Genomic DNA, 133,415 nt, shown 5'->3' on the forward strand with positions numbered 1-133,415 from the left:
AATAGTACATTATTCTTCAGAAATTGTGCCGTCGTGATTCGATTGGAGAACATCTGGATCAAAGAAATTTTTTGAAACCAGATCACTCAAAGTCCGCTTGAAACCATACGTGACCACCGAGTCATGTACACTTTTAGAAACTCATCGTTTGTTAACTTTTCTAGTCTCATTGTCAGTCAATTAGCTTATCAGTTACTTTCTCGACGAGATCAGAGGTCGTTGCTAAAGTGTGGAATCAATTCACGTCTCCGAGTCTGCAGAAGCCCCTGATGAGAAATCAATGCTCCTCTCATTAGTATCTTGACGATGCTGATCCGACGGTAACGCGGGACGGAATTGAAGCCGATAACTGTTTGGTCTTGAACATAAGAACGTGGAATATCGGGGCCTGACGAGTGCAGCGGAAGCATATCATGTGATGGAACAGATTGATGGTTTCGAGATCGAAATAGCGTAGGATGGGAAATAAGAGGATATGCATGCAAGAAATCGTAGATGGAGGGATATTCAACATCCGCGGTTATTAATTAACGAGGTTACGAATCTCTGTATAATTATACAATTATCGCATAACGCACCAATTCGAGATGCGCTTGTGTGCCCACCGATGGACCCGTAAACGTCGTCGAGGCCGAGGACTGACAAGTGGGAATTGCATATCTCGGGACGGTGTGCGAGGGTATGGCTGCTCTTAGGAGGTGCAGCGCAGAGTATCACCGACGCCGCATAACAGCGATAGAGAAAATTGCGAGTCATTAAATGAGGCTTATCTGGAAATATGTGCTTCACGCCCCGAGCCGCAAGGAGTTTGGATCGCTAGTCGAGTTGCCGCCGCTAGCCAACCGCCATCAAGGAACTCTCGCACCCCTGCTGTTACCAAATTGACCCCTTCTTTGCCATGCTAATGCGAGTGGATACAATAACTCACCGCAAAACGAAGAGAGGCAGACTACGGCGTTTATTGCTCGTCTCGCACTTCCACGGTACATCGAATTCGACGTGCTTCATGCTTTACGTACTCTGTTGAAAATAGCTCTGCGGTCCAGACGCTCGGCTTGGCATTGATCGGTCTCGGCTGATGGACGATAATGCGGAAATGATTTTGAGAAAAAGTACTGTGGTAACTCTTCGTCCTTAGCATCGGACATTCGTTACAAAATCAGTTGCTGAACAGTGCGAAAAACCATCTGAAATGAGGTCTCGTCTCGTCTCTTGTATAACAGATTGCGCAAAGGAATTGCGAGGACACCGAGTTTCCACCCTCTTACCGAGGGTGTTCGAAAGTGCCAGACACACCTATCCGCTGCCCCGAACCGTCGCTGCGGTTCAATTGAGAGAGTATCGATCCTCCTGACGAGGAGAGCCTGAGGTCTGCGGGCGTCGCAGAAAACTCGGAGCACTTCGTTCCGACGCTGAAACCGCGGTTCGTACCCTCTCCTCTTTGTCTTCTGGCCACTTGTCCGACTTGAAAATCGGCGCACAAGGTCGTTACGAGTTTTTCGATTCCGTCTCATCCTACATGAGTCAAAGTACGCAGACTTGATACCGAACGAGGTATTGGTGCTATTTTCAACCACAAATCCAAGAGCGTTACGGTGGACGGGTTCTAACCGCCGCCTAATGCGTCGGAGGGCCAGAAATGCGAGAATCTCTCGACTCCTCACGTCTGTAAGGTGGTTCGGCTTACTTGGGCATATCGATGGTGTAAGTGTAGGTACCAACGTGTACTTTATGCGGTTGGATAGCTGTAGGTGTGGTGTTGTGTAGACGCGAGTGCTACTTATGCGGCGCGGTACCGCCCACCGCTATCTCCCGCGATAAACCCCGATTACTTACGATAACTGGCGATATTTATTAGCCCAAAGATTTCATTCGGATATAATACAGGTGCTCCGCGTGTCTCGGAGCCAGAATTATCCAGTACAGTTCATGGTCCGGGTACCGAATGGTTGCTTTCCTCAGGCAGGAAACGGAAGTCGAAGTAACACCCGTCACGTCACGATCGTGTTGAATTGGGAGCTGACACGACGCGGGATTGATCAACGAATGGTTGAGAGCAACCGTGGGTTACTTGAGGGCCGTTCGAGTATCAGCTAACGCATTTTTCCTAATCTTTGCATCCTGCCCCTAGTACCGACGATTTAGTATTCACGTTTACTTGTTTTGCCCACTACCGTTCTTTAACGTTAGCTGAGGATTTTTCTAAAGTCTATTGGAAGATAGATTTATTACTTGGGAATAGCAGAAACGCCATTTACAATCAGATCCTGATCAATTTATTCATACTTTATTGAATGTTAATTATTATTAATTATTAATACACATTACAAACGTGAATTCAATGTTCATTGAGTATTAAATATATTATATGTGGTTTTTCTTCTTAAAGGCATGCAATAAACATTATATTTGCCGAGATATTATTACCGCGTAATTCATGCATTATTAACACATCTTTTTAAAAGAAATTTTTTATTATTCTCAAGCAGGCGGCGCGTTGACTTCGAGCACGCACTTTGAATTTTCTATGTCAGCTAACGCTTGCCTGGAATGCCTAATATTATAGGGTGGCGCTTGATAACGTTTCTCCGAATGGCCTGCCCCTGTTTTAGCGTTAGCTAATACTTGAATGGCACCTTGATACCAGACGAAAGAATCCCGGCAGTCCGGCGACCATCTTGAACGTACTCGAGGACGCGGATAAAAGGGACGTACAGCTACGGTTTAATTGCGCGTGTATTCCAGCGTGTATAATGTCTGTTGTAAATCAGGCATCTCGGGGCAGGCCGGAAATTAAGGGACAAGACTCGGTGCCTCGCACACGTCTTAGTTAATTACCGGAGACGTAATTAACCTTCGGCTCCGGGCCCCGAGTCATTTTCGAGAGCATCGCGACTTATATTATATCTCGGGCACCAAATTACGCGAATTCCAATCATGATTTACGGAGGACGGGGAGAGGATCTCGTCTCGGACACAAAGAACTCGTTCCTTCGAGCAAAACCGCGGGCTGGACGTCAACCATGGTTCATAGGCCATCCTCCCGTCCTCCGGGCAGCCGCTAATTACGCCTCGTATCCCTACTTCGCAGTGCTTGCAGTATATACGCTGTACGCGTTTTTTTGACCAACTATCGATCGTGTCATCGACGTATATTTTAATCCACTGTTCGACGAGTCCCGAGAAAATACCGACTCTTAGTTAAGGGGAGTGTAGAGGTTCGAGATTTTGAAACTTTGCGTGACTTTGATTGTTTATAACAATCGTACGAATGAACATGACCGACTCATACTTTCAGGGGTGTTTATTGACGTATTTATGAATAATTATGCTGTATGGCATGATTGTCAAGTCAATAATATGGATGGTCCAACGCAATTAATCCAACGGGGTAAAATTGGGTTTTACCACGATTCCAACCGAACGAGTAATCCAATCCGGAGTCTCTTTGTCTGAATCTCTTTATTGGACCTCTCTCTATCGATACTTCCTAAAAAATTAAAAATCAGATGAAAATTTCGAAAATGGTGGCCAAAAAACGCAAAATTCGAAAAAAATTGGAACATTTCATATCATAAAATCGTGACAACATTTTCTAGGAATTACATTTCAGGGGGGATCTATCGAGAGGGGTTCAACAAAGACATTCAGACGTAGATACTCTGGATTGGATTACGCGTTCGGTTGGAATCGTGGTGAAACCCAATTTTACCTCGTTGAACTAACTACGTCGGACCGTCCGTATCATTGACCTGAAAATTGTCTGCTCTTCACTCTCTACCTCTTTTTCGTTTTCATTCTCTTTATCCTTTTACCGAAGACAAGTATTCGCCTCGCTCACCTGTCCCCAGCGTCTTTGTGATGGACTGAATTTTCACTTTTAGTCGGTACAAGGGGCGGCGTGACGAAATCGGGGTACGTTTTCATGCCTATAGACTGAAAATTTTCACCTCTGTCCCGAAAATATTTGAGAAACCACATAGTGCAGGTGTTTCGAGAGAATTCAAATGGAACGAATCGTGTTTTCCAAACAGAATATTATCCACGCTAAATTTTGGTCCCTCGTACATGGTGTAATGAATGTGTGTCGGTGCCTCGTGTCTCGGATGGTTTACACTTATACCTGGAAATCGTGAATGTAAAGGCCTATTCTATACTTACTAGCCGGGAAGCCTTAAAAATTATCGAAGGCCGGTGAAAACTAGTACGACTTCTCTTGCTAGATGCAGAAATAATTTATATGCATTGTTGGAAAGTCAAATAATAAACGTAAGTTCGGTTAAACCTGAGATAACAGAACGCAAATTTTGCCAATTGTCATCTCTATTTTTAATCAATTCCAATTTCTTAAAATTCTCCGTTTTCTGTGACTATTCTGAAATTTAGATCGCACATGAAGAAAATTCTTGCACTTCGATTTTTTTTCCTGCGATACGATAACCGGGAAGTTTTTCTCGAATCCTTGAATTTTTGCAGTTCTACCTTTGCGAACACCATATCGCGGAGGGGTTTTCCAATTGCTGGAACATTTACCGATGCTGAATAAGTGTATTTGTTGAAAAATTTTCCTAGCTCAGTCAGTATTGCAGCCTAACTGAAAAATTAGTTTGCATGTTTGTAAATGATGTTTTTGCTTCTACTTACAGTGAAAAGTGCAGACAGGCCTTGGCAACCTGCCAGCATTCGGTAGAAATCGCCTAACTGCCTGTCGATAAGCTTACCGGCCGCGCTGACGATCCAGCGATCCAGCAGACGGATACGCAACTCGTACCACTTGCAGGTAAGAATTTCTTACTTTATAACGGTGTAAACGAGTATTACAAGTTTATTAAAAATCTAAAAACATTTAGAAATGTCGGACATGCGTGTTACATAAATCTTACAAGGCTAGCGTTAGAATTATTTATTTGTTTATGGTTGTGTATATTACTATATTTACATGGGGAGTCAATAATATCAATGCATCATCGTTATATATTCTTATTGCACAAATATCATATGAATTAATTAGCGGATATAGTACTTAACGGTACTTATGTAATATCAATATATAGTATATTTTATGTATTTATTTAGCCGGCACGACTAGGAGGGGAAACTAATATTCAATAATGATCGCGCGCCTTGTATGCGTTGGCGGAAGAGTGGCAAGGCAAAAAATAAATAGTTGCGTCTACTAAAGACTACACCACTACATCGTGTATAAATATTAATATACGTACCTATATGGTATATCTGTATGTATTCGAGTGAAGATAACTTAGGACGAAACGTTTATAAAACTGCAGCAATTATCTAATTAAATCAATCATCGATGCTCAAGTGCTGGGTTAAGAATGGCTGAAATATTACTCAATCCTCGCTAGCCGTACTCGAGCATTTTTTAAATAAAGCTAAACTCATCGTTATTAATAATGCAAGAAACTCTATAATTGTGCTTAAAAAGCAACACTGATCGTATTTTTCATATAAAATATATAATATATTATAAATGATATCATCTATTGCATGAACAAGTATTGCTTGATATATATATATATACATATATTATATATATATATATATATATATATATATTTATTGTATAGTAATCATTGTTGCGAGACATTCAGAAACACGCGTAATTGCAGCTCACGCAGGGAGTAGCTTCAGAAAAAATCACGTTTCTGAATATGTCGAATAATAAGCAGAATTAAGAAAAGATGAATGACATGGGGGAGAAACGAACAAGTCGACAATATGACGTTGATCATCCGCTCGGATGAATCGCATTCGGCGAATCGTACGTTTACTGAAGCAGCTACGACGGTTTCAGTTTCTTGTAATTGAAACTGGATTTGACCAATTGGAAGTTCGAAAATCGCCGCGTTGAAACGAACAAATCTCGATCGCATCGCAGTCTCACGATCGTTTGTTACCTCCAGTCGGTAAATTCGTCTCCCTTATCCGGGCCTCGAAACCCAATCCTGCGCGCTTTTATACAATACTGACACTTATAAACCGCCACGTCCGTCGTAAAACGACCAGATATTTACTGTAATCAGATTCCCGAGATCCTCGCACTCAAACTCACACACATTCATGTATAATCTGTTCACGCTGTATAAAGATCGGCGATTAACGACCCTTGACCCTTCAGTTGATCCGGCCCTTGTGCGTCATGTAGCTTATACTGTCGGACAACAGCTTTTCGCGGGCAGCTCGTCTCATCCTGGAGCACATGGCCAGCAGGGTACCTGCCATCATGCACAACAGGCCGCAGACCAGTCCCACAACCGTGCTGACCATCGTCGATCTCAGACAGACTCGATCACCGGGTGTCGCCTCCGAGGCGCCTGAGGAGAAGGAAAAGTAAGATTTTATTGCAGGTGTACATTTTCCGCCATCGAAACCCAGCGCCTCGTCGTCGATACTCACTTATGTCAACCGTGGAGTTCTTGAAGGCGGCTGTATCCGCGTCTGGCTCTCCTTCCTGGAGGACTCTGAGGGACTGGAAGAGGTTCACGTTCTCCGAAAGACTCGTTGCCGGGGTCGATGGGCCCTCTATCGCGTCCGCGGAACGCTTAGAGACGGTCTTCGAGTTCCGCCAGTGGCACGGCTGGCTCTGGAGATTAAAAAAAATCTGGCATTAGGTCCGGAATCGGTAACCATCTCCGTCGGTTCTGGCAGCGAAAATACCCACCGGACATCTCCCGTGGCACATCCTGACGTCGCACTCTATGTAGAGCGCCGGAGATCCGGTGAACCTGAAGGTCTTCATGTAGGCGAAGACCTGCGTCTCGAAGAGAGCGCTCTCCGACCACGAGCCTCGGAATCTGCTGATCAGCTTGTCGTCCACAGGACATCCGTACTGGTCGATCAGCTGGATCCTTTTGTTACCTCCGTTGTGGGCGTAGCAGTCGTTCACGACGATGTCGAAGCCGTCTGCAACGCCAAGAGGCGGGCTACAATCACCTCCGATTCTCTGCTCCGGGATTATCTCCGGATTGACTTGACCTACCGTATTTACTCCTCATGTAGATTATCAGCGTCAGTGGATCCCCCACTCGAACCGGCCCAGCTACTCGGGTTCCTGTCGTTCCGTAACCGTATCTGATCTCCATGTAACACTCGGGCGGCTGCAACGTGAAGACTACGGGATTCCCGGTCGCCACCCTTGAAAGAAATGACCGATATTTGTGCCAATTTTTTCCCCCATTTAATAGCAATTCTATTTTGGTGATTAGAAAAATCGACAACTCACTCGACGTCGAGGAACGGGAACGTCACCGTTTTCCAAAAGTCGTAACCGTACTCGCAGGTCACTTTGAAATGCTCGTCGAACTCTTCTTCGATCAGAGGATTGTACTGGACCGTCACAGTGTTCCACATCAAGTTTTTCTAGAATTTTTAACAATTTTTTATTTAGAAGAAGAAAAAAAAAACAATAAATAATAACGAAAGGGGCATTTGGAAACTATAAAATGACCACAATATTGGTGATTTGACCTGTTGTATTTTATAGCTTTCTAAAATTTCATGATGTTCACGGTTGGGTGAAATTTTTACGAAATTTTGTTAACTCTTGCGAAAGTCGGACGAGTCGCATGCTGTGATTAATTAATATATTGTTTAGGAAAAGCGTTTCGAAATTGGAAATTCAAGAATCTTTTTTTTTTTTTTTGTCTTTTCAGTGCTAAGTTTTACCGACGTAGTATCACGGTCTTTTTTGACGAATTTTTCAAAATTTGATTATATCACGCGTAAGTAACGCGTTTAATCAATTGCTCACCGTAGGATTCTTGCGGCTGTCTTGATGATGAGTGTTTTCGCCAAGAGTGCCACATCGGTTTAGCTGAATGAAAAATTCGTAGTAATCTCTGCCGGTCCCGTTTACGTACATGCAATCTGGGTCGTAGGAGTAGCCTGAAGGAATGGAAGCAAATTATCGCTAGTAAATAGCGTAATATCATAACTGTGTGCGGGGTAGAGGTATGCGGTAAAAGAAAAATAAGAAGAAGAGGAGGAAGGTGAAAAAAACGGGAAACTGACGGCAAAAAATTCAATAATATCCAGTTATTTGTGCGAACGCTGAAAAGTGTACAACTCTACGGTAATAAGATATCATGGATATCATGGAAGCGGAGAAAAATTGATTGTTTTACAGACTGAACACGCGCGCTCGTACCAGCCTCTCAAGTATTTCACAAACACTTGTATACACATTCACCTGCGGAAACGCTAATTAGCCGCCGCGAATTAAAATTAATAACTGCGAGCTGTCGAGAGACTTGGCTGCAAGCCTCACATCCGTTTCCTCGGAGCTCTTTTACAAAGTGGTATAAGATTTCTCTAAACAGTTTAAATTTGAAATGCATTTTTTTTTCAAGTATTTTTCGCACATTGTCACAGGATTTTGCCCAATTTCCCGCCTGGGAGTGAGATACCCTAAATTTTATGTTGAGAAGCCTCGCGCTCAATGAATTTTTACCTATTTACACTCTATTAAAACAGCACTCTGTGTCACTCTTATACATTTAAACGAGGATCCTAAATTTCCTCTAAAACATGTAAGAATTGCATGCCTGAGACCTCTAAAATGGAACGTGCTTTTTTTTTAAATAATTCTTTACGGAGGCTGCAACTCCATTTTTTAATTCTCTCCATCTTTAAGCAATTTTTTTGTAAATTTGAAAGATGAGTAGGCTCGGCGGGATCTTGAGTCAGATGCGCGTTGCGCATAACGGAGGAAGATTAATGAGCAAAGAGTTGAGTTAAAGCTGCATCGGCTGCAATCCGCAATAAGCGCGAGACACCAAAGGCGGTCCCCATTAAAATACAGCCGTATAGGATTTTCCACCATCGCCAGTTTATGGATCGTCGATATTACACGCGGACGCGAAACGAGGCCAAGGTGCATCCTACGCTTCGTTGGATAATATTTATGGATTGTTATTTCAGAGGAGGGAGGGTGAGGCGGAAAATCGCTTCTCATTTTGCAAGCTCATTTTCAAAATCGAGAAATTCCAGGCCCCAGAAGTGCTGCGTCGTATCGCGATGATGAGGCTGATCAAATCTAGGAAGATTACAGCGTTCGATTAAGCATGAAGATCGATAATTAACTCAGCTCTGTACCCGCCGATTAGACTCGATATATCGAACGTAGTGTGTGGATCCAACATGAATGTACTTCTTCATGCACCTTGGCTATAAATTGATTGCCTTACATATACACTCTCGTTTTTCCCGTAACACGCTCTGCAGCGGAACCCGATCTCGCCGTTTATAGACGTCTTACGATATTATACCGCAATATCGTTCTTTCTTTTTCACATCACGCATCTTTATTCATCGTCGATATTTCCTTTCTTTTTTTCTTCTTCTTCATCTTTTCTAGTTCCATTCCCCTTCTCTCTCTCTCTCTCTCTCTCTCTCTCTCTCTCTCTCTCTCTCCCCATATTTATTACCGTAATGGCAACTGCGCAGGAGAGTGATTCATCGCCTGCTTCACGGGCTCCACGCTTCTTTGAATATTCCTCCACTCTTCTCGTTACCGTTATCACACTTTGCACTCAGCTGCTCACTACCACGCCAGCTCTTGATCACGACTGTACACGTATACTCACCGGTGTGTAAGTACCTTGTCTGAATCTAGCCCAGTTATTGCATCGGTTAGCTTGTGCAGTGCGATAATTGTGAGAAGATCTCTCGGCCCTGCATTGAGATTTCTATATCAAGACTAAATAGAATCGGTCCTAAATCTTCCCACCGATAATTACCTGCTTCTGTTACGATCTTTGAGCAGTTCATTTCGACAAATGATGCGTGGGAATTTTGCAGCGTAACTAACAATAAGTCGGACCACAGGAACTAAGTGTGACGGAACGATGATGCATGGAACTGTCGAATCCGCACGACAGCTAGAGCTAGAAGCGAATTTTGGTTGATCGTAAAATTTCATCTACCTCTAGTCAGGATCGTTCGGAATTCCTCTCCGGGAAGCCACTCCCTGTAACCTGCGCCGCGGACTCTTGCACAGTTGTATGTATATGAATTTAATTTGCAATCTCTAGTCACGATAAGGAGGTTGCCGATCTCGCGGACTGGCATGAATATGTTCCGTTTACCCGGTCGACCCGTTAGAAGACGAGACCAGAGCATAAGGCCTGTATAAATTATTCCTCGAGCATGAGCATGGCGAATTTACGGCGGTGCATGCAGTTACACGTTGTACATCTGGTACGAGTTAGGCATCCAACGACGTTCATTGTTCAACTCGCGTATACCGAGCAGTTAATAAACCGCGAACGTATAAATCTCGTTATTCCGCAGTCCAATTAAAATGTAGGTAGGTGTAAGACCCCAGCGAGTGGCAAGGTCACACGCCGGTTGTAACGCCTCTGGCTTGGAGCGTGTGCGCCATGCCGGGTAATTCATGCACCGTGAACTCTTTGCGGAACAGGATGATGATACCCAACGAATGGCAGGGGGCAATCCTCCGTTGCCTAATTTCGTTTCTTATACCTTTATTACATTGTCTCATCGCAACCTGACGCGCGAGCGGCTTGAATATCAATTTTCCATGTCGTTATCTCTCACCTGCCGAGTAGAGCAGACCGGCGAAAGAACCGTTGAAACCTATCCGGATCTTCATGTAGTCGTCCTGGCACTCCGCCTCGATGTCTGCAACACACGAAGAACATTCTGTTATAACGATTTTGCCATTTTTAACATCGGATGCACTGGAAAAGGTACATTTGTCGACTCGCCCGTATTCCCGAGGAGAAGAAGACGTTCGTTTGAAGACCTTGCGCGAGTTTTTCAGGGTCAACGTAATACGCGTCGCTAGAACGGTCTGCATCGTCTTTTTCTCCTTCGATCTTACAGTCACGCGCTGCATTCCTACATCGTAGATGAAAGCGATAGTTCCGTAGAGGATGATGACGAACCTCATCAGCGATGAGGGAGCCCGATTACGGCGATGAACTGGGAGGTGTTCACGGTGGCGTAACGCGACCTAGCCTGTAGCGAACAGCTCGCGGGCTTAGGACTTGTGCGTGACGTAAAAGTGAGTAGCGCGATAAGTGAAGCAATTAAAAGCCGGGGCGAGGGGAAAGGAAAGGATCCTCTCGGGTACGGTGCAGGAGATAGGAGAAGAGCTCCGAGGTTGAGGCACGGTGTAAGGCAGTAGTGCCGTCGGTTCGACCGATACCCAAGGCGTGTTCATCCTCCGTTAAAACGGCCGATATGCCGTGCACAGAGACACACACACGCACGCACACACACACAGAAAGTGAGAGAGAGAGAGAGAGAGAGAGAGAGAGAGAGAGAGAGAGAGAGAGAGAGAGAGAGAGAGAGAGAGAGAGAGAGAGAGACTCGTACCACTTGGATAATATATTCGTTTAAAGACAATGAAAACGGGGCTAGAAGACCGGCTGTGGAACACGTTGCCCAACCATGCGAAATCCGATATCATAACTTCAGTCTAGCTATTCTTCATTACGATCATCGTTTCTGCCATATCCGTGATAGGTAGGACGATTTTTGCGGAATGGTCTGCAAGCCCTTTGCTCAAGCGCCTCTGCCAAAAGGTTGCATCGTGTTTTCGATGAATTGTACTTACAAGGAAGGTATCCCAAGTCGATCTCTCCGGTTTTGAGTTCTTTTGTAATGTGCTATAGTAGACTAACAACTAAGCGATGCGTATCTTTTTTTTATCTGCCATTAAAGACTTTAAGGGGGTAAAACGATCCTCTAAAGTAAAGCACGTCAAGGAGTGATTTGGCAGTTTCGCCCACGAGAACGTAACATTTTTTAACCAAACCAACTGGAAAAGTTTTCTCATAACGAGAAATGTGAAGTGTAATTTTCTCAATCGAAGAAACAAAAAATTGGCAAATCGCTCCTTGACATGCCTTACTTTGGAGGGTGGTTTCACCCCCCTTAAAGTGTTTAATGGCAGATAAGAAAAAATACGTGCTTGTTATTTTTCAGTCTATCATAATATGTTACAATAGAAACCAAATCGGAGATCTCGACCTGGGATACCTTCCTTATTAGAGAAAAAGCCGATCCTGGCTATCGAGTGATGAGAAATCGTGAAAAATGGAGTTAGCAAGCGATGGGCGGACAGTTAATGATTAGTACCGAGTGTAGATTACGAGGAAAGTCCAACGTACACGCGATAATTACGCTGATGGGTAAAACGTTACAAGTGCCCAGATATGAATAGCCATAATACGCTTATGTAAGAAGATGAGAGCATTCACCGGGATTTGATGCGCGCTTATACATGCCGAGGTATATACGCCCATCTAATAGCCCCACCTATTTTTAAAAAAGTACGTATTCGCCATGCAAGTGCAGGCTGGTACTCAACCCATCTTCCGCTGTTCATTTATCCACTGGGAGTAAATTTATTGACCCAATTATATGCACGTGAACTTGACTCGACGTTGAGCACTGGCTATACGGTTAAAACCATTTTTATTATCGTAAGATGTTATTATCGACGAGTTTGCACAATTGTTTCAAGCATTTATCTATACGCTGCAGCGCTGTGAAAGTCGTATGGAGGTTGATTGGAAAAGTTTGCGGCCATTGTTTCCAACGTCATTTCGAGCGGTACCTTAACGCGTCAATTTCTAGTTAAAATTTGAAGAAAAAATTCGATGCTCGAACAAATTTCGATCTCGAAGTCTGTGCCGTGTGGCTGATCTTGAGCAGCTTCTGCCGTCATGCGATACTCGCAATTTTACTGTCGCGTCTGGGCGCCGGGCGTCATCCGGGGACCGTTTTAATTGCGCGTTCGCACGTCTAACGGTAGCCCTGGTCTCCTTGGGACGTTGACGGTTTCTTACTTCATGGCTTCGGCCTTAGAGTTACTTAGAGCTCGAATTATCTTCCAGCAGGCTGATGACAAGCCGAGTCCTAGCCTCGGGCTTTTTGGGGAAGCGAATTATCACACGCATACCTTCAAACGAGCTTCTCGCGACCTTCGATGGAATTTAGTTTACGGTCGTTAGACGCGATACGCCTTTCCTGGATGACGTTCGTGTGGGCGTTTGGATATTATGCAGATTTAGTACATCGATGACGGATACAGTTAGCTTCTTCGCTTGCCTACCGTTCGGTAAGTGATACACATCGGCTTTTAAAACCTGTTCCGTTACTCCTGTGGGCGCTTACCAGAGAAAGAAAGCAGCAAAACCAAAGAGAGAGAGAGAGAGAACAGAACGGAATAGAATAGATGTTTATTATCTCATGAGAGTATTTCCCTGGGGTAAGTTGATACATAATTGTTCTACATTGCCAAGTTGGTTGGCTAATAAATAAGCAAAGAAATGAAGACACTTGAATGTAAACTACGTAATAATACAAGAATAAATGATGAATTATTCATATTATATAATGACGTTAACACTTGTACACATATGAATAAAACAAAAGTTAATTAATTAAAGATACAGGACAAGTCAATGAGCGTGGAGATGAAAATGAGCATAGAACGGGAACGAGAAAGAAGGTGAAAAGAGCAGGTGAACGACGAGTGAACATATTATGCTATTATTCGCTCACTGCATGCATAATTTCACTATTCAAGGAATAAGGAAAAACCAGAAGTCTGCGGATCTGCGACGACATTTTGTAGCGATGCTGGACATACAGGCATGCAAAAAAAGCGGTTTAGAATCCTGTTTTCACACTACAGGTTCAAAGTTCACAGAAAAAAAAATATTGTAATATAATATCCAGTTTGAATTTCGAACTAGAAATTCAGATTCGTGATTAACGATTCAAAAGCCCTTGGATACCATATTAGGTGAAAATATTACGATTTAAAAAAATTTTCAACCACTATAATAGATCCACCATTACAAATTTTGCAACTCTGACCTCAGATTCCTTATCGGCGATTCAACAAATCTTTGAGTAAAAATTTTCATAAAAATCCAGAGAGTCGATGGTTTTAGTCTTACGATGAATTATCGTTTTATCGAAAATATTTCAAATTTTTCGAACCATTTAGAGGAAATACGTGTAAGTGGAAAGTACGTTTTCCTAACTGTCAATTCAGCCCGTTTAATTGATTTCATTCATTGTGTGTGTATTGAAATATTGAAGTATCGCCGTGAAAGGAAGGAAGATTAAAAAGAACGAGCGACATTATTGCTCCGGACGTGTATAATACTTTGCGCAATATCCTGTGTCAAGATTTACCGGGGCGAGTCCAACAGACGCGTATTCACCCGCAGTCTACAGTGTAGGTATACGTGTATCTGGAAACACGTGGATACGAGTAGTAACAATTAAATGTTGCAATTAAAACGATTGTTCGAGGCCTTTTAATAGGCTTTGTTGTAAACCCGCCGGGTTGAATCCATCTATCCGAGTATACCTACGGAGTGTAAGACCTTTTTACTCGAAGGGGGGCCGAGCGGTTTGTAGAAGGGTTTCGCAACATCTAACTTCTATATACCTTCAATCTTCACGCGTCGCGTGGTATGCGTGATATTCTCGTGATATTCTCCCGCTGTGTTGTAGAAAATTGGCTTGCGACTCATGCGGAGGCAAAGTGCAAACGTGGAAAGACCGACGACTCATCCCGTCGAACGAACATCAGGCCGAGTACAGACTTACAGAGACGTCTTCGTCAATTTATACGGGAAAGGCGAAACGGATGGAAATTAAACGGTGGCAAAAAGTTGAATTATTGCACGCCGTCTCTTATGTACCTACTCTCGACGTATTTCACCGGAGGAGAACGTCACCGCATGCGATGTACTCGCTAGGCTTGTTCATTTTTTCAAGTTTTTTTCTTTTATTTCAAGGTGCAACTAGAAAAATTCGAGACAATTCCTGAAAAAAAAAACTGCCCTAAAACCTGGAGGAAATGGGAAAATATTCAGAGGTCGCTACCGATTATTATAATATTTTTTATTTATTTCTATGTCTACACCTTACGGACGTATATACTATATACAATATATATATATATATTAGTTTATTTTTTTCGTATCGTGGTCCAATTAATCAATGTTTATAAGTATCAGTGCTGAAAACGAAACAGGGACATTCTTGGTGATGCGATAATCCTCTTTCGGTAGAAAAGACTGTTACCCAAATTTTTCCGAGGCGATTAATCTGTCGCATAAAAGACGACAACAGTCAACTGCGAAATTGTTAGGCGCAGTTTGCTGTTGATTGGTATACGATTAATTGGACCAGGATGCAAAAAAATTAAAACAAACTCAGTTATATATAGATCCGTAAGCTGTACACGCACATAAAAATATGTAAAAAAATATTACAGTAATTGGCAGCGAGCTCTAAATATTTTCCTACCTTCTCCAGGTCTCAGGGAAAATTTTTTTTCAGTACTTGTCACAAATTTTTCGAGCGGCGATTGGAAAAAAAAAAAAAACAAACAAGTCAAAAGATGAACCATCCTAATACAACTCACTTTTCGGCTGAAAGCTTCGGGAAATGTGAATTATTGGAAAGAATGGAAAAACTTACGCTGAACGCGCGTCGTGTTCGGACGGTAGCGACGGTGCTCGCGGTCCCAGGTCTCCGGGTGACGCTTCCAGTCCTCGTCCCCCAGGAGTCCCGTTCCTCCGCCTCCCCCACCGCCCGCCAGACCCTGGAGACCTTGGAGGGTTTGGAGCGCCTGAAGGGTCGGAGCGGTTGGCCTCGACCTCACCGACGGTAGCGGGACGTAGCCGCCGTTCTCTCCCACGTAGACCACCTGCGGGGGATCGAACAGTTTCGTTACCAGATGAGAAAGAGAAATTGCACGGGAGAGGAAAAACGGCAGATTCATTCGCACGCATTGTTTAATGTATTTGCGAAAGCGTTGAAACGTCGAACGACCATCAGGAGTCCTGTCTCTTTTTGCAATTATATTTCGGACAATCGTGGGGTCAAAAATTTAAATAGCTGCATAGCAAAGGTCGCGAATCTGGTTCGTGCTATTTCAAAATATAAATAGTAAACGGTAACTTAGGTACACCGGACAGGATTTCCGACGATTCGGAAACTTCGGTTTGATCCTTTCATGCGCAAATTTTTCCTCACATGCGAATCACCTTGAATTTTGAACACATCGGCTTTTGGTTTCACTGATTACGAATCTGAACTCGAAATTCAAAAATTCAAAATGGCGGATCCAATATGGCGGATAAACAAAAACAACAAAAAGAGAAGTTTTGAAAAATATTGTGTAAAATTGTTTGACGTGTAATTAGGTTTGTGTAATAATTGGCATGCGGATTTTCACGGTAGATTAGCAGAAAATGCTTTTTTTCGTGGAAAAGTACGAATATCGATCATTTCTTTACATGTGCTATTCTTCCAATTAATATATAAATAAATTTGATTTTTTTTTAGACTCATAAATATTTTAGGGACCATGTAGAAGCAAAAAACTCGGCAGTTGTTACCATAAAAGTAACTAAATAAATTTAAAAAAAACACGGATCGGTAAGCGTCAAAGCGTGAATTAACGGGTTAATACTTTGCAATTGTATAACGAATTAGAATGTTCGCATGTATGAGAATTGGATATTGTTGCTATTTGTTGTTATAATTTTTTCAACCTCCGTAACAAAAACGATCATACTCTGCACGTGATCGCAATCACGCGGCGATGATCGCCTGTGCATGATAAAATTTCATACGGGAAGAGACGCGACGTTAGATCGAATTAGACGCAGGCGATCGATTTCCGCGTGGGATAAATTATAACCGTATAGATCGCGTCCCTTTCCATTATGATCGATAGTTGCATATAATATTGTAGAGCTGGGGAATTGCATCCTATGAAGTCGTGCAACCGCACAAATGACGAGACGCGTCGCGACGCCGCTCGTCGCTTGCCGATATAATAACGGTCGTGCGGTCAGCTGTCGAAAGTAGTTACACTTCCACAATTATGCACATGCATGGATCGGTACGCGCGCACACATTTACACTGTACATAGCCTACATAATATCAGCTCCTGGGCAACTTCACCGTTTGATCACTTCGATCGTTCGTTCGCTACGCAAGTACCTTAGACTGCATATTTTGTCGACAATATACTGCAGCAGCCTTCCGGATATAACGAGACCGAGTATAAAAATCCCCTTGCTCCGATTACGTCATGCTTCTCGGCAGTCGCAATTATCGTACGAATTGATTGAAATTTTGTTTTCATTTCTTTAAGGGGTTGATCCTAGTCAGGATTTTTCAAAAATTGATTTTTTTTTATTTCATTTTTGTAATGTACATATATTCAAGCATGTACACGGAAAATTTTAAGACGATCCGACAAATATTCTCAAAGTGACGCGCACATTTGCAAGAACACTCCGAAGCGTTTGAAATTTGATTTTAAAACTTTGAACGCGTTTTTCTCAAAACTATTTTTGTAAAGTCAGTTGGCAAGATTTTTCGGAAACGGCTGAACCGATCGGTGTACAAATTTTTACACCAGCTTTGTGAATATATCTTTCAGTCCTTGATCGACGGTTTTGTCTCACCGGTAAATATTTTCCATTTTATAAACAAATTACGGCAAATTATTAAAAATTTTTTTGGGAAATCGAAATTTTTTTTTGATAAGCCGCCGTTTTGTTCGAAATTAATATTTTGCTTATTCCTTCGATTAAATATCAGATCGGCAGCTTTAAAAATGATTATTTTTACAAATAAAAAATATGAGAACGAAGTTCAATGCTACCCCAATATGTACATGAATTTTTATATCAACAAATTGAAACGTCTCTTCGTGAAAAATCCTTGAAAAATCGCTTTTTCCGGCTTCCTTTGAGATCCCCGGGGTCACGACGAGCAGTCGGGTCATTTATTGTTGGTCAAGTTTCTACATTTCCACGTGTCTCCTGCTCTTCCATTTTATCTTAACACTCACCGCGTCGTGATCGCTCGCATCATGTACCAGAGCTTCTCGCGTCTCGTTAAAGTTGGAGTCATCGTCGTCGAGTTCAGGACCCGAACCACTTCCTGCCCAGTAATCTTCAGTCACGTCTTCCGCGACGGGTTCTTCGAGTCTCGCGTCCACCTCGGGGTTATCCTGTATCGCATTTGTTGCCTGGGAAAAAATTTGCAAGGTGAAATTTTCCCGGTGTTTCGTAAGTGAGAAATTTTTCATTTCATTTTTATCATCGATATAGGCTTCAGTCGCTACTGATCTGACAGAGAAAAAGCTTGGGTTTATCGTTCACCTGTACTTGAAGCGATGACAGTGTCGCTAGCAAGCAAATGACGCCGAGTCTGTAACAGAAAAATTGAAAAAATGATGAGTCTCGTGAATAGTACGTGATTCGATGTTGATTTTCGAACCGTCGAAAACAGCCGACAAAATTTTTTCGAAATTTAGGAAGAAGAATTTTGAATAACCGCAAACTTAAACCCAACACAATGGCAGTATTGGATCGGCCATTTTGAATTTCTTAATTCCGACTTCAGTGTCGTAATCGGCAAATCCGAAATCTATGGATCACCTATGATTTTGTAAATTAGATCGTAGAAAAATGTTCCCCTCAAAGGGTTAAATGAACGCGATTTCACGGGGCTTATCGGAAATCGGTATGTCAATCTGAAACGAGCCGTTCTCGAAGACGGATCGTGCGTGTCGTCGATCCGAGTTAGCGATGATGCCGGTCCATGTACCAGCGGCAAGTTGTCGGATGGGTTGGTTATTTGCACCTTGTTTGCTCTCGAGTATCGGTCACTGCTCGAGACGGTCGTTACTGATAATCGCCGGTAGTTCTTCCTCTAGCCTTATAGCCGCAGATCGCGGTACAGCGATTGGGAGGATTCGAGATCTATAATTAGGCGGCAATTACCATCCTCGCCGCATATCCATGCAAGGATGAAAAGCGGAGAGGTTGGGAACGGAAAAGAACGGCTCGTCATCGATTATTCTACCCATTCCTCACTGCCAACCGACCTCGGTCGTCCTTGCGGTTCCGTCTGGCTCGCCTGCACCGTTACAAGCGCACCTATGCAGGTGAAAAAAATTTGTGCCAGAGGTGGGATCGAGTTGGCAAAAATTTTCGACCTCGGACGTTGTGCGTCATTTTCCTTTCTTTTTTTTTTCAATCAAACGCAATGGAATACAATTTTTGCATAATCCTCGATTCCTGGATTCGTCTCTACGCAGATTCCCGAAGATGTTGGAGTTTGAGAACCGCAAGTTCGTCGTGAATATGGAAATCCCGTAGGCAAAAGGAATGGCGCAATAATGGCGCTGTTACGGAGGCCAGCTGCAGCGAACGACAAAACTGTGCGATTCAAGTCTGCACACAAGCTGCACTAATCTAATTAATATCGCTCCCGAGTTCCGGGCACTGGAATATAGAGGAACAAACGGGTTTCCCGATCCTCCTCCGGCGCATCGGTAGCGGCGGAAGGCAGAAGGATTGGCATACAGTGGTTGAAAAGTAGGAAATTATCGAGAATTGGTGAACGTTGAACACTGTTTCATTCACTCTGTGGTTACATAATGATTTTTTTCCGTATCTTATTACCTCGGTTAGAAAATTCTGAGTTGTTATAATTTTCCTATGTTTTCTCACAGTGTTGTTTGATTGGTTGAATTCTTCCCTCCTCGATTTCTTGAACGTAATATTTTATGGGTGGTAGCGTGGAGAAGGAATGATTGGCGAGTAGCGTGAACGCGTCTATATTTACGATTCTACTTCTATGCGTACACAGATATCTAGGTACAGTACACTTTGTGCCTGTACCGACGCGGATGCGACCAAAGACAGGAGATGGAAATCATTGCCTGGAAAGATTTCCCTGTCCAGCTTGAATATTTCCGGTTAACGGTTGAACCACTTTGTTTTTTATCATGTGTGTCGGTCGTATTTTTTTTTTTCTTTCTTCGCCATTATTCTTTTCAACGGTGCTGGCCAGTCTCTCTTGATTCACAACTCCCGATACCGTTCAATTAGATTGAGAAAAATTTTTCGCATCCTCTTTGTTTTTTTTCTTTTTAAACTCTTCGTTATTCAATGAAACGTGAAAATTTATTGATCAATTAATATGTATATATGTATATAAGAATTTACGTCTATTCGGTGGGAAACTTTTCCAGACTCAACGTGCGACGAATAACAATTCTGAAATAACACTGTCTCAACCTTTGACGTGTCTCGTCGCGCGGAGACAACGGTATTATATAAATTCGTGTGTAAAAAGGGGCATGTGAATCATTTCAGCGAGAGAATTCCCGTTACATAATTTCGTTAATTCAACCAGCTTCTTATTCTCTCTGTTTAAAATTTGAGACGGAAAGTAGCCTGTAATGTTACAGAGGTACATACGTATACATACAGGCATGCCCGATCTCGTCATCGAGATAAAATTACACCTCACCTTGTTGCTGGACAAATTTGTGCCTTGGTTTTACGTATTGTACATGATACGCGAAAACAATTACCCGTTAATAAGACGTTTCGTTATTTATTCATTCATTTGTTCATTATTTTTTTTTTTTTTTTTGTCGTACACCCTCCGTCACTTGTTAATTTTTGTTTTCTTACATCATTATTGTTATTATTGATATTTATTTTTTTGCCTCCCCTTATCCGTAGTCGGGAAAAAAAATGGCTTTCTTCGTACAACAGGAATATAGCCAATTACCGTTTATTAATATTTGCATCGAAGCGCGCGATGCTTTTTAGAACGGGAATTTCTAGTTACCCGTTTGCTGGCTCTGATTTTGCTGCTGCTGCTGCGCTGTACTTGAGAATGCATGAAACGTTGAATCTTATCTAAGTAGACGAGTTAACGCGGATCCTAATTATAATTGCATGCTAATCTCGGGTCTTTCTGCCACTTAAGAACTACTCGGCTGCATACCTGCTGTTCTATCTTGGCTTATTCTTCTCGCCTATCTCTCGGTCGTAACTGCAAATCCGAAACGTTAGAACAGATATTCCGTTTCTTGGGGGGGGGGGGGGGCTCGTTAGAGAGAATTTCGAGTTTGAGGTTGAACATTTTTACAGTATTACTGGTGGTACAATTGTTCGCAATTATCGAAGACTACGGCTATTCCCTACGGCTAGGTTTCCCGTCCCATTCCATCCCATCCCATTACCCTTCACCTTATAAGCGTGACGATCAAGCTTCTCTAGGAATAGCATTATATATATCTATAAGAATAGGCGCAATTACGCGGATTGAGCGTTAAGCTGCTGACGCCGCAGCTGCGATGCAGAAGAATATTTTTCCCGAATTAACCCGTTAACAATGATTCCAACTTGGCTGCTGATATCTGCACGCTTACGAAGATCATAAAACTGCCTTGTCGTGGACTTGAAATTTTCAAAAGCAATTGCGAAAATCGGGAAAAACTCCGAGGCTATGGAACCGGGATTATTCAGGGTGGAGAGTTGGGTAGCAGAAAAAGGAGGATGAGTCTTCTGATTATCTCGTTGTTTCGGAATACACATCCGTTACATTGCGGGATCGACGCGAATCGATTTCCCACAGTTTAACCACCCGAAACGCAATCGGCGAGTCTGAAACCGCGATATTCTCAAGCCTGATCGATATTCTTTTCTATGAGAACTCGATAGTCCGACCACTAACGCTGATTACATAGTATACCTGGTTTGTCGGATTCACTTCACCTTAGGCCAATTATTTCTTCTCGAGGTTTTATCAACCGTGACGTCATCCCCGATAATTTCCTCGATTTAATATGGGAAACTAATCAACGGTTGATTTTATTTAAAACTTTTTTCTACCATCCTGGTAATCCTTTGTTTCCTAATATCTTTTCCGTCCATTTTTCGATATCGTCATTCGTTCGCGAACTGCGAACACTGAGGAAAACACGGAGGACGTTCAGGGAATTCTTTGACCGCGAAGACATTGCATCTGAATAATTTATCATTCAAATCAACCGATCGTGATAAACTTGAGTGAGTTCTGCCAATTGCGGTAAACACGTTTTGCAGTTAAACCGGAAGCTGAAAATTCAACAGACGCATCGCGAAGCTTCTGTATAAATTATTACATATTTTTTTACACACTTCTCAGTTCATTTCTTCTCGTTTATCGAGCAAAATCGATAGAAATTGTAGAGAAATAAATGGTGCATTGTAAATCAGGACCTATGATAAATATTCCTGGGCAGATTTCTTGGCGTCCATGCTTCCAGTATAACGTATACACGCTGTAATTAATTTAACGAGACTGTAAAGTTGACGATTACCAGAACCGTCTCGTGGAACGGTCCGCTATTCTTGGGGCTCGCCCATGAACCTCCGGCTCCATGTCGCACTTCTTCTTGACTCGCGGCTTTCCCAGCTCATTGTGAACAATTCAGGAAGACGATCCCTGGTGAAGGCGAACGTCGATGATTGCAGAGTGATCGACGTGTCGTTTCGACATCGAACTAATGTCGTCGTGAAAAAGATCCCCCTTTCAAACCATAACATGCATCACAATTGGCCTAAAAACATTTCCCACAAGGTTTTCCCCACTTTCGTCTATCGATCGATCCGATAGTATCGAGCTTTGCGCAGCCGATTCCATATTTTTATTTCCATATTTCCTCTCCCTCCGCCTTTTCAAAATCCGACGCAACTTTACGGTCCGCATAACTGCCGTATTCCCTGTTATATTTCACCTCGAGTTTTTTACACACAATGCTCTAAACGATCATAAGTGTGCAAAAACCAAAAGGCCAGAAGCGTTTGCTACTTTTGGACAAGTCTTTCCGCCGTGGTGGGCACAAGTTGTATTACTTGTGCACACCATCTTCTAATGGCTTCTAATTTTTTTTTTCTTCCTTTACAGTAGTGTCGGTCTAGCTCTTTTTTCATGTATTTATCCCTGTGCCATCGGACTTTTTGAGGTACCTACTCCGAACTTCTCACCATGCGCATGGACATCTCTCTGGTATTACGCTTCTTCAACGAGACTACATTTACTCGGATGACAACTTTACGATGGGTGTTCCGTCCTTCCTGGATGAGGAAGTCGTTCTTGCGTCCTATTTTTTACTCCCTTGCCGTGTTTTTCATCAACAATATGCGTAGCCTTTGCAGGCAGAGGTAATTTGCCTTTATGACAATAGACGATGCGAGTCTTTTTTATGTAGTTTCCCGTTTCTGCTCCTTCTTCTTCTTCACATTCATTCTTTCACGGTGGGCACGGTTCAACCATGTTTTAAGAACGTTACGCAGGAGGCTAGCGAAGTAGGGATGGTCAGAAGTTGGTTGAACCTGGACTGTTCCGTCGACCCAGAGATCTAAGGTACCTAAGAGTCGGCTCGAAGGGTCACTGCACTAGGCTTTGTATCCTGTAATGACTCTCAGAATTCAGTCAAGGTGGGTATAATTATCAACACTCGCTCTAATCGCTGTCTCATTTACTTTCCCATACTGTTATTAACGCGCGTTTTTTCTTCGAGTTCAATTTATTCGCAGCTGCCTGCTGAAGAGATTTCGAAACCCAAAGAAGAAACAATTACTCTTAGTCAATGGAGAACAGGGTCTAATTTTTTTGCCGCTTCTGGATTACGCATCCTGACTTGCTCTCCTCCTTCTTTGTTCTTTTATCGCCACGGGCTTCGCAAAACCTTACATCCCGTTTCCACGAGTCAGGATCAGCATCGAAAGATTCCAAGCGCGTCGCTCCGTGTCGGTTGAATCCGTTCGCCGCGTCGATTTTTCGGAATGCAAAACCGGACACGGAAATCCTTTCGCGACTTGGATTGTTATAGTGCGAACGGATGTAGAAATCGAGTCTCGCGGTGATGTTCCGTTTGAAACAAGGGCTAAAGGGTTAGAAGCGCTACTGCCGAGAGTTTCTCCGTGTTCGTGTAATATACAAAACGCGTCGATAGGACGGCTCGCATATCTCCGATAATTTGCAAAGAGGAGATCCAACTGCCGGGATGAAATAGGATACGGTGATTATTCTGTCCCGTAATTTTTCACACCGTAATAGTGTAACGGTTCCGCCGATACGGAATAAGCACATAGGTACCCAGATACCGATCTCGTAAAAAGATTCGCTTCAAAGTCGAGGAGTGACGCAGCATCTGGCGGTTGTACGCGGGGGACGAAAATCCAGAACAAAGCGATCACACGGCTTTAAAAGTTAACCGTCTGCCCTATCTAACAACGTCGTAACCGTCGTCAAACCGTAGGAATCGGCATCAACTACTCAATTTGCATGGTCTATATAACACCGAGTTTTGCAGCTTGCCGCATGACAGACACATTCGTACCTGAATATCGAAGCTACCACCATATATTTTTCCGTAGGTATCCTTTGGCCGGAATGATTTTCGTCAGTGTCGCTTATTCGTTTTTCTTTTTCCTTTGTGAAACGTCGGACATCGTGAAGCTGCATTCTTCATTCACGGAATGATTGCAACGTGACTTGACGCCCGTGTTTTCCTGCTTTGTCAAAGCGATTCAATTAAGGGACCCAAGACGAGGACGAACGAACCGTTCAATCGCATTTACCCATTTCAATTAACGATACTCCGCGGCTCGTCAGCCGGGCGCACATAACTGTATGCGAAATAGCGTTTTTCCCAGAGTTTCTTCACCCTTCTGCCATAAAGTTTCACGCCCCAGGAGGAACAAGCGGTTCTGGGAAGATCGAACAGCGCCGCAGCGCTCGACGATGGTAAAAACAACGGACATAAAAGGGTAAATGGGGGTGCCAAAGAACAACAGTAAAAAAATGGTAAAAACGCTAAAATGATGCAAAGAGAGACATTGTTTCCACACTCAAGAGTTGCCCCGAGTCATCAGCTGCGTTTTGTACAGTTACCCAAGAAGCATCTGCTGGCTCTTTGCGCGGCGGCGATGCTCGATCGCAATCAGAACCTCGGAGTCCTTGGGAGCCACCGAGAACCTGGATTTTCTTATCAAGGTCTGCGATTTTTCTGCTATACCATACAAACGATTCGGCAAAGGTGCAGAAGGAGACACGCAACGGCGATTATGGAAACAAACACGGAGCGCCGAGCTTTGGCTAATGCTGAAAGTGAGAGGCTCTACTTGGACCGGAACCAAGGAACGCGCACCGTTAAGGTCAACGGACAAAGTTCGGTCCCAGGACCAAGTTTCGAACAGTTCTGGGAAAAGGATGAAGATCAGGATGAGGAAGAGGAAGAGGATCATCTCCACGGGGCACTGTGCCGCAATTGGCTCTGAAAAGGGTCGGCATGTCGGGGCGCGTAATGCCGGTACTTGACGATCGGTTCGTTCGGTTTATAGACGGGCATCCCGGCACCTACGATCCCGCAATCATCGCCCACCTCCGCGAACTGCAGGGGTAACCTGGAAGCGGAAGTTTTGCCGAGGGATTGCCGGTTTTATATAGTAATCGGCGCAGCCCATCCTTTGCCTGCTCCCTCATCCTACTCGTTCGAACGAATTCCCTTCTCTCGCTCTCCTTCAGCGGGACCAAATTTCCAGCTGTTCGCCGATCTTCGTTTTAACCCCCGTTCGCATTCCTTCCGATTTTATCCATGGAATAGGAATAAAGTTTACGAGGACATTAAATGGGTATTACACTTTTGCCCTGCGGGAAAAGTGCGAGTGTGAATTGTCGGACAACTGGCTCGCAATTTTTGTCCTTTGGCATCCATATGCCGGTGACCGACCGGTTATCCAGCTAATTTCATTTCTTGCTCCTCATTGCTGACCGGCAAGTTAACACCGGAGTTGGACAGGTTCGCGAACAGCTAGCACACAGGTTGTTTTTCCTCTTCGCTCTCCTAATGTATGGCTATAATTATTCCCTCACACCGTTACGGCAGTCACGCGAACAAAATCGTACTGGAGTCGAGAAATCGTCTTGAAAATCTTTTCGCATTTAAAGCTTCAATGGTGACGATTTACGACCGACCACAGAAGTATGGTTGCCTTACTCCGCGAATCCAAGTTGGATGATGCTATTCCGATTACACAATCGTCCAAATTCCAGGGTAACAGCGACCGCTCGATCCGCTCTATAAGTCGAGGTAAATCGCCGCAAATATGCGTGGAGAAAAAAAAGTAGCCAAGGATCATCACGATCGAAGGAAAAACGTGATTTTTCGCGCAAGCAATGCCTATTCGCACATCGGATCCGGTACCCGCGTCGAATGACGCTAACCGTCCGCTAATTTGACGCAAATCACTCTCTCGAGGACGTGGAGGGAAAGCCCTGCGGTGAGCTTCTTGCATCCCCCGAGCGCCGGAGGCTCCGATTGAAACGTTTTTAGGATTGTCAGGCTGTACTTTGCGATTATTGCCAGTGTTTTGTAGCGCGGTGGTTAAATTGCACTTCTTGCATGCTCGCTGACGATCATTGGAACCTTTTATTGCGACAAGCTACCCTATTTCCCCGCACGTCTCGATCGCTTTCGGAACTTGATCTATCACGCAGGATCAATCGAGGGCTCTACAAATCGTGGAAATCGCAGGACCTCGTTTCCGCGATCCTGTGGTCTAGCTGTAAACCGTTCATGACCACACCTGAACGTACGAGGAACTATTTACGAAGCGCTAATGTCGCACACCGTGGGCGGTTATGTCGTCAATCTTACAGTCGACCGGCTCTGCACGCCGCACTGGACCTAAAGTATGAGCTACGCGTTGTGGTCGGTATCCCGTTTTACACCAGACAGATACGTATCTCGATCACGCGCATGGAGTGGAGTCCGCATGATCGACAGACCCGTGATTATATGGCCAGGGAAAAATCAGCCCCGGGAAGATGAGCTTTTCTCGACGTGCTGAGTCGCCAATAGAGGAGAGAACGGGAGTTTATCAAGGACAAAGAAATGCCGATAATCGTTATCATTCATTTGGGTCAATGCACTTACGGTTCAAATAGGCAGATCTTCACGCGTCTAGTCATCTTCGTCCCAGGATCTTCTGTTTGTACAAAATGACGGTGATCCTGCCGCGCAGCTTTTCTCTTCGACAGTATCTTCGGATCACAAAAAGTCCAGAAGCTTTTGATCACTTTTTGAAAAGCACTGTTCGCCGCGATGCGGGGTTGTTCTTTTCTTCTCCTCACGCACTTGTTTATCTCCCAGGGTCTAACTTTGATCTATCCGAGGATCGGGATAAGCCAGGGTGGAAATTCTGGCCAAAGTCGACGACAAGTCAGTCGAACAAATTTCGGTTCGCGGATGGCGAAACTGCCTGGACGATTCGTCGCAGATGATCGTCGACTATTACTGGTTCAACCCGGCGAGCTTGAGGGGCGATCATCAGACCTCGGCGAAGGATGCTTGCTGGGAGAGGCACAACGGTGTAGTGACACGGTCTACGAGATTCCCTCACTTTTGTAATATCACGGGTAAAAAGTGAATTTACCAAGGTGGGGAACCGCCGCTCTAAGCCTGTCCCTACGCCCCCCTTCCCAGGGCCGACCAATCCAACGGCAACATTCTGGAGCAGGCTCTGCATCTTCCTACGATTAGACGTTGCAGGCATTGTCGACGTCAGCAGTTCGTCTCCGCAAATACCCGTTTTGCATCGTCTCCATCCCCTCTTCTCTTCTGTCGATTACCTCTTGGATTCCTTGGTCTTGTCACCCTCCAGCGAAATGAATCACCTGACCTTTATCAGCGGCGTAGGATTTTTAGCGTTGAAAGAGAGTTTCAAGCAAGCGGGCTTAACCCAACCTCTGGAGGGTTAAAGTAGGTTCCAAACGGACCCTACTTTGAGCCTAACCACGGTAAATCGGAAAATTTCAGACATTTTTAACCTCAACGTAGGGTCTGATATTGCATTGAAATAGAACCTATTTACTGTCTTTAAACCCTACATTGGAGTTCCTGCGTACGATTTAAATTAGGCGCTGAATTTCGACTCGGGAATAGGCGAAGTCTTGTAGCCGACAAACCGAGAGACCTATTTTCTTCCTTTCCGTCTGTCTCCCTCTGATGCCTTCCTTCATTCTCGTGGCTAATGAGCCGCGGGACAACGGTCCGCGTCGCAATTACATTTTGGACATACATCGCACACCTTTCCTCGGGTCGTTAGACCAGCATTGACAACCAGCAAGGCCAGGACTGCGTGACCCATGTTTACTCCAGTAACCGCATCCCGGTTCCACGCGTCAATAAACCCTCGCAAAGACTCCTACGACTCCAATTAAGCCACTCGTGTTTGCGATTCTCAAATTAACGGGGCATTTCTCATATTGCGTTTGTTGTTTTTTTCCCCCCTCTCCTGTTTTCTTTCCACGGTTCTGTGATTCGCACTACCGTGATTTTTATGCCCCACCGTTACTCAAAATGTAAAAAGGTCCTCGGCTTATCGATATGAAATTTTTCCTCCTATGCGGGCAAATAGAACAAAGAAACTGCCTCAGCGCGTTAAGAGAGATATAATTGTTACACGGACAAGTGAATTTTACTTGTGTAACAAGCCATTTGAGAACAAACTGTTGTACGCCTGTATCGTACGTCATAATCTCGAGTTACGAGTTGAAGCACTTGCAGCAGCAGCACCAGCACTACCACTACCACTACCACTAGCACCACCACCAACAGTAGCCAGGAGGATCTGAGCAGCCTCGGCGAGGAATCAGCGCGAGAAATTTCAACCGGAATAAATAACCAGCCGGTGTGAGATTTTCAAACAGTTAAAATACGTTGTGTCGTACTTTTTCTCGCTATTCAATTCAACGGGTCTAGGTAATACCGCGGGATTAGGTAATACTAGGCACGTATGTGAGAATTGCTGAACCCTGTTAGAGTCGAGTGAAGAGGAAAGAAGCGTAACTGCGTAGTAAGCATTATCATTGCATACATTCATTCATTCATTAATTCGTCGCTTCGTTTTCATCGACTTAACCGTGATCAGTCTCACCTCAGTAGAATCGCGTAACGGTCACCACTGGGTGAAATTTACCTCAAAAGTGATATTTTGCTTAAAAAGTGAGTTGTAAAATTATTTAAAAAAATATCCAAGTATTGTTTTAGGATCGCAGAAAAAGTTCTCTCAGTTTTCTTAACCAAAATTGATTGTTTAAGTGTTATGAAACGTCGGCAAAGTTAAAAAAAAGGTGCCAATAATGTCGAACGAAGGCCTGTATTTCGCATGGAGAATGGCGACGCGAAGCCCATTTCCACAATTAACAGTAAGGGACTCTACGAGGAGTTTAAAGAATCCTTGGGGTGAAATTCACCCAACTTGAATAGCCACTCTATCGAAACTTTATTTTTCAGAATTCTGCTCCATCGGAACTTTACTTACCGTAACTTGAATTTTCAACATTTTGCCTTTCGAAACTTTCAGCCGTTGGCTTTCGGATCAACCGAAACTTTGTTGTTTCGTAAAATTTTGATTTCTTCACTCCAAGTTTCGCCACCAAATAATTCGGAATTAGACGCTTGCGGAACGTTTCAAATTCGGAACTCTAACCCCGCGCCGAATTAGGGTTAATACCGTCCTTCTCTGCTGTCAGTGTTTCGGCCTCGATTCCAGCCTACGCATCAACTTGGCGATCATTAACGAAGTGCCAAGAGTGAGACAGAGGTTGATTAATACGAGGCTCGTGAATCGTGGGTTAAACGATCGGAAATAATATCAGGTGCAATTTATTACACCGAGGTTAATCGCGTTCTTGTGAGACGATTTTGCACCTCCCTACCCGGCTCTCTTCCTCCGGTTCATCTTGATCATCATCATCGTGCCGTTCCTTCCCTGTTATAACATATATAAACGTAGCGTTACATCCACGGCAGCCTGAGTAACGCGATCGGTTCTTTGTTCCCTGGGAATCGCGAACCCGGAACTGCAGCAGCTTCTTCGATTCGCCAATTCCGCGTCTGGGTGTCAATTCTCCTGTAAAACTGTTCAAATTGTAATTTGCATTTGAACCAAGCTGTAATTCCGTTACACGTTAAACTGGCCACAAGTGCTCTCATTCAATAAATGCACACAAGGCTGACCGCGAAGCGATGATACGGTATAAAATCGAGCTAAGCGGCGGATCTTCGCTTCTCTTGGTATTAATGATATTCGTTTAATTACTTGTCGCATTTTTCCTCCTTTCTACCCTTTCGACATGATCGAGCCGCGCGATCATAATCTCGTAACTATAATAATAACTGACGCTTCGCGGATTTATTTCTGTGTAAATGAAACGGGACGGCTCTTTGACCAAAGTACGTTAGGTTAGGTAATGTAACACACCGATAATAGATGAAGAAAAAAACGGGGATCGCTAGTTAACGACCGATATGATACATCTGTCTCGGTAATATTCGTATCCGCAGTTACTCAGGGGAGAATTAACGACCCCCCATCATTCGGACCCAGGATTATAATCGAGACACTCGATTATGCCCACTTGATACCGTTAATGCGACATTTACCGAACGCTTTTCACGGTGTGATACGCAGAAAACTGTTTAGAAATTTTCACCACTGTGCACTGATACCGGGTAGTAATCGGGCGAGTAAAATGTCTTGAAAAAAACTCCAAAAACTTATTAAATTCCGAATCTGAGCTGCGGAAAGAATACGGAACGAAGAAGAAGAAGAAAGCGCAAACGCACGGAGAGAAAAAAAAAGAGCAGATTTTGCTGAAAAGTGTAAGAAAAACGGGGGACATATCAGGATTTTTTGTAATGAAAGAAAAAAAAAACGTGCGATGGAAACGAGGAGATAACGAAAGAATGCCGACATATCAAAGTTTTAGTATGACTATTGTAAAACGCGTAACACGCGTCGGGATGTAGCGTTATCTCCGGTCGGTTCGCCAGGCAGTTGTAAACACGTGGTCTACAGTTATGTTAAATTGCCGCATACATAGGACCGTCGGTTGTGTGTATGCAGTTGCAAAACGCGAGTATTCTCGCTCGGCGGTGACAGACTTACTTCTATGATTCTAATTGTCGTAGAAAAACAAACGAAGTGGCTGCTCCGCTAGGCCGACGCTTTGCGTTATTCGAGGAGACCCACGGACGCCTTTTTAACACGTACCTTATACATATGTATATCGTTACACCGCTGCTGCGGCGTTACCTTAACTTTGACTCGTATTTTGCCTGGGTATTGTTAACTGCTCTGTGTTGTTCCTTACCTCTCCAAGTAATGCGTAATGAGTTACCAATTTACCTTTCTTACGACTGACCCAGTTCCCGTGCTTCCTGGTTCACAACCGCTTATGCGTACGTATACCTACACTGGAGTCTATTTGCTAACCGTCGTTATAATCCACGTCTCTTAATCTCAATCCGACAATTATTGCCAACCTCGAGTGCCTCGTTATATGGACATTTCAATTAATTAGCCCTCGGTGTACTTTTCAGGAATTGGAATTTGTTTTCTTCTTTTCTCTCGACACTAAGGGGCCATTTCAGTATTGACTAACGCATTTTTTTCAAAATTTTTGCATCCCACCCCTAGTGTCAACGATTGCTCACGTTTGCTTGTTTTGCCCACTATTATTTTTTAACGTTAGCTAGCGGTTTATCAATAGTTTATTGGAGAATCGATTCATTACCTGGGAATGGCAGAAATGCCATTTATAATCACATCCTGATCAATTTGTTCCTACTTTACTGAATATTAATTATTATTAATCATTGATACACATTGAAATGTTCAGTAAAACGCGAATTCAATGTTGATTCGGTATTAAATACATTAAATATGATCTTTCTTCTTAAATGCATGCAATGAACATTATATTTGCTAACACACTGTTATTGAGCAAGTCATGCATTATTAACATATCCTTTTAAAGAAGATTTGTTATTATTCCCAAGCAGGCGGCGCATATTGGCCTTGATCACGCACTTTGAATTTCCTGTGTTAGCTAACGCTTGCCTGGAATGTCTAATACTACAGGGTAACATTTGATAACGTTTCTCTGAACGGCATATCCCTGTTGTTGCGTTACTTAATACTTGAATGGCCCCTAATTAACTTGCCAATTTTTAAAAATAATTCACCCTTAAATTTTCAACACTTTACTTACCCTCTCGGACTGACCGCAGTGAGGAAACCATAGCCTCGAGACTCTTGAACGTGCGAACGATGCTTGCGTGCAATTGATGAATATTCAGAGAACGGTGAAGGTCGATTGTCAGCTTTGGAAATTGCTCGGTTTAAGGTCGTATTGCGAAACTCGAATAAATTATCAATTTCCTCGGGAAATGGCCCGTCCAAAGGACGTAACCTGGCTCATTCCCGCGATTCGTGTAAATCGTACCCAGCAATAAAATGTAAAGTATATACCTACGGATCTGGTCGTCGGCCTACAGTCTCAAGACCATTCTTTGTTCAACAAAATGCGATATCTGCGTCTGTGAGCCCTTCGGGATCTTGGTAAAAACAAAAGGTAACAATTATAAATCAGACGAACGAGGAAGATGACGGTACGCTATCCTCTCGTTGCTACATCTTTTCCAATATTTCTTTTACATTGTTTTCGCCGCTTTACGCTCAAGGCTAAGATACCTCGCAAACATTCTCGGATCATGGATCGCGCAGGCTTCAAGCCTCGGGCTGTTGACTCTTCACCGATGAAAATGAACGGAAGGTGGTGCAGGTGCCATTTGCGGTCGGTCTTGATCCCGGGTGAACCCTCGCCACATCCGTTTCCGAGGAAATAGCAAAAACCACCGTGAATAGGCTTTGAGATCACACTTCTTATCCCGTAAAGTTGAAAGGCAGTATAATCGATGATTCTTCCCGGCGTTCATTCCTCAATATTACACCAATTTTCTACCTCCAACAGGTCTGTCGGGATTCCAAATATCAGAATTCGATCAATGACAAAACGATCGGAAACAAAAAGCCTTACTCAGACCACGTAATAAAAATTCTCGAGGGTAATTTTCTTCCCATAAAAACGGTGCGTGGCAGTGCGGATGAACCGGATATGAGTAGTTTTCGAGTGTCGTGGTTCGTTTTACACGAAGGAAACAAACAGCGGCGATGCCACCGAGGCGGCGAGGTCATCTTACGAGGGATTGTTCATTGATCTGATCGAACGCCGGGGATGGCCAGGGTCACACAGTCGGTTTACCTAGGCTGGCTATTTGACGGACGATGGCTCAGGTCGCAGAACCGATGGACAAGAGTCTGTTCACTGTTCGCACTTCGCTTTTGTCAGCGGTCGTCTCACGCTCCAGCACTTTGTGGTTGGCGTGCTACCGTGAACTCGAATGGCAAAAAAGAAGGAGGAGAGGAAAAAAGACAAGGGGGAATTCATCATCGTAGAAAAAGATGAAGAGGAGGATTTCATAATAGTTTTGTCGTTCGATACCCGATCAGCTCTGTTGAATTTTAATTTTCAAATTCGCCTTACTTCACTTCGCTTCGGTTAATGCCCGCTGCTGACAGCAGCTGTGCGGTTACAATGTTTATGAGTGCATAATAGGAAGAAAAAAGTGTGTGCGGAAAAAGATTTACAAAAATTAAGATACGATTTTTTATTCCCATTGTCTCTCACACCGATGCGCATCATGTACGCCACTGAAGTGGAATTGATGATAAATGTCTGTCCAGTTATGATATCGTGCAATGACATCGTACTACAAGACTCCTAGCCGGAACTGTCCCTCGTGCGTTATCCCTTTCTATGGAGTTGTACCTCCCCACAAAATCACAGCGTTAAGAACCCCGTTGCCCAGGTGCTGTCCGCAGAAGTGCAGCTCCGTCGATCCGACGCAGTTCGCCAACGGTCAGCTCCAGGTGCCGATAAATTTGACGAGGAACAAACCCGCGGCTAGATCAACGAATCAGGGACCTCGCAGGTTCAGCGGGAGAGACTGGAGGGACAGAATCCAGGGATTTCAGATCCCGGGGGGTAACTTAAACCCGAATCCAACCCGGTGAGTGGTCCACGTCATGTTTGACCGACGCGGCAACTGATTGCGAAGAATTTTCAGGAAAGAGCCTCGGGGACTCGGCTGGTACGAAGGTCCTGGAAGCGCAGAGAAGGAGGGTGAGTGCGTTACGGGGAGCGAATAAAGGTCTGAGGAACGGTTGACAGGTTTATAAATTTCTAGACATGACTTCGGAGTTCGGTTCAGTCGGTGAAATAGCTCAGACCGGAATAGGAATGATAAAGAGGCAGTACGAGGTTGGATGCGCCGAAGTTGGAGCTGCGATAAAGTACCTCAAGCACCTGTGGATGACGACAGGTGATGCATTCCAAGAAATGCCTGACGTACAGGCCTTGGCTCACTTTTAATTCCCTTTCGATATCCGCAGATGGAAGCTACTCGGAGAAAGCTCAGGTGGTCAATCGCATGATGTGCTTCTACCTGATCCTCCTCGGCATCTACCTCGCGGAAACCGCGTTCTGGGTTGACCGGCAACTCTTCGACGGCCTCTGCACCCTCGTCCTGAAGCCGAAGAGGTTGGCAATGATTTGTGATTCACCCCCGAAGCGACGACGATTACCGTCAACTCTTGTTTCAGCAACACCGAAATGCTGACAGGCGTCGCGGCGGTCGTGGTGATCATATTCGTCCTCTACTTGATCGGCGCTCCTCCTTCATCTCCCGAAGTCTGCACCATCGGATCGTGATCTGCCTGGTGATACTCCGACGGCGATGTTCAAAATGAAAATTCGCGCGTTTATCCATGTCTCTTAGACGTCGAGTCATGTTATACCTATGAACAGTTTTTTTTTTTAAAGAAATGCAGAGCAATAGCGGGAACCGCTATCCGCGTCGCATCCAAATTACACGCATCTTCCGGTACCGAATAGTGATGTGGCAGAAAAATTGGTCCCATCACGCGCCAGAACGTTTGTCCCAGAAATAAAACTGGGCCGTGATCGATTAACTGGTTTACCGTCAAATGTCGTGATCGCGGGTCACCCTATGCCCCGCATGTCGACGAGACAACATCAGGAATTAAATGTCATGGTATAGCTTCCATGGCAGATTGATTTCACGTGCCATCGTCCCGCTGAAAATTTATCGGTGTGAATGCGTGTTGACGTTTTACTCCGAGCGCCTCCGTACTGGCATAAGTAACCATTATAGTGCTAAGACGTTGAGTATGAAAAAAAAGGAGAATCACGAGAGGAGTTTGAAGTCTCTGGTATCCTGCAGGCCTCTGATTGACGTCGAGGTTCCATTGTGCTGTGGGACCGGGTGGGTAAAAAGCAAAGGTCGGGTAAACTCTCCCCTGGTAATTGCTGTCTTCAAGGCAATTACAATCCCCGACAACCCCTCAAGGTTGAGAAATGCAAGCCGGACCACCGGGTAGTTTGTAATGAACGGTGTCGTTTGAAGGGCTTCTGGGAAGGCGAGACGAGGAACTTATTTTGCTGCAAATGACGAGCCGACGAAAAAAAAGACGCCAAAAGCTTATTGTTAGTCAGACATATCGCCCTCTCGAGGATATGCGCGGTTTCCGATTTACAACTATCTTCACCATGCCACAGCTCTAAGGCCGTAACGTTGAACCCTGCCGAAGGATTTTCCGCGGCTGAAACGCGCTTCCCACGAATCATCATCCGCTCGGACACGCCTGCCTTTCAGAGGCCTCAAAGTAAGCGACGGACTACCGAGAGCCCGCTGAATATACCGTAGTCGTCGCTTTATTAAGGTGTGATCCGTCCGCGGTCGGACGTCCATCCCTCTGCCGGCCCGCGGGCACTCGATGCGAAGGCTGCGGCTAGTTGTGCACAGCTCCACGGTGGCTGTAATAGTACCGAGGGATAGATAATAAGAATGAGAAGAATAAGCCAAGCCCAGGGTGATTCTGCACTTCCCATTACCGTCATTATACCCGCCGAGCCGTACCGATTCCGCAAATTGTTCATCATCATCCCAGGCAATGAGAGCGTGAACTTGGATCAGGCTTACCTTTTAGCTCGCCAGTGTCAATACAAACCGATTGCGAGCCAGTCGCCGGATCTGATGGAAAGGGGTCATCGATCACGGGGCGTTTGTTTTTTTTCTCTTGCTGTTCTTCTTCCTTGCGGATTCTACGAGAAGCGGCAATGAGACCGTTCTCCTTATCCGATTTCAGCTGCAATTTTTCAACCGTGTACCGAGTGCTCACCGTCTGGCCGTCCGATATTGTTCCGTCGTTAACGCGAAGGTTGCGATTATCTGTACAAGGATGCAGGCTACCACGGAGACACTTCGGTGCTCGTTTCCTCCGATTGTCAAAAACTTTTTAACTGATGTAACGGATGACCGACCTCATCGCGGTTAGGCAACCAGGTGCCAACCGCGATGATCATCGACTCGCGCAAGGAAGAAAAGTATGACTGACTGCGGCCACGTCGGTGGAAAAACAAATATTTCAAGGTCGTTCCAAACCCTTCATATCGCCAAGTGAATTACTCTTCCATTATCGTTAATCCGGCGAATCGTCTTTCGACCATTCCCGTTCCTACACGTGTCGACACCTAGATCGTCTGGTCCATTGCGAGGTCAAAGCAGTAGTGGGTATATTTACTTAGGAGTATAATTCTGATCGGCAAACAGAGTGTTACGAATCGATTAGAGTTTAGCCGGTCGTCGAGACGAATGATCCTTTCTTCTTCTCCTCTACCAACTCGGAGCCAAAAAGACGTCGTAGGCGAAATTTTTTCTCACCCGCTGCTGGATCGTTGGAACAGAGAGTGATTCGGTTGATGAAAAAGTACCCTTTTTCATGACCGACTCGAGGTCTGGGTGCAATCGCGTGATTATACCTATGTATACTTACAGAAGCCCGGGGACCCGGACGGGACGAATCCATTGTCCAACAGCACGGTCGAAACTAGCCAAGTCCGCGGAGAAATCCCGTTCACGCAATCACGCGATGTCGCTGTCTACGCAGATCGCCGACGTGAGGAAGACGCGAGATAGCGGAAGAAAATCGGTATAAGAACAGTGAGAACCTAGGTGCAGTGGTTCACACGCTACGCGCCATCGGCAATCTAGCGGTCCGAGATCGGCACGAATTCGCTGGCTAGACTCGCTGTCGGTTCCGCCATTCGCTCACTTTTCCTTGTAATAACGAAGCCCTGCGGAGGGTGGAACCAAAAACAGATAAGGAGCACTAACTTCATGTAAATAAATAGCTGCCTGTAATAAGATGGCACTGGTGTTCCGTATGCACCGAATACAGTGGAGAGAGTATTGGGCGATTCTGTCAATCACATTGCAAGATCAACGATTAATCGATCTTGGGCATCCCAGCAACCAATGTCACTTCGGTACAAAGTGAAGACTCGCGACGGTAGTGTTAGAAAAAAAAAAGAAACCTAATGTGTACTATTTTAGGGGGCAGATTTTGTCAATTCTCCTGTTTGAGTTGGTGCTCCTTATCCTTTGAATCGATAAAATTCTCGACGCTTTCCGGAGTCACCACGCTCCGTGGATTATTATAACGGGTAAACAAGGACGATATTCCGCAGGTTTGATTCATTGTATCAATTTCAGGAAGTAACTATGCGTGCAGAGATGAAACGGTTTTTAAATCTCCACCCGTAACGTGCTGCTACCACCACCGCGCACGTCTGTAATGCAGCAACATTCCCTGGCTCTGTATAACGCGTTCAGATTCTCTTGTAGCTGCAGGTTTTATGATCCTTTTGATTGTTCTTTTTCTTTATGTATGTAATATACATTGTGAGAAATGCCCTGAGGTAAAATTCTCTGGGAGTTTCTTTCATGCGCAGCAACCTTGCGGTTGACGCAGTTTTAAAGGGGTCACAAAATGACATTGAAACAATCGACGTAACCTCGGTAGATCATCTCAATATTTAAAAAAAAAATTTATTTTTTCGATTGTCGGAATTTTCAAAAAAAGAGAAAAGAAAAAGGCGAAGCAACGCTGGTTGATCCTGTTAATTGGCTGGTTTTTTTTTCGACTTTGTTGATTATGAAACGTTGACAAGAAACCCAACTATGCGCATACATACGCATGAATAATTGAAATCTCGAATCCTGAGGTGAGCGCGTTTAAATGGGCGTGGGATTCGCTGTGATAAAGTAAGGAACAAGGAAGAGAGAATGTTGGGAACATGATAAAAAAAAGAAAAGGAAGAAAATCACAAGAAAGACGAAAAGAGAGGAGAAGCACTCATCGCGAGAAGCAGCTGGGTCTGTGCAGCAGTACCCAGAGAGAGACGGATGCATGAGGAAGGTAGAGAAGGAGCAGTTGTGGCAGCCAAGACCCAATGTAAATGATTGGCGTCACGGTGCGCGACTTCGTCGCTCTCTGCAGGGATTATAACTCGGGCCGACTATAAAGTCTACATAGTTAGCTCTACGTACATTCGGTCTGATTAAAGTGCCAACTTAATGTCAGTTTAATGGATTTACTTCACCAACTATCGGTTCTATTTTTTCCTCTATTTGTACGGTTTTTTTTTGGGGGGGGGGGGGGGGGGGGGATTTTCACCCCAAACTTTTTCAACGAAATCACTCAGCGATATCTCAAATCCTAATACCATACTCATTGGCATATGGAAGGTAAAATTCTGAGGCGCATTTGACGGTGGAAAATTCAGGTATGAATTTGAATCCCATTATTATTCCGTAAAGAAGCGTTCAATGACCGGTACGACATTTGGTTGATTCTTCTCTTCAGTAGCTCCTAATTTCGGCGTTGTTTTCGGGGCTATGACAGCGGTCAATCCTCTCGTTTAAATCTACGAACCCGAACCATCGCGTCTTTGTCTCGAAATAATAATTGGACACTTTGGGGGTTGACAAAGTGGCATAAATTACTGATCTTTTAATGAAAATTGAGCTTCGTAATCGTCGATGACAATGCAGAGCTGCGTATTTCGTAGCCTCTAACACCCTTCGCGAACCCGCGCGAAATGGGGAAGTGTCTAAAAGTAATTTATTTGAGTGAGCGATTTCACGGTCGCAACTGTTCGTCGATCTGTTAATGGAATATTCAAGAGCCGAAACGATCGTTGAACCAGTACAAAGTGACTTAGCCGTTCGAGGTGATCCGACGTACAAAATACGTAGCAGGCATAACACGAAGGAATCCTCCAAATCCTGGACAGGAAGTCTTTCACAAAGGTTTCTCCGCTACTTTTCAATCAAGTTCAAACCGTCTTAGCCGCAGACCCGAGGTTTGCTCGTCACTCCGGTGGTTGATTAACGCGATAGGAAGAAGCTTTATTGTTATACAGAAAGAAATAGAGAGAGAGAGAGCGAGAGGAAAAAGAGAGAAATAAAGAAGAAAGAGAAGAGATTGAAATTAACGGTAATGATCATCACAGTGGGATGATTTTTCTCTCTATAGCGATGCTCGGCATTGGCAATCAATCCTCCCGTTGCACTTATATACAGCACGATGATATCCGTGTCACTGAATAAACGATTTATCATTAATTCGACCGTCAAGCAATTCGGCTGCTTTTAACAACACTATGTAGCGATATCGAGCGTCTCGTATAACGCTTCTCGCGCGTCCTTCGAACGGTAGGCATGTAAATATATGGTGTTTAATTACGATTTTCCGCATTTTAGGACCGTTAAATGATCTGGACTGGATAAAGAAAGAGAGAGAGAGATACAAGTTTCCAGGCTACTCGAATTCGCGCTCCTTTCACGAGTCGACTCTGACGATCATACTTCATTGTCAGACTCGAGTCCTTTGACGGTGACAAATTGTCTTCGGACTCTTAGGCCGGACAATTGAATCCTTCCGTTGTGGCCGCGGAATCGCGAACAGGGACTCGAAGTACCTGGTGGCTAATCGGTGGGCTCGAGGAGATCAGAGGAACAGATAACGCAGTGACCGTTTGCGTTCGACGCACGCTGAGCCGGGAAGTCGAGCATGTGGGTGAAGGCTGGAATGGAAGGCTCTCCAGGATGTGTCGAAAGTGAAACTTCAAGGCCCTTATGCCTCCGCAGCTACCCATCCACCACCTGATATCGAACACACACCTATGTACGAGACGTCCGCCTTGCTGCAGACCGTCGTATTGTCATATCGTGGTGTACGGTGGGCAGACGATGGCGTCTTGAAGATCGCCTTGAAGAGAGGAGACAGCCTCGACGCAAGGAGACAAAAACGAGTCAGGGAAGGAATGAAAAAAGTGACAAGAATCGAGGTATTCGTTTGGCGCATGCTCGTTTATTATTATGGTTTTATAATTATAAATGGCATCTCGCGATCCGTGACCGTGTCTACAGCACCGCGCCACTTTCTTCGAGAAACATCATCAACGGTTCATACAATGTTTTATCAGTCGTTATTTCAGTCCTCCGGCCGGTTTCGGTATGAAGAGGGTCAGCAGGACGCACACTGCAGTGAAGGAGACGTTAATTAAATTAATTGACAAATTGGTTCGACGATTAACGATCAATGTACGAGCGGTGATTAATTACCCAGCAGTAATCCGGCGATCGACATTAAAGGGGCGACGCAACCGTGCAGTAGCAGTACTGAGAATAAGAGATTTCCTATCAGGGAACCGCATCGACCGATCATCATGATCAAGCTCACGGACATTGTTCTAAAACACGTTACAAGGGTAAGGTAAATCAGGGTGTGAATTGTAATACGACCAGCGTACTATGATACAACCTCAACGTTGTCGGAAACAGATCGACCGTCACCGCGATCAGCGCGTTCACAGAGATGTTCGTCAATGCTACGAACAAGCAGGAGAGGAACAACGTCAGCATGGTGTTTGCCGACCAGTTAAGAGACACTGCGCAGATCATCGATACTCCGTAGCATATAACTGAAATTTTTCCGTACAATTATCGGGTGATTGGATCGATTTTTTACCGGGTAGCTATATGCGAGGGTAATAATTACGTAGTATGTTCTTCTGTCCGAGGATGTTCACCACCGCGCTCATGAAAATGAAAAACACTGTCGATACTATGCATATTACAACGATGTTGATGTAAACCGACTTGTCCACGACCATCTGAAAGTTTTACCAAAATTAACCGCCGAACAAAACGATCATCACCGATCGTTTATACTCACGTTTTCGCAATGTCGGGGATCGATGGTTGTCGAGTTCAAGCTGGTCTTGTTCGCCTCTGCGATCATTGATATGTCAAGCATTTCGCAGAACGTCGGTGGTCCCTTGGTGTCGTCGTAACCGATGTCATCGAAATTTTCTATTATCGTGAACAACTGTGGCAACCATAAGCGTATCGTGTTGAGCCTGGAAGAAAATGGATAAGACAGTCGTGCGAGTGACAGACAATTGATCCAACTGTTTCCACTCACGCCAGCATCCCTCCGAATTGAATGCTGACTACCAGCAACAGCTTGACCAAATGCGGCATCAGGAATAGCGGCTTCATCTGCTTCAGACCCTCGCTAAATCCCTTCAAAACACCTCGCCATCCATCCAGTGAATCCGAGCTCATCGATTGCTGCATGCTCTTCCTCGATCCGTAAATGTTCTTCTCGTTTTCAAGCGAGATCACCTAACGAAGGGAGCAAAGGATCCGTCAACAGACTGTCTTCGACAGTGGCACGACGTAATAAGGAAATAAGGTGAAACAATGTGCATACGCTTTAGTTGAACCAGTCAGAAAACATATCCAATAAGCTTGATATTTTATTCTTTAGTGTTTGTGGTATTAATTTTGCAACTTTTTTGACGCCAGAAACTGGCATTTTCAGCAAACAGAATATACGGCAATAAATAAGTAACATCGAGTAACCTATTTACGTGATTTTGGATATGCGGAGACTGAGATAAGATCGGTGTTCAATTCCGACACACTTTATTTCCTTACATTACGATTAACGGTAAGGACACCGTTTACTAACTGGGTATGTTTCCGGGGGTTTGCCGGTGTTCATGGTGTACATCTTTCTGAATACCAGAAGAGCCTCGTCGTTCTGACCCCTCGACATTAGGAACTTGGGCGACTCGGGAAAGAATATTATTGCCATGAAGCCGACCAGCGTTGGAAGCCCGCAGAGGGTCAGGAATAGGCGCCAGGAGTTGTAGACAAAGAGGCCATCTAACAAGACTATCTCCCAGGTATGCGGTATCACGCTCCATGCGAGAACTGCAACATTGCATACGGACGAGTTGCATTGCGATAATTGCGATCCTGACTTATCGCTACCGAGCCAATCGCGCCTGATGAGATAACGCGACATATCTATGTATATAATATCGTCGGTTAATCTTGTAAGTGTGGATTATTCATACGTGGAACGGCGATGTTTCCAACGGTGGAGAACAGCCCGAGGAATAGCATAGCTCTCGAGCGATGTTTTTCACCGTGAAATTCGGCGCAATAACACATCGATATTGCGTACGGGCCGTTCATGCTGTGGCGAAAAGAGGAGATAGTAGTTGTAGTTGGTTCATGAATCTTGGATGGCGTTTCATCGGATAGCGGTATTCCCGATTTCATTTCATAATTCGAAACCTACATGCAGCCGCTGGCGAACTTGAAGACCAGCAGGACCCAAAAATTTTGCGAAAATACTCCACTCATTACGTTGCAGAGGGAGTCAGCCAGGTAGCCGTAGATCAGCAGCTTTTTTCTACCGTAGACGTCCGAGACGAAGCCCCAAACCATCGCCGTGCTTATCGTGCCTGTTGACAAAATCGTCGTTTCTACGGTTATCTCTGTCTCAAGATAATTGCGGGTTATGCTTCGAACGGAGAAGGTATCGTAACGGCAGTTACTTTGCTTTAATTGTCACACAGGTAACTGTCAATCGCATCCCGATAAACATATTTCTAGAATTTTTCCTTTCAAAACGATCAAGGCGTTTCCACCGATTGGACGTATCGGTAATTACTCACCGGCGTACGTGATGGCGTTTAAAACGCCTTTGTGAATTAGCGCCAAGCCAAGGTCGCACTCGGCCGATGGTAAGATCATCGACATGTTGGAAACGTCGAATATGCTCCCCCATGACGGCAGGAACATGGCGAGCATGAGCAGGTAGTTGTACTTTCCATATCCAGTCGCGGTCATGGCGGTTTCAAAATCCGCCCTCTCCAGTCCCTCGCATTCCGCTGTAAGTCAGAAACGTTTATTGCAGCAAACTGCGCACGGTGTCGAGGATATAGGGAAAAAATTGTTATTCAAGCGGTGGAAATTTGCAAATATAACTCATAGGTATACGCGAATTGCACCATGCTTATTTACAAATTCAATCCAGCTACAGGCCGAGCTGAAGAAAATCTCATCAAAAATCACTGTGCTAAAGTCTGACTCGGCACGTTTCGCAATGCAACATATCGCGTAATCAAATGCCCCTTGAAATATTTGCATCAATATGTATAACGCGTATTACTTAATTCAGTTGCCAAAATAATCTCCCGTGTAACTTATACACTCAATTGATCCACCCGTGACCTCAATTACGAAAGTTGTAATTGATGTTGATTAGATATAGCCGTGACGCGTGTCTTCTTGTCCGACAATGCTGACACAGCTATCGTTTACGTCGTGTGTAAACACAAATTACATCGCAATTACTACATTCATCAGATGTATGATTTTTTACTTTTATTTTTCTGACTTTTTACCCTGCAACTTCGGTATAATTCGTCTTTAAATTTGATAGAAAACGTTTGCAGCTATGATCTTGAGGCGATGATTGAATTCGGTGATCAGGTGCAAGGTTTCGTCTCGAACCGATCTGCAGACAAGGTCGTTCGTTTGGCGCCCTTCCTGCAATATCACGGGAATAAATTATCGAAATGCCGCTGGGCGCGTCTGACTCTCTGCTGTAATGTCGTTTCTTTTTTCTTTTTTTTTTCTTTTTTATTGGAATCGAAAGTACGATCGAGGTTGGTTGAACTTGTTAGTCATCTTCGAATGGACGAAATCTCGTAATTCGAGAATTGTGGTTTGCTTGGTTTGAATGTCTGAAAAAGTAATTCGCACCGGGCAATTTTCGAACGGAAAAATCAGGGCATGTACGTATATTGAATATTGGTACTTGAGAGTTCAGGAAAATGGAAACTTTCACTTCGTTCACTGACGTTGGTTCGAAACGCGACGGGGAACGTGCCGAGTAAAATTTTTCTACATCGTAACTTACCAGCCCGACGGGAATGGCAATTATTAGAATATTGGGTATACTCACAGTCGCATTCTTCGTCACTGTCAAGGTTGTCACTGAGCCGTTCGAGCGCGACAGAAACACCGAATCGTTGACCATTGATGTTCATATTTCAACGATGACACTTGTGCGCCACCACCTTCGGACGATCGTTACCGATACCGGGGAATATAGAAAAAGCAGGAGAAATGTAGATGCAGTGATTACTTGCGAACCCTGACATTTGTGACACATTCCACTCCTTCGGAATCCCGCGTGAAGTGAACGGAATCGGTATATTCACCGTCATTATATACGCAACCGAGACACACGCGGCTTTCCCGTCAATTTAAATAGGTATACAACACGCCGATGAACAACTCGCTTCCATCGAACAGGTGTACAAACACATCTACATCCATGCATTTGGCACACTCGTATTATCTCGTGTTTACTTTAATTCGTCTGCTTTTTAACTGCGATTCCCCATTTTCGGACCGGCGCGGCAGCGCGGATAAGGAAAAACATTTATCCCGGACTGAATTAGTGCGCGACTGCTTCGTACACGGAATGCTGATTTAATTAATCCCGTAACGCCTCGTTTGTTCCCGGGACCTTTGCTGTATGAAGATCAACACGGCTATATGAACTTCGCCCGTTTTCGGCAACATCGCCAAAATCGTCGTTAAAATTCAAATTAGTAGTGAACCGTTAGTAGGTTGTAAAAACCAATTTCGCAAACCGGGATGTCTCGGTTGTAATGTCAGACTTTTGGCAAAGGAAAAATTCTACAACTTGAAATATTCTTGCCATCGTCTTATTTTTCGTTAAACATGTATGGGTGTTTCGCCACCAACTCAGCCACTTTTTTTTTCATTCTCTCGGATCCGTTCCATAATTGGTTGTACGGTAGCACTACTTAAAGGTACTCATTGTGAATTTTTTCAGAGTTTTTAATTTACTGGTTTCGAAAATGTTTTTTTTTTTCCCCCTCTTAAGCTTGTATATCATCAAAGTTTAAAGTCGGACAAAAAAAAATATTGACATAAAAAGTTTTTTTTTCTATAAATTATTCAATGCAATATATGTTATAATTGCATTAACTAGTTCATAGAAAAACATGACTTTTTTATGCTCACATTTTTTTGTCCTACTTCAAACTTTCATTATATACTGAAAAAATTCACAGAGAGTACCTTAAAGTAGTAGGTAATACTACATAACTAATTACGAAACAGATTCAAAATGATAAAAAAAAAGTGGCTGAGGTCGCGGAGTTATATATATATATATATATATATGTATCGGTAAACAGTCGGCAATGGAAATTGGCGTACTGTTGTACGAATATAATTTTAAATTGGTCAGCGGCAGTCATATATTAATAATGTGTTTAGATACCGTTTTGTAAAAGAATCCTGTATTTTTATAATTTATACAAAATTGAAACACACCTGTTATTTTTCAGTTATAAACTCTGCACACTTCACTAAATATCGGCGGTTGTTTCTCTCCTGAAATGAATTGTTGTTGGTTAACTCTTAAATAATCTCATTGATAAAAGCGTGAAAGGATTAACCCTTTAACAATCGTATTAAAACACTATCGAATAATTCTCTATCTAGGTAAAACTCACGGCGTCTTGTCCATTTGTCGTTTGCTTTGCAAACTCGAGAATTCGATTCTGACAGTGCACGCGGTATCGCAAATGTATCTACCGAATGATATATGTTATAATCTATCTTATAATATTAGTAAAAATGATGAATCGGGTTAATCTCAAGGTCCTTTCATTATTTGGCATAGCGGATAATTTCTGTCGGCTCATCGTTGTTGTTATAAATCTTACCAGATTATCGTCTAATAATTAATCATTGACAAGTCTGTTGAGAGACAGCTGAATTTTTTCACCTGAACATGCACAAGTTTTGGATTGTAATATTTGCCCACTTCGCTCGACTCTGATATAAAAATTGTGCTTGCGTGGCGCAGGGGGTAACCACGTGGCTTTTAAGATTCCCTTTCAAGAGACGGCATTAACGGAAAGGAAAAAAAGAAATCAAGCCCTTACAGGTCACGTGGTCACCGCCTCCGCCAACACATATATACGCAATTTTTATCTGAACCGAGCGCATAGCGGGCAAATTACACTGAGCCAAGAGAATACACTGTTGGATTACGAATTCTTCGAACTGCATGTGACACCGATACGTTTATTGAAAGGCTTGAAACATCGCCTGGTCAACGATACCTGTATACGGTTCGCCCAACTGATTTTTCCAGCCGATTCAAACGGCGCACGTCAGTTTGGAATATCGAAGGAGAACGACTCTGGATGCGGTAGAAATGCGTGAAAATGAAATGCGATAGTAGTACACGGATTTACGATTATATACTAATTTTTATTATTCACTCATTTTGTTTATCGCGGATATAAAATGCCCTCATGCCACCGTTTGAAACGATCGATTATCTCAACGTAGTTTCAACTAATGGCATCGAGAATATGCAGAAATACTAGTTCCAACTCCCCTCTCTGAACAGGTATAACAACGTGTCTTATTTTTATCTCGGGCTGTTGACGCTGTCGATTTTTTTAATAACTGAGAACCGGATTAATCGGCTCGGAATTTGAATACCGTACCACGTACGTACGCACGACACCTGACTGCCAATAACTCACTTTTATCAATCACTATTGTGTACGTGCAACGATCGGAAGATCTGCCAGGAGTTTACCAGCGGATCGGGATAGGCCAGCCTCCTCACCTTTCACTGTTTTATCAAAAAAACAGGTATTCAAATTAGCCGGGAAAAAACAACGAGAAGAACTCAGCACTCCGTGGATTGTTGACGTCCGTTACGCTGTCTGCAGACGTTCGCATTCAGGCATTCGGCATATTTGCAGAAACTGCACAGGCAGCTGAGTAACGAGATTCCCCTGGACCCTTCTAATCGATGTTCATCGACGTATCGTTTACGAGTATCAGAACCGAGTGGGGTATGTCCGATATTTCTCGATCGATGACCGTGTTACCGACCGGCGGTAATCTCGATCTCAATTTTTGTTACCGATCGAGCGACAGAGATCCTTGGATCGACCACGACTATCGACGATAACTCGAAACGCGAGAATCGTCGTTCGAGCGTCGTCCGGCGTTGCCAACCCGGAAGAAATTTCTTTAAACCTCAAAATAGATTAGGGTCCGTTTAAAGAAAAACAAAACGTTGTATTTTTATTAAGAAATATTATCGTTTAGGCACGGATGTGAAGAAAATCTGAAGATCTCTGGCATAATGTCAAGACTGATAGCGAAATCTCTAAATATTGTCTGTAAAATCGAAACAATAGACTAAAAATCAACCAATTGTGACGTTCCTGAGAAAATGTGCACCGATTAGATAGCGTCTGCAATTGTCAAATGCACTTATTTAATCAGCTGGTGGTCCTAAATATTAAAAATAAAATCACATTTTATAAGTAAAAGTTCCTAATATATTTATACTTACAGTTTAGATTTAGAATATAAATCTGCCTGTCTTACCTCGTTCTGTAATTATCATTATATATTTCTAAGAAAATTGTCCATGTTATAAATCGATAAAATGAAGTATATTATGTATTCCTGTATTTATGGAGTTTCAATACCATCAAACAACACTCTTGAAAATGAGAAATATGAAGAATTATTGTAGCGCCATTGAAACATCTGAAGAATCATTGTGGTTCCATAGAAATAAGAAATCTGCATAATTGTTTTGGCGCCATTTAAAAAATATTCTTCTGATAGGTTGGCAAAGTTGCGTGAAAGGGTCATCACTCACGCTCACCGTGCTCACGCTCATTACTGAATGGTGAATCTAAACACTGCATGATCCGTGGACAAGGCGTGGCGACCGTCGACGAGCGTCGTCTATTTTACATGCATCACGGACCGCACTTTGTAGTATTCTAGTAAACAATTGAATTTCGAACTGTTTTAACAGGTGTTTGTACCCCGTGGAGGAGACCAGGGTCCCGACGCACAACGTCAGGATGGAGATGAAAGATTATCATCGAGCCTCGAGTGCGTATTTGAAGATATTTCTATTGACAGATAATTCAAATGTATAACGGTTATGGTTGATGACTAGTTGCAGCATGCAAAAGCTATTTATGAAATTCTTTTCTCTTCCAGACGCTCTCGTGTTCGGTGGCCTCGTTACTTACGTCGCTGGACTGATGCTCCTCATGGCTTTTACCAGGTAAATTAACTACCGGTTGATCGTCACTCATTTTACTAATTGACTTCACGCACTGATTTTCACTTTGCTTTTAGTCCATACTGGCTCGAGTCATACGAGGAGACTTTCAGCGAATTCAAAAATATGGGACTCTGGACTTACTGCTTCAGCGACTATCGCCACCCTGCCTACCAGTTTCCTGAACTGTTCAACGGGTGTCACCATGTCTTTTCTCATTACTACTACGTCATTAGAGAGTGGCTTCTGCCCCCGTGGCTCATGGCGGTTCAGGGATTCGTCACGATTGGGTTACTTTACTCTTTCTCTAGCCAGGCAATAATCGCTCTAGTACTCATCAGGTGGCCGCTACAGTTCGTTCTCAGATACGAATGGATACTTAGCTCCATCGCCTGTGTGTTCAACGCAATAACTGGTCAGAATCTTCCCTACGATAACATTGATTGAAACGGTTGAATCTCGTCGTCGATTTTCTCAAACTTCCTGTTTTCTTTACAGCTGTGTCGTTGTTCATGGCCGTTTCCGTATTTGGGGGACAGTGCTGGCGCAGAGACTGGCTCATGTATCCGAACTTCAATCATCTTTCCTGGTCCTACGCTTTTGCTGTTATATCTTTCATGTTCCATGCTTTTGCCGCCTTCTTTCTATACCTCGATGCTCGCATGGGTTACAAAATGCGTGTTCAGTCACGCAATTTAGTCATGCAAATGCATCCCACTCCTCAGAGCCATCACGGCATGCATCGCACTGGTTATATATAAATTGATCATATAATCATCCAATAATTTCCAAGGAAAATTGACTCCGTCCATTTTTACACTTTATAAATAAATATACATATATATAACTATAAATTTTTTTATCGATAGTAATGATGCGTTATTTTTTAAGTAATATTTTTACGCACGATTTTAAAGTATTTTATACACATTTACATATGATGCAGTATAATCAACGGACGTTGATTCTCTGACAATTATGTATTAATCGTAAACAAATTTTTGTGTTTTTTCTGAATCAAGAATCTCTTGTATTAACACACTAGAGAGTCGAGACTATGGTGAGTGAGCGAAAAATAATATATACCTGTTTTAAACACTGGTAGCATAGATTAGTGAATAACTATATTGACAAAATTTTTATAAATTATTCATTCTTTTTATTATATTTCCTCTATGCGGAATTTCTATGCTTGAAAAAAAAATATACATACATAGAAAAATAAACTAAATTAATTTTTCAAACTAATATACATGTGTATGATACGTATACAAACATATTACGTTAAATATATTTTCGAAACAAGATTATTAATTTTTTATGGGGAAATACTATTCCGTCATCAGACTTGAGATGTAACTTAGCTACCCTACTTACAAATGTACAATGAGTATTAATACGAAAATACATATTGCTGGTGAGTAGCTTGATTACAAAATGAAAACATTATTTAGAAATAATTCTCACATAATATATGTGACAGAAGTAAAAAATTAATAACAGTTACACGAGTGTGTCAAATTTCAATTGAAAATGTTCCTGACATTCTTATTTACAACAAACTGTGTACATAATATATGAGACTCTAATGTTTTTTATTCTTGAGAAAAAAAATATGCAATAAATAAATAATAGATACAATATTTTTACATACGTGAGCACATGTACGACCAAGGTCAAGGCACATTATAATTATCACGTAACCGTCGAGTCAAAGCCTCTTGTAAATAAAGATTCAGTGCAGATCAATCAGCATGAAGCCAGTCGGGACTGTGATCAGGTATTACAGGCTAAGGCCTATCGTATCTTTTCAAAATTCTGAGCATTTGTAAAGTTCATCTTCCGAAAAAAAAAAAAAAAAAAAAAATAATGAGATAGAAATAAAAAGCAAATACTTGATATGTCTCAGATCTTGAAGTATAAGTAAAATGAGTACAAAAATATTTGTGCGTCACATATCCACATCACTCTCTTACTATCTAGCTTCTCTGTTACTATTTTTAAAAACCTAAATTGTAGTACTAGGCGTGTAATGTCGTTGCTGTATTATTTGTATCAAGGTAATTCTGTGCCTCCTGGCATCAGCAAAAAATAGGACACCTGAAAAGGTTGTAAATACACAGCTGATAGCAGCGAGGATGAAAGACCAGCTTAGAACGTTGTGCTCCCAGTCCGGCAGCCAGTAGTAAGCCTTGTCTTCGGTGACAAATATCTTAATTGCGATCATCTCGCAGACTCCGGCAAGCAACAAGATCGAGCCAGTTGCCTGGAGGAGTAGCTGGTACTTGTTGTGGTGTTGGGAACAACAAGTGAACAGAGTGGCCAAGCCGCCGCTGATGAAAAGCAGCGTCATGGAGAGAGTGAAGAAGAACTGCGCCGCAATAAAGGAGCTCGGCATCTTAATGTTGAAAGTCTCAAAGATGTCGTAGTAGAGGTCCTCAAAGACCCAGAAACAACCGTAGGACCTGGTCGACTCGAAGAAGTGTTTCATATCCTGGGGACCTTGGAAGCATACCTGCCAAAGTCCTACAAAAGGTGCGCATCGATTTTAATTGCCATTTACATTTTCCTCTGTAAAATGTGTCATGCCTCGACGATGGGTTCAGTTTCATTTTTATACTCAACTTATCATATATCGACGCGTTTTTGTCTGTTTTGTATCTTGCATACGTACCGATTTTTACTAATTTTGGCCTCTCCAATGTACCGTCTGTCTCTATCCAATTGGGTGTGGTAAACGCGATTAATAGGGTAATGAAACCTATCGCCGTACACAATACCGCGCATTTTCCAATTATCGTTTTTCCCATCTCTTTTTGCTATATCCTTAAGTACTAATTGCGCTACGAGACTTTTTCTTGCGCACTTTACTCTTATCAACAATACCCAATTTGCACGTCAAACACGCGCAGTGTCAGGACGCGCAATACAACCGTACTACTGTCGCGACTGTCGCTACGTACTACGCACGCTCGTTCATTCGATTCTCAGGACATGAATCAGTGATAACACCCAATTTTGGTTCCCAAGTTTAACGTAAGTGGCGCCAAACAGAAGCCTGGCACGAACAGTTATTCAGTTATTTCATCGTAATTTCGGAAGTTGGACCTTTCTTAGCGAACACAAGGATTAACGAGACAATGTGAACTTATCGCAGAATAAACTTCATCGTATTAACCTAATCACGAAATTTTCACAGGGGTAATCATCTTTCAAGTCATCTGTCAACGATTGCGCATTCAAAATCGCTGTGTACTTTAGGTTGCCTACAATAAGGCGCAACATATTGATAAGTAAGGATGCGAATAGCGACAAAAAGTATTCCGGTTCTCTTGTAATATATTCCGAATAGATTTTTTTGTGGATAAACAAAAAGCCATTTCATCAAAATTTCTATGATTTTTTTAATTGCCTCGCTTCTATTGTTTGTCCGTTTTATTTTTGCGACGTTGGATCACGATGATCCGTTGTGAACAATCGTTGATTCCTTTTCATCAGTTCGGCGGTATAGTCTTTTTTGGCTTCTTGAATCTCGCGATATGCAACTGACTGCGTGTACTTAACAACCTAAAAGAGACAGTCGTAATTCAGAAGTATTAAACAATCAATTTCGCATCGTGTATAAGTCAGTGAACGGGCGATGTTTTATTATTATCTCTTATGCATCGTACTTGGTTGTGAAAATTCAGATATTCTGCGATTATACCGCAACCGATAATACCGCTCAGTCCTAATAAAAAGAACCTCTGTCTCCGCAATTTTTTAATGTAAGCTGGTGACTGTTTTTCGTTAAACATGCTGCTCGTGATTGAAGATCATCTATGAAAACAAACACGATATTGTACAAGGAATAAAAAATAAAATGACACGTCCAGCATAGGGTTTGAGCGCGTTATAATAATATTACGATAACTCACTGGAATGTTTTCAAATTTCTGCAAACAAATCAAAGCTTCTGATAATCATTTTACCTATCACATAACTGTGACTCGTAGTATCCACTCCGAGTAATGAAAGCATTTAAAATTTCAATCGAAATAGTGTGACAATATTCTTGGCCATATTTGTGGGTCTGAAGTTTGAAGCAGGTACAGAAGTGAAGATAGCATATATTTATTTGACAAATGTAGAAATTCGTCACAAGAAACTAAACGAGCTGTTCCATTCAGAACTGTAATGTCCGCGCAAATGGTCTACTATGAGTTTGCATTCAATCAATGTTTTCGAAATTAGGTATCTGAGAATATTCGTTTCCATTTTCGCCATTCACAAGCTTGATTTGAATTTCGACGACATGACACAGGTTGATACCAGGCTAGAATTTTTAATTTTCATTTGAAATTTAGAGAACGATTTTTGCAAAAGCATTTGATAATGAGACGATGCATCATATGCAGCATATTAAAATTCGACATTAATTTGACCCAATTCAAACTGATTTTTGTATAATGCTTCAGCACAGATCTTCCGAATGAACAGTATCGCTTAAAACCTATCCGATCGAGTAAATCCTTATTCTGCCCTGCGATAGAAATGGATCAACAGATGACAAATAATGTTTTACGGTAAGGTTTTAGCATCCAAGCTTTCTGAATTATGTTGAAAATTAGTTCCAAAAACGTGTTTCGTGTCAGATATAGATCTACTATATCGGCGATACGAAAACGTTTTTCCGGAGGGATCGGAGAAGAATTGAAAAACAATCGCAAGATGGCACTGAATGTCACATTTGAGAAAGAATATCGGAGTGGCGCAGGTGCCCGAGGAGTCAGGTGCCATTTGAAAGAGTTGGTAAGTGAAGTATCCGGCTGCGTTAATACGTGTGGGAACGTGAGTGAGCAACAGGTGACTGGATGTCAACAAAGTGAAGTTAATTAAAAATCGCATGGCAGGTAAATTTGGCGGGCGCGCGATGCGAGCTCAATGAATTATACCGCGATGTTTCTTGTCTATCTGTAATAGAAAAATATAAAAATTAACTGGTGAACAGAAGAGTAAAGAGCGAAGCCAGCGAAGCTAAGGAAAAGAGAAAACAATCATGCATATGCGCGCGCGCACGCGGTTATTATATTATTATGCGTGAGTAAATAAATAACAACGACGTATGCACGATACACGTATGTATATTAAATTTTATATGCACGTAACGCGCGTCGCAGTTCGCCGAGAGCACAAGGCTGAAGTTAGTAACGTTTACACAACGCAACACGATGGAAAAAATCGTCGCTGTACAATTTTAGAACGTCTTCCAAGGAATTTGCTTAACGAAATATGAAACATGTTTTCTTTGTTACGAATATTAACTAGCTGAATTCCGCACAAACCTAAGGATCGAAGTAATGATTTTTCCTAAATGTAGATCGTTAAAGTAACGTTACTACCTTCAACCTCGTCCGAGAGATTGGATAGTCTGCCGTAAAATTCCGACACGCTATCAGAGAGACGCGGTGACGAGTGGGAGGAGAAACCGAGGAAACGGAGCCCAACTGCCTCGGTCGTCTGCCTGGCATTAATTTCTCCGCGATAAGTAGTCAAATAAATTTCTATTATTTACACCGCAGGCTGGGTGTGCCGCTTGCCTCCCCTCGTCTTTCGCCTTCCCGCCCGTCTGCCCACGTATTCGCATTCGCGTTCATACACGGGCCCGGATTCCTGTGATCGACACCTCGAGTCGTCATTGCTTTCCTTATTTACCCCGATAAAACACCTCTGCCGTCATTCCCCCTATTGTTCGCGCCTGCAGCGAATAACGGGCCTCGACGTTCCGTAATTAGGCTCGTTATACCGCTCGATGAGACCTCGCGATGATCAGATAACCTCACTTTAAACCATCGGCTATTTTCCTCCACTCCCTCCGGGATCTGTCATACGCTGAGGTTAGGTTGGTTTCGTTCTATTATCGTTACCGTAATATCGTAATATTATTGTTATTATAACATATCTTATGCTGTTTTCGATTCTTTCGCAGTAATGTTTTTAAGACATCTTGTTACGGGAACTACAGAACCGATGACTCTTTCAGAATTTCATCCTCAGCCAAGTTACTTATCTAATCTAGCAATAATACAATGATTACAATCCGGATAGAAAGATAGTCTCCAATTGTCTACTAGGAAAACTAAATTCACTGTAGTACTGACATTTTTAATCCTATTTTCAGGAATTTTATATAAGTTGGAAACAAGCTTGGATGCGGACATTCATTGATGCAACATTGATGCTCGTAGACAGTTGCAGACTCCAATTGCACCGAGATGGATAGAGCACACGGAGCGACCTATGGCGGGGGTACGGCCAACCTGCAGGAGTACTGGGACGAGTATAAAAAAATGATCGAGGAAACCAAAGTACTGGATGATTATCTGGACGAGGAATACGGACCTCGTAGTTACGACGGTAGGAATCATGTTTGGAATATCAATATGAATTATAATATAGTTATAGACAATATTAGTCATGTACCTTATAGCCTGAGGCAAGGCCGTGTCTGAGTCATTATAACTTCACCGTGCTGACTCTTGTTATTTGATCTAGTTGAGGTGTATTTCATCGACAATGCTCCATTTAGCAAAGTGAATAGTCAGCAAATGCTGAGGAGACCTTGGCAATGTTGATGAGAAAAAAAAATGAATGTGATAAAAAATGGATATGATATAAAAGGAAGAAAAAAAATATTGTTTCTATACAATTATAATCGGCCGTTTGATATTCTTCTGTTGTTCGTTATTTATTTTTCAATTTGTCTCAAGATGGGGAAGAGGAGGCTGAATGGTTGCGAGCCGCTGGACTTGGGGAATTAACTGAGCCGTGGAAAGCTGGGAGGGAGATTCAACCTGAACAACTCGGCGCAGTTCTTCGTCCTTTGTCCAGGGCTCAGGCTGAAGCGGTTCGACGTCGTGTCAGATCTCTGAACCACACGGTCAAGCAACGATTCAATCAAAAACAGCGAGTTCGGAAACCGGATATTAGAGACGTTTTCAAAGATGTCGAGGTGTGATTCCAGGCCTAATTCAAAAAATACTGAAATAATCAATCCGGAAATTAGTTACTGAAAAGCCTTCATAGCTTTTACTTTGATCCGTACAATTAACCTCAGGTTTCAAGCACGGGCACCAGGTCTCGCAGTGCGACACCAGATTCCCTGGATTCAGTACTTGGGGAAACATTGGAGACTGCTTTGCCGCCGTCACCGCCTAGAGTTACAGTCGACGTTCATCAGAGCAGGTAAGCTGAGTGAATAAAATATCTGACGTCTTTTAAGTTCACTGGCCACAATTTATACACATAAACATCTGCATTTTTGTTTTACTTTCAGCGAAAATGTGCCGAGTTTTGTATCAATATTCCACCGCCCTTTGACTGAGGAAAAAGAAGCTGTGCGCCGATTACCTAGTGCTCCAACGTCCATTTCAAATCAGTCAACACATCCAGCTCCGTCTCCTATTCCTATTCAGGAAATATTCAGAAGAGCTGGGAACTGGTCGCAGAAAGGAGACGTTGCCGGAAATTCGGGTAGGTTTACATTTGTTACACATATTTTGCAAGAATCGTTTAATAAAAAAGACTTCCTGTTTCACTGCGGTTTGTAATATAAACTTCGAAATCAAGATGAACATTTCACTTGAGTAGAAAATCTTTTTTATGCAGAGGGAATAGAACTCACTGCCTACCAACGTCTTGGCACTATTCATCTTTCGAGACCAACGATACAGAGAAGAAGCGGTAGCGATCCGAGTGAAGTCGCAAATACTGCTCACCTTGATGTAGAGCCTGCAGGGAAGCTTTCAGCAGCTAAGGAACACGCTACTCTGAGGTATTGCCATGTGATGATTTGTTGAAACGAAACTCACAGAATGTGCGATACTCTTAAAAATTTAGTGAAAATTTACACAAGTCACTAATCATTTTTTTTTTTTTTCTTCCAAAACCAGGAGAAGCTCCGGAGGTCATGCGACTGTGACGCGGAGTCATAGTAGTTTGTATGGGTTGAGCAGATCTGGGGACGAGAATTTGATCACGCATCCGCTGAACCGAACCGCGTCCCACGGGCACCTGAGTTTCGAGGAAATGTGCAGAACCAACGAAGCAAAGTCCCAGGTGAGAGAAACTGATCTCAGAGCAACAATCGAGCCGAAAATCGTTTGAATGTAAACGTTTTTTGGCTCTTCAGGTCTGGGGTTCGGAGGTGCTTGCGGTTGATGACGGATATCCGAAGTATGGAGTGGAGTTACTGTCTCAGCGAGACCTGACCAGACTTAGGTCGCTTCTGTGGCTTGAGCTCACAGCCGTTTTCGATAAGTACAATGTTCCCTTAACCAAGAGAAAGCCCAATAAACGCAGGAGTAAAGGTAAGTGGTTTAGATAATTACGAAAGAAATTGTTTTGACTTCAAGTTCGAGTGGTTTTATCAAATTTCTTTCAGCAGGAAATTTATTCGGAGTATCTTTGTCCACTCTCCTGCTCAGAGACAGCCAATTGACCGCCGACGAGAGCAACGTTCCGTTGATCTTTCAGAAGCTCTTACACGAGCTGTCTAAACGAGGAGTTCGGGAAGAGGGTATCCTCCGCGTCGGGGGACACAAGCAAAAAGTACGAACAACGTCGAAGTACTCAGGGGTTTGAAATCGAATAGTAACGATTGGTAACAACTCGTCTATTGTTTCTAGGTTGAAGCGCTTTGCGCGGAGTTGGAGACTGACTTCTATTCGAAATCTAAGGAGATCGATAAATTACTGCGACGCACACCGTGCCATGATCTTTCGGCGGTGCTGAAAAAATTACTCAGAGATTTACCGCAGCCTCTTCTCACTGTTGAACTTATAGATGCTTATTATCAGAGTCACGGTTGGTACCTGAAATTACGATAGGTGCGATTTAGGGTGCGATAATGTTATTTAATCATGTTTTTACCGTTTTGTGTTTTAGGAGTGAAAACTCCTGGCGAACTGTCGTATTCGCTGAATCTTTTGGTACTTCTTCTACCAGTCGAGCATCGTTGCACTTTAAAGGCACTGCTGAATTTCCTTAAGCTGGTCATTCACAATCAAGGCTCAAACAAAATGTCAATTCACAACGTGGCGATGATTGTCGCCCCGTCTCTGTTCCCGCCTCGTTATATATATCCGAGGGATCAGTCCGACCTAACAGCCCAAGTTAACATGGCCGCTGTGTGCTGTCAAGTGACAGAAGCTCTTCTAAACAATGTTGATAACCTGTGGTACGTTCCTAACGATCTGATTAATCAACTCCGTAGACAAACCGAAGAGGAACGGTACCGTAAGTATAAAAAGAAGTACTACTAAATCTCAGGTACGCGTCCGTCAAGTCGTCGATATGATGAGTTTCAAAGGTTAGACTAGGAGATTGGTTGTAGAATATTTTTCAAGTATTTTACTTTTTGTTTGATTATTTACTCCTTTGTTTTATTCACTTTGGTGCCTAAAATTAGAATAATCGTTACCATGTGTTTTCACGGCATTCACGGCCTATCCCGTTGTAGCACGTAACCGGTAATCGTATACGTACCTATATCAATGATGAAATAAATCATTAAGGATGCATTCAGTTCATGCGAAAAATGATGCAATTTTTTTTCTTTGTTTAACATTATTTTTATCATAGTTTTTCGTATGTTTTCTACAATAAAACGACTAACGAGGTTAGCATAGAGATATTGCAGAACCCCTGATAATATTGTTTTATGCTTCAAAATAAATTTCAAGAGAGGTTTTTCACTGTTTATGCTAAAATCGCAAACTGACTGATCAAATCTTGGGAACTTTTCGAAAATCGCAAAAATATATGTACAATATGTTGTATATTTTGACCAGCCAGTAGAATATCGTAATTTACAATTATATCATAACGAAAATAAAAAGTAACTTACAGATCTTTTATGCTGAGTTGTATAAGGAAGAATAGTTGTAAGATCATTAATCGTTATCATTATTTCATACTATTTATAGTTTTTATTCTTTTGTCGGGATCTTGATAACATTAAATATTTATATTGAAAATTGTTGGAGGATAAATAGTTTTCGTTATTCTCATTTATTTATTTTGTTGCTTCTCCTGTATTTGTCACAGACTGATTGGAACTGTAAACTGGCGTTTAATGGGAATTACCGATATTTGTTTCAAAATTTATACTCGATAATTTGCAATTAATGTAGATCATAAAACCTAGTACTTAATTATTCTCAGTTACATATTTACGCGTGCTATAAATTTCTATGATTTTATGTTGTTAATATTTATTATTTTATCACTTTACTATTATGTATATTACATAAACGTATACACAAAGACAAAATACTGTTTCTGGCTATTGCTCAATTCATCTTTTCGCGTAGCACGAAATCATATTCTCCCGTATGTGTTAGAGTCGCTTTCGTTATTAATCGTATTCTTGTATAATCTGATCGCAGAAGTTTCATAATACAGATTAATATTGGCAGATTATTATCTTTTTAATTTTTTCGGTTTTCTATTTTTAATTGGTTCTGTCAGACTTTTATTAATTTTTTCGATCAATATTATTGGTTTCCCTTATTCCATCATGCGGTTTCTTTCCCCTACGTGTAAGAATTGAGCGTGAATGAGATCGATGTTTATGTTACTAGATAGTAACACTACGAAATTGTTGTATAAGGTTTATATACAGTCACGTAATAATATTTGAGTAGTTTTATTTATTCGTACAATTGTAATTGTACAGTCATATAACTATCGAAATTCCACGAGAATTGTACACGATCCGGTTGGACAGGGATACTAGAATGATTAAGAAAATGAATACGTTTACTTTATGAGTAGACGAAAAGAAGGCGTATCGTCTAAATCGTAAATCGCTTTACCATCATACAATTGCAGCAGGCTTGCTCTGAATAACTACTGTACTATACCGTTTCAACGAACAGGAAACTATTTTCTGACCGGTTGGACTGCTTGAATTTCGTATTAGTTATGGTGACATTTATCATTATGACTATAATGAAAATGTTTGATTTCTTCCCTTTTAGGTACCTTCTTATAAAAGTATGTTTTCAAGTAGGCATGATTGTTGGACTCTCCGTACTTACCCCACATTATTATCTCATTGTGACTTGATATGCGCCATATTATTGTAAGGATCTGTAAATACACGCATTCGTTAAATATTATACATACACCCTATACTAATAAAGTGCCAAAGAAAATACTTGTGCATTTGCTTCGTGTAACCATCCTATCCTGAGTTTTATCAAGTTGAGATTCTGTGGCATCGATTCTGTCCGACGAGTATAACAATGTGCTCGTCGTGCAAGAGAGAAGAAATCCTAGTATTCCTTGAAACTGTTCAACTTTCAACTCGGAAAATCTAGAAGTGTTACCCTTGCTGTCTTACGATATTGATGTCAGGGGATTTTTGGTCGCGAATTCGATTTGTATGGTTCTTTCCTGACTATTTGGACCACGAGAAACTCAGAAAACACAGTGAAAATAGCGTGGAATCGGCAGGAGAGAAATAACGAAGGAAAAAGCACCTGCTAAAGAATGTCGGAAAAACAGGTTCTCGTTTTTCGGCTCTAACTTTTGATGCGTTGGCGCAGCGTATTGGGACTGCGCCAAATCGATTCCTGTCGCAAAATTATGTCGAAATAGTGCATGAAAGAATTTATTCCGGCACTTTTGAAAATCGCGAAAATTTTCGCCAAAAATGGAAAGGGGTTAGCCTTACTTTTTTTTTGGGCGAAAAACTTTTGGTCTCAGATTCGATTTAAATGACCCTTATCTGACCAATCGGACCCTCAGGAACTCAGAAATCGCAGCGAAAAGAGCGTAGGACCAACAGGAGAGAAATGGCGAGGGAAAAAGCACCTGCTGAAAAATGTCGAAAACACAGGTTCTCGTTTTTCGGCTGTAACTTTTGATGCGTTGATCGCAGCGTATTGGAACTGCGCCCAATCGATTTCTCTCGCAAAATCACGTCGGTATAGTGCGCCAAAGAATTGATTCCAGCACTTTTCAAAATCGCGAAAATTTTCGTCAAAAATGGAAAGGGGTTAGCCTTACTTTTTTTTTGGGCGAAAAACTTTTGGTCTCAGATTCGATTTAAATGACCCTTATCTGACCAATCGGACCCTCAGGAACTCAGAAATCGCAGCGAAAAGAGCGTAGGACCAACAGGAGAGAAATGGCGAGGGAGAAAGCACCTACTGAAAAATGTCGAAAGGACAGGTTCTCGTTTTTCGGCTGTAACTTTTGATGCGTTGATCGCAGCGTATTGGAACTGCGCCCAATCGATTTCTCTCGCAAAATCACGTCGGTATAGTGCGCCAAAGAATTGATTCCAGCACTTTTCAAAATCGCGAAAATTTTCGTCAAAAATGGAAAGGGGTTAGCCTTACTTTTTTTTTGGGCGAAAAACTTTTGGTCTCAGATTCGATTTAAATGACCCTTATCTGACCAATCGGACCCTCAGGAACTCAGAAATCGCAGCGAAAAGAGCGTAGGACCAACAGGAGAGAAATGGCGAGGGAGAAAGCACCTACTGAAAAATGTCGAAAGGACAGGTTCTCGTTTTTCGGCTGTAACTTTTGATGCGTTGATCGCAGCGTATTGGAACTGCGCCCAATCGATTTCTCTCGCAAAATCACGTCGGTATAGTGCGCCAAAGAATTGATTCCAGCACTTTTCAAAATCGCGAAAATTTTCGTCAAAAATGGAAAGGGGTTAGCCTTACTTTTTTTTTGGGCGAAAAACTTTTGGTCTCAGATTCGATTTAAATGACCCTTATCTGACCAATCGGACCCTCAGGAACTCAGAAATCGCAGCGAAAAGAGCGTAGGACCAACAGGAGAGAAATGGCGAGGGAGAAAGCACCTACTGAAAAATGTCGAAAGGACAGGTTCTCGTTTTTCGGCTGTAACTTTTGATGCGTTGATCGCAGCGTATTGGAACTGCGCCCAATCGATTTCTCTCGCAAAATCACGTCGGTATAGTGCGCCAAAGAATTGATTCCAGCACTTTTCAAAATCGCGAAAATTTTCGCCAAAAATGGAAAGGGGTTAGCCTTACTTTTTTTTTGGGCGAAAAACTTTTGGTCTCTGATTCGATTTAAATGACCCTTATCTGACCAATCGGACCCTCAGGAACTCAGAAATCGCAGCGAAAAGAGCGTAGGACCAACAGGAGAGAAATGGCGAGGGAAAAAGCACCTGCTGAAAAATGTCGAAAACACAGGTTCTCGTTTTTCGGCTGTAACTTTTGATGCGTTGATCGCAGCGTATTGAAACTGCGCCCAATCGATTTCTCTCGCAAAATCACGTCGATATAGTGCGCCAAAGAATTGATTCCAGCACTTTTGAAAATCGCGAAAATTTTCGCCAAAAATGGAAAGGGGTTAGCCTTCCTTTTTTTTTGGGCAAAAAACTTTTGGTCTCAGATTCGATTTAAATGACCCTTATCTGACCAATCGGACCCTCAGGAACTCAGAAATCGCAGCGAAAAGAGCGTAGGACCAACAGGAGAGAAATGGCGAGGGAAAAAGCACCTGCTGAAAAATGTCGAAAACACAGGTTCACGTTTTTCGGCTGTAACTTTTGATGCGTTGATCGCAGCGTATTGGAACTGCGCCCAATCGATTTCTCTCGCAAAATCACGTCGGTATAGTGCGCCAAAGAATTGATTCCAGCACTTTTCAAAATCGCGAAAATTTTCGCCAAAAATGGAAAGGGGTTAGCCTTACTTTTTTTTTGGGCGAAAAACTTTTGGTCTCAGATTCGATTTAAATGACCCTTATCCGACCAATCGGACCCTCAGGAACTCAGAAATCGCAGCGAAAAGAGCGTAGGACCAACAGGAGAGAAATGGCGAGGGAAAAAGCACCTGCTGAAAAATGTCGAAAACACAGGTTCACGTTTTTCGGCTGTAACTTTTGATGCGTTGATCGCAGCGTATTGGAACTGCGCCCAATCGATTTCTCTCGCAAAATCACGTCGGTATAGTGCGCCAAAGAATTGATTCCAGCACTTTTCAAAATCGCGAAAATTTTCGCCAAAAATGGAAAGGGGTTAGCCTTACTTTTTTTTTGGGCGAAAAACTTCTGGTCTCAGATTCGATTTAAATGACCCTTATCCGACCAATCGGACCCTCAGGAACTCAGAAATCGCAGCGAAAAGAGCGTAGGACCAACAGGAGAGAAATGGCGAGGGAAAAAGCACCTGCTGAAAAATGTCGAAAGGACAGGTTCTCGTTTTTCAGCTGCAACTTTTGATGCGTTGATCGCAGCGTATTGGAACTGCGCCCAATCGATTTCTCTCGCAAAATCACGTCGATATAGTGCGCCAAAGAATTGATTCCAGCACTTTTGAAAATCGCGAAAATTTTCGCCAAAAATGGAAAGGGGTTAGCCTTCCTTTTTTTTTGGGCAAAAAACTTTTGGTCTCAGATTCGATTTAAATGACCCTTATCTGACCAATCGGACCCTCAGGAACTCAGAAATCGCAGCGAAAAGAGCGTAGGACCAACAGGAGAGAAATGGCGAGGGAAAAAGCACCTGCTGAAAAATGTCGAAAACACAGGTTCTCGTTTTTCGGCTGTAACTTTTGATGCGTTGATCGCAGCGTATTGGAACTGCGCCCAATCGATTTCTCTCGCAAAATCACGTCGATATAGTGCGCCAAACAATTGATTTCAGCACTTTTGAAAATCGCGAAAATTTTCGCCAAAAATGGAAAGGGGTTAGCCTTCCTTTTTTTTTGGGCAGAAAACTTCTGGTCTCAGATTCGATTTAAATGACCCTTATCTGACCAATCGGACCCTCAGGACCTCAGAAATCGCAGCGAAAAGAGCGTAGGACCAACAGGAGCGAAATGGCGAGGGAAAAAGCACCTGCTGAAAAATGTCGAAAACACAGGTTCTCGTTTTTCGGCTGTAACTTTTGATGCGTTGATCGCAGCGTATTGGAACTGCGCCCAATCGATTTCTCTCGCAAAATCACGTCGATATAGTGCGCCAAACAATTGATTTCAGCACTTTTGAAAATCGCGAAAATTTTCGCCAAAAATGGAAAGGGGTTAGCCTTCCTTTTTTTTTGGGCAGAAAACTTTTGGTCTCAGATTCGATTTAAATGACCCTTATCTGACCAATCGGACCCTCAGGAACTCAGAAATCGCAGCGAAAAGAGCGTAGGACCAACAGGAGAGAAATGGCGAGGGAAAAAGCACCTGCTGAAAAATGTCGAAAACACAGGTTCTTGTTTTTCGGCTGTAACTTTTGATGCGTTGATCGCAGCGTATTGAAACTGCGCCCAATCGATTTCTCTCGCAAAATCACGTCGATATAGTGCGCCAAAGAATTGATTCCAGCACTTTTCAAAATCGCGAAAATTTTCGCCAAAAATGGAAAGGGGTTAGCCTTACTTTTTTTTTGGGCGAAAAACTTTTGGTCTCAGATTCGATTTAAATGACCCTTATCCGACCAATCGGACCCTCAGGAACTCAGAAATCGCAGCGAAAAGAGCGTAGGACCAACAGGAGAGAAATGGCGAGGGAAAAAGCACCTGCTGAAAAATGTCGAAAGGACAGGTTCTCGTTTTTCAGCTGCAACTTTTGATGCGTTGATCGCAGCGTATTGGAACTGCGCCCAATCGATTTCTCTCGCAAAATCACGTCGATATAGTGCGCCAAAGAATTGATTCCAGCACTTTTGAAAATCGCGAAAATTTTCGCCAAAAATGGAAAGGGGTTAGCCTTCCTTTTTTTTTGGGCAAAAAACTTTTGGTCTCAGATTCGATTTAAATGACCCTTATCTGACCAATCGGACCCTCAGGAACTCAGAAATCGCAGCGAAAAGAGCGTAGGACCAACAGGAGAGAAATGGCGAGGGAAAAAGCACCTGCTGAAAAATGTCGAAAACACAGGTTCTCGTTTTTCGGCTGTAACTTTTGATGCGTTGATCGCAGCGTATTGGAACTGCGCCCAATCGATTTCTCTCGCAAAATCACGTCGATATAGTGCGCCAAACAATTGATTTCAGCACTTTTGAAAATCGCGAAAATTTTCGCCAAAAATGGAAAGGGGTTAGCCTTCCTTTTTTTTTGGGCAAAAAACTTTTGGTCTCAGATTCGATTTAAATGACCCTTATCTGACCAATCGGACCCTCAGGACCTCAGAAATCGCAGCGAAAAGAGCGTAGGACCAACAGGAGCGAAATGGCGAGGGAAAAAGCACCTGCTGAAAAATGTCGAAAACACAGGTTCTCGTTTTTCGGCTGTAACTTTTGATGCGTTGATCGCAGCGTATTGGAACTGCGCTAAATCGATTTCTCTCGCAAAATCACGTCGATATAGTGCGCCAAACAATTGATTTCAGCACTTTTGAAAATCGCGAAAATTTTCGCCAAAAATGGAAAGGGGTTAGCCTTCCTTTTTTTTCGGGCAGAAAACTTTTGGTCTCAGATTCGATTTAAATGACCCTTATCTGACCAATCGGACCCTCAGGAACTCAGAAATCGCAGCGAAAAGAGCGTAGGACCAACAGGAGAGAAATGGCGAGGGAAAAAGCACCTGCTGAAAAATGTCGAAAACACAGGTTCTCGTTTTTCGGCTGTAACTTTTGATGCGTTGATCGCAGCGTATTGGAACTGCGCCCAATCGATTTCTCTCGCAAAATCACGTCGATATAGTGCGCCAAAGAATTGATTCCAGCACTTTTGAAAATCGCGAAAATTTTCGCCAAAAATGGAAAGGGGTCAGCCTTCCTTTTTTTTTGGGCAAAAAACTTTTGGTCTCAGATTCGATTCAAATGACCCTTATCTGACCAATCGGACCCTCAGGAACTCAGAAATCGCAGCGAAAAGAGCGTAGGACCAACAGGAGAGAAATGGCGAGGGAAAAAGCACCTGCTGAAAAATGTCGAAAACACAGGTTCTCGTTTTTCGGCTGTAACTTTTGATGCGTTGATCGCAGCGTATTGGAACTGCGCCCAATCGATTTCTCTCGCAAAATCACGTCGATATAGTGCGCCAAACAATTGATTCCAGCACTTTTGAAAATCGCGGAAATTTTCGCCAAAAATGGAAAGGGGTTAGCCTTCCTTTTTTTTTGGGCAAAAAACTTTTGGTCTCAGATTCGATTCAAATGACCCTTATCTGACCAATCGGACCCTCAGGAACTCAGAAATCGCAGCGAAAAGAGCGTAGGACCAACAGGAGAGAAATGGCGAGGGAAAAAGCACCTGCTGAAAAATGTCGAAAACACAGGTTCTCGTTTTTCGGCTGTAACTTTTGATGCGTTGATCGCAGCGTATTGGAACTGCGCCCAATCGATTTCTCTCGCAAAATCACGTCGATATAGTGCACCAAAGAATTGATTCCAGCACTTTTCAAAATCGCGAAAATTTTCGCCAAAAATGGAAAGGGGTTAGCCTTACTTTTTTTTTGGGCGAAAAACTTTTGGTCTCAGATTCGATTTAAACGACCCTTATCTGACCAATCGGACCCTCAGGACCTCAGAAATCGCAGCGAAAAGAGCGTAGGACCAACAGGAGAGAAATGGCGAGGGAAAAAGCACCTGCTGAAAAATGTCGAAAACACAGGTTCTCGTTTTTCGGCTGTAACTTTTGATGCGTTGATCGCAGCGTATTGGAACTGCGCCCAATCGATTTCTCTCGCAAAATCACGTCGATATAGTGCGCCAAACAATTGATTTCAGCACTTTTGAAAATCGCGAAAATTTTCGCCAAAAATGGAAAGGGGTTAGCCTTCCTTTTTTTTTGGGCAAAAAACTTTTGGTCTCAGATTCGATTTAAATGACCCTTATCTGACCAATCGGACCCTCAGGACCTCAGAAATCGCAGCGAAAAGAGCGTAGGACCAACAGGAGCGAAATGGCGAGGGAAAAAGCACCTGCTGAAAAATGTCGAAAACACAGGTTCTCGTTTTTCGGCTGTAACTTTTGATGCGTTGATCGCAGCGTATTGGAACTGCGCCCAATCGATTTCTCTCGCAAAATCACGTCGATATAGTGCGCCAAAGAATTGATTTCAGCACTTTTGAAAATCGCGAAAATTTTCGCCAAAAATGGAAAGGGGTTAGCCTTCCTTTTTTTTTGGGCAGAAAACTTTTGGTCTCAGATTCGATTTAAATGACCCTTATCTGACCAATCGGACCCTCAGGAACTCAGAAATCGCAGCGAAAAGAGCGTAGGACCAACAGGAGAGAAATGGCGAGGGAAAAAGCACCTGCTGAAAAATGTCGAAAACACAGGTTCTCGTTTTTCGGCTGTAACTTTTGATGCGTTGATCGCAGCGTATTGGAACTGCGCCCAATCGATTTCTCTCGCAAAATCACGTCGATATAGTGCGCCAAACAATTGATTCCAGCACTTTTGAAAATCGCGAAAATTTTCGCCAAAAATGGAAAGGGGTCAGCCTTCCTTTTTTTTTGGGCAAAAAACTTTTGGTCTCAGATTCGATTCAAATGACCCTTATCTGACCAATCAAACCCTCAGGAACTCAGAAATCGCAGCGAAAAGAGCGTAGGACCAACAGGAGAGAAATGGCGAGGGAAAAAGCACCTGCTGAAAAATGTCGAAAACACAGGTTCTCGTTTTTCGGCTGTAACTTTTGATGCGTTGATCGCAGCGTATTGGAACTGCGCCCAATCGATTTCTCTCGCAAAATCACGTCGATATAGTGCGCCAAAGAATTGATTCCAGCACTTTTCAAAATCGCGAAAATTTTCGCCAAAAATGGAAAGGGGTTAGCCTTACTTTTTTTTTGGGCGAAAAACTTTTGGTCTCAGATTCGATTTAAATGACCCTCATCCGACCAATCGGACCCTCAGGACCTCAGAAATCGCAGCGAAAAGAGCGTAGGACCAACAGGAGAGAAATGGTGAGGGAAAAAGCACCTGCTGAAAAATGTCGAAAACACAGGTTCTCGTTTTTCGGCTGTAACTTTTGATGCGTTGATCGCAGCGTATTGGAACTGCGCCCAATCGATTTCTCTCGCAAAATCACGTCGATATAGTGCGCCAAAGAATTGATTCCAGCACTTTTGAAAATCGCGAAAATTTTCGTCAAAAATGGAAAGGGGTTAGCCTTACTTTTTTTTTGGGCGAAAAACTTTTGGTCTCAGATTCGATTTAAATGACCCTTATCCGACCAATCGGACCCTCAGGAACTCAGAAATCGCAGCGAAAAGAGCGTAGGACCAACAGGAGAGAAATGGCGAGGGAAAAAGCACCTGCTGAAAAATGTCGAAAGGACAGGTTCTCGTTTTTCAGCTGCAACTTTTGGGGCGTTGATCGCAGCGTATTGGAACTGCGCCCAATCGATTTCTCTCGCAAAATCACGTCGATATAGTGCGCCAAAGAATTGATTCCAGCACTTTTGAAAATCGCGAAAATTTTCGCCAAAAATGGAAAGGGGTCAGCCTTCCTTTTTTTTTGGGCAAAAAACTTTTGGTCTCAGATTCGATTCAAATGACCCTTATCTGACCAATCGGACCCTCAGGAACTCAGAAATCGCAGCGAAAAGAGCGTAGGACCAACAGGAGAGAAATGGCGAGGGAAAAAGCACCTGCTGAAAAATGTCGAAAACACAGGTTCTCGTTTTTCGGCTGTAACTTTTGATGCGTTGATCGCAGCGTATTGGAACTGCGCCCAATCGATTTCTCTCGCAAAATCACGTCGGTATAGTGCGCCAAAGAATTGATTCCAGCACTTTTCAAAATCGCGAAAATTTTCGCCAAAAATGGAAAGGGGTTAGCCTTACTTTTTTTTTGGGCGAAAAACTTTTGGTCTCAGATTCGATTTAAATGACCCTTATCCGACCAATCGGACCCTCAGGAACTCAGAAATCGCAGCGAAAAGAGCGTAGGACCAACAGGAGAGAAATGGCGAGGGAAAAAGCACCTGCTGAAAAATGTCGAAAACACAGGTTCTCGTTTTTCGGCTGTAACTTTTGATGCGTTGATCGCAGCGTATTGGAACTGCGCCCAATCGATTTCTCTCGCAAAATCACGTCGATATATTGCGCCAAAGAATTGATTCCAGCACTTTTCAAAATCGCGAAAATTTTCGCCAAAAATGGAAAGGGGTTAGCCTTACTTTTTTTTTGGGCGAAAAACTTTTGGTCTCAGATTCGGTTTAAATGACCCTTATCTGACCAATCGGACCCTCAGGACCTCAGAAATCGCAGCGAAAAGAGCGTAGGACCAACAGGAGAGAAATGGCGAGGGAAAAAGCACCTGCTGAAAAATGTCGAAAACACAGGTTCTCGTTTTTCGGCTGTAACTTTTGATGCGTTGATCGCAGCGTATTGGAACTGCGCCCAATCGATTTCTCTCGCAAAATCACGTCGGTATAGTGCGCCAAAGAATTGATTCCAGCACTTTTCAAAATCGCGAAAATTTTCGCCAAAAATGGAAAGGGGTTAGCCTTACTTTTTTTTCGGGCGAAAAACTTTTGGTCTCAGATTCGATTCAAATGACCCTTATCTGACCAATCGGACCCTCAGGAACTCAGAAATCGCAGCGAAAAGAGCGTAGGACCAACAGGAGAGAAATGGCGAGGGAAAAAGCACCTGCTGAAAAATGTCGAAAACACAGGTTCTCGTTTTTCGGCTGTAACTTTTGATGCGTTGATCGCAGCGTATTGGAACTGCGCTCAATCGATTTCTCTCGCAAAATCACGTCGGTATAGTGCGCCAAAGAATTGATTTCAGCACTTTTCAAAATCGCGAAAATTTTCGCCAAAAATGGAAAGGGGTTTTTTGGAAAAATTGGCACTTCGCCTAATCGATTTATCTCTTAAAATCACGTTAATATGGCGTCGATACAACAGATTACAACATGCCATCCGATTTCCGAAAATCCCACGACAAATCGAACGAGGTCAGTCTCACGTACTTTACTTGTGAGCTCTTATTTTGAGATTGAATGTCATGCCTCGGCGTCTTGTCGTCGTTCCGAGTTCACAAGCACCTTCTGCAGTGTATTCAATGTATTGTACAACAGAATAAAAGAACAGTCATCGATGATATACGTTTATTAATAATATGAGTTCTGCTATCACTGTCATTGGTGTTTTACAATTATCGACATCACTGTCGTACACAGCAAAATCAATCCACATGATGCATTTCTATCTAAAACTGATATACCAAAATGACACTATTCTCACGACCGCACTTTGTCAGCATTCTGCAATTTCACCCACATCAGTATTTCACCGACGTCACCGATCCCCTCGGACCAAGTTTTTCCATCGAGCAGCTTACTGGATAGAAGCAATCACTTGATTCAGAGCCGCGTCGCCGATTATCGGAGCGAAGAGGCTATTCGCAAGATCGCAGGCGCAGCACGCACTGAGGCTTGGCAGGAGGAGCATTATCCTAGCAATCCTCGTACCGGAATGACTCTGCGGTCCCAGATGTCTCACAAGTCCATCGACCGCCGCGTCTCGTGCTTTTGTCATCAGCATCCGACCGTCGTTGGTCTCCGTTAGTTCTGCAAAACGCGAATTAGGTTGAGTAACGAAAATAAATGACGGTATTTCATCGCCACCGACAAATAGAAGAGAATAAAACAAGCAAAAAACTTGAAACAAGCTCTCACCAGGTCGACACAGCGCGAAGGTCTCCAAGACTGAAAGCTCGACGTGGTCCACCCTTGCCTCGATTATTGCAACTCTGGCCTTCGACAAAGACGTAACCGCAGTTCGACCCAGGATCGAAGCGTGGCCCTGAAGAGCAGCGATGTCCAAGGGCCAAATGGCGGCCCTCAGGGCAAAAAGCAGGGGCCATGCTCTCTGGAGAACCGAATTTTGCTCGGCCCTTGCTAAGGATGAAAAGTCGCGGTGCTGCCTGGCGCATCTAATAGCGGCGAGAAGAATCTGTGCCGATACTTCGTACTGGATCATTTCGCCTGGAGAAAAATTTTCATTCCACAACAGCATGAGAACGAGTATGTTTCAAGTTGTTATTAATTCTACGTCAGAGACTTTTACCTACCTGGAATTATCGTCCTTCCAAATTGCGCAGGGTAGTTCATGGGCGGCAGAAGCAACCGATTCACCGTCGAATTCGTTGCCGTTTCATAGACTAGTTTAGGGGTAATCAAAACCGATGGTTCCAAGCTGCTCACTTCGGAAAAGGCGCTCCCAGATGAATTAGAGGATGGTCCGGATGCCGGAGTCCGGGACGAAGGCATCCTCAATCTACGTCGTGGACCTCGCTCTTCTTGAACCGCTGAATGGTTGAAATTCTTTTAATACCACGATCAGATCGCGGTTGAATGGTTTTTATCCTTAGTCGAAATTGCGTTAAATTGGATTTTGGGCTCGTGATCACTGATCAGACCGATGATTGGAGTGAAGTACAAACTGGAGCAGCTCAAAAAAGTGATGGAATAATTCTGAAATCCATGGAAATCTGGCTGACGAAGAGCGTAATTACCGAGTAGTTAACCCCTCGACATTTCTCACCTACCCACTTCACCCCCGTATCGAAGCCTATATTCGGTAAGAACAACAACAGCCGACGCCTCGAAGCGAGAATCTAGTTACACAAACTCCACCTGTTTCTTACATTCAAATGGTCAGTCTCTCAATTATTAACGACAGCGAACTTCGTCGAGTGATATATCATCCCCGGGGTTAAACACGCGAGGCAAGCTCTATAAAGCGGCTTCCACACCGGGTTTCGAATCGATACCCGAATTCTCAAAGCCAGGTTGACACTGTCCGCAGCTCATTTTTCGCTTCCGTTCGACAGCGAAATCGCAGGCGTTCACAAATATTTATCTTTCTTCGATTTATCGACATTTCCAGTTCACGATGCCGATCTCCACCCTGCAGTTCACCCGATTCACGCCTCCTTCAACGCGGTGTGGGCGACCCTTACCCGTGGAAAAGAGGGCGAGCCAAGTCCACGGAGTGATTTGATTGTCGTTATAACGCGTTACGCTCTGAGCTGTCAGTGCTTTGTTATACTCCACTTTTGCGCCCCTAGTCGTGAACCCCGATGGCTTCGGCGAATGTCCGGCGGTAAGGACAATAAGCCAGCGGTTAACTCACACACGGGGACGCTTACACCCAGGATTAAGCCACCCACCACCCTCTGCATTAGTTATAATCGAGCACCCGTTTCCGCATTTACTGATCGAAGTGTCTGTGTGGAGTAATTTGTTATTTTACACGCCATAGACGACGGTTCGCTTCTGCGATCATGTTTGCCCGCACGCCAGGTTCGTAATAACGGCCTCGGTGCGTGAAAGCGAACTCTTAAAATCGATTTTTTTTTTTTTCAATTTCATTTTCGTAATGTGCATATAATCAAGTATATCCGTGAAAAATTTCATGTCGATACGACAAATATTCTTGAAGTTACGCGCAGATTTGCAAAGACGCAGAGGAGCGTTTGAAAGTGCATTTGAACTTTAAAAGCGTTTTTCTCAAAACTATGATTTCAAAGACGATGAGCAAGATTTCTCGGAAAGTGCTGAACCGATCGTTCTCAAAAATTTACGCACGCTTTATGAATAAAGCTTTCATTCCTTAATCAAAGATTTTTTCTCGCCGATAAATATTTTCCATTTTATGAACACATCGAGGCAAAAATTTTTAGGAAAAATCGTTTTTTTTTCTTTTTGTTTTGAAAAGTCTCCGTTTTGTTAAAAATTAATATTTTTTTATTCCTTCGATCATAGGCCAGATAATACTTTATAATAACTAAATATTTTTTGATTTTTCATTTCAGGTGATCTAGTCCAGAAATATCTTGCTCAGTGATACACGCGTTTTTTAGAAGTGCTCCGAGAGATCGGCTACAGCAGCTTTGAAAATCAAGTGAAATGTTTCCCCAATATGTATATAAATTTATATGTCAATAAATTGAAATGTCTTTTCGTGAAAAATCCTTGAAAAATCCTTCTCTCGATAAGTATGCTCCTAGTCTTGAAATCTATCGTCGCATTACACTAATGGCAATCAAGTGAAAATAAGTTGAACCAAAATTGGATCTTTGCGTTTCGTATTATAATAATCTTCATCCCGAATAGTGACCAATTCAAACCTGAATAAGTCAATTAACAATGAAGGACAAAATCCCGTCCATCATACTTCAAGATTGACCTGAGATTGAACAATTTCACGGAATTCGATCACATCTCGCCCTCTCAAAAAAAAAAAAAAAAAAAACACGCTATACATGGCTAGCAATTGAACGGTTACAACGTCACACGAATTTCCTAGCTAACCGTGCAGTTGGTACAGTATTTTTGTTCACCCATCGTGACAGTGATTCTCCGCGTTAAAGGCCTGTCAATTAGTTGACCAACACTCGGTCGCGACACGCGGCGGCTCGTGTCTCTGTTTGCATCTCGTTTCGCTCAAACTCATAATCGGTATACACGTAAAGTACACGGATATAAATGCAGTCGAATTATTTCACGCTTCAACTATTCTGATATACTCTACCTCGAGTTCGAATAACCGGAGAAGGTTTAAAATTTTCTTTCAATAAACAGGAATGGATAAGAAAAAAAATTTGTAGCCGAATGCACTCACCTGATATGTTCATGCGGACAGTGAAGCACTTCTTCAAACGGCAATGCGGACACCAGTTTCGCCTCGCTTTGTCCACCGCACAGCTTCCGGTTCCGGCTAAAAAAAAAAAGAGAGAAATTATCATTGATCATTGACGTGGTGATGATTGATCTACGATCGATAGAACCCGCTCACCTATGCAGGTGTAGAGCACTCCGCGACGCACTGATCTTTTAAAAAAACAGGAACATCCGTCGCAGCAGTAAACTCCGTAATGTTTGCCGTAGGAACGATCGCCGCAGACTTTGCAGGAAACTGGAGCCGGCAATGTTCTCCCTAGAAACGGTTTGGGGTAAGAAAAAAAAAAAAAAAAAAACTTAAAAGCTTAAGCTCGTTTCGACTCACCCATGTTTCTTCCTCGATGATTCTTCCGTACCGCTTCACGAGTAGATGAGCGAGCTTATCGGCAATCATAGATCGAGTGAGGTGTCGGGATCCAAGGTGATGCATTTACGGTTCGGTAAGTGCGCAGTAGCCGGCCCTTCGACGTCGTGACGACCGACCTATGGGAGCCGAGTTGTCGAGGCGTTGGACAGTCGTCGCTGACGACGTGTTCTGAAACACCTCGTTCTCATTCACGACAAACTGACTGACCGATCGTTTGTCTTTGTACGTTTTTCTTTTTTTCTTTCTATAAAAGTTCTCGCATGTTTTTAGACTCTCTTCTTTTTTCGCACTGTTAGAACTAACGTGATCCTTTCTGATACATGTAAATTCGTAATTTGACGATAAACTCGTTCGTCATATGTCGATAGAATTCTACAATAATTTCAATTCAAATGCTCGTTCATTATTTTTGTACCAGAAGAAAAATGAATAAAATTAATTCTCAGTCCCTTTGACAGACTTGAAATTGATGTGATAGTAATAAAATCTTCAAATATCTGTAAATTACTAACATATATTAAAACGATATATGTTTTTGGGATAACTAACCGTGAGAGAATTTTCAACGAATATTTATTGTAAGTACATTGTTAAGTTTTAATAATAATATTAATAATAATAATAATAGTAGAAATAATTAATAATAATAGTAGTAGCATGTTTTTTCTCAATCGTTACAATTATCATTATTGCGGTGTAATAGTTATGTGTATTATTCGCTTCGGAGTTTCAGGAAAAAAAAAAAAAAAAAACGAGGACGAGCAAATGATAATAATAATGAAAACAATTTATATATACTATAACGTTGCTATCCAATTTTTATATATATATATACTTAGTCTATGTAATATATTGCTGAGATATTTTCAGAAATATCAGAATCCGATAATAATTATCATGTATTTACACGCAATGTTGTAATATATGTATGTATATGTATGTATATTTATTTATATTTATAAACTTTTCTTTCGTTTTCCTATGATTAACGCATAACCCTGTGTGAATACACAGGGTCAACATTGATCGATGTTTCGTTATTATTATGTTTATATGAATGTTGTATGTATGTATAAATAGGTGTGTGCATCTATGTGTAGCTCAGTTTATTTCACAATAATTAATGCGGTACATATTACATGTACATGTTACATATATAATTTATTTATTCATATATGAAATTTTTAAATCGCTTAATGGCTCTCTCCGCTAGCTATTTGCATATAATAACTTACTTAGATCCGCAAATATGGCAACAGTCCCGATCAGTTGTTCCCATTAGACGTTTTATCCTAATCGACGAATTTATCTCGCTGTCGAACAGCTTGAAATATAATATCTGTGACGCAAGATGTTTGCACGTGTGTTGCATACCTATACAATTTCCTATCAATATATAAACGTATATATTTTTACTATCAAGTAGAATGACAAAAGCGCTCTGAAAATTTGAAAAATTCTTTTTACGCAACGCGAGCATCTTTTACGCGTTTTTTCAAGCGTCTTTTACGTACACGAAGTAACCGTTTCTGTGACGGTGGGGTGAATCTGCGAATGCGCATGAGCGGAGTACATAAAAGACTCCTGTTACGTAAAGAATCGTGTGCAACGAGAAGGCGACGGTATTTTCGCCGCGCTTATTTGTTAGTAACGTTAACGTAACGAAACATCAGGGAAAAATTCGTTATTGCGCAAGTTTAGAAAGACTTGCAGGGAGTTGGTCTCGCAAAATACCAGTATATTTTATTCATCATGGTTTACTAAATTTCAGACATTCCTAAAGGACAAGGTTGATGTTGGTAACGTTATCGTACCGATACATTGGAGTGAAAAGTAGAATTTTCTTAGCTCTACAATGATTTTGAAGTAACCGGGGTTTCGAGATATGAGTGTGTTTTGTTTTATTACGGTTTACCGAATTTCAAACAATTCCAAAAACGCGAAACAACGACTCCTCCTTTACTAACTTCAATATGATCCTAAAGGTGCGAAGTAACGATTTTCCCTGAGCACACATCAATACAGCAAAGCTACTAACTTCACCCTCGTCAATATTCGTCTTCGGCTCACCCGCGACTCGTGTTGCAAACTTACGGTCCGCATCCCGAAGAGACCGAGTTTGCCTCCTTGTCGCACGATAAACTATTACCGAGAGCTCGTTGATTCGTGCAGCTCGCAAGAAGAAGGGTAACGCAGGTATGAATTGTGACCGGCAGCTTTCGTCGGCATAGAGAAAAGCTTACGACGAGGCGAGGAGCTTCGCTGCCGCCGTTACGTGGTGCTGGTGGTGATAGGGGGCCTCTTGCCCCGATCCGTAGTAGCCTTGCTGCTGGTGCTCGCTGGCCGGTGTTCCAAGCTGGTGAGGGTGCTGATAGTAGGAGGCGTACTGCTGCCCGATTCCACCGTCGCAAGTTCGGGGCTCAGCTTTCACCGTCGCTGTGCCTGTGCTTGCGAGCAGAGAGGTGTGCCCGAGGTAAACAGGCCTCTCAGAGCTTACCGTACTGGAGTGAGACGCCTTCGACGTGTCTATTTGCTGCTGCTGCTGTTGCTGTTGCTGTTGTTGCTGTTGAGATCTCTGCTGCTGTTGGCTCGGTTTCAACTCCGCTGATTGGAACGGAAAGATTTCTTATTTTAATCTTTGTTAGGAGGAATCGTACGAGAAAAGGATGCGAACGAAAACGTGATCGGATAGTTTGACAAAAGTGTCATTCGATATGATCTGTGGTTACATACATCGGTTGATCAAGTTCGAGGAATTGTACGGGAAATATTTTGAAAACTACGAACTGAAATAATTCTTTGGTAATGAAACGGTGAAATTAAGTGGACTTCTCTCGCGTGGATTGATAGGTATAACAATTTGATTCGCAGTTTCGAGAATTTTTTGATCGCTGGGACTTTGTTTTTAAACACAATTACTTTGATCGGGTTCAATTGTACTCTGGGTACCTTTTTTTATTTCGACATATTTCTGACCTGATTCCAAGTTTCGCTAATTTTAAGTACAGAACGCGAGTTAAAATGTCGCGCGACAAATATTTATCAGCCGTAACGCAACCGTGAAGTGATAGCTTATCAGAGGTAAACTAGAAGTGATAATACAGGTCTATACCTTCACGGACATTTCTGTACAGTGAAAATGAATGCAACTAATTTTCAACACATTTTTAACTTTTTCGTTATGGTTCGGCCTGCATTCTGACAGTAAACATATTCCATATTCCATTTCCTTCATTGCTTTATAAAGCTTTTTGCCCCAATCCGGGGTGGATGAAAGCATTGCAAGGCTCTACCTGGACCATTTATCAAGGATTGTTACGCTATATTATAAGACTAGCAGCCCGTTGCAGCAAAACTCTTAGACGTAGCCTATGCTCTATATGTATAGCCATATGCGGTAGCGGCCTTTTTTGTAGAACTATTATCAAAACCTTGAAAACTTTTGAACATAACTTTCCTTTATCCGTAAGAGCTTGTTCAGCGTTCGGACAAGGGTATCATTCCGTGTTAACTCGGCTTACAAATATCGTTACATCCCCAAAACCAATCCATCTAGTTGTAACAAAATAAAGCCTAGAACCTGGCCAGACGTTGAAGCTATCCGCAGTAAAGAAAGACAATCGAAATTGGTTCCGTGATTATGGATTTATAAGCGAAGATACGGACTGACATGCAGAAAGACGCTGAGTACGTATGTAGAAGAGATTCGACGAATATGACGAAGCGATTGAAAAACAGTGAGAATACTAACCTCCGGAGGGCGATGAGGTGGTCGAGGTGGAGTTGTCGTGTTCATTGGAGGGTCGCGCGTTGGGCTCGGGCGTTTTTTTTGGCTTCCGTTTGCGGGTTTGAATCCCGTCCTTCCGCATGGCCAAGGGTCGGTTGACTCCGTGAAGCTTGAAGTAGAGTCCGCAGGCGTTGCATACGGGTTCGCCCTCGTTGTTGCGCCTCCACAGGGTCGTCGTCCTCGTGCCACAGTTCGTGCAGCAGAGGCCAAGCCGGCGGGTAGCGGTCTGAAATTCAGAGATCTACCCCATTGCTCAAACGCCCCCTGAAACTCTGCCGTGCGGAGAATTTTCATCGCCGATTCGGTGGTTGCGAAAAGAAAAAGAAACAAGTCCTTTAGCCGCGGTACCGAATCGGCGGTCAAAAAAGAAAAATAATATATATATATATAACCGCGGTAAATTTTCGCGAGGGAGATTTAGACTTACGAGGCGTTTCGAGGGCTTGATCAGCGGTCGGTTCATCCCGTTCATTTTATGGTACAAACCGCAGGCGTTGCAGAGGTAATGACCGGTTCCGTCCCTCCGCCAGAGAGGCGTCGATATCGCACCACAATTAACGCACTCTCTTCCCTCGCCGAATTGAAAGTCCATTGCGGTGTCTGTAAGAAGTATACGCACGACACGTTAGGGAGATGGTTGAAAAGTGACTTGGATTTGGTGGTTAAAATTTCTTCAAGTCCCAGAACCACGCCTGCCAATCAAAGGATCCCGCAGAATCTTTTTGTTACGGTACATATCCTTCCGATCAAAAGTTCTCATAGACACAAGTCTCTAAAATCAGTAGATTCCGAGATACGGGCTTCGGAAGAGAGGTCTCCAGATTTTTTCACGTCCGTGGATTTGGTGATTTTCATAAAGTATAAAGCTTCAAGGGTACTTGAAATCAAGCGAATCGAATCCTTCTCGAAGATGAGCAGGAAGCTGTGATTGAATCCATCGATGCATCGAGTCCATCTACGAACTCGCTGGTTTACCGGAAGGAGGTGCGACGTCAGATTTCGCGTGAAGAACGAGACCCTCCGATACTTGCAACAATCCACTTGTCATTACAGTTCCCGAGTGATATATTTGATATCAAGTTCCCGTCGAAGCTTTGTAATTCGTAAAAAGCGCGTAATCCATAGATATCAAAAAATCCATTCACCACCCTCCTGTTCATATTTTGGAACCCCGTGAAAACATTTGATCCGGCGGATATGTACTATAACATATTGAAAATCCAGGCAATTTCCGTAAGGCTTCTCTGCGGGTTCCTTTCGAAACGAGCCTTGAGCTTTCGTCGATTTCGGAGCACCGAGTTTCGTTATCACAATTCGAGGCGCAATCTGGTCTCCGCCACGCGGCGCGATTAGGCGTATGCACGTAGAAGCGAGGATGAGGAGGATTTCGGCTTCAAAGACAGACAGACGTCTTCTTAAGTGTCGGTTAGTCGCGGTTGCCGCGCTGACGCCGAAAACGCCGACGTCGAGGATGCACTCTTGACCGGGCCCCGCCGTCGGCCGCCTTCTTTCAATTTAACCCGCCTCAAAGACGCCGCTATCACGCCACTCGGTGCACATGGCCCTGTCTATGCCCGGCAGACTCGGTTCTCCTCGCTCTCTAACCGTTATAACTAAGGCCGATGCACCGTGTCTGCGAACTCTCAAGCTTCTTGGCGTTACGTGCCCAGCGTACTGGAATTTGATAGATCGCCGTTAGAACGGGATGCATAGATCATTGTCGCGATCATGCGGGGATCCTTCTTCTCAAGTTGCATCGATCTTTTGGAAGAATCGGGAACAAGAGGAATTTGAAAAGACGTTGTCGTAGAATTCGGACTTTACTCTGGTAGGTACGGTGACTCTGCAGAGTATTGTCTGGTGACCTGATTATCTTAAAAAATTGTCAGCACTTGATGTTGTTGCTATCGAAATGCTTCGAATGATACTCGTTACTGGATATGAATTCACCAAATACGATTCACCGCTGTGCATAACTGTTCTCATACAAGGTAACAAAACTTCCATTCGCCAAAGACTTTGGTTTTAGCGAATAAACAAAGAGATCAGGTTCGTGCCCTGATCCACAAACTAGTCACGCGTGAAACGAGTTTTTTTTTGTTTTTTTTTTTTAACTCCTCATTAAAAACGTTACTGCTCTCAATTGTAACGATACCTTATTTATTGTGATAACAATTACTGAACAAAACGTGGAAACGTGATAAGGAAAAAAAATTTAGGTCTCACCGTAGGGCGACGCTCTCTGAAATCCACTGCCGTCGTAAGCTCTCCAAGAAGACATCATGGCGACGTTTTGCGCGTAGAACGGAGCAGCGGCAGCGGCTGCGAGGGTGGAATGGGGATGGGCCGAGTGGGGGTGACTGCTGTGGGGTCCATGGGGCCCGTGAGGTCCGTGGGGTCCCATACCCCCGGACGAGGCACCCGAGTGACCCGTCAACGCGTGATGGGCAGCGTAGGACTCAACGCCGTGCTGCCATGACGCCGTCTTCTCCCTGATGGAAATGGTAATGGAGGGTGATGACGAAGAAGATGAATAGGGAGAAGAAAAAGATGTCCATGAAAAAGATTATCACGAAGAAGGTGAAGAAGAAGGAGAAGAAGAAACAGAGATGAGCATTAAAAAGATGAAGATGAATAAGAAGATGATGACCGTGAGAAGGGTGAGGAACAAGCCGACGATGATGATGATGACGATGACGATCACTCACCAAGCCGGGGACGCGGAGGCGGAAAACGAGTGATACTGAGCGGCGGTCGCCGCAGAGGCAAGGGTGGGCCTCGAGGACGGAACGTAGACGGGGGCCTGGAGTTGCTGGGTGTGCTGCTGTTGCTGTTGTTGCTGTTGCTGTTGTTGCTGCTGCTGCTGCTGCTGGGATTGTTGTTGGTAGTCGGAACCAGCGCCGTACCCGGAGCCACTGCTTCCGTGAAACATTATCTACACCTGCGGCCGTTGACCGACGGTACGTCTGCAGCCGAGTCCGAGTCGTCGAAGAGGTAAGTATGAGCGAAACAGAAACAACAAAGAGGAGAAATTTAGTCCCTGGATTCAGCGGCGGTCAGTGGGTAGGTGTAATTACAATGGAAATATCGCAACCCTCGTGGTACCCCGCTACACCCCGAAGTAATCGACGAACTTCCGGCGGGGGGAAACGGGGCAGAGCTTGATTTACGGGGACGAAATTGATCCGAGGATCGAACCCGCCCCGGGGTTGGTTTTGGGGTGCGATCGACGCACCTTTGAATCTCAACGGCGAATCGAGCGCCCGATGCTCGTGACGTTCGACGCGCAGGCGCGTATCGCTTGCCGCGATTCACTGTGGGAAAAAAAAAGACGGAGATCGTGAAAGAGAGAGGGAGAGGGAACCAGAAGGCCGGGAGAGCGCAGCCGTGTCTCCTCCTCCGCCGATCAGAGATAACGAGCGCAGCCATCGCGGCTTCGAGCTCAGCTTTATACGCGTGTAGGCGGGACCCTGACCGAAGCTGATCACCCGAGCCAGCTGCGCACTGTTCGCATTATTTTTAATCCGACCGGATGCGCAACTGCGCTTCGATTTGCAATTTGAATCGCAGCTCGAGGCCCAGGAATAGCCGAACTCCACGTTTGATCGCGATCGTCGCTTTGCGTGGAAATATGGAACGTCTAAGTATATGAAAATCGCCGATTTTCGTACTCAAGTTAGACATTGGGCATCAATTATGTAACTGGTTTGGACAATTTCGCATCGAAAACTTGTTCGTCGACCGTTGAAATCGACAGTGCACGCACAGCGTGTAACTTTGTCAGAGCTGTTGTTATGCCGAACGTGGTAGGAGCATAATTATCACACACTTGCCATGCCAGTGATAATGAGCCGGTTATCTGCGCGACGATACGGGCAGCCGATAGCGTGCCGGGCGACTGGTGCGGGTGAAAAAATTGACGAGCGCGCCTAAACGAGGCGGGAAAATATGCGGGGCGGGAACGAATTTGAATTTGAAACTGATAAGAGGACGACGACTCTGGAGCTGCGGGACCGCGGTCAGGCGAAAAATATTACAACTATCGTTTATAATTCTGCGAATCAAAAGTGTGGGGCTGAAATTTGTTCGAGTTATATTAATAAGCTCGCTTATCTTTGTGGTATTGACTAATTTCCGTTCCACGAAGAGTCGTCAACCGTCGTATCGCGGAGACTGCTGTCTTTCTCGCGGTTTAGCAATCGCTTCTGTTTTTATTATTTCTATTTCTGGGGGAATAAAGGAATGCGTTGCGGTTAAAATGAACGCATGCGGAATGAAGAAAGGATAAAAAAAAAGTAGAGAAAATAAACGTGGAGCTGGAGATCAAAAATAGCGACGTGTTAATTATCGAAAAATCGTTTCAACGCGGAGTTATTACACCGGCGGCGGCTGCGGCCGCAATCAATCCGTTAACTCTTCGCATCTACTGCAACAGTAACGCGGCCTGTGCGTTGTAACGCGTATGACAGAACGCGTGCGTTTTAATCAAAACCATAAATTAGATATCGCTAGCGACAAGCGTATACGGCATGTTCGTATTATATGTGTATGAATTCCAGTCCAACGGGCTACCGCAGCTGCGTTACGTCCTCGAGAATTTCCGATTAGAATTATACTCCGAATACAAATATACCCGATCCTCCGCGTCTCGAGCTACCGTGGAAATCCTGATTAGGTATATCATGCATCCCGCGAGATGGAACTCGGAAATTTTGCGCTCGAATTTGAGAATTCGAGTTTAGAATGTTCAACAGTTGGATGACATCGATGTCATTGAAGTCACAATCATTTTTTTTTTTTTCGTTCAAATACACGAAGTCGTACAGAGTTATAGAAGTTATGGAGTCGGGGTGAATTTTACAATACGTGTTTGCACGAAACTTTTTGTGTTCTGTGTCATTCCGTGATACAAAGAGTATTCCGAATTTCGTTAAAGCACATAAAATATGGTGAAGTTTGATAGAATTATGAAAAAAATTTAGAATTCCTCCGTAGGTGAGAAATCGGTAATATAAATAGAAGCTCTGTTGAAACTCATTGAAAATTAGAGAACGAATGAAATCTGCATGAAAACTCAACGTTGAAATGTAATTTAACAAGCGGCTGTAAACCTGTCCCCGAACATCTCGATTTCACGCTGTAGGTTCCAAATTCATCGAAAAAAAAACCATTATTATCCAATTCGAATTTTTAAATGCATGCGACATTACAAATTTTGAAAGTCTGACCTTGGATTCGTTATCGGTGACAAAAAAAAAAACCTTCGTCTAAAAATTTCTACCCATCGCCGAATATTTTAAATTTTTTGTCAACGAAGAACTGTCTTTATTTTTTCACTAATAACGTGATAAATATCAGATTTACGAAAATCTTGTAAGAAGATCTTTTTTGTAGAGCATTAAATTTCCTGCAGAATAGCCAGAGGAATATTTTAAATAACATCTAGTTTCAAAGTAGTCGACAGTTTAAAAAAAAAAAAGTTGAAACGCGTGCATTTTTCCGTATAAAAATTCGACTGCTTGGCCTGTTAGAATTATCGGAAAAATTCTAGAATTTAGCCAAATTTTTTTCCACACACGTTTATTACTCTCGGAGGTTGAAGGAGAAGAAATTCCGACACGAGGAAAATAAAAACTACCCCAACACATTCAACCTTTCACTTTCGGTCTGATTTCAATAACTTCCCTTTTTTTCTCTGAAAACAGAGAAACGGTACATTAAACAAATATCTACTCATCCGAAATATTTTCTTTATTTCTTTCTCGAAACGTGAAGCAGAAAAAAAAAAAGAAAGAAAACGTATAGCGTCCCAAAAATTATGCAAGCGCGGTGCGAAAATTTGTGTGATAAAATAAAAAAATTAAAAAAAAAAAAATCGTTAGAAAAACGCAGTCCAGTAATCGGACAATAGTCGAAGTCGGACGTTTCTCCGCAGCGAATTCGTCGGGGGTCGGCGGTTGGCGTTGGCGCCAAGAAGAGTGGCGTCTTTGGCGCCGGGCCGTCGGCTGGCGTCGTCGTTCCGAAGTGCATCGGGATCGGCAGGATCTGTCACCCGGCGTTACGTCGCACCGGGCCCTTCGGGGAGCGGTGGAAGCGCATTAAACGCCAATAAGAGCCTATCCAGGTAGGTATGCTTTTTCGCTTCTTAGTCAGTACCTGACAGCAGCCGACGTTTTCAGGCCTCTCGAATATTCACTGAGCCACCACCCTACCTGGATGTCGTCCTTATTTTGTTCGCTTGTTTCCTCGCTTTTTTCCCCCATCTATGGGTATATTTTCAATTTCATGCTCCAATTTTACGTTGCATCAATCGAGTGTTCACCGTATCCTCGATTAACGACGTTACTCAATTTAACATATATTTTTTCGTACACGGTTGCAAAAAATTTAAAAAAAATAAATAAATAATCTCCCACAGGTCCACTAATATTTTTGAATCGGTTTAAACATTTTTTAAAATTCATTACTCGCCGAAAGAAAAAGTACAAAGCACAAATTAAATGTTAATGTAACAATTGAAATGTTAAAGTTACAAAAATTTGTCTCTTATTTAATAACAAATGACACAAATATATAGTCGATCTGTTGGGACATTATGTTTAGTTACATTTTTCTTAACATTGTAGTTGCCCTTCTGCGTGATTTCATGTTAAACAATTCTACAACTCAGTCCTGAACTGTTTTCGTTTTTTACCGTAACTGAAAAGAAAAATTTGACTATGCGGAAATCAATGAGTTTTAGAGCCTATATATGTTTCGCTGTCACTTGTACCGTATTTTCTTTTGTTTTTTTTTTTTTTTTTGTGACAGTGGCGATAATTTGATGTTCGTGCTGAGATAAACTGAACATGTTAGAGTCTTATTAGCCTGAACAAACGTAGTAAACTATACAAACCGATTGGCGTTTCAGTCAGTAGAAAATGTAGCGTAGCAGAAAAAGACAATCAAACGCATTATTTCAATTGTAACAATGCTTAAATTATACCTATTCAATTTCACTGTACTCTTCTAGTTACAGCTTGAATAAAACAGTTGGAAAAAAAAAGAAAAAAACGTAGGACGTCTCAGACAATTTACACGGATTAAAATTGATCGATCATTGAATCTGGTATATTTGATTGGATGAACATTGACGAAAGTTCGATAAATCGTAACAAGTATAACGCCTTGTTACGCACTGCGAGATAATTATTTTGCAGAAGAACAGAGCTGGGACGCAGAGAGAGAACCCTAAAAAAAAAAAAAAAAAAAAAAAGAAAAAGAAAAAACAACAGGTCAAAATAAGTAACGACGAGTGTACAAAAAGGCAAAGAGCATAATAAAACGAACTCGAGTACGTATATATGTACGAGTAATAAAAATTTTGCGAACCAGGCAGCGAAGATCGCGATGAGAAAATGTGTAATAAAGTTAGTCGGTAGGAGAATCGGAGAGCGAGGAATGAGGAAAGAGGATAGAGGGGGGAAGGGAAGGAGGAGGAGAGGGAGGCCGATTAGAAGACGAGGCGCCAGGACGCCGGGGGCTGAGATCGCGTAGAAGGGTTTTCTTGTATCTGGTCGTCGGCGGCGGTAGTCGGGGGTCCGTTTCTCCGGGAGGTTCAGCATCGGTTAATACGCCGATATACATACGAGTCTCGGCCGGCGTCGTCCTTCGGGAGGAATCTCTCTTTGGGGACCCGGTGCGTCACTCTGACACACTCTCAGGCCGCGGCCCCTCTAATTGTAAGCCTTCCTCCTCCCCTGCCACCGACGAGAGAAATCCTTGCCGACCCAAGACCCGAATCCTCCGACGGACAGACTCGATTTTTGCGACACGGGATAATAAAGAGGCTGGACACGAGGGACGGCACGGAAGGCTGTATTCCCGCCGCCGTCTTCGAAACGGATTTTCAAGGGTTCGTTGACCCTGCCTCATCGATACACGCGGAGACATCTTCGCAGCCTCACCGATCGTTTCTCAAACGAACGTAACGAGCAGGTTCCAAGTTCACGGAACGAGAAAAAAAATTATATATATATATACATATATATTATATAATTGAAATATAAAATTCGACACGCTTTGACAATTGTCGAGGTTAATAATTGGAGGATCGTTGCATAAATTGTTAAAATTTTTCTATCGAACTTTCTGCACCGTACTGAAAGTTTTATTCCGATACGGAACAGTGAATTCACCCTACATTTACTGTTCATTCAATTTACAAATACAATAAATTTACCAATTAGTTTCTTGCTTTTTTCCTATAAATTAAAAAAGTTTTGATCTAAATTTAACACAATTACGTGGTATTTTACGGCACTGTGACTAATTTGTAAATTTACAACATGTAAATTGGTACCTAACAGATGGTAACAGCTTAGACGGTCTAAAATCATGCTTATTTTTTTTTAAAGACAATGAAAACTCTTGAGTTTGAGGGCTTTATCATTTACAGTCTTAAGAACCTTTTGAAATTTTTTCATTGAAACTAATAACAAAATGGCGGTTTTCAATTTGGTGGCGAAGATTCCTCTGTCAATTTTTATCCAAGCGACTTGAAATTTTGACACAATCTTTAAAACTTGTTTATCGATTCGAACTCCTGGCTAGATTTTTGAATCTCAATCCCAGCATTTTTTTATAAGAATTTTTTCAACAGTTTTCTGATCGAAAAATGAAATTTTTAAGAAGTTGAACAGTGACGTCAGGAGATGCACCGCCGCAAAAACCCTCGATTTCATATTCGTTCGCTACTTATATGCGGCATGCCGTCATTTTGTTATTAATTTCAATGAAAAAATTCGGCGACGTTCTCAAAACTATGAATAATAAAGCCCTCAAACATATACTGCTCCGGGTGTTTTGATTTTCTTACAAAAAAAAATTCCTAATAATAGGTACGATCTTAGAGCGTTCGAGCTGTACCCCCACCCCCGTTAAGTAGCTCTTGAATGATTTGAGCCTGCTACCCGACTTTTGGGCGTGACCCCGAGAGTAACCAAAAATCGTGATGCAAGCATAAGATAAGAGCGTGGTGGGTCGGGCACGCGTCCCAATTTGAGGATCCCTCTGCCCATTCATCCCCGATCGGGGTCCTCTCCGTGTATCTGTAACAGCAGGAGAGCAGTCGAAGGATGAAAAAAAGGAAGGAAAATATTCGCGATCGTATCGCCCGTCGTCCTTTTCAGTTTCTTTGTTTTGTCCGTTAACGTTGCCTCGAAATCGTCCCTGACTGACGAGACGGGATTACCGCAGGATATAACCTGACCCTTTTCGACCGAAAACCGTAGTTTCCGGTTCAACCTGAATCCGGATTTTTTCTCCAGCTAATGCGGAAAGAGCTTTCCCTTGTTTTTACTAGCGTAAGGCTAGGAAGCATTTTTCTGTTATTTATTATACACGAATGCAACGAGCAGTATGATCCAAGTTCGAGTCTTTTCTTCGACTCTTGGACCTTTACGCGTTTGGAAAGTCATGGGAACCCCGTTTCGGGAGAAGATTAGAAAAAACAAGACTTCTGTGGCGCTTATCTCTCGACTGGCAAGATCTAGCATCGAGCTGCGGCATGCCGTCGTATAACCCAAACCAAACTGTATAAGGTACTTACGCTGTCAGCGGGAACGAACCATCTATCCGAGAGGCATCCTCCTCTTTTTTATTCCCATTTTTCTTCACCTTTTTTTTTCTTCTTTTCCTTCTCCTTCTTCTTCGTCTTCTTCTTCTTCTATTTCATCATCGCACGCGGAGAGTTCGTCCGAATTATTCACCATCGTTTAAAACTTACGTCAAACGGTTGCAGGAGCTCTTTCCTGCTATTTTTTTACCCGGCAGTCAAGTAAGAGTCACGATTAATCACGCCTTCTGACTAATGGCGATAACGAGTTAGCCTCGCGATTGTAAACGTGCGGATTTCGATTCTGGCAACCAAGCGTGTCCGATGCGGCCATTTTGCAAGTAACCGCAGCATTTCAAAATCCGAGGGAGAAAAAAATCGAGTTCAAATTTGAAAATAAAATAATAACCCGATATTATTATAATGGTATTTCCGTTCTTGTCAAATAAAATTGAAAAAAAAATATCTCCCTAATTTTCTTTGTTCTCTTTTATTTCCAACACTTTGTCACCGTGGTATCGCGTTCGTATCGTCAGCGCAGCTTTTCTCTATCTATCTATCTATTCGCTTTTTTCCTCTCACGTTATCTTGTACAACGCACGGAATCATCTCGGTTTGTTGCTTCGTACAGAAATTTTTATGCATACGTTTAATACAAAACGTTCTTAATGATATGATATGTATGTGGGTGTCTCCCGTATGATAAGGCATCGAATAAAAAGGGAATTCCTACCAGATATTACTATGGTTACATTGAACAAGCAATGTAAAACCAGAAACCAGACTCCAACACTCAGTCATTCCTCTCTCTCTCTCTCTCTCTCTCTTCGTAAACCCCGCAGCGATATCTGCACTCGCCGGTATAACGGAATTTCACCGTTTCTGTAGTCATACGCGTAAATATCGTCCTCACATGATATCCCATTACGTAGAATTATTTATTTTTTTAGAACAAAATTTACGTTCAACAATAATAAAAATATTCGTCAATGCGACTTCGGTATTTTTTTCACTTTTTTTTATTCCATTCTCCATACTTACCATCATCGTTTCCCTTATTATTCTTCAGCTTTACAATCGCACTAAATTCAATTTCATTAGGATCGAAATACCGTTCGATTAATGTTTAGATATTTTCCAAACTGCGCTAATTCGTTCAACGATTAAAAATTGTTCAATAATGTTTTTTTTTTTCATCAGCCACCATTCTTTTTCTCTCCACTCTGCAGTGATACGCGCACCAGCTTGGCGTAATATCGATTCGACTCAACGCTTCATAATGTCGTAATCTCACGCGATCAATCGGCTTAAGTTGTGCTTGAATTTTCCACTCATTCATTACTTTTCATTATTTCTCCGCGTGTATACACATACATGTTCAGTTTTATTTTATTTATTCATTTGTTCACTTGCCATGCGTGTAAATGTCAATGTTTTTTTTTTTTACCAACAGTCACTTAAACTTATAGACTGTGAAATTGTTCTGGCCAAAAAGAGGAAAAGTTAGCTCAGATTCGCAGAGGCAATTTAATCATTTTCCTTTTTTTATGCCAACCGAACGATCTGAGTCTACTTTACTCCTGATTTTTATTTTCCTTTTAAAAGCTGTCGCAGGATCGGCCCTACCTTGATAATTTTCACCCCGGCAGCTGAAGGATCGACCCTTTTCGGCGAGGCTTGCCGAGCAAGAGTGAACGATATTCGGATATCGCGTGAGATAAAAGTCGCGGGTATATATATCGTGGCGCAAGTTGGTGTCCCGCGAATGCTTTTTATAGGACGACGAAAAATGAGACGAATATACAGGAAAGAGAGACAAACAACGAGGAAAAACGAAACGAGTAGAATGAATAAACAAACGAGAGAAACATTGTTTTGTTTTTTTCAAAATTTTTTACGGTGAATCAACTCGCGCCCTCGGATCTATTATCGCCTGCACTTTCCTAATATGGGAAAGTCGTGTTTCACGTCCAGTCCAGACCGGAAGTCGTGAAGAAGCCTCCAGCCACCCACCTTTGATTCAAGATTACAATTTCCGACCGGAAATTCGATCGGCTCGAAATTACCTCAAAGTTATCGATTGGCGATGTTGGGAAATTTTTGAATAATTAGCGAATATCGAAGTTACAGCTTTTTCAAATTTTTAACTTGTGAATTGCACTGTTACGTTCAAAATTGATCTGCCCGTTTCTTTTGGGTCAAAGTCCGCATTCTGGGCGTTTGTAATTTTGTACCATTTCACACAGCCGAAAATATTTTGCCCGGATTATTTGAGGAAGTGACGAGTATACATTGATCGAACTTTTCTTTCCCGATTTCCGCAAGTTCTTAATTTTTGGCTTCCGTTACAATCGGTTTGCATTGCAAATTTTGCGCGTCAGTTTTTGGTATACAACGAGTATAATATCTGCCGAAATTCAATTTAGACCTGCAAAGGTGGAAGAAAAAGCGACGTAGAAACGAGGTAAAACGAAAAAGAAAGAAGAAAAAAAAGCAGAAAGGAATTCTATGACTGCATTAGCGGCATCGGTGTCTCTTAACTTTGCGAAGGTTCGTTCGGCTGCACCCGGCGCCCAGATGCCTGTATAATCATTCGTCCTTCTTTTTGCATTGTACAGGTATGTATGTATAAGGCAGAAACCCCGAACCGAACCGAACCGCAGCCGCAGGATCCTGTCGCGAATCTTGACATCTCCCTGCCCTCTTCCCGCGTCCTGATAAATTATTGCGAAACGAGGCGTCCCTTATAGTACCTAGTGTCGAAATTTAGCGCTTGAATTTCATCCTGTAACAAGGTTCGTGTAAGCCTACTTTGAAGGAAACTGAACCGATAGAAATCCTACGTTGACCCTCTAGCTCCTAAAAATTTATGAACAAACCCTACTTTGGAACTCCACTCGTAAAAATTATAGTACCAAATCATACTTTGACGCTCTCGGTGGATGATTGAACTTATTTAGATGCTATTTAATCTACAGCTTTTCCATTGGACCTGTAAATCCTCCTCTACAGATATATTATCACAGCGACATTCAAGTGTTTACAATGAATGATCCAAGGGCTATTCCGACATAATTTCAATAAGCTTCGACAACATTTGAAAACTGAGTACTGCATTTCGACTGTATTTATTCAACGTTCTTACGAATACAAAAACTGTTAAACCCTACGTAGGGCTTAAGCTGGGCGCTAAATTTCGACTCTGCAATATTCTCGCGCATATTTTCTTCCCTTCGCAATTATGACCGTCACACGTTGGTAAATCGTCGATGAAAAGAATTGTCGAGAAATTTTTGTCGCAGAGTCAGCAGCGATAGGAATAATTGCGATAGACCGCCGACTCTGCGGTCCTGCATTCCAATCTTATCGCCAGCGCGGATGAGCGTTCCGCCTTTACGTACACTCGTATGGGCACCATGGAAACTTGTTGGCGTAATACACGTAGGCCTGCACGTGAGAACAGCTGTTTGCTCGTCGAAGCTTCGTGCTTCGAAGGCCCACGGATTAAACGCGTTTCAGTATCAACGTCAAGCAGCTACGACGACGAGACGTTGTAATCAACATAAATATATGAATATATCCCGGAGTATCCCGGCGAGGGTTGAATGGTCAGAGTTAAGTGAAAACGGACCGGCGATTACAGGCACGGTGGCTGACAATGAGAAACGGACTCAATTTTCTGAAACGCACACGCGGTTCGGAAAAAATACAGAATCAAGGACGAAAGAGCTCAAAATCTGTTGAAAATCGATATCGATAAGTTATTCGTCGATATTTGATAATTAATTATTCGCGAAATGAGTCTTGATTCTGACCACATCAAATTTATTTATAAATCGGAACAATTATTGACAATCTGGGAAAGTTCGTGCAAACCCATGACTCTCACGACTTTTGATTTTGTTCGAAATCTTTTTCTGCAACTCTCCCAAGTCTAAAACAGTACTCTGAATTTTTTCAGTTTTTTTATTCTCAAACACTGCATTTTCTTTTCTAAACATTACTATTTTTTATATTTCTTTTTTTTTTCGCACCGTTAATTTTATCTGATCGACCGGAGCGTTGTGAAAAAATGTTAGTCAAATTGTTAACATGCCTAAAGAACCGTTTAAAATTGTTTCAATCAAAGAACGACAGTTAAAATAGCGTATTTCGAGTTGTGAAAATGCGACAGATGCTTTTCTGGAAATTTACGACGATCATACGTACCTAGAGTGAAACGCGTTTGGCGCTGCGTGTGTAAGTCACGTTCCGTAAGTCGGTTTAAATAAGCATAATACGCGTAACGCGTATATGACTACATAGTGCGGGGGATGTTTTATCTGCGATATAATAGTCCAGCTATCTCGATATTATTTACGAGCGAGTTGCAATAAATATCTTTGCGTATGGTCAGACCTTACACACACGACAAAGCTGCACAGCTTGTTCCTACGTGCATGCTCTGCGCACCAACATTACCATATTTATTATATCAAACACATATATCGACGATAAATCATTCTCAGCCACGCAGCTATTCGCTCTGATTTACCTTTTCGTTTTTTCTTTTTCTTGTTGTGGTTGCTGTTACGTTATACTTCTTTCTTCGGTCTACCTTCTCTTTTTGTGCATAACCTTGTAGACTAATTGGCGATTTCAACGCAAATACGAAACGTGTACATGCTTTTTCAAATGGGATTAATCAGGTCGCCACCCAAATCGTTAGTGTTGGCCTCTTTTTTCATTTCTATATTTATGCTAGGTACATACGATTAAAATCAAAAAGCTCTTGCAGAAGCTGAACTTTTTCTTCCCGGCTCCAAACCATCTTTGATTAATACAGTATTCTTATTTTTTATCCAGCTTCGCGGCGTCTTTCTCTATGTGATCAGAAAGCTTGTGGGAATCGGGAAATGGTATATTGTGTAACAAGGGGGAAGAGTTTGCAATACGAGTCGTAGGTGAGCCGAAGACGAATATTGATTCAGGATGATGTTAGTAACGTAACAACGTTACTGTAACCATGCGTGTTTAGGAAAAAGCGTCACTTCGTATCCTTAGGATTATATTGAAGTTAGTAACTTTATCGTAACGATTCATGCTCAGGAAGAACCGTTTTGTCTCGATTCTGAAATGGTTTGAAATTCGGTGAACCGTAGTAAAAACAAAACACACTCACATTTCGAAATCTCGGTTCCTTCAAAATCATTGCAAAATTAAGAAAATTGTGACTCTTCCTCCAATGTTTCGTTACGATAACGTTACTAACTTCTTTGCCTTCTTTTTGCACACGATTCTTTACGTAACAAGTGTATGTTACGCGTGTTTTTTTTTTTTCTTTTCTTTTACAAAGTACGAAATTGAGGTTAGGGTCGCGTAATGTCAGATTCGTTCGCGACGGCGCATGCGCGGAGGAGTTGAAAGTTGTGTTTTCTGTACTCCCCGCATGCGCATTCGCAGACTCACGCTAGCATCATAGAAACGGGTACTTTGTGTACGGAAAAGACGCGCGAAGCATGCTCGCGTTGTATAAAAATAGTTCTCCAATAGCTGTATCGCGATTTCCTCTACGCTGCGAGCGTGATGACGTTCTGCGGGCGAACAGGTTATAAACCCGGGTGTTGGGCTTGGCATGATCTTGTGCATTGCATGGCATTGCGTGTATTCCTGCGGACCGATGCGACGTGTACACGATAATTCTTTGCTATAGATCGGCGGAGGCTAATCCTGCCGATCCAGATTCTGTAAGCCGATCGACGCGATCGATTTGCTTTTTCAATTACCGCACTCGGCTCGGTCGCCGATCGAGGCTTCCCATTTTTCACCCATTTCTGTACACCCAAGCTGCCCGCATTCCTCTCTCAATTAACTGTAAACCGACTTCGTGTTTCTCATTTCAACATTGATCTATTCATCGATTCTTAAAGAATCAACCGTCGTAAATTGAACGAGGCACAACCGATCGGGAACAGAATTTAGACAAACTATTAATTGTGACATAATATATATATATATCAGGGTGCGTTGGAAAAAAAGGTAAAAATAAATTTGTTTAAGTTGAAAGAAAGGTTCTAGGAAAAGATGAGCGTTCTCTGATTTTTCACTTTTATACATTAAATTTTTTTTATTGCTCGCATTAATCATAATATTAATTTACATCACTAAGAAGACCCACATTAGTAATATTGAGTCTCGAGTTGATGTTTGAAAAGTGTATCCGACGATCTTTCATTATTTATAGCATTCAAAGAATGTGAAAAAAAGTGAAAAATCAAATGAGCGCGACCTTCTACATAACGTAGAACGCTCAACTTTTGACAGAATCTTTCTTTTGACATGAATAATCTTTTGAGAGGGTGTCACGGCGGAAAATGCAAATTGTTTTTTTTTTTTTTTTCAATCACCCCAACGCATATAACATGTGTTACGGTATGAAAATCAGAAATTATTATACGATTGCTGGTGGAATTTTAATCCATCGATCAAAATACCTGTCACGGGATAATTTAAAATTGAGATGGTTGAAATCGATCGATAATTGATCAAATCGAATGTGTTTAAGGCTTAATAAAGTCATGCGAAAATTGATCGAGAAATCGGAACAACGGTTGGGTGCACTTGTAAAAGAAAATCCTCGATCGACGATCACCGATATTTCCGATCATCGATAGACCAGATCTGCTGTATACAAGAGAGGCAATTTTACCGTTTCGTTAGTTTCGACGACCCACGTGCCACGTGGCTCTCCAGCCATGCACAAGCCTCCATGTCTATACATACGTAAACGTACACATGTATACATATGCATGGATATACATACATACACACACACGGACACATGTATATATAATACGAAATAGGGAACAGTACCTGACCGTCGGGTCTTGGAGACACTTTCTACCAGCTAGGATGGCCCGGAAAACAAAGTTGCGCTTCGGACACACACACACACACACGCACACTGAGCTCACATTCACAATCAGCTGCGCATAAGCCATTCCCCGCGAAATCGGGATACCGATTTTCTTCGTTCATAAAAATTGTAATAATTTTAAACGAATAATCAGGATCAAATTAAACAACCGCTGATAATGTTGTTCCGGATTTTAATTGCTTCGATACGATTGTTGGACCGATTTTCAAAGAACTCAAATTCGACTATCAATGCTGTTAGAAAATCGTTTTCCATAATGTTGAATTTTCATTTGAATCGTTGATAAAGGAAATGTTGATTTGATCGTAATTATAACCTATGATAAAACACTGTGTGTTTATTTTGCGAGGTACGTGTTATTATTTTTTTTTTTTTAAAGGGATTAGCGAGATAATTGCGGCAAGAGAAAATAATGCGCGAACGTTTGTTCGTCAGTTTCATTCGTAATTGGCAGGGAACGCCCCATATTCAAACACATTCGAATCTAGAGGCGGAGGTTGTCCAACCGGAGTGAGATATTCGGGGCTCAAGGCTTGACCGCCGCTTTCCTGTGCGGTTTGACTTGAGTGATAGATCGGAATGCCGGAGGTCCAGAAAAGCCACGGTTCTTTCGCAAAAATTTTTTTTTTTTTTTTGACAGAAAAAAGAGCGAAGTGCGAATATGTCGATTAAATTATCGCGACCTAGAGATCGAAGAGGGTATACTAGCACGTCGTTGTCACCATTATCATTGTCATTATCGTTCACATGCCGGATTGGCAAGATAATTTTTTTTTTATTTTCAACTTGCAGAAAGAAAACCATTTTTTTCACAACAAGTAAAATGCAAACCCGCAGAATTGTTCAGCAATTTGTTTTCCTATCGTACGAGTTTCACTTGATTTTGTTGAATGACTTTTGATTAAAGGTTGAATCATCGCTGTATCGAAGTTTCATGTACACCCCTCCTCTCTGTGAATAAATTATCATAATTATTACAGGCATCAATTATCGATAATATCACGTCTCGCAGATCAGAACATGGATCAAAATAATTAATTAATGTTAAAACGATCTTTCCGTATTAAAAACGAACAGTTTCAAATTCACAAATACACTCCGCAGCTCTGAAAAATTCAACGACACCTCGTCGATGGTAAAAGTACGTTTCTAAATTGATAAAATGGTACCGTTTCTCTATTTGTCTTCTTTAATAGACATTTAGTTCGATGATTTCCTGATCCTCGGATAAAGCCGCGACATTTTGATCATGAATTATTACACCGGTCTCGATTGATCGTAACGTCCATCGATAAGAGAAGAAGACATCTGCTTCTTCGCGTCACGTGTAGATAAAATACATACTCGTGCTTTAAATCAGTTGAAATTATTGGTTGTTCTTTCAAAACGTCTGTTTTCAATTAAAACTGAGCAAATGGTGTGTGAAAGAAGCTTTGAACTTATCGTAAGAAGCGATTAAACATATTTTATCCTCGATCGATGAAATAAAAACTGCGAGACAGAACCGATGTACCAAAAAATTGATAATCGTGGATTCCTGAGCAAGAATTTCAACGATTATTCATAGATTTCTGAATTTTCGATTTGACTTTTAATGGTAAAACAAAAAAGAGAGAGAGAGAGAGAGAAAAAAAAGAACAACGACGAGAATGCCGAGTCGGGAATTGAATTTTGCGGGATCAGCGAACTGCGGAAGATATGGTTCTAGGCTCAATAGAAGAAATAGCCAAATACCAAATTCTACTAGCTGTTAAAGGTCCCTCTCTTTCTCCTCGGATCGAAATTCGATGGATGGTAATTTACTCGTCGATATCCCTCCCCGTCTCCCCCCCTATTTTCTCCGCTTTTCCCATTTTTATGCCCCGCCATTCGAGTAGGAAGAAAACCAGTTTCACGCCGGCAGTAACAGCCGGTGTTTGTACGCTGAGAAGAACATTGACTGGGAATATTGACGCGCGACATGCACTCGGAAAGGGTCCACGGAACTGATCAAAGAGAGGAGCCCTTTCTCTCTCCCTCTCTCTCCCTCTTTTATCCTTCTTCTCCTCGATCCTCGAGATCGAGAGTCGACCGCGTTGCCACTAAGAAATTACATCCCGACTAATGAGCCGATCACATCAGCCTGACGTATAAGTCCAGGACATCGTGCTGCAGGTCCTTCAGGCTCCTACGCGTGGCCCGTTTCCCTTTCTCTCCTTTTCCATTCCCTTCGTCACGACTGTTTATTTTTATTTTTCAATTTTTCTTCACATCGTAAACAATGATCACGGAATAATTCTGCGTACTTATCCGCAACCGATTTCTGTCTCTCGTTTCTTCTCTCAATCGATCGCGAACACTGCTGGGTAATATTTGAAACGGTTTAATTTAAAATAATCATTTAAAATGTGAACGACACTTTGCATTTTACATTTTAAATATCGTAAAAGTATCCGTTCACATCCACCCATTTCAACGGTCTTTTCAAAAGTATTTCCCATTTTCAAACGGATCTGTGGAAGCTGTTTATTACCCAGCAGTGATTACCAATCGATTTTCGGATCGGTAATAAACGCCGAGGCATATAACCAGTATTGGGATCTGCCTTTCTGCTCGGTTGACTAGCCGAGCTCTTGATCTAGCATATAAGCGGCGTTTGCACCCCGATTCTCTCGGATCGAGTCGCCGTGTCCGTATAATGTAACCCGGCGAGGCTGGATTATATTCCGACTTCGTTTCTCGGCGAGTGCGTGTATGAATGCACGCGTGTGTGTGTGTGTGTGTGTGTGTGATATAGGCTTCATAGCCAGGGATATGGAGACACAGACGCAGTGCCATGGCGCCCACATATTTTGTTCTAGATACGATCTACATTCTACACATAATACAGGCATGGATCGGTGATCCGGCTTTTCAACGCGCACGACGACGCTTCACGCTTTAATAACGTCATAAATCAATCATTCGAAACGTGTCACATGTAACGTTTCGTCGATCCAATAATTCGTTCCTCATAACCTCGCAATCGGCTACGGATAATTAAGAAATCGGAGATGTTTCCTTTTCTCTTTCTTTTTTCGAATCATTTGGATACTTTGGAAAGGAATTCGAAATATAGCAAAACCGCGTTATTATTCTGAAAATCTTCCAAGCATGCGAATCAGTTGTGTTACATACGCAACTTTTAGAGAATTTGTTTATTTTTATTTTTTTTTTTATAACTTGGACTTACAAGAGGGGGCAGGAATCGATAATTTGAAAAAAGAGAATAAAGGCAACCGTGGCGTGAACAACCTTGAGCTCATTTAATTAAGGCGAGATACCCTTGAGCAAAATTATTCTATCTGTATCAAAGTTTACAACAATGTGGCTGCTTTTAGCCGGTCACACGCGTTTGCTTGTGTGATCAAAATACAAACTTGTCTAGATATTATACGTATATGTATACAAGCGGAATATGTTCACACTTGTTAGAAGTACAGGGAATCCTCCGAGGATTAGAGTTCGAATACATCGTTTCGATACCGGAATTAAAAAGTTTAGGTCGATCAATTTTATTATCTATAAATTGGCGATCCACGAATTTAATTTATTACACGGCGGACATTTTTTTTCTGTTATCTTCTCTGTTTTCACATCGGTATCGTTGCGGGATAATTAAAAAGTTTCTCTGGTGTATCGGAACGTAACAAAAGAGTCAATAAAAAAAAAAAAAAAATAGACAAATTAAATAAAATTGTATTCGAAATTTCATTGCGGTGAAACAGTTTCTTACAAAACTAATTCCGTCTCTCGCTTATCGATAAAAAAAGATTAAAAAAAAAAAAAAAAAAACCATAAAACGGCGAAAACTGAGGGACGAAAAATGCAAAATAAGAACGGACAGAAAGAGAGAGAGAACGTGTCTGGCCCGCGAAGCTGCACGAATGTTAAACTATGAGGCTGCAGATGAGAATAAAGTGGTCGTGTGGTGTATGTATAAGGAGAGGAATCAGACCACGAGGCTTATATACCTATATCAGTAGTATTTTCTCAAGTGTCGTTAATCTCTGAGGATGCTGCTGCTGTTGCTGCTGTTGCTGGAGCGGCGGCGTTGAGGCTTAGAGTGTGCGTCAGAAGACGCAGAGTGGAAAGGGGATGGAAGGGAAGGGAAGGGAAGGTAAGGAGTGTGGGGATGATTCTAAGGCGACGCGACGGCGTCGGGTCCGCTACACCTTTCGGGGCTGAACAGAGTCTATAAAGTGGTCGCCGAGTCTGCGACACCGTCGGGACGACATCGGGCGTCAACTAATTAGGCCTAAAAACCCACACAGAACCGCCCGACACCTACCCGGATTTTCTCTGTCATCCGCCGCCTGCGAAACCCGCGGAATTAGAGAAAAAGAACTCGCGGAATTTCCGCCCGCAACGTTTTCCAAAATTTTCGCTGCCAGGTGCGGATGCCCATTGAGCTGAAAACAATCGATGCACCGATTAAACGAGTCGAAAAAAATGATCGATTACACACGATCAATCGGGGGAAAACGATCGATTTACAATCGAAGATGATGTATGAGAGTTAAATGCATGGCGTGAAAAAAAAGAAAAAGAAAGGAAAACCAAAAAACTCTCGAAACAACGGAACTACCTAATTAGACTTTTTACCGTGTGAGGGTAAAAATATTGAAAGATCGAAAAATCGAGAGTCAAACTGACGGAATTTTTCTCGATAGTACAGAATCGTGTACACATTCTCGAATTGCTGTTTCATATTTTTACCTTTCCGTATTTCGATTATCTATGTTTGAAATTTTTTGAGCTTCGTCTTTCTACATTTTCAAATTCTACGAATAAGATTTTAAGATCGATATTCTGGTCCTTTTATCAATCGGTTATTCCAGTTTTTTTCTTACCCCTAAAACCCTTTTCCCCTTTTCCCTAGCCAGGCTGTATAAGCTGGGTTTGTTGGTGGGTTTCTATGTAATTTTAATATTTTCTACAATTTCTTCGGCTAATTTATGTGTCAGTTTTAACGCTAGTAACTTGTCCAATAAAATTCAAGCAATATCATTCACCAAGTGTATTATGTTTAAAGTATATTGTGTAGATACATGTCATGCACGACTTGTGTCCGGTTATACCTGAACATGGTATAATACGAAGAAAATATACGTTTCATAAATTCGATGACGGTGAATTCATCCATCACATTCTTGTTGCATGTAATTAACATAATTTTAGCCTTAATTGATCGGTTTTTATGCTCGAACGAAAATATATTTCGACGTAACACGGTTGACGAAAAATTGCAGGGAAGGAATTTCGTTTCACAAAGAACATCGAGGCAAAGTCTAATTAATAATAAAGAATGATTTTAGAGCAAACGTGCAGTACGGTAAAACACCCTGGAGGCTTGACATAAATTTAAAAACAGTATGTGACACACGACTTATGCGAAGTTGTCACACAAGAAGTATAATATATATCAAAGGAAAGAAAAAAATTATCGCTGAATTTTATACTATATTTCAAGTTTTAAGTATGTGTATATATATATATATATATATATATATATATATATATATATATATATAGGTAGATGAATATTCAAGATCGTTGCTGTCGTAAACCGTCGTAAACAATCTGTTAAGCATCTCGAAATTGATTTCAAAACGAATATTACACATCTATTCAATTTCCCTGTTTCTATTTATTCTCGAGTCTAACTCTAATACATATTAAATGAAAGTAAGAAATCACTTTTCCATAGGTTTTTCTTATAATCAAGAAGAGAATACCAGATTTCGAATTAAACGAGGGTTTCACTCTTAACGAAACTGCGAACACGAATTCAAAAAAAAAAACCTGACGCGATGTAACTATTTGAGTATTTTTCCCAGTTTCAGTGCGTAAACGTCTCTAGGAAACAGCATAAACAATCGGTACAGTTTTTTTTATTGCAGACCTGTGTAATTAACGAGCGAAACAGAAATTGGCAACGGTTGTCTTGTGCGTAATTAATAATCAAGAATAGTTTAAATAGAGTCAACGAAAACTTAGCCACTTCTTCTTTCTCGTTTCAATTAATCTTCCGACATGGTTAATTTGTTTCCATTATTTTTTTGTTTTTTTCCTTTATTTCTTCCAGTCGACATTTACACAGGAAGACGAGGAGGAGTAGAACAGAAACGAGTCAACCAAAGCGATACACGCTATCGTTGTCAGCTAGAGTTCGCCGCCGATTAGAATAGGACCGGTTGTTTCCGTCGTGTGAACTTCCGCGCTGGCAACACGAACAGGCTAATCTTTCGATACGAGTCGGTGTTGGAGGTGTCGGTGCATACGCGTTTAAAATAAGCAATAGGCCAGCATTGAAAGCAAAGAAAAGTGGACGTAACCGCGGACGAATAATAAGCAAGGCTTTTCAACAGCTCGTTTTACGGACACTCGGTATATTCGTTGTAAGTACGTGTAGATACCTATTGGACAATCTAATCGCGAGTCAGCGCCATGTGTAATAGCGAAGAACAAGAACAGAGTGGAAAAAAAAAAAAAAAAGAAAAAATATAACGACCAAAATTCGGAGGTAGCTGAGCGAGCGTCAAGGTGAACTCAAAAATTAGCTGCTGTTTAAATAATGCGGAATTCGAAATTCTAAGAGTTTTTCTCGTCTTGCGTTTCGTTTCAACGATTTTAATATTCCGTCACTGTCGTGGTTATACCGACAATTCGTTATTATTGCTAATATTATTATTATTATTATTATTATCCCTTCCTTCTTTCTTTTCGTTTTTTCAATTCATTCCACGTCTAGGACGTGGCACAGAAAAATCAGAGATGGAAAAAAAAAGAGGTGATAGACAGGCTTGAACTGTCAAGGAGCTATGCCACAACTTTGGGCGAAGTTCGATCGATACACTGTAATATAATTATGATACACGTATTTATGATATGCGGTTCTAGTCAGGCGTTGGTGACGACGGATTGCTACATAATTAGCTTGTAGGCAGATCAAGAGCGCGACGAAGAAAGAAAAAGAGAGAGAAAGAGAGAGAGAGAGAGATGAGGAAACAAAATATATGTCGGAGAACAAGAATGCGGTGTCAGATTGACATTTGTAGTGGTATCATAATATTCTGAAAACTGTAGATATTCGCGTTTACTCGATGCCAACGGCTACTGTTTTAAGTTTTTTTTATTCTTTCATCCTGTTTCGATAAGTGGTATCTGCACCGGTGAGTTCGATTGAATTAACACTCGTCAGACAGATCGAGATAGATATTCGATTATCATTTTAAGCCGCGCTATCAATTGCAGGCAAAGAGCGAAGAGGATTTTTTTGCTTCGTTGACCGGGTCAAAATTGCTTCTGATCTTCAAAATATACTAATTCTCTCATTATCGGACAGTGTGCACGTCTTTTCAGACTACAAATGACCGAGTAATGAATTCCCCATTCAATTACCGATGTCTTGAACGATATTGTGAGTACGTCAAAATTCTCGATTGGCTTCGCCACTTAATCCGTCCATTCTCATTTACTCGTTACCACTTATAGATTCCATCGAAAATATCAACGAGCAGGATAAAACGTAGATTTTTAATCGCAAGTAGACAAAAAATACTTCGCGAGGGTTCCACGAAATGGATGCAATTACACCGCGAATCCCTCGGTCATCAGAATATTGAAGTTAAATCAGCGAGTTTTCAACCTAGCGTCAGTAATCAATATCTCGAGATTACGAGTCACCAAACACTCAAAAATTCTCACTTACGATCAACGGTTAACCGTTCCACTCCCAATGGCTAATCAAAAATTTAAAAACACTATCAACAATGCAACGACGAAGAGTGAGCCGTAGACTTGTGACCGTAAAGAGCGAAAAGTCGTTTCGTCACCTGGAAAATGTCACTCGAATGGCCCAGATGCCGAGACTGCCTTGAGGTTGAAAAACGCGTAACATCGAAAAGGACTAAACAGTTCCGCCCGCATGTTCTGTGAGCGTAAATTACACGGCGAACGCGCGTATCTCGAGAGAAAAATGTTGAAAAAAGGAAAGCCGGAGGGTGAGTAAGTGGATGAATGGATGGCAGCCGGACGGTGGTGGTGGCGGGCAGGCATGGCAGGGCACTGAGATAAGCTTCTTTAGCGATATGGAAAAGCGAGGGCATGATACCACCGCACGTCCATTGTTCGACCGTGCCTTCCTTCGCGACACGGTACGTGAAGGATGGAGAAACCGGCGCAAGGTATCGACATCCACGCACACCTCGATAGTCGTCGAGGCTCTTTACGAGCACCCGTCGACGTTGATAGTCATGCTGTGACCAGCCACCGCACCGCTTCCAACCCGCATGGTTCCAACGTCGCGAAGTCGAACTTCGAGGACCCCTCGATTTGGCGAAAGTCCTTGAGAGGCGAGTTAACGCGACGGGATGGAATTGAATTGGCATCGACGTCTGAGATGTAGGGGGTGCAGGGAACGTACAAGGCAATATCACGGTGATTACAAGTCACCGAAAACTTCAAGACTCTCGTTCACGATCACCGGTCCACCGTTCCACTCCCAATGGTTGATCAAAAGTGTAAAGACACTAACAAGAATGTAACGATAAAGAGTGAGCCGCACAAGGCGCATGTATCCAGAAAACAACTCGATATACCGAAGCTCGCGATATTGCCATGTCATGCGGTAAAACGTTTCATGCCTCTCAACCGCAATAACAATGTACTCACAATCAGCCATTACCTTTTACGCGCGTATCGTTCCGCGGGTGATTTACGACTGGCATCGAACGGGTTCATTCGAGTCGGTTTTCACCGCGGATGGTCAATTTGATCTCGCTTAGTTCAACACGTGTCAGGCAAAACGTGTGGTAGGTAATTTGGAAGCGAAGGGTCTACTTACATGGTCTAATCAGTCAGGGTTGACATGGCTTCCGCGATCGAGATCCGTGATAAGTGGGTTTGGAGTTTGCCGCAATCTGGATCAGGCCTTCTCTTCTCACTTATTATCCTATCTACCACGTCTTGTTCGTAACAGCGCGATGCTCTCCTGCTGCTCCGCACCAGCTCGAGCCTCCGGTTCACTTATTTAAATAACTAATTGCGAGACGCACCTAGTCACTACTATCTGACGTTACGGTACGCGGCGCTCGTCGTTCACGGGGCGATTAATTAGACCGGCTAACTAGCTGCTTCCACATTAAGCACACCGTGCCCGTATGCACGAACAGCACAACCACTGCCGGTCCGAATCAGAATGCCATCAGCCGACGTAGGTGGTACCATGCGGCCAATAGCTGGATCAAAACACCGCCTCGATCATGCTCTCAATCACACTTCGATTCCCGCATCACCGATCAACACAAGCCGTTATTCCGTCTTTCGCCCGCTTCTTGATCCACGACAACTGACACAACAACCGATCAATACGGCGCACTGTCAACCGGCACTCGGTCCCTCGAACCTATCAACCCCTTCACCCACTCCTCGAAATTCACAGGACGAGGTGCCAAAGGATGCGAACCTCTTCGGACGGAGGACGTGGTGCAGCCGTTGACTGCGGGTCTGTTACTGCCCTGGACAATCACCTCTCGGAAAGAGAGGGCACCAGGCGAGCTCTCGACCGCGTAGGCGTACCTCTCTCCATCTCATGGGTGGAGCTCAACGCCTACCGAGGTGACGCCTACTTCGGTGACGAGTTTCTCGAGAGCTCAAAACCCGCCAACTGTCGGCGTCCTTCGACTGACCCTCCGCCCTTCGTATATCAGCGATTAATTATCACCTCGTAGCCAGGCTCTTCAAGATATTCTACTGGAAAGCTGTGTTTGCTTTACCATTCAAGTATCGAGCCATTCGGCAGCTTGACTATTCGCCACTTTCTTGCGGATCCTTACCGACCTCGCAGTCTCCGATGCTTGGTGATGCGCATCATAGTTGAGGTTTTCCTACCTTGGTGATTTATCGGTCACCACACTGCACAATACCTACTCGCAACACGACGTGAATTCACTGCGGTTTCGCGCTCTAGCTTCTGTGGTTTGTGTCAGCATATCATCAGCGGTAACATCTCGCGGGTTTTTTCTTTTCTTACATCAAACGTTATATTACACAACGAACACCTGGATGCATAGCTGTCGGGGTGTCATGAATCTTGCTTACATTATCGCACCAACTTTGCACAACTGTTCGATGAACTCTTGAAATGTAACTGAGCGACATCCACGTGCCGCGATCGCTCCACGTGTATTTCTCGTTTCTTTGTATACCTGTCGATCGTTAGGTGAATCAGAATTTCATCATTCTAGAATCTGGACCAGCTCATTATCCTCTTTGGGGTAAATCAAACTTCGTTACGAAGAGTGGCAGAGGCTCCACAATTTCGTTTCCAAAATATTGAGAACTGTATATTAGCCGCATGCGAGTCGAGTCTTTGAAGACCTTGTCGGACGATTCAAGTTCCCTCCGAAACACGTTGAAAAAAAATTGCTGACACAGCTGGCGTCGGACTTGTAAGGCAAAGCGATGAAATTAAATTTACTCTGGTTTGGCGTATCCTCGTTTCAAAAAACACGGTTAGCCTTTATCACGTGCCAGTATTTCACAAGTAACGTTCGCCTTTTTACATCTCACCAAAATTCTGGTAGCAGCGATTTTTCGAACGCGGTTCAAATCCCGGCACCCATTGAGCCCGCCAGAGTCAGCCTTCGAGAAACCTGCAGGCCTTGGTAGGGCTAACAAAATGGCGTCGCTCCTCTGAAATCGGAACGAGTATGCTGGTACCGAAGTACCAGTTTGAGCGAACAAAGAGACGACGATAGGCGTGTAGTTTTGAATACGCGATGAGGGGTCACGGCGACTTGCTTCACTTTTCGATAAGTTTATGGTGGAGCATTGGAAGAGAATTATGGAGCCCTAAAAACTATTACACGCGATCTGAGGTGTTCGCGTACCCGAAATGGAGAGTTGAATTTCGTTCGACGATAAAAATCACCGAGAATAACGGCCAGCGGACTCAGAGCATGGCGGTCGGATGATCGGCTGTTTAATGGGGCTTGCAGGAGAGACACACGATGCGTCTATTAGCGAAGCCTGGATCGCGCAGTGCATAAATCGTCGCTCAGAAAGATCGGTTGGTCCGTAGAACGACTATAACTGAAAACTCAAACGCACAGAATGAAGGCAACGAAAAGGAATGGAATGGAATGGAATGGAATGGAATGAAAATTGTACGAGACCAAAGCGACCAGCACAGTTTTAGGGGCCTCTGCACTTAGGCTAATGGCTCGGGCCCCGCGCACCTCGTCTCTTTCCTTTTATTTCCTCTCCCCAGGCGTGGCCTGCAGTCCCAACATTCGACCATCTCCCAGCCCGTTGTTTCCGACGAGACGTCATCTGCAATAAACATTAGTTGTAAGTAGTCTCAGGGGTGGCTACGAGGGCAGGGTACCTGAACTGCGTCGGGACGAGAGAGCTTCTGCACATTTTACGCCGGAAACAATCCAGGTACTCGAACGCTCCAGATACCGATCGCAAACCCGGAAGTCCTGGCTCATTTCCAAGGGCGCCAGTGGAAAACAGCAGTGACGTTGACGGGGGGGTCAAGCGGACCAAATTAGCCCGGATCACTTTGGGTGTCCTTTTGCTGTCTCGTTGCGCATCGTCGCGAGACTCGGAATTGCTTTCTAGATTTGACGTTGCGATAGATGTTTCGGTTTGGCGACAGAATTATCCCTCTCAGCTTGAAAGCACGTTTCATCACTCGTGCGACCGTTTTCTCATGGTTACCCGAGTCGAATTCAGCGGCTGCATTTCATCCTACCAAGGTACGTGTAAACCTACTTCGAAGGAAACTGAACTTAGAAATCCTACATTGACCCTCTAGCTCCTAATAATTTAAGAACAAACCCTACGTTGAGTTTCCAATTCCTATAAATTAAAATACCAAACCCTATTTTGACGCTGTTCGATCTACAGCTCTACGGATATATTATTACAGCGACATTCGAACATTCGCAATGAATAATTCAAGCGCTGGTGCTACATAATTTTGATGAGTTTCGATAGCGTTTGAAAATTAAGTATTGCGTTTCAACTGTATTTATTCAACATTCTCACGAACACAAAAACCCTTTCATCTGATTGAATATACAGAAAATACGATTCAACCCATGTCTGAAGTAATTCCTATTTATTGGGATTTTAACTCGATTTCATACGTTTTAATCGTATTTTGTATATTTCAATCGGCATGAATCAGATTCGATGGACCTTCATCAGCGGGGTAAGATTTTGAGCGTCGAAGCGTAAAATTGCACCATTGCAAAGTCAGAATGAATTTCGTATAGCTTGCTTTAATCACTTCCTTAATAACGAAAACTGATCGAATGCTTGTTGGTAATATCAAGAATGTATGTATAGCCTAATACTTTTGTATTTGATGGTCTTCAGGGAGCTACACTGTTAGAAATGCAGTGTTAAATGTAACACCGAAAATATTCTATAAAAGTCCACGGTATTTTGGTGTTGATTTTAAGACAACTTGGTGTGAAAAATCGAACGATCACGCTTATCGAAAGGGTGAATTTTCTGACAGTGTATGGCTTTACGATAAGCTAAAACTTTTTTTCTATGCATCTATCCATCTATTAAAGTTTCTATAATAAATTTCGTTACAATTGGCGGACTAATCGCTTGAATTGCGACCTCGTCACAGAGTTTGATGGATATTGTGCACGTGCCGGTGCGGAACAGCGGTATAATTATTTTGCGATTCGTATGCCCGCGGTGTTCGCCACGCTATACCGGCTCGATTACCGCAGCCCGATTTCGTATCTATTTCAATGTAAGCCCGCACTTGGGAATCGCGTGCGTTACGTGCGTATAAGAACCATGAAGAGGAAGAGAAAGAGAGAAAGAGAGAGAGAGAGATCAGAAGAGAAATAGAGAGACTAGCGATGATGTTATTATCACCGAGCAGGTATGCTGTGTTCGCCTTTATACTGATAGACACGTATTTCTCGTATCTAACACGGGTTACACGCTTATTTTATAAGCCGCAAATATGTATCTCAGATTATATTATGTACACCCCGACAAGCACGCAGATGTGGGCAGGTATGTACCTTACATATTCCTATAACCCGGCGATACCCGTATCGTACACCAACGTACTCGACTATTCCTGTAATCATACAACGTTCTGCTGATTGCTCTTGCTCTGCACTGCGATTTTGCCACCGCGACTCCGACGCTGTTTCGTTCCTCGTTCATTTATTAGTCCAGACGCGCTAGACGCAGCAACGTTGAAATGTCGGAACACGATGATCTCGAAAGGAATTGAAAAAAAAACTTGTCGAAATCACTTTGCGGTACAAATTAAAGTAAAGTTTGCAAAAATTGGATGCGGTCATTTTTCCTTAGTCCAAGACCGAGAAGAAACCAAAACAATTCGATTGATAAATTGAGAAATATGCGTGCACCAAGTTTAATTTTATTTTTTTTTATTTCAATGACGAGCAATTCAGACAGATCAACTTCGTGTAAATCGTTTATATTTATTAAGATGCAGAGCGATCGATTGAACAATATTTTCCAAGTCGTCAGGTGCGGAGAGTTGAAACGTGTTTTAGAATTTAACGGCTTATCTTAGTGACATTCCGAATTTTAAGAGTTTGGATTGAAACGCGCGAGTTCTTTGATACGGGAAACGCAAACCCGGGTTTCGAGGTTCACGCGTACCTGAGTCGGACCAGAACGCCTGCAGGAAAATCGTTTTCCTGGGTATATTGTAAGTAAAATTCAGCGATCCGGATATAATTCCTTCGTTTATCATTCGGCGTTACCAGTTCTAAATATTCTCGCTCACACGCGACGCGATGACTTTTCTCCGTAACTTGTTTTTTTCCTTTTTTTCCGGAACCAGGATTTACGTCCCGATTGCGCGTATTTGAAACCGCCAACTCATCACGCGGCTTGAAGGACTGCAGGAGCCGATCACTCAGCGAGGGAAAGCTCTGGGGTGTTATTTATTTGTTTACTCGTTAGCCAAACCGAAAATCGACCCTGCCACACCCCCAGAGAAAAACTGGCGCGTGCCACGCACCCTGAAAACCCCATGCCGACGCCCTCTTGATGACCCAGTATAAATAGCTATCCCGAAAATGCTTCCTCATGAGCCTGCCTTCCCCCTCTCTCAACGGGACGTGCAGATGGCGCAAAAGTAAAAATCGAACATTTCAGATCTTCGAACCTTGCATTGAACTATGAAGTGGTGTACTGGTCTCTGAAATGATTGTACATGAGCAATTCATTCTTTTTCTTGAGTCGCCTAAACTAACACAGATCTGCAACCAAAAAACTGCACAGGCTTTTCTATACTGTTTCTTATAGATTTTTACTCATTGAAAACGGGAAAAATACTCAAAAAGTTCCACCGCGTCAGGTTTATTCCTGAACTTGCGTTTGTAGTTTACAAAAAGAATGAGCGCTGAATATTGTGTAAATTTCGTAAAGAAATTGTTTGTTTAATTTTATGAGAAATATTGTTTAGTTCGTTGTGATGAAATGTTTGTTTCTTCATTACTGTTATGCGTTTTTTTGTGCACACACCTCGTATTTTGCAAAAATACCGTACGCGATGGAGAGAAATGGAAATAATTTTCGGATTCAGCGAACTAAAAACATAATATTTACCAAAAACATCCCGTGCAGTTGATATACAATAATCTTTTGCAAACCTGTGTAAGTATTACACTTGAAGTTTGAAGTTCTTTCGACGGCTTCTGACCAGGCAGTGATTGAATTTAGTTCGCCACCACTTCTTAATCTAAGACTGAGACAAGCTTCCGGTTATCGACTTTCAGCATGACCAATGACCAGTGTACGGAATTTAAAGTCTCTCCGTAGTATCATTCTCAAAGAATGTAAACAATGGCGCGTGGTTAAACGAACCAAAAGTAAAAGAAACAAACTTCGCAGTTTCTTGTAGGCAATTACCTGAAGCCCTCGAGGGGCTTATAATTGTAAATGAATTTGCAAATGGTTTGCCGCATAAGTTACACAGTCGAAGGCCGAGTCGCTCGTTAGTGGAGAAAAGCTCCACTCCGTGTGTTTATCTCCTAACGACCTGATCCCGGACTAGTAAACGTTCATTGATTAACCGGGATCGTTGATCAAACCCGAGTTATTCGATCATGATTAAGGGAATGCGATCGAAACTCACGTGGCATCGTTTCTTCGGCTAACAACGTGAGCTAGCTTCACCCTGTTTCGAAAGCTCAGGCAGCTCCACCCCGACAAAAACGCCCACCTCGTTAGGGGCGCGAGATTTCCGCTAATCAGCAATTACGGAGAAACCGCAACCCGATCTCGGCTTCACGTTCGAGAGGCACCGTTGCTGAAGAATCTGCGGTAGACGGTAAAAATCTATGGTAAATTCTGCGACGACGATGAATTGTGGATGGCGAATGATTCGCCCCGATAAGTGCACCGCGCCGACGCAAAACTCGGCTTGATGAAAGGTCGAAGCATCGGCACTCCCTCGGCTGACCCCAGCAAACCCCCATTAATGGATCCCCCATTTAATCACGCGAGCCATTTCATTTCGTTCGCCATGTTCCATTTTATGGAACCGAATGGAGTTGCAGTTACTCTCAGCAAAGTGAAAAACTCACGGATATACGCCAGGCTTTGATCCTTCCGCGGACTTGGCGGAAAAAATTCAGGATCCCAAACTGGGATTCCAATCTTTTGAAATTTATCTTCATCGTTCATCGATGATTGACGGTATTTTCTTAAAGAAATTGAGTGAAACTTAAGTCCAGGACGAAGCTTAAATTTAACGTACTTATTCTAAGAGGCAATTATTTATAAGCAGAAGTAAATTCATTGGAAAAATTACGCATATTGATCTGAGCACGTGTCTTTCTGCAGGATAATGCTGTTGATGACAATTGCAATGGCACCGAGGTGTCAACGGTTTCATTTTTCTAAACAATAATAATTGTTTTGAACATTGCGACTGACGTATTTCCGTGTGTAGCTACAGTCATCAACGGAAAAAGGGGGCGAACGCTGTTCGTATACTACCAATGTTTGTTCGTTGATTTATGAAATGATCTCATTTTACAGGTTACCTTAAACTTTAGCTTGAGCACCATTTGGTATCACGAAAAATGGACTCGGGACTCCGATTCGTGCCTTTTCCTCGGTCTGTAACTGGAGGGATCGACTGAAAAAGAGATTAAAGCTCGTTCATATTTATAATTATAACTCGATTATAATTGTTCGTGGATTTGCGGGATGAGCTCGTTGTACAAGTACCCTTAAATCGCCTGAGCGTCATTCGGTACGGCAGGAAAATGGATTTGTGACTCGGATTCGTGCTTTTTACTCGGTCTGTGATGATCGGATGATGGAAAAGTTGCGAAGACGCACTGATAGGGCGAAAAAATCTTCAACATTGGGTCGCAGCTTTCACATTCGTTCTAAACGAAGTGGACTCGAGTCGCCTGGGTCGAAATTGAGCGTCTACTTTAAGCCCTACGCAGGGGTGAAAGATGGTAGGTTGCAATGTCAGACCCTATTTGAAAGCTAAAAATGTCCGAAATTTGCCAGTTTACCGCGTAAAAGCTCAAATTAGGGTAGTTCAGTTTCGTTCAAAGTACGTTCATATGAACGTTGGTAGGGTGAAACGCAGGCGCTAAATTTTTTCCTCGGGCGGACCGCGGTCGTTTTTGAGTCCTCGGGCCTCTCGTATTCCGCGGCGCATTCCTCAGCGGAAGAACGCTAATGGACAGAGCTTGAAGGGGGCCCGGCGAACCCCGCGTGCGAGTCGCGGGCTGGCCCCCCTCCGAGCACGTTTATACCTGCCGGTGCATTTATTGGGCTGGACACGACGGACTAGCCTGACTTACGTTTTACGCTGGATCCTCCCTTATGTAAGCCCCTCTCTCCTCTCTCCTCTCTCCTTTTTCTCCGGCCGCGTGGCGTCAAGCTGCAGCAGCCGGGAAGGAGCCGAGATCGTATCGCGCTGATAATTGGCTGCTAAGATCGTGTTAGGATAGAGGACAAACCGCTCCTCTCGGAAGCGAGCGGCTTCGCTGTACGCCGACGGATGTACAACGATCCAGATCCGCGCTTTTAAATACCGAGGGAACCGACTTCCGCCACTCTGGAAGCTCAAGTCGTGCGGTCCGCTTCGAGTTGATTCAACTTGTCTTACAACGGATCAACAATTCTGATTATGGATCCGTGGATCTGATTATAATGGTGTTTACACAGAGTGGGATCAACGTCCAGACCCATCGTTTGGACATGAACTTGGCTTCGTCTGCCGAGGATGACAGAAATGTGAACGTGAAATTTTGAGATCGCAGTTTAGGAATTGGAAGTAATTCATCGGTTGATCAGTTGCGCTGAGTTTGGAAAACTTTTACGAGTGTCTATGGAATCGTTTCAAGATAGATGAATCTTCGGAACACATATCACTGTCATTGGTCTCATCGAAGGCTTTCAGGCCGTTGCCATTTTTATCGGAAAAAATTTATGTTTTTTTAAGTTGTTTTCTTCTTTCTAACGGTTTTAGAAATCGTTGGAGTACATGGATCATTATTTTACGTCAGTTAGTGCACTTGAAATCCTGTTCTAGGAGACAGGTTGTTTTAATTAAAACCCCATTTGCCTTATCGAAATCGGTTTGCATCGCATTCGAAAATTAATTATTGAAAAGCATTAGAGTTTAAATTTGATTGTTTTTCGCCAAGATTCATCCGATACTAGACCACACCTGATAAGCTTCATAAAAAAACCCGTTAGGTTGTCCGTTAGAAAATAAATTGTTCATATCGGAGAGAGCATTAGGAGAGTAAGTAAGAAAGAAGATAATAAAAGAATAAAAAAATCATTAATCTCCATCGATATTTAGTTAAAATTCGTACTATACTGAAAACCAACTTTGAAATAAAAGTATGTAATTCCGAAACGAAGGATTGTAAAAAAAAAAAGATGTGAGCTGATTTAGGGGCTGGGTAGTTGAATCGAGTCTCAATTTGTAGCGAGCAGAAGTGTGTCGAGACGGAGGGTAAGATCGAGAGTTTGGTCAGACTCGGTGAATCGGCACCGTCGGGACGATACTTCGCAATATTTCACGAGAGTCCGAGCCGTGGATGCGAGCCTTCGCCTTCGCCGGGCTTTTCGATTTCTGTTTTTCGCTTTTCCCTGGCTCGCTCGCTCGCTCGGAGCGAGTCCGGCATATGCGCGCTCCGCCCCGGGTTCCAGGAAGAGAAGACTCCCAAGTCCAAGACATTGCCGCCCCGACCCGATTAGATTAGAGGAATCAATTTGCGAGTGTCCCTTCCTTCCATTCCACTCGGCTCCTCGGCTCCTCGGCCCGCTAGGCCGCCACTCCTATGTGATTTGTTATCCAGTCCTGGCATTATGCTCCCTGACTCGTTCGTTCCCTCTTCCATCTCGTCGCCTCCGCACCGCAGCCGGGACACGCTCGTTCCCCCCGTTGCGGCGAGGTCCTCCAGACGATAATAGCGGACAATTTTTCCACCATCGCGAGCGGGTTTTCTTCTCGTAACTCTTCGCCCGAATTCACCGACGACCGCTCGTCGCGTTCCTCGCGCGGGATGCGGTGACCTCCGAGTCCAACAAGATGAGCTTGGACCTTCCGAGCTCGGAGTGGGCGAGCGATTTATTCGCGCCTTCGGCTCACCGCACGAACACCACGTTGCCCGTTTGATCCGATATCGAGCAACGTTGAGGTTGTAACTCGATCGTTCGAGTTCCTTCGACTGCGTCGGGGTATTTCGAGCGGCTGCGGCTATCCGACCGATTTCGGCGGGCGGTAGAGCTTTTCGAGCTCGGCTCAAATTCCAAAAATTAAACTTGCCTCCACCCACGGTTCGCCGTGGACGCGGTTACCGTGTACGTGCGCTCGCTGGTTAATCGAGAGGATTGCTCTTCAGCCATCTTGGAACCTTGTCGACCAATCGGGAGGGCGATGTGACGGGAATAAAGACCGGGGTCCCTCTTCCTCTCGCTTGCCGTCCGTCCGTCGCTTCTTCGATCCACCGAGGTGTACGATAAAGTATCCCTCTATCGCGAATGAACTTCTAAGAAGACAGGAGATTAGCCCTGCAAACCGTGTATGCAGCGCGAGGCGAGGGATGATAACGCGGTGCGGATTGTTCTTCAACTTCTTATTCGGCTCCATGTCGTGTTCGTGAAATTGGTTGGCTATCAAGAAATGTACACGTCCTCCGCTACTCGAAACCACCAAGCAGTCATTTCGGTGGTCGGAGCTCGAAGTGCAGGCAGGTACCGTTAGGCAAACCACTCGGCGTCCCTCGAGTCGGTGGGTGATCAGTCATTAATTTCCTACGGACGGAGAATAGTCTTGGAGTAGAATATTTGGAAACGTACAAACGAGGAATAAGGGGGGAACCGGCGGGGGCGGCCAAGAACGAGGACTCAATCCCGTAATGCACGTGTAATCTCGTAGATAACCCTGATGCCGGGGCTGGAATGGAGTCGAACGATCGGGAGGACGACTAGAAATAAAGAAAAGAAATTAGGGAAAGGTGTAACGGGTCCTGGTTGATAAGTGGACTCCGTCGGCGCCATGCCTCCGATCGGGAACCCAGAATCCTGTCTGCAGTTCCGTGGAAGATCATCGTCGAACCCGCAGGCTCTCCTCCATATTGATCCCTTGCAGAGGAACGGTGTCAAGGATCGCGTTACTTGACGAAGAGAGATATCTTCCGAGTGACAGTCGAGCTTGAGGCGAATCTCGCTGATACCAACTGGTCCCAAGTTGCGCCGGGTCAGTTATATCGGTGAAGAATGACGAGTTTCCTCCTATCGAGCTTCCATTAACGGATGATTGAGTAATCCAATTATATGCCTATCGTTACCGGCCATCGCTGGCTGATACACTCTTTTACTGGAACAAAGTAAGCGGTGTCAATCAATCCGGTAGCCAACGAGTCCGTTAATGTTTCCAACTTTGTTTTCCAAGACAGGAAGAGTGTCGTGTGGTACGAGCTTCTGAATATGCATATCAACATACGCTGCTTGGGATACGAACTGCCCAAGATCGCGAGACTATAAAAACCGGTAATCTGAAATCGGTAATCACCGATCATTTGTACAACACGAAAAATCCAATCTCACCACGATAACAGGGATGATGATAATATTCCGTCAAACGTGGGATGAGAAACGTTCGTGAAATCATGATCGGAGGACAGATTAATTTCGGTCTGAGAACTTCGCAGCCAATTAATTCACCCGAGTATTCGTCCTTCTCTCTCATAATCTGACTCTGACAACAGCTTGAGCTCTCGAGGCACGTGAGTAAACAATGTACCAGTCTTTCTCTCGCCGGTTTTTAAAGTGCCTGGTACATTAATGCGGTTGAGCTGGACAGCCAAAGAGGTACTCTTAAAGTATCGGGGTGTCTTTCTCGCGGAGATTGTGACTGTTTCAGTTGATTAGGGCAAGGAGGGGCAGGTGTGGTCCCAATTCAGGCAAGTTGCCCCATGCTTTACAAGTTCGCTCTATCTCATTGCCGGTAAAGAATCGTCCCTGGACGTCGCGTAGACTTTTGGAACTAACGGACGCTTTCACGTTGGACCGTACGTAACGGTGTATGAATAAAGTAAAATACTCGGTTTCCGTTTTCGGCTTCGTTGGTCCCTTGAGCAACGTTCCATTAACCCCCGAGTGAATTGAACAAGATCGTGGAATGTTGGCGCCGCTTGCGGTCTTCGTATACGTATAAGAGAAGCGCGCATCGCGGTGTATTCCGAGCCTTGAATCTGTGGGAATCTAGCGAAGTGGAGTTGATAACGGGGGAATGCGGTTGTCGCCTGGCCGTCGGCGGCGTCGGTCGTCGCGCCGACGTCGACCGCAGGCGTATACCGGGGTGTTTTTTTTAAATCGGCGACGTATTTCGAGCGGGAAAAGCTCTCTCGATTTCCTTGATCAAGGACAGTTATTGCGAGGTTAATTCGGAATCGGTGCAGCGTAACGTCTGCAGAGTTCCGAGGGCGACGCCAGGCTGCGAACGAGAGAAGATGAAGAAGAAGAAGAAGAAGAATAAGAAGAGGAGACGAGAAAAGGAAGAAAATACTGCTCGGACTGGAAGTGAGGAAAGAGGAAGAAAAAGGAGGACGAAATAAAAATAAAGATCGCCCGACGACCGGCTAACATGGAATAGCCCTTAGCGGAGTCGAGACCGGCTTGATAGGAGTCTTACCGCTCTTTCGGCTGATGGACTTCCCCCCCTCTTCGCGCCTCGTCTCCGGCCGAGCCATTCGTCCGAGAGAGAAAGAGAGAGAGAGAGAAAGAGAGAGAGAGAGAGAGAGAGAGGACCAACCGAACCCGGCACTATCCACTCGTCCCGGATCTTCTAGCATAGTTAATCCACCCCGAGTCACCGGCAGTCCCTTATCTTGCGCAGCCCTCTGTCACCCTAATTGCGCAGTAATCGCGCTCAACCCCATTTCACGAAACTTTCGCGCAAGCAAATCACATGACTCGCGATTGCTAATTAAATGCTTCTTAATGTCTTCTGTTTCCGCCTTGTCGTATTTTTATTCTGAATTGCTTCAAAGTCCGCCAAGAGACGGTTAAATATTTCTCCCTGGATGACCAAAAAGCAAAAATGATATATTAATTTTTTTTGAACCTGCTGTTTCGATCAATAATCTTTTAAATATTGCGTACGTGTACATTACCGGTTTTCGATCACTGACCGGTAATGTACACATGTAACGATTATATGTATACTGTATACATATAATATTACTATACATTCACTTATGTATTATATAGGTATAATAATTAGATACGATCAGTGTAATGACATCGACAATTACTCCACGTGAGTTATTCAAGTCTGCTAGGGTATCTTAATATTTCTTATCGATGTGTCGGCTTACAGTACGCTATATATGTTACGTTTACGTCATTCTACATACAATAACTGCGCTTAGTTACACTTAAATATTTATATTTTTGCATTCACGTGTATAATATTTACGTTAATATATTACACGTACGTATTTATTTTACATAATAATATATTACTCTTTGGGCTAAATTTTGTTTTCCTTCTGTCCGTTTATAATACACTGCGCACACATAAAAGTATATATATATATATATAGTCATATACATATATGGGTATTTATAAATCTTTGGGAATTTCGTAAAAAAGCTATATATATATATATATATATATATGTATGTATATATATATATATACATATAAATATGTATATATACATATTAAAACAACAAGTATTCCGCTAAAACGATTAATTAAAAGGTCATACCGACTGTACGTGATGGGATAAAACTTCGCTACAGAAGGTCTTAATAATAAAATGATAACGATAGTCATAATTAATCCTAACAACAACGACGGTGATAACAAATTACCTAGTTAATATTTACCTATAATAAGGTACTTAATTAATATTACATAAAAATGATATTAATAATAAGTCATATAAATTAATAATGTGTTATCCGTTATGGAATTCACGGCAATCATCCAGCGCAGTTGGAATGCCTCTAGAAAACTCGGTAATAAAATATACTCACTATTGACCACGGTTAAAGGGCGACGAGGGCGCTTCAGTTACCCACTGAACTGATCTCAAATCAGCTCGGCCACATCACTAGCCAGTACAACAGCGCACGGTCGGCATCACGCCAAGACACGTTCTATAATCGCTTACCCACATGCGAGATCAGTTTCTGTCGGTATGAGCGGCTGTTGTCGAGGTTATTACCGACGTTAGATCGGCCGCCGATCGACTATTGATCGGTTCCAGCGGGGGCACCCTGTATCAAAATTGAAGAGAATTTTTATTGAATGCAATCAGCAATTTCACTTTTCAGTCTCGCTGCATCAGGATGTCAGAAGCTGTAGCTGTTCCTGTCAGGAAGTAACTAGCGTCGTTTTGTTTCCCACGGGCGAGATAGGTTGGCGGTAAAAGTGGTGTGAAATTTGCAAACGAAGAATGGTAAGATATCGCATCCCTGGGGATGATGGAAACTGTCTTGTCAAGCTAGAGACGAAGTGGCACGATGGTCAATTTCAACGATGAAAGCAGTCGCTGTGCAGCGTGTCCTGTCGCATCTTAACTAGCAAATATCTCCAAGCTTCGAATGTCGAATTTTCAACTCACGAGAGGGTGGTCTGACGATTAAGGGCGGCAGCGGAGGGCAGCGCTAGGGGTGAATGCGCGTGGTTCAGCTGGGCAGTAGTGAGGGCACCGACGGGTAAATAGTGCTCGTCACCGCCACCCGATCCACCCCCCGAACCGCCGTTGGTGTACATGTTCAGCTGCAGTTTCGATTCCACTGAAACACGAAAAACACAAGGATCAGAAACGAAGGAGATCGATACTCCGTCTTCCCCTCCATCCAACCCTCCGTCTATCTATCGACTAGCCCTCTTTCGCCGAGGAGAGAGGAAGGGGTCACAAAGAGCGGAAGCTTATCGGAAACGCTCCGACCAATCGAGGGCCAGGGTCCGCCCACGGCGAATGCGCGGGGAATTTGGTCGGCCATCATGCATCGGGAGGATAATTAGAGAAATGTGCGCATCGACGTCGAGGTTCCTTTGTTTCGCTGATTTTTACTTGATAATAATGAGTGTCTTGCTCACCGGAGACTCACCGAGTAAGCTCGCTTTAAGCTCGGTCTTGTGCATTCCACTCGATCCAGCCAGACTTCCCGGCAGGTTTGCTGGGTTCTTCGGCTTCCTCTTGCGTGTCTGGATTCCCTCCTTCTTCATGCTCAGAGGTCGGTTCACCTGAAAACGGAAGGAGTAGAGTGGTAGAGCATGTCTCAAAGCCGTGGGGATATTTCAGGCAACTGCAACTGTCTCGGAGCGAAGAGATTCGGACTTTGGATCGCCGGAGCCAATTGAAATCGGATAAGCATCTAGGCTTGATAGGAGGATTTGGTATAATTAGTAACGGGTTGATCGAACTTGGGGGAAAACAGGCGAAGAGCTGGCTGACATGGCTGAGATACAAAGCGAGCAGTGGAATCGATCTTGGTAAATGGAAGATTTTTCAGTTAAGCAACAGTTCTGAGTACCTATGTGTAGATACAGCGCGGGTACCTGTACATGTATCGATGATCGGCGCGATGAAGAGATAATCCGAACGGTGACGCGTCGAGCTTACCCGCGATCTTTTTATTCGGTGGTGAAATTATTTTCGACAGAAATAGTTAGGTAATTACGGTGTCTTATCGCAACTGCCGAGCGATGGCAAGACCGCGATAAGACCAGTCGACCGACACGCAAGATTAATGTTAATTAAAAATGATGAAGTTGATTACCGGCCCGGACAAAGAGGTTGCTCAAGGCTTAGAATTACCGGTTACCACTCGCCTTCCATCTTCGGGCACGTAGATCTGCCTCGGTGTGCGTCTCGCGCACAGTTTAAACAGTATCGTAATCCACCGAGGCAGGTACGACGTGCACACAATAAAGTCTACGAGTTAGTAGAGCACCGTTGGTTACCCTGAGATCCCGGCGCATAAAAATGGTATTTCTATGGTTGACGTCACCTCTCGTATCGGAATGACGACCGCACGTCGTCGATACCATCGAGTTTGAATGGCGCCTGGATTTTCAGAGCTCAAACGCTCAAGAGCGGAAACAATTCTTTCTTTTCTCATTGTCTCGCTTCGGGGATGAGTTATACATGAGCAGCCATGCAGCGGGTCGCCTGCAGAAGAGGAGGAGGACGAGGCGCTGTCTCTGTTTGTTCTCCAAACGCGCGTGAACCGTTCCTGGAAGAGGAATCTCGCGAGACTTGGCGTACTTGTTTGCGCCCTTTACGGCGCTTGTTTCGACTAGAAATTTACAGCCTCACTTAAAGCATGCCCGTGGAGCAAGATTCGCCTTGCGTCACGAGGATGATGATTTCGTTCGGCGTCCAACTCTCCTCACTACCGTCACACACCATTATCACGTTACCGAATACGTTACAGACGGTTTGGTGCCGCAGCACGGGGGTTATCTAAATGTGGATCATCGCAATCGCTCCGAGATACGGGTTGGCCGGCCGAGTGAGGTTGTCACCTTCACCGCCGGGAATATAATTAAACGTAGCGCCACGGCGCTGATATCAAAAGCCAAATAAACAGAGGGTTGTTAAACTCTGAAAACGACCCAAAACTCACGTTGTGCAGCTTGTAGTAAAGTCCGCACGCGTTGCAAACCGGCTCGCCGTTGTTGTTGCGTCTCCAGAGCGTCGTGTTGCTGGTGTGACAGTTGGCGCATTGAACTCCCGTCCTGCGACCCCCGGTCTGAAAAATGTCACACAAATTAAAAATACCGAAACGATAGAGACGGTTTATTCGTTGACAAATGTTGTTGTGCATGGAACGAGGAGGGAGATCGCGCCTCCTCGAGGAAGAATTTTGGTATCCAGGGCAGAGGTGAGGGGGAGTAAACTAGAGCAAACAGAGCCTGTCTCTCGAGTACCGCATTGTGTCGGTTGACGCGGGTTTTCTCGTCGTATTTGCTCGCCCGGATAGAGAGATAAGGGTCTGGCTGGCTAGCTCGAGCTGCTTGTTCGCTCGCTTGCCCGTCGAGTGCACAAACATTACTTAATATCGAAGTCGTGTAGCAGAACGAGCCATCCCTCGTGCCCGTCTGTCTGTCTGTCTGTCTGTCTGTCGCTAGTCACCTCCGTGAACCGCGGACGAACGAACAGCTCGACCACCTTATCAGAGCAAATATCAATGGCCTGATTCCAGCAGTCAAGTCCGAGCCTTGAGGGTGCTTAAGGTAATTTTCCGATATACTTAATCCGGGAGAATGAACTTCGGTGTTCGAAAAATTGACCCGAAGTTGGAGAGGTCGGGAACAAAACTCAGCTGACCTCTCGTCATCCCGCGACTTTATCGCAAAACATACGAAAGAAGATCTACTCACCGGTGCGACGGGCTGTTTGGGCTTCCCGCATCTAATCGGAGGTCTGTTTACACCGTTGATTTTGCTGTAGAGGCCGCAGGCGTTGCAGAGATAGTGTCCAGTCCCGTCTCTCCGCCACAGAGGTGTCATGTTGGCGGCGCAATTGACGCACTCCTTAAGTTCGGCGGTCATAATGGGGCCTTCGAAGGAGTCGTCGCCCGCACCGGGCGGCAGAGTGGTCCATGGTGACTGGGGTCCGTTCCCGTTACCGACACCGTTGTACCCGCCGCCAGGGTAGAGCTGCATGTTGGCGGCGTCGTTGGCCGAAATGGCCGCGACGCCGCCCCCGTACCCTTGGACGAACTCAAGGGTTGATGGTGGTGTCGATCCCCCCGTAGACCAGTACTGGTCCCCGTTGGATTTGACGTACTGGTAGGTAGCCGTCCCGCTTCCATGGAGGGTGACCTGGGACCCGGGAGATCCAGGCTGCTCGTAATGCAGCGGCGGGAGTCGTCCACCGCTTAGAAGCGAGGATGAGGTGAGAGTCGGGTCACTTTTTATGTAGACACTGCTCGGTGAGTCGACCTTGAGGGTAAGGGAGGAGCGGCGAGGAGGTGTGATTAGATTACCGACTGACTATAATCCCGAGCCATTGCACCCGGGCGCGAAGATGTGAGTTGATATGCAATCTCAAAATTCACACTGACTTATTTAAGATAGATACTCACCTCTGCCGCTCGGCCTCCAGCTTGACTTGTGGCTGGAAAGCTCAGGTAGAAATCACCCGGTTTCGAGTAGCTGTAACTTGGAACTGTCTGTTGAAACGATTCGCTTGCTGAGATGTACTGCGCGTACTGAACCGGCTGCGTTGGGGCTAGAGCAACGGTCTCCAGGGTCGTGTAAGTACTGGAGCCTTTGATGCTCTCTGTCGCTGCGACGGTCTCAGCCTCGTACTTGACATTCACGCTACCGGGATCCGAGTATCCCGCGACTACGAGCTGCTGCTGCTGCTGTTGCTGTTGCTGTTGTTGTTGCTGCTGTTGCTGTTGCTGCTGCTGTTGCTGAGCTGCTCTGATCCCATCGATCGGTGGGGAATACGGAGCTGCCGGTGACGCCGATATCTGGATAGTTCCCCCGGGTTGCGAAACCATTGGCGAGGCTGCGTAATCCTCGCGGTGACCGAGCGGCGACCCTTGGTACCTCGCCCGCAACTCACTCTCCTGAGGACTGTACCTCTGGTGTGCCTGCTGCTGCTGGTGATCGCCATGCACCACCAGCTCCTCCCTACGCACTTCCTGTTCCTGGTTTCCGTACATATACCTCACTTCTGTTCTCTCGGGTCTCGGCGTCCCGTATCTAGATCAAATTTGCAGGTGTACAAGTTTCAAGTCAGCAGACTGCAGTTATAAATCAATGGAGTGACGGGTGTTGAAATTGTATGTCAATGAAAACGTAACATCGTCTTTTGTTAACGTTTCGACCCGAGTAAGGGCCCCTTCTCAGAACGAATACGTATTTAATTAAAGTGTCAAGAACACAAAGAAAACAAGGTAATGAGGGACCGGCCGAGGGTCTACGGATATGACAAGTGACAGTTTAACAAACATATATTCCTTCCGAAGAGCTCCCTTACTCGAGTCGAGCCGTTAACGAAAGATGATGTTACGTAATTCGTTGACCTAAAATTCCAATACTCATCACTCCATTATATCAGCGTTGTCAGAATTACAATATTCTTCAATACTTGTAAGTCATTGAAGCCGAACGGAGTCATCGGTCCGGTAATAAAACATCGAAGCGTGGTTACCTCGGTGGTTCTTTGCTGACAGCGATTGTGATGGTGGATTCTCCGCTCTCCTGTGAATCGGTGTTGTCCTGACCGTTGGTGGCGTACGTCGGAACGTGGTGCTGGTCACGAGGATCACCGGGACTTGAGCCTCGCGATACCTCGATAAAGTGTTGCTGGTGCTGATCATCCTGCTGGTATCGCGGCTGCTGGTGCTGATGTTGCTCGTGTTGTTCCTGGGCGGTGCCGACCGGCATCGCCTGCTGCAACCCGGCGCCAACGGGACTCGGTATCGGGGATTCGGATTCCTGGTCTCCGACCGTCCCCTCGGTTATGTGTCCCGCTGTGGTTATGGTTCTGACATGCCGCCTGGCGGTTATCACGCTGCGGGGGTTCGGCTCCTGGTTCTGGTCATCCGGGGGTTGTTGCGACATCCGAGGCGAATTTCCCTCAGTCCGATTTCCGTCCCAGTCTATCTTCGACTCCTGCTGGTTACTGATCAGGGGCTCCTTCATGGTTACCTGGAAGCAAGCGCCGACCGATCGGTCTCTCTGCAGATATTCGGTTCATCGGTTTCTGGGTCGTTCGATGGATATATCCGTCTGGGCCTTCTCTCGGTTGGCTGTCGGGTCCGTTAGTCATGGACCGGAAAATGTTGGAAGGGGGGTCGAGACGGTTGGCACGCGACGACACGCGTTGTGCCCGGTTTTCACTGCGCTGCAGCCCGAGGCGCACCTTAAGCTCGAGACGTGGCGAGCTGAAATATGTGAGACTTTGTTTGCCCGGCACGTCACACTTCCGCTCCGCAATGTCAAGTTTCGACTTCCGCCGGTTTCGGGATCGTTTCTTCAAACGAGGTGACGCGCGCTTTGTTCCCCCCGCCCACGCTAGTCATTCGCATTGTCCTCCAAGGCACCTAGCTCGGAAGTTCGACGATTTTAACCGGATTTGTAACTGTTTGCCAAAAGAGACAGACACAGAGCTTCGTCGTCTCGGCCTCATTCAATCATCCGATTCTTTTATCTAGCCACGAGAGCTACCTGCATCAATGCGTCTTAATACCCCGAGTGTCCAAGCCTCAGATAAAGGCTAATCCCCTTCCCCGATAATCCCGTCGAGCTCTCACCGACCGACTTGCAACCGATCATTGTGTTTACACAGCGAAAAGAGAAACGGGGAATTTCGTACTAACCAGTTCATCCGACAATCTCGTCTCGTATTCGCGATCTCAATAATCGCTCGCCGCGTCAGCCCAACTCCCGTATATGATATCGGTTGTAGTAAAATTTTTCCACAAGGGTGAATTCGTTTTCCAAAAGAATCAAATTCCACGTCTGGTTAAGTGCGACGAAAACTTGACGTTAGAATTTCTATAGAAACCGAAACGAGGCTTTTGAACGATGTCCTTGTACCATTCTTCCGCATTGATGACTTATCTACACTCGACATCTGGGACAATTAACGGCTGATAAATTGCAACTCGAGAGGCAAACATCGTTTCCGCACGGTAATAAGTTTAACTACACGGTGACCCGACACCACATTGTACGTAATATTTTATCATAGGAAATTTGGCAAAGCGGTAGAACCACAGCGTTGAAAAGGCGTGCAGATCGACGTCGTCAAGTCATTAAATACCGTCCGGCCAAAGCCCAGCGTGTTGAGGCGTTGGGTAAACACACTGTAAAATGTGACTCACGCTTTTGTCGCCGGTAAACGCAGGTACGTACATTAGAAAGGCAGAGCTGTGTAGGTTGAAGCGTACGAAAATCCCCCAGTCCACCAACTGGTAAACCTCAGTGCCAAACCCTCGACCGATGACGCGTTCCTGAGCAAATTCAAACCGCCGCCTACCTACCCATCCTTACACTCACCCTCGACACTCTGCTGCGATAACGATTCCATCTATAAATGTGACGAATCTCTTGTGACGGTAAATCATGTACGTAATGTAATGTCCGTCTTGCGCCAGTTCATTTCCCCAACAATTTGAAACTCTTTCATCGTTATGTCGAATGTATAGGGTCGTGACTAGGATAGAATCGAGGTTTTCACGTGCAATAAACTCTCGGCTTCTCTTTTCGGCTGATAATGAATCATACCGATGCTGCCGCCGTACGGGTTTTCACCTTATTTCCCACTTTTTTGACACAAGAATCGTAGTTTAGCGACGATCTAAACGACGTTCTTCTTGGACGAGCACAATTCACTAGCGTTCACTTCGTTTCATTCATTTTTACAAGCTGACATTCCGTCACAAAAGAGTTTCTTTCGGGGCACACAACGATGAGTCATCACTGGATAGTTTCAGGAACCCGCGGAACAAGTTGTTGGTCAAAAGCCGTAAGGGGCTAAGCAGGATAAGAATACTATTAAAATATGAAGATCCTGAAAGTATCGGACCTCAATCTCAATTGTCTTTTCGAGAAAAGTAAAGAAAACTATAATATGTTAAATAGATTTTTCCCTAGGATTGAGTTGACCGATTAGTCTAAAACTTTGATATGTTCTTAAGGAAGTCGAGAGCTTTCACGCGCGCAACGGATAGATTTTTAGCTCAATAAATTCACGAATCAAAATTAGAGACAACACTCTCAAATTTTTGTTTTTCACTGTGATATTTTTCGAGCAAAGTTAATATTGGGAAAATTGCCGGGGTATTATCAAATTTTTTTAGTATTCAACTCACGTACGCTGCGAGGAGTGGGTTCAAACATTTTTATGGGGAAAAAATAGAATTTGATAAAATATGTCTCTTCGCGCCTTTCCATGTTTTTTGAGAGAAGAAATTGAATTTACACGTCTCACCGTCAATCCTCGTATTGCATGTTAGTTAACCGTTCAAACTGTCTTTTAAAGGGGGCAAACAACAAACAGCTTCTAAAAATTTTACAGTATGAGGTAACCTCGAAAGTTTTAGCCGTACTCGAGGCCGTACTATTGAAAACTCTACTCTTATTTTTTCATGAATAATACGCTGAAATAATTGAGTTACGTTAACGCAAATGAATTATTTCAGCACATCATTTATGATCCAATAATGCGCCTGAAACTCGTTTAATAATTCAGTTCTTCTGATAACAAAGAAGGTTTTTATTTTTGTTTTTTTTTTTATTTAGTAACTAGGGTGTACCGTTACGAAAGTTTTGAAAAAAATACCAGTTGTTGAGAAATCTATAAGAAATGTAAAAATAAGTTTCATAATTTTTCCCGAAAAGTATCACAGTGAAAAACAAAGATTTTAAGAGAGACAACAATTTTTTTCATCGTGAGTTTATGGAGCTAAAAATTTGTCCCCATGAATTTTGAAACAAATCGGTCAGATCAATCGTAGGGTGAAAATTATTTTGTATCTTTTAGTTTTCTCTATTTTTCTCGACAACCAACTGAGATTGAGATCTGTTGCTCGTAGAGTCTTCGTCTTTCGATGGTACCTGCTTATCCTTGAAATATCCTTACGGTATTCGTGGAAGGAATTTTCACCCCGCTTGACCCGCTACGGCCTTTGACCCCCTTTGGAGCTGATTTACCAACATGGAACAAGGCGATCGTTCAACACACAAATTGTCAGCCTGCAAATATAACTTCAACGTCACTTAGATAGTGGTTCCTGTGAGCTCATTCTATTATACAGTTATACGATTCAAAGAAAAATAATTTTTCTATCAACTACCAATATTCACCTCGCAAGCAATTTCGTATGAAAGTTTAGTCCCACAATTCACAAGACACTCAGTCTTTAGCTAATCCACGGCCTGGAGAAATAATCACCGGAAGAAATTTCGTCGGTATTAAGGTTCATTGTCAAAAATGGCACGATCTCTTTTTCGTATTCGAAAACAAGTAAATCCCTCCCACCGTAGTGCGACCAAAAATTGTTGGCCGGTAAAAATCTCGCATTAACGAAGTCTCCCTGATAAAATCCTTTCAGGACAAAATCATCCTTGAAACTGACACAAAATGACAAAAGTGTACATTAAACTGAATGAAATTAAATTAAGCCAAAACGTACCAAATTGAGAATTAAACGTGCGATTTTGACAATTCGATGATTGCTCTGGGTGAAAACGTAAAACTCTTGAGGGGGAATTTTGTCCTGGGGATATTTTTAAAAAGAATGGTAGACCTTAAAAATTACCTCAACCGCAGTAACGTGTCGCATCTGAACGGACTGACTTGATTTCTCGGCGTTCCTCGCGTGGCTGACGATTCGAAGAGCAAGGAAGGGTCGGAAAAATCCTCTCGGATGCTCGCACTCTCGGCACACTATCACACCGCACACATGGACGAGGATCAGGGTCGGGTTTTGCAGGGGCTCGAGCGGTGCTGCTCTGATCGGTCTGCCTGCCTGCTTAAACCGCGCGCGGCAAACTGCGGAGAATAACTGGAATGATGCGTGGGTGTCGGTCGCGTGTCGGCCCCCCGCACTTTACCACCGGGCTCAAAAGCGACGTTTCAGCTCGACGAACCAGGCGGCGTGGCGAGGGGTGGAGAGGAGAGAAACGAACTTATCTACCTGCCGACGGTGACGTTCTGCGCCGCTTTGCGGCTTAGGTCCCCCAACCCTCGGCCGATTGTCCGGCCCCGACCACCCCATTGGTCACAGCGAGGCCGCATGCCGGCCGAGTCCTATTATTATTGCCTCCATGTTAGTCCGGCGCAAAACTTGCCGTCTACTTTAAGCCTTGCGTAGGGGTTAAACATTGTAAAATAGATTCTATTTCAATGCAATATCAGAGCCTGCTTGGACGCTAATAATTTCCGAAATTTACCATTTCACCGAGTTTAGGCTCGAGGTAGGATCTGTCCGAAACCTCCGTTAATCCTCCGGAGGTTGGGTTCGGAGCGTGCTTGCTCGAAACCTTCCGTCAACGCTCAAAATTCTACGCCGCTGTTGAAGGTCCGTCGATTCTGATTTATGGCGATTGAAATACAAAAAAATACGATTAAAACGTACGAAGTCAAATTAAAATCTCAGTAAATAGGAATTGGTTTACACGTGAGCTTAATCGTATTTTCCGTACATCCAATCGGTTGAAAGGGATATTTTATATCCGTAAGAACGTTGAAGAAATACAGTCGAAGTGCAATACTTGACTTCCAAATATTGTCGAAGCTTATCAAAATTATGTCGAAATAACCTTTGGATTATTCATTGCAAACACTTGAATGTCGCTGTAATAATATATCTATAGAGGAATTACGGGTTCAATGGAGAAGGTTGTAGATTGAATAGTAGGTATCAAAGTAGGTTCAATCGTCTACCGAGAGCGTCGAAGTAGGATTTGGTACTTTAACTTTTACGAGTGGAGTTCCAAAGTAGGCTTTGTTCGTCAATTTTTAGGGGTTGAAGGATCGATGTAGGTTTTTCCCGTTCGGATTCCTTGAAAGCAGGTTCATATGAACCTTGCTCGTATCAAATGCAGGCGTTAAATTTCGAGTCGACTCTCGCGTTGAGAGTTTCAAAGCCGGATTGGAATTGGCGGATCGCGTCTGTAAATAGAAGTGGAAAAATGTCACAGAGAATAAAGAATTAAAAAATCGTCAACGTACCTGCTGCAGCGATCGATCAATTACACAGGTTGTTATCGCAGATTTTAATTTTTCACCGCGACTTGTCTGTTGCATGTTTGTGTATACGTGTAACGCAAACCTTTCACACCTACATAATTTATAACGTGTGTCATACAGGTACCTGCACCATTCTCCGCGTATAGAGTCTATTACTGCGAATTGATCGGATCTTATCTGTCGAACACACCGACTTGTATAGGTTGTGTAACAGATACACAGGTACAACGTCGCCTCCAAGCTACATAAGCGACCACATCGTTATCGTCCAAGAAAATATACGTATGGGGAGGGGGGATACCGGAGTGTAACTTTGAGCGATTACAGAGACCGCGGGATCGGTTTTTGTATCGAATATACATTGTAGCCGTATGTAATACCGTGTAACGATTATCCGCTGATCGCTGCAGCACGAAATGAGATTGTCGAGATAATAGTGCCGAGAAGAAATGAGACCAGTTCGGAATGCGAACGATAGAAATCGGGGTTACGTAAACGGCGAAATGCATGCAGAGGAATAATCGTGTCTACGCAGATGAATCGGCACAAGTGACGGTAAAAACATTTTATATCCATAAATTGTAGGTATATATAAGCTACAACCGGATCCAATTTTTGTTTTCTTTATTTACATCCGGCATGGACTGAGATTCTAAATACTTCACGATTTTCAGCGTCGTTTCAGAGTAGATCGTATCTCGAACGCTTTTGGGTTCAGAATTCATCTGTACGGAGGAGTCTTGGAGATAAGCCGAGTGCATGAAAGGAGAAGTTGAAAATAGAATGCGAAACTCCCGAAAATTTCTATTTACGTCTTGTTCACTATTACTATTTATCTGGTTATATCTTGTTTGCGAGATATTTCGGTAATAATGTTTGACAAATTCAAACCGGACGAGGTGGCTCTCAGAATACTACTGCTACCGAGTTCCGGTTTCACGAGGCTTCGCTTCGGGCTGAAAACCAACGTTTCGAAGGGTAGTCAACAAGAAAATAAAACCACCCTAGTATGTACACAATACACACGGGCGTAATGTAAACCTATATTGAATGTACAGGGTGTCGAGTGTTTGTTCGGTGGCGATAAAACCGGAAAGATGCGTTCGTCGTTCCACGCGAGGCCGACGGCAGCGGGAGATAAGAGCCGCCTGCCGTGGGGCTGCCGCGGCTGCCGGGCGATCCGAACTTACCGGCGCCATCTTGCTCGTCGGCCATTTTGTCGTGCAGCAAACGACGCGCGTAACACCTGAGCATCGTCCTCGATCGGTGGCCGCCACTTCGCGCAGCCACGGGACAGACGTCGATGCGGGGGATGACGAATTGACGAATCCGTGCACTCAAAGCCTCGCGACGATCGCCGCATGGGCGCGATTTTTGCTTATTACTTGGGCAGACTTCTCCTCGTTTCGCGATGTGTGGTATGGGTGTAGGTGGGTACCCACCTGACGAGCGAACACGCAAACTGATCTGCGGCTATGACGCTGGTGAAAAACCCTGACGCTCGTCATCGACTGACGTTTGATCAACGCGCACCTTTCGGCCCAATATATATCGTGTACATGGGGGTATTGGAGTGCTTCTTACGAGTAGGTATTATATTTTGGTCATGCAACGGAAAATCTTCGCGCTCACTCTCCCCTCGTCAAAAGTTATCAACGTTTAGAGAAAAAAAATACGGCTAAATCCTCGAATTTTTCCGACGACTCTGACACCCCTAACAGCCAAGCAGTTGAATTTTTATACGTAAACATGCATCAATTTGAAATTGTTTCTAAGAACATCGTTAATTACTTGAAAAAAATTTTTATTTTGTAAGAAATTTAATGCTGTACAAAAAAGATCTGTTGCAAAATATTCGGTAATCTAATATTTATCGCGTTATTGAAATCACGATAAATGAAGACAGCTTTAGATGGAATAAATATTAGATTTACGAAAATTTTACAAGAGATTTTTTTTATACAGCATTAAATTTAAAGTAAATTATGTTAAATTCAAGATTGCTTTTGGGGGGTGAGCGCGAGGAAATTTCGACATTGCCAAGATAAGAACCATAAGTATGCATCCTTAATGCAGCTTGGGTGCGTTTACCTTATAACTCGGCTTTGAACCCTTTCCTCTTTAATTGATACCGTCTCTTTGGGTCTTATTTTTCTCTTGTTCTCCAGACCCGATCGAACAATTGGTTGTCATGTTATAATATGGACAGCTTGATGCAGGTCGCGCTTTTTGTTGTACCTACGCTTGTCGAAGCGTTTGGTCTACGTGACGAATCGCACGACCGAAAATAATCGCGTTTGTGCACAGAGCAACCATACAGCCCGCAATTCACTCACGCTTATAATTGTAACGCGTGTCTACGATACGATAGATGTTTATTCGCGGACACGCAATCGCCGATTCTCAGAGTTAAGGAACCGTAGCTCAATCCTCTGCTGTTTTCACCTACGGCACTCGCTAAACCTTACCAATTTTTCCTGCTCCGCGATTCTTTACTATAAAACACTGATCGCAAATAAATCAAGAGAGGAGAATACGCAGGCACCTTGGATGGGGGTCAAAACTTGGAAGGATCGATATTTGGAACGGTTGATACATCGAAGACGAATTGTTCGACATCTTGATATTTCAAAGTCTGACTGATCAGTAGTCTACCATGTTTAGACTGTCATTCTGTGATCAGTGAAACTTTCGAAACTCAAGATTTCGATCAATTCGTCTTTCGTTATTTTACTTTCGTACGTTTCAAAAGTTTCGATACACCGACCGTTCCAAATATTGCCACTTGAAGGCGAAAACTTCCGGATCAATGAAACTTCGAACTTGGATATCTAGAAACGACGCTCATGGTTTTCGTGCATAGCTAATCTTCGGATCGAGACGCGAAGAATCGGGACGAACGAAGTGCGTCCTCGTGAAGTATCCGAGGGCTGATTTCTGCGTGCATGTAACATACCTATATTAAGTCTAAGGTATAGCCGAGCAGAGCAGCTCGCGTAGAGACATAACCGCGCATAGCCAGCGGGGCGCTGACGATAGGGAGAGCGTTGTCAAAATAAACCACACTATCGCCATTTATCTCGTTTTCCATGATAATATAAGAGATAAAACTGCATCATTACATTAGCTTGTATCAGCTAAAATGATAATTTCAGTATGCGGAGCCGCCTCCTGCCGCACGTAGGGCTGTTCTTTCGGTTAAATTCTGACCTGCACCCGACTCCGCGTAAGTCTCTCTTCGGCCTCCGACGGACGATACGAAAATCGACTCCGATTCGACACACACACACACACACACGCGTATATGCACGGGAGCATTGTGCCGCGGTGAAAAATTGTGCCAGTGAAAACAGCGACGATTCGTGAGGGGTGATTTTCAAAGTGTCGGTAATGAAAGGAATACGGAGAAGAACGTAACGCGGACCGAATGTTGGATTATTGGTTGAGGAGTACCGGAAACTGTTCATCTTTTTGCCGGCTTTGAAAGAGGAAAGAAACCACCTTGTACCGCGGAAGAACAAGGAAATCGTAAAAAGAAGGAAAAAAAAAGAAAATGGATTTAAAAAAAAAAAAAAAAAAATCCTCGGCCTCGGCTAGATTCCGCGGATTATAACACGAGCGCGATATCGCGTCTCCGTCGTCGTTTCGCACAATTAGTACGTATCACGCGCCTCGCTTTATCTCTGATGCGACTTTGAGGAACGTTACGGTTAATTATTATCGTTGCACGTCGGGCCTTTTTACGCCGTTGAACAGGTTCGATTTGACGGTAAACCGATCAGAAATGTCGACGTAAATTAAATGGGAAATGAACGAATGATCGGAACTTTTCCAAAATTTTGTCCGATGACTGCGGTGGATACGTTTGGTGTTTTTGGAATGCATAAAAACGTATCGGCAATAGGCACGAGGATGAAACCGAAAAGAAATAGGGATTAGGTGTATATTTTCTTGGATGAATCAACGATACATTATAGATAAAATAAACGCGTTCTGTTTATCGTGTACTTTGCACCGATTAATGAGTCATCGTTACGGTCGGGTTTTCAATACCGTGTTCGAGAGCGAAAATTTGCTTGATTCTGGTAAAAATTTAACGAAGGTGACGAAGGTTGCAAATTTATAATTGTAAGGAAAAAAATAATCAATTCCGTTCGCAATTTAATAGGTATAACTGAGAAACTGCGAATGATGATTTGGATTGAAAAATTGTACTATACTACTCGCGTAGTTGACATGTTGTTATCTTCAGAATCGGGCAAGAGTGTTATAATAACGCGATTGCAATAGCAGGTACAATAACCATTATCTTCAGAGGCACGTTGACGGTATAAATATGTTAGTAGAAATTGAGCGCTTACTTTTAGAAGACGGTAAAGTACGTTCTGTTTCAATGCAATATCAGAACCTGTAAGTTTGACGCTAAAAATTTTCGAAATTCGTCGATTTACCGAGTTTAGGTTGAAAGTGGGGTCTGTTTGGAACCTTCTTTGACCCTCCGGAGGTTGGGTTAAACCTGATTGCTCGAAACACTCCTTCGACGCTCAAAATCCTACCCCGCTGATAGAGGTCCATCGATTCTGATTAACAGTGATTGATATTATACAAAAAATACGATTAAAACGTACGAAATCAAGTTAAAATTCCACTAAACAGGAATTGGTTTAGACATGGGTTGAATCGTATTTTCTGTATATTCAACCGGTTGAATCGGTTTCCGTATTCGTAAGAACGTTGAATAAATACAGTTGAAATGCGATACTTAATTTTCAAATGTTGCCAAAACTTATGGAAATTGTGTCGAACCGGCCCTTGGATTATTCATTGTAAACACGTCAAAGTAGAGTTTGGTACTTTAATTTTTCGGAGTTGGAGTTTCAGCGTAGGGTCTGTTTATAAATTTTTAGAAGCTAGAGGGTCGAATTTGGGATTTCTGCGTTCAGTTTCCTGCAAAGTAAATATAAATAAACCCTGGTATAATGAAATGCAGGTCCTAAATTTCGACTCGGGTAGTATCGACGCGCCGCGTCCTCCGCCATTTTGGTATCCCGCTAACGCATCTCATCGCCGAACGTAAATTACACACAACCGCAGAGTCTCTCGTATTTCGATTAAAAGCGCGCAGCGTTCGATCGGTTTCTTTAGTTTTTCGTTCTTCGTGCTCGGTGCATCTTTGATTACAGTTACGTAAATTTGCAAAGAGAACCAGTTTGATGGTCTGAACTCACCTTCAGCTCAACGCCGGCGTCCGTTCCGCGAGTAAATGCGACGATAAAACAATAAAGACTGCAGTAATCGTATCCCTCCTCTATTCTTAGGCCCTGGCGTAGTTTTTATTTATTTATTTATTTTTTTTCAATTTTTTTCCTCTTTACCTGCAGCCGGACAGGTGTACTAAACGACGTCGACGGCCGCCCCCCGTGTGAATTAACGCGTTGTGCGCTCTAATTTAGATCTGCACGCAGGCCGAAAACACCTGGTTGGCCTCCGAGTGCTGATCGGAGAGCGAGTCACTCTCCCGTTATCTCCCTCTCTCTCCCTCTCTCTCTCTCTGTTTTTCTACCTTTATTCTCTCCTCTTGCATTTCGCTCTCTCTCTCTCTCTCTCTCGCCCTTCCTCTCTCCCCGTCTCTCTCTCTCTCTCTCGCTCCCTCGGAGGATGCACAAGGCATCGCACGTGTCGCCGCCTGGTAACCGCTTCCGAAATCATCGCACTCGATGACGGAACGGCGGCAGCGACGGCAGCCGCCCCCCCCACCTCCACCCCCACCCTCAAATATTTACCGACGATTACGTCGAGGCTGCCGCCCCCTCCATCCCCCCCCACCCACCTACTTTCTGCCCTCGCATTTTACCTGTACGTAACTCCGCGAGCACCTGAAACTCATTGCCTCGTCGCCATTTTGTAACTTATCATGCTTACGGTTTTATATAAGTTCATCCCGTGTAGGCGATACCTCGGAAGAGGTGAAAATTCCTATTCTAGTCGCGTCTTGAGACGTGGTCGCAATTTTGACGGGTCGTCGATCCTCGCGTTTTTTTTTTTTTTTTTTTTTTTTATTTTTAATTTTTTCATATTCATCCGAAGAGGACGTGAATTGAAAATCCGAATTCAATCGTCCTGTTACACGCCATGTTACGAATGTCAACGGTACGATATGTATTCAATTGGGAAATGGAATGAGGGGCAAATAATACAAATAGATTATAAATAATTAGGAGAAAAGCGAGCGAGGAAGAAGTCCGGAAAATTAACGTCTGATTTGTTTTAAATTTTTCATCGATAATTATTCGGATGATTGTTCAATTTACCGTTGGAGTAATTATATTTTTGTTCTTGTAAAAGATGCAACATCGGTTAGGCTTGCGATATAAAGACACGAACGATCGTTTGCGAAAAAATTATGGCGAAAATTCGTGTAACCCCGATGTGTTTGAAATGAATAAAAAATGAAGGATTTTTGAACGTCCGTTCTCTCTTCGGCGCAACGTGTTACGTACACGTACACACTTTTATACGCCGCTCTCCGCCTCTCGGTCGTTTTTACAGCCATCCCTGTGTGCTGCAGGTATACAACACACACTGTAAAAAATTTGGTGTCAAAATCAACACCATTTTAACACCACGCGTAGTCCCGAAAAGTCCACTCCGTTGGTGTGC

The 133,415-nt window shown here is 43.3% G+C and overlaps 9 protein-coding genes across 23 annotated transcripts; 3 read left to right on the forward strand and 6 right to left on the reverse strand.

Annotated features, from left to right (window-relative positions):
- Positions 1 to 4,873: 4,873 nt before the first annotated feature.
- On the reverse strand, positions 4,874 to 27,254 carry LOC107222647. Its single transcript, XM_046734152.1, has 11 exons — positions 26,835 to 27,254; positions 18,205 to 18,253; positions 17,892 to 18,071; positions 15,499 to 15,727; positions 10,579 to 10,662; positions 7,772 to 7,905; positions 7,244 to 7,380; positions 7,001 to 7,155; positions 6,683 to 6,924; positions 6,418 to 6,604; positions 4,874 to 6,335 (listed from the first exon to the last, which is right to left on the reverse strand). The coding sequence occupies exons 1-11, from the start codon at positions 26,867 to 26,869 to the stop codon at positions 6,136 to 6,138; spliced, it is 1,632 nt and encodes a 543-aa protein (XP_046590108.1). The 5' UTR covers positions 26,870 to 27,254; the 3' UTR covers positions 4,874 to 6,135.
- Positions 27,255 to 32,235: 4,981 nt separating this feature from the next.
- LOC107222648 lies at positions 32,236 to 34,687 on the forward strand. The gene is made up of 6 exons (XM_015662094.2): positions 32,236 to 32,320; positions 32,430 to 33,818; positions 33,876 to 33,931; positions 33,996 to 34,130; positions 34,201 to 34,348; positions 34,411 to 34,687. Exons 2-6 carry the CDS (start codon positions 33,508 to 33,510, stop codon positions 34,517 to 34,519), a joined length of 759 nt encoding a protein of 252 aa, XP_015517580.1. The 5' UTR covers positions 32,236 to 32,320; positions 32,430 to 33,507; the 3' UTR covers positions 34,520 to 34,687.
- A 5,337-nt stretch (positions 34,688 to 40,024) lies between these two features.
- On the reverse strand, positions 40,025 to 46,815 carry LOC107222652 (synaptic vesicle glycoprotein 2B). Of its 5 annotated transcripts, XM_046734148.1 has the most exons (14): positions 46,211 to 46,546; positions 45,596 to 45,673; positions 45,414 to 45,473; positions 44,005 to 44,119; positions 42,710 to 42,925; positions 42,331 to 42,496; positions 42,104 to 42,225; positions 41,713 to 41,957; positions 41,161 to 41,363; positions 40,912 to 41,095; positions 40,735 to 40,849; positions 40,498 to 40,657; positions 40,299 to 40,426; positions 40,025 to 40,215 (listed from the first exon to the last, which is right to left on the reverse strand). In XM_046734148.1, the coding sequence occupies exons 4-14, from the start codon at positions 44,087 to 44,089 to the stop codon at positions 40,163 to 40,165; spliced, it is 1,677 nt and encodes a 558-aa protein (XP_046590104.1). In that variant the 5' UTR covers positions 44,090 to 44,119; positions 45,414 to 45,473; positions 45,596 to 45,673; positions 46,211 to 46,546; the 3' UTR covers positions 40,025 to 40,162. The 5 variants fall into 5 exon arrangements, with proteins under 5 accessions (XP_046590104.1, XP_046590106.1, XP_015517587.1 ...); XM_046734150.1 differs by lacking the exons at positions 45,596 to 45,673; positions 46,211 to 46,546 and adding an exon at positions 46,643 to 46,815; XM_015662101.2 differs by lacking the exon at positions 45,596 to 45,673.
- Positions 46,816 to 47,820: 1,005 nt separating this feature from the next.
- On the forward strand, positions 47,821 to 49,625 carry LOC107222649. The gene is made up of 4 exons (XM_015662095.2): positions 47,821 to 48,026; positions 48,138 to 48,204; positions 48,279 to 48,616; positions 48,700 to 49,625. The coding sequence occupies exons 1-4, from the start codon at positions 47,996 to 47,998 to the stop codon at positions 48,960 to 48,962; spliced, it is 699 nt and encodes a 232-aa protein (XP_015517581.1). The 5' UTR covers positions 47,821 to 47,995; the 3' UTR covers positions 48,963 to 49,625.
- On the reverse strand, positions 49,070 to 51,169 carry LOC107222650. Its single transcript, XM_015662096.2, has 2 exons — positions 50,876 to 51,169; positions 49,070 to 50,727 (listed from the first exon to the last, which is right to left on the reverse strand). Exons 1-2 carry the CDS (start codon positions 51,009 to 51,011, stop codon positions 50,210 to 50,212), a joined length of 654 nt encoding a protein of 217 aa, XP_015517582.2. The 5' UTR covers positions 51,012 to 51,169; the 3' UTR covers positions 49,070 to 50,209.
- A 1,804-nt stretch (positions 51,170 to 52,973) lies between these two features.
- LOC107222651 (rho GTPase-activating protein conundrum) lies at positions 52,974 to 72,084 on the forward strand. Of its 6 annotated transcripts, none has more exons than XM_046734102.1 (12): positions 52,974 to 52,992; positions 54,362 to 54,597; positions 54,951 to 55,192; positions 55,298 to 55,425; positions 55,517 to 55,713; positions 55,849 to 56,014; positions 56,133 to 56,298; positions 56,372 to 56,549; positions 56,624 to 56,790; positions 56,868 to 57,045; positions 57,127 to 57,477; positions 71,945 to 72,083. In XM_046734102.1, the coding sequence occupies exons 2-12, from the start codon at positions 54,456 to 54,458 to the stop codon at positions 71,974 to 71,976; spliced, it is 1,947 nt and encodes a 648-aa protein (XP_046590058.1). In that variant the 5' UTR covers positions 52,974 to 52,992; positions 54,362 to 54,455; the 3' UTR covers positions 71,977 to 72,083. The 6 variants fall into 6 exon arrangements, with proteins under 6 accessions (XP_046590058.1, XP_046590055.1, XP_046590057.1 ...); XM_046734099.1 differs by having other exon boundaries at positions 52,979 to 53,093; XM_046734101.1 differs by lacking the exon at positions 52,974 to 52,992 and adding an exon at positions 53,563 to 53,728.
- Positions 69,251 to 73,265, reverse strand: LOC107222962 (nuclear receptor subfamily 2 group E member 1). The gene is made up of 6 exons (XM_015662516.2): positions 73,138 to 73,265; positions 72,928 to 73,068; positions 72,754 to 72,849; positions 70,199 to 70,435; positions 69,804 to 70,112; positions 69,251 to 69,695 (listed from the first exon to the last, which is right to left on the reverse strand). Exons 1-6 carry the CDS (start codon positions 73,139 to 73,141, stop codon positions 69,463 to 69,465), a joined length of 1,020 nt encoding a protein of 339 aa, XP_015518002.2. The 5' UTR covers positions 73,142 to 73,265; the 3' UTR covers positions 69,251 to 69,462.
- Positions 73,266 to 73,815: 550 nt separating this feature from the next.
- LOC107222967 (GATA-binding factor A-like) lies at positions 73,816 to 102,990 on the reverse strand. Of its 3 annotated transcripts, none has more exons than XM_015662523.2 (6): positions 102,344 to 102,990; positions 79,675 to 79,932; positions 79,193 to 79,458; positions 77,394 to 77,566; positions 76,931 to 77,192; positions 73,816 to 75,783 (listed from the first exon to the last, which is right to left on the reverse strand). In XM_015662523.2, the coding sequence occupies exons 2-6, from the start codon at positions 79,896 to 79,898 to the stop codon at positions 75,419 to 75,421; spliced, it is 1,290 nt and encodes a 429-aa protein (XP_015518009.2). In that variant the 5' UTR covers positions 79,899 to 79,932; positions 102,344 to 102,990; the 3' UTR covers positions 73,816 to 75,418. The 3 variants fall into 3 exon arrangements, with proteins under 3 accessions (XP_015518009.2, XP_015518008.2, XP_046590411.1); XM_015662522.2 differs by having other exon boundaries at positions 76,931 to 77,207; XM_046734455.1 differs by lacking the exon at positions 102,344 to 102,990 and adding an exon at positions 87,603 to 87,683 and having other exon boundaries at positions 76,931 to 77,207.
- A 12,029-nt stretch (positions 102,991 to 115,019) lies between these two features.
- LOC107222963 (box A-binding factor) lies at positions 115,020 to 132,210 on the reverse strand. Of its 4 annotated transcripts, none has more exons than XM_046734458.1 (8): positions 131,984 to 132,210; positions 121,206 to 121,705; positions 120,127 to 120,754; positions 119,420 to 119,983; positions 118,663 to 118,788; positions 117,142 to 117,277; positions 116,649 to 116,823; positions 115,020 to 116,528 (listed from the first exon to the last, which is right to left on the reverse strand). In XM_046734458.1, exons 2-8 carry the CDS (start codon positions 121,697 to 121,699, stop codon positions 116,399 to 116,401), a joined length of 2,253 nt encoding a protein of 750 aa, XP_046590414.1. In that variant the 5' UTR covers positions 121,700 to 121,705; positions 131,984 to 132,210; the 3' UTR covers positions 115,020 to 116,398. The 4 variants fall into 4 exon arrangements, with proteins under 4 accessions (XP_046590414.1, XP_046590413.1, XP_046590415.1 ...); XM_046734457.1 differs by lacking the exon at positions 131,984 to 132,210 and adding an exon at positions 125,323 to 125,662; XM_046734459.1 differs by lacking the exon at positions 131,984 to 132,210 and adding an exon at positions 125,323 to 125,659 and having other exon boundaries at positions 115,020 to 116,301.
- Between the last annotated feature and the right edge of the window lie 1,205 nt (positions 132,211 to 133,415).

This window comes from Neodiprion lecontei, chromosome 3 (genome assembly GCF_021901455.1).
Source record: "Neodiprion lecontei isolate iyNeoLeco1 chromosome 3, iyNeoLeco1.1, whole genome shotgun sequence".
NCBI classification, from domain to species: domain Eukaryota; kingdom Metazoa; phylum Arthropoda; class Insecta; order Hymenoptera; family Diprionidae; genus Neodiprion; species Neodiprion lecontei.

Coding starts and splice junctions, on each gene's coding strand:
- LOC107222647 (XM_046734152.1), bottom strand. CDS start 26,869: ATGACTAGACGCGTGAAGATCTGCCTATTTGAACC. Junction 6,925..7,000: donor CTACATGAGGAGTAAATACG/GTAGGTCAAGTC, acceptor TTGGCGTTGCAG/ACGGCTTCGACATCGTCGTG. Junction 6,336..6,417: donor GAACTCCACGGTTGACATAA/GTGAGTATCGAC, acceptor CCTTCTCCTCAG/GCGCCTCGGAGGCGACACCC.
- LOC107222648 (XM_015662094.2), top strand. CDS start 33,508: ATGACATCGTACTACAAGACTCCTAGCCGGAACTGTCCCTCGTGCGTT. Junction 33,932..33,995: donor TGGAAGCGCAGAGAAGGAGG/GTGAGTGCGTTA, acceptor ATAAATTTCTAG/ACATGACTTCGGAGTTCGGT. Junction 34,349..34,410: donor CTCGTCCTGAAGCCGAAGAG/GTTGGCAATGAT, acceptor CTCTTGTTTCAG/CAACACCGAAATGCTGACAG.
- LOC107222652 (XM_046734150.1), bottom strand. CDS start 44,089: ATGAACATCAATGGTCAACGATTCGGTGTTTCTGTCGCGCTCGAACGG. Junction 40,850..40,911: donor ATCCCCGACATTGCGAAAAC/GTGAGTATAAAC, acceptor TAAAACTTTCAG/ATGGTCGTGGACAAGTCGGT. Junction 40,427..40,497: donor CTGTTTCCGACAACGTTGAG/GTTGTATCATAG, acceptor AACGTGTTTTAG/AACAATGTCCGTGAGCTTGA.
- LOC107222649 (XM_015662095.2), top strand. CDS start 47,996: ATGGAGATGAAAGATTATCATCGAGCCTCGA. Junction 48,205..48,278: donor CTCCTCATGGCTTTTACCAG/GTAAATTAACTA, acceptor CTTTGCTTTTAG/TCCATACTGGCTCGAGTCAT. Junction 48,617..48,699: donor TGTGTTCAACGCAATAACTG/GTCAGAATCTTC, acceptor TTTTCTTTACAG/CTGTGTCGTTGTTCATGGCC.
- LOC107222650 (XM_015662096.2), bottom strand. CDS start 51,011: ATGGGAAAAACGATAATTGGAAAATGCGCGGTATTGTGTACGGCGATA. Junction 50,728..50,875: donor GCCAAAATTAGTAAAAATCG/GTACGTATGCAA, acceptor CACCTTTTGTAG/GACTTTGGCAGGTATGCTTC.
- LOC107222651 (XM_046734102.1), top strand. CDS start 54,456: ATGGATAGAGCACACGGAGCGACCTATGGCGGGGGTACGGCCAACCTG. Junction 56,015..56,132: donor AAGGAACACGCTACTCTGAG/GTATTGCCATGT, acceptor TTCCAAAACCAG/GAGAAGCTCCGGAGGTCATG. Junction 56,550..56,623: donor CAATAAACGCAGGAGTAAAG/GTAAGTGGTTTA, acceptor AATTTCTTTCAG/CAGGAAATTTATTCGGAGTA.
- LOC107222962 (XM_015662516.2), bottom strand. Junction 72,850..72,927: donor AGTGCTCTACACCTGCATAG/GTGAGCGGGTTC, acceptor TTTTTTTTTTAG/CCGGAACCGGAAGCTGTGCG. Junction 70,436..72,753: donor TGTCCGCATGAACATATCAG/GTGAGTGCATTC, acceptor TCAACCATTCAG/CGGTTCAAGAAGAGCGAGGT.
- LOC107222967 (XM_015662522.2), bottom strand. CDS start 79,898: ATGTTTCACGGAAGCAGTGGCTCCGGGTACGGCGCTGGTTCCGACTAC. Junction 77,567..79,192: donor TCAGAGAGCGTCGCCCTACG/GTGAGACCTAAA, acceptor TACTTCTTACAG/ACACCGCAATGGACTTTCAA. Junction 77,208..77,393: donor TCAAGCCCTCGAAACGCCTC/GTAAGTCTAAAT, acceptor GCAATGGGGTAG/ATCTCTGAATTTCAGACCGC.
- LOC107222963 (XM_046734457.1), bottom strand. CDS start 125,346: ATGCGACACGTTACTGCGGTTGAG. Junction 121,706..125,322: donor GACACGTTACTGCGGTTGAG/GTAATTTTTAAG, acceptor GCTTGCTTCCAG/GTAACCATGAAGGAGCCCCT. Junction 116,824..117,141: donor GCTTAAAGCGAGCTTACTCG/GTGAGTCTCCGG, acceptor TTCGTGTTTCAG/TGGAATCGAAACTGCAGCTG.